Raw genomic sequence first — 144179 nt, 5'->3', positions numbered from 1 at the left:
TGGCAGGTAAAAAAGGCACTGGCGTTATTACTTCCCCTTTGCATAAACATGCAAAATTAAGGGCAATTATCTGTGGCATGCAGAGCAGGAGGCGATGTTTAATTAATGTCTAAGGGAGGCGCGTGCTTCTCCTGGAGACATCTAGCCCTCCCTCCTGTCAGGTCAGCCATGGCTGTTCTCCCTCGCCTCACCACGGGGAGATGGGCATGGCATCACAGGGAGATGGGTATGGCATCGTGGGGAGATGGGCATGGCATCGTGGGGAGATGGGCATGGTGGGGACATGGGCATGGCATCGTGGGGAGATGGGCATGGCATGGTGGGGAGATGGGCATGGTGGGGACATGGGCATGGCATCACAGGGAGATGGGCATGGCATGGTGGGGAGATAGACATGGCATGGCAGGGTGATGGGCATGGCATCGTGGGGAGATGGGCATGGCATCACAGGGAAATAGGCATAGCATCGTGGGGAGATGGGCATGGCAGGGAGATGGGCATGGCATCGCGGGGAGATGGGCATGGCATTTGTGATGGTTTGACTCTGGCTAAATGCCAGGTACACACCAAGTTGCTCTATCACTTCCCCCCCCCCCCCCCCCCCTTTCCCTTTGTTTTCTCAACAGGGTAAAGAGGGGAAAGAAGATAAAACTAACCCTTGTGGGTGAAACAAAAGCAGTTTTAATATAAGAAAACAAAGCAAAAGTCCACGTGTGGAAGCAAAAGCAAACAGATTTATTCTCTACTTCCCATGGACAGGCAATATCAGGCCTTCTCAGGAGCAGGGCTCCAATACACGTAGCGGTTGCCTCCGAGGACCAAGGGTGACCCCACCCTCTCCCTCCTTTCTCCCAGCTTTATACTGAGCAGACGTCATATGGTATGGAATATCCCTTTCGTCGGTTTGGGTCAGCTGTCCTGGCTGTGTCCCCTCCCAAGATCTTGCCCCCCCCGTCCCACTGGGGGAAATATCAGAATGAGCCTTGGTGCTGTGTAAGCACTGCTCAGCAGCAGCCACAACACCGGGGTGCTATCAACACCCTGCCAGCTCCCAGCATAAACCACAGCACCGTGAGGGCTGCTGTAGGGCAAAACCAATTCCAGCTCAGCCAGACCCAGTACAGCATTGTGGGCTGCTTGCTGCAGAGCTGGGGGATTTCTTAGGGGTACCTGATGTACTGCAGGACCTGGGTATCCCCTCAGCCCAGCTGCAGCCTGGCTTCTCTCACACTCAGGGAGTTTAGGTGCTGTCAGCATGAGATGGCCACTTTATGAGGTCTTTTGTTTTGTTTTGTTTTGTTTTTATTTCCAAATCTCACTTTTTGACATGAGTACCCGAAGTCTGCCCAGTTGGTTGTGCAGGTGCTTGTCCCGGTGGGCAGGGCAGGAGGGGCTGTGGAGGTGAGGAGAAGCAACTTCAAGTTGCAGGCAGGAGTAGAGGCACTGCCTGTGCTCAGAGGGAGCCAGAAACATATCAGGCGAGCCTTGGCCATGAATGCAGAGCAAAAGCTAAGAAATGCTCTAGTTTCTCTCCTGCAGACCTGCTGGATAGCACTGCTGTTCTGAAAAACAGCACTCATTTGTAAGCTACACTGAGACCCAGGCACTCCGAGGTACCGTTGGTGCGAGGTACCAAAACAATTCTGATGTGTCTCAGCACTTCCACTGCTCCTGCTGGCTGGCCACTTGCTGGGGGACAACCTCACACATCAGCCTTTTTCTGGCCTGATCCTGCATGCTCTTGTGAGCTCTTTAACATCCCAGGCTTCCAATGACTTCTGCAAGGAGGGCCATATTCCCTCAGTCCTCCCCTTCATCCTTGCCAGATGCTGTCAGTGCTGTCTGCAGTGTGACGGGACCCAGGGTCTTGGGGGTTTGATCTCCTCACCTGGCATATCCCACACAGCTCTGCCTGGGCTGGGCACTCCTTTCACACACACTTGATGTCAGTGCTAAGTGAGAATGAATCGTGTATGAATTTGCTTTCAGAAATGTGGTACTGAGTGACAGTTCTCTTTATTCTCAATGTTTTTCCCCACCAAATGGTCGATGCAGCATTTAACAGAGAAGTAGCAGGGCACTTTATAAGAAAAGAAATATAAATATATGCAAAGGATGTTGAAAATGGATGCTCTGATTGCAGAGCCATCTAGGCTCTGGTGTATTATAAAATGACAATATTGAGCAACCACTGTGTAGAAAATTGGCCTGTTAATAAGCTGGCTGGCAGCATTGCAACAGATGCTGACAGGCCCTGACGCCAACCTGCGCTGCAAAACGTTTGCAAATGGAAAACAGAGATGTCTGGTTTTGAGTTGTGTCACAGTTACACTTAGTAGCTTAAAAATGGACCTTCCATCCTCTCCTGAGGTGTGCCATTAGGAGGATACGTATCTGCACTACAGCCTTGGCAGCCCCTCTCCATTTAGAACAATTAACTGAGAAAACAAGACAGAAAATCAATACTGTTGAAGACTAATGAGCCAAAGCATGTACTTCAAGTGAAAATGTTTGCGGTTTTTTTTCTTTAACATGTCGTGAAGCCTCATGTAAGACAGCTGTGAAAGGGATGAGTGGCAGAACGACATTCATTCTGTGCTATCCCCACTAGCACAACAAAAGGTCACACAAGTGTGTGATGGTTTGCTGCAAGTCAAGTTTTTTAAGTTGATGTTAGAGTTACGAAGTGAGTTTGGATTTTTTTTTTTTTCTCGATTTCTTCTTGGAGAGGTTGTAGATATTTTGCTATTATGTCTCTCTGCTGTGTTTGGACTGTGATACGGATTCTTCCAGCCGGCAGAGGAGGCTGCATGCGTTGTCCCTCTGCTCCTTTTGCTTCTCTCAGCGTGTCTGTCTGGGAGAGCTGCACGTCCAGCTGTGCTGTCAGGTGAGAGTCAGGGCTTGTCGCACTGGTTTGGTACAAAACACAGCACACAGACGGGGGGGGGTGTTTGTAACTAATTGCGTAAATCCTGCTTGATCCTTGCCGCGCGGATCCTGCTCCTGAGATCCTTGCAATGCTGTAAAGGGACAGACGATGGCACTCCAGCATCGCCTTTCCTCGATTTCTGCTGCCACGGGCTCACATCTGCAGGATCCGCTCATGCCCAGAGCTCTGACCTCCTGACTTCCAGTTTCACTTTACCAACGGCCGTTCCCTCTTGAAACAACACTGTGCATGGACCTAAATGGCTCTCCTCCATCTTTAGTACTGGGTGCCCGTGTTATGTACAGATATAGTTGTATTCCCTTCACTGCACCAGGCTGCACAGAGCAAAACGCTCAGAGCTTCCCCTTAGAAGACAGGCTCTCCTCCCCCTTGATTGCTGCATCTTTCCCAGTGCAGTTCATCTGTCTTCAGCAGGGACCATTGTATACCACGGCGATGACATTTTACCATCTCTTTGTACAACAGTTAGTATCTCTCCTGACACCTCTTAAGACCACGTTTTCTTTTTACACAGCTACATCACTTTGGCAGCATATAATCATCCCATAATCACCTCATGTGCACAGGTCTTTCTCTGCTTCACTCAGTTCTAGCAGATGAGTTTCCAGCTTATAGAAAGCGGTTTGTCATCAGTTCCTTATTGCAAGACCCTGAACATTTTACTACTGAATTTCATCTTATTTTTTATTAATACTCCAGTCCTCAAGCTCACTCATTTCTTCTCAGACTGCATTCCCAATTTATTTCGCTATGGGTGATGCCTCCTACCTTTGAGTCATCAACAGATACCATTAATAATGCCCTTAATGTTTATTTCAGATCACTAATGCAAACATCATTACCACCTCTGATGGTCTCCATTAACAACTGTTCTCTGACATGGTATTTCCCACCTAAACATCAGCCATTGCCACATCCCCTGAGCCAACTCCTTAACTACCATACAGTTCCCTTCTGTTGGATTCTCCTGTGGCTCAATCCCAAATGAAACGAAGTCCAGAGATGACCTGTCACCCCACTTTTGACTGGGGCAGTGTCAGGTGAATTGGGTAGGTCTCAGCAATTTCAGTCTCCACCTCGGTGTCTTTCATCATCCACTTCTTTGAAATCCCAGAAGGAGCATTCACAGGAGATCCCTGTGCTGGGATTGCCCAGGATGATGCTCCCAGAGTGAAGCTGTCCCCATGTTGTTGCTGCCTAGGCAATGGAAAGAGATGAACTCCACTAGTGCCCAGAATAGAGTGCACTTGCTCTCAAGTGTCCAAGGCTGTCCCTCAGCCACACCATTAGGCTTTTCTGGTTTATTTAGCACTCCCTAAGAGTATAGCTGGAAAACTAGCAGCATCCCTCCTCTGCTGTGTGCACGTGCAGCTTCTCAGCTGCTGCCAGACTGCATGCTCCCACTGCTCTGCGCTGGGAGCAGGGCCCTTGGCTGTGGGGAGGTAATACCTGCGGGGTGCCCTACAGAGTGACAGGCCTGAGCCTGGTTTAAAAGCGGCCAGCCCCACTCCAGGAAAGCATTTTGCTTTCTATTCGATTGCTCCTGTTAGCACAGTCGCCCTCTAAACAGCTCTGAAGGGCTCTGCCAGGGAAGCGGTGATGGAGCAGTCTGCCCTTCCCTCCCAGCTCCCTCTGCCTCTCTGGAGAGCTGGAGAGTGCGGCAACCAGTCATTAATGTTCTGGACCCTGTACTGCCCTCACTGGCAGGGAAACCTCTTTGCTCCTGTACCACAGCCAGCTCATAGAGCTTCAGGAGCAATTACAGTATTGTGCACAGCATTCAAGTCCTGCTTCGATCACAAGGAAGGGAAAAGCAAGGCATGGTGACCTTGCTCGAGGTCCTCAGGCAAAGGCAAGACTCAAAACTAAAGCCAATGCTCCCTACAGGAAGGGTGGGAACGGCACGCTTCCTTCTCCTTCAGCTTCTCGCTGCAATGTGAGGCCACCCAAGGGCTGCACTGTGCGCTGTGGTTGGGTTGACTGCAGCTGAGGTACCCCAGCTGAGAGCTGGGCTGACTCACACACATCCTGGCACGTTGCAGGCATACAAAGAAAGGAGTTGGCTTAGATTTTAAACTGTTGCTGGTGTTTCAGACAGTGTGCTCAAATCAAACTGGCAGGTTCTGCTTTGGGGTTTTCTAGGCAGTAGGGAGCACACTTCCTTTATTTTTCAGCAGCTATGCTGGACATATCCAATAAAATCCTCTGCATTTCAAAACAGGCTGTAAATGAAATGCTTGTGATGTGGCTGCGCCAGCTAGACAGGGAGCTCACTATGTGGTGAAAACAACTTTATAGCTGCAGTTCTGGTGGGGACTGGTTTGCATGGATTTGTGACAAACCCTGCACCGTGGCCCAGGGACATGATTCTGATCCCCACACTCTGGAGCCACCATTTAATTAAATATTGCACAGCTTAAAATCTTTATAGGATTTAATTTTTAGACTATGTAGAAATTTCTAGCCTAATGTACTTATGATTCAAATATATGCAGTTAATTGATGTTTCCTGTGGCTTCCAGATGGTCTAAAAGGAACTTTTTATATTGCCCTGATTACTAGCACAAGAAAGAGATTTTAGGAAGGAAATGGAGCACTTCAACCTGAGACAAGTATTTGCGATAAAGCCTATGAGCAGACAGAGAGGCCACAGAGAAAAGGAAAGGACTGTCTGTGTGTTCTGCTCTGCCATCAGGATGTCATTCTTGCCTTGGTGACTTTCTTTAATGAGTTTTAATATTGGGAAAAACAGAGTTATAACCAATTTTATGTGTTTTTACCTGATAGGAGAGGAAATGCTGCAATGACTGAACTGCCTACGTGGAAGTTACAGACAACTTTGGCATCTGTTTCTCCATGGAGGAAAGAAACTTAGTGGGGGTGGCACTGATCCTGCTGTTGTCTCCCATGGAGGCAACAAGAGTCTGGTCCATGCATCTTGAATGCAGCGTGGTCAGGAGGAAATGCAGAACTTGCTTAGAAGCATCTCTGGACCCCCAAAGTTTTACCCTTTAGGCTGATACAGTAATAGTAGTTTAGTAAGGCCACCTTAGGAGAAGGGTCCTTCCAGAGACTGAGTGTCTCCAGGGTGACTCTGGCTGTGCTGTGTTTTTGGGACATTGCAGTAGGTACTGATAGGTGATTGTATGTGAGTTGAGGGGTGTATTTCTCAGCCACCAATGATTCCGTGTTTGCCCCCAGTGTTTTCTAGGATGGGGGAGTGTCACTTTACAGTCCTTGATTAGTCCCTTCCTATTGTACATGGCAGGCAACAGATCTGTGTCACTTAAGCAGAAGCCATTGCAATGATAGAAGTCCTGTGCTAAGCCAACTTTTTCTTTGCTTTTTCACTTCAACTGAAATTATCAAGGAGCCCTCAATGGACAGGTACCACCCCACATCACCAACACCTTGTCCCACTTACATCCAGCCTCCAGTACTTTCCTCATATTGGCTTCTGAGATGTCCTGTCTTCCCTCCTCCTTCAAGCCAGCCTGTAAGCTCATGGACAGACACCGTAACCTCAACCAAAGTGATGAAGCACCAGTGGCTTCTTCCCCTTCTCCTGAGAGCTTGGTTGACTCCTTGCAGACAACACACAATGTGAGAACAGATCCACTCAAGCTGATGTGTGCATCCCTCACAGGCCTTGCCTTTCATGGCTGGTTGTAGTAACCTGTCTTTCTTCAACCTCTGATAACTTTGCCCAGATAAGCTTTGTGAAAGGTAGGACTTTGGAAAGACCTTCCTCTCCAGGATAATTTATGCTTTGCTCTATTTTTCTTCAAATTTGCTCCTTTCTACTTTCCTTTTCCCCTCATCACTGGCAATTCCTACCCACTGTCATTTTTTCAGCTGTATTTTAGAGTCAGCTCTAAAGCATGCACATTTCCCTGGAAAGCCTCTTGTTGTCATGTTCAGAAGAGAATTGAGAAGCTACGCTGGAATTAGTGCTTCTAAGATCAAAATCAGATTTTGAAAAGCCTTCTTGCTTGCTCCAAAGGTTCCTGTTCCCCAAAGACTGGTTTTGACATTAACGTTTTGACTGTTCCTAAACCTCATTCTTGTGGTACACTCAGAGGGAGCTCAGTCTTATTATAGAATTATAGAATTATTTATGTTGGAAAAGACCTCTAAGATCATTGAGTCCAACCATAAACTGCCAAGTCCACCACTAAACCATTCCCTTAAGTGCCACATATACATGTCTTTTAAATACCAACTACTACCCTGGGCACTGTGTTTCAGTGTTTGATAAACCTTTTGGTGAAGAAATACAATCTAAATCTCCTCTGGTGCAATTTGAGGTCATTTCCTCTTGTCCTATCACTTGTTACTTGGGAAAAGAGTCTGACACCCACCTCGCTACAACCTCCTTTACAGTAGTTGGTAGAGGGCGATGAGGTCTCCCCTCAGCCTCCTTTTCTCCAGGCTAAACCCCCCCACTTCCCTCAGCCGCTCCTCACAAGACCTGTGCTCCAGACCCCTCACCACCTTCACTGCCCATCTCTGGACATGCTCCAGCACCTCAATGTCTTTCTTGTAGTGAGGGGCCCAAAACCAAACACAGGAATCAAGGTGCGGCCTCACCAGTGCTGAGTACAGGGGTCAGATCCCTTCCCTGTCCCTGCTGGCCATGTTATCTCTGATACAAGCCAGGATGCTCTTGGCCTTCTTGGCCACCTGGGCACACTGCTGGCTCATATTCAGGCCGCTGTCAACTAACACCCCCAGGTACTTTTCTGCCACGCAGATTTCCAGCCACTCTGCCCCAAGCCTGTAGCGTTGCATGGGGCTGTTGTGACCCAAGTGCAGGACTTTTTACAAGACTGATCAGATTGCTGTGTACCCCTTATCTGGGCCTTAAATTTTTTAACAGGTGATTCCAGTTACGCTGTGCTAATACACCAACATAAGTAACCAGAATGGGCCTGACTTTTTAAGCAATGAAATGACGGTCTTTAGCTCTGAACAAATACAACCAGTTTGGCACAAGCTTCATCCATCAGAGAAGGGACACAGTCAACTCAGTTTGAAATCACTCCTGAAGACACAGCATAGGGAAAAATGTAAGCACTCTCAGACAATAATTTGAAAATTTGTTCACATGAATGAATGGTCTAGATGTACTCCATACCCTAGAAGTACCTGATTACCTAGCTGGGGAACAGAAATAGCACTACCTGACCTACCTTCCCTATTAAGCAATTCAGTTTCAAGCTTGAACCTGGGGTGGTAGTCAGTCTCACCATACACACACTTTTAAAAGCTAAAAACATGTTTGGGAAACAGGGTCATGAAGCATAATTCAAGAAACCAACCCCAGGAAATGCCAGCTATATCACAGGTCCCCTAAGACAGAAAGACGCCCAGTTCTTCCCCAGGCAAACAGTTTGCTGCGAGTATTTCACACTGTGCTGTGCACAATGAATCACACAGCTTCTATACTCATCTGCACCCTGGGTCACCCAGTGGGGATTCCTTCACTGCAGCCATTCAAGGCAAGATGCTATAATAAACCTTACTAATAATACTTCTCAGCGCTGCTGCAACTGTGTCTGCAAGCATTTTGCAGAAAACAAGAAAGCCATTCGTCTAGAGAAGGGTGACAAAAGTTTGGACAAGGCAGTTTGCTCAGCTCCTATATGTCTTTACTTGCCATCAAACCACCTTAAGGGGTTTAGTCGTTTTTTCGATATTACGGCCTAATAAGAACCTTTGGGAAAAACAAAAGAATGTATTCCATAGGCAAAAAATCCTGTTTCTCCAAGGTATTCCTCATCTTGGCTGGAGTATTTTTGTAGGGCTTTAAACAGGGAAAAGCATACGCTCTCTAAAGCTTGCGAGCATGTATGTATTTCCCTGGTGATGCACACAGGGGCAGGAGAAGTTAGTATCTAAAAGTGAAGGCATTTTTGCTGTGTTACCCTTCAGGGCTCTGATTGTCTCCTGATATTTCAATTAGTTCTGTTAGTAGGTACAGAGTGGAATTGGGGTTAGAAGGTGTACTGGGTCGGAGCAGAGGTTTGCCATCTCTCCAGATCAGTTATTAAACCAGCCCTTTGGCAGCAGCCCATTTATTCAGCTTTCGCTCTTGCTTTTGAGTGGAGACCTGCTGGGAACCAGGGTGAAGACCCCTAACTTGTAATATGGCAGCAAGTCTTATATGCCCTTTAGTCCTGTCTGGCTGAGTGGGAGTTACAAAACAGGTCTCCATTAAGATGTTTCTAATTGAATTGATCTGTAAGAGGAAGGCAAGTTCTTCGCTGAAGCCTTTGGCCTCATCTCATTTGCTCCTTGCCCTCAATTCCCCCAGTGTCACGGCTCCGGGAGAGAGGCAGAGCACGGGGGTCAATAGCTGCCTATGCAGCCCCCTGCCCTGTTGCCCTGCAGCTCCCCCGCCCTCAGCAGCTCCTGACACGGACAACCACCTCCGGATCACTGCTCTGGAGAGGGGGCTCTGCCTGGGGGGTCTGCCTGGCAGACCAGATAAAGAGGAAAAGAGAGGGCGGACTTTTTTCTCCACTGATGTTAGTGCACTGGGCAAGATGCTGCGTCTGTCCAGCTGGGCAGAGCTGAGGGGAAGCCGTGTGCTTTGCCCCAGCATTACTGGATCTTGCCTGTCATGGGATTTTTTTTCACTGAGACTGTCAGGAAAAATTGTCTTGTAGAGCATCTTGCAGTGCTTTCCCTTTGTTTGTACCCAGATGCCTCTTATGCCAATGTAAATCTGGAGCCAGTACATTGACTTCAAAGGAACAACAGGCAACACTGAGTCAGCAGGTTTGCTCAAGAGAAGAATCAGGCCCCCGGGGCCCACATTAATTTTGGGATGGGTGAGGATCCTGTGCGCTTAAGAGCTACATCACAAAGGTTGGGCCAGATTATCTGTTCTTTCCATCCAGCTCTGGAGGAAATGGGGAACAGCTTGATCCTTGATCCTTTAGGGCTGACAAAACCCCTCAGCGTGAGACTGACCACAGAGAGCAAGAAGCAGGTAAAGCCAGCTATTATGGTAGTCCCCAGAATAGAGTCTGATGGGAGGGCATGTGGCCAGATGCTGTTGAACCCAGCCTGGGCTGGGCCCAGAGGTCTGCAGCCAGTTGCTGTAGCCTAGAATAGAGCAGATGCACTGGGGCTGCTACAGAGCTGCTTGGGAAGGGCAGGAGAAAAGCACTTCTTGCCACAATCACCCAGCCATAGCCCAGGGAAAAGGGGGACACTAGGGGTACAGCACTGGGCAGTAAGGATCACAAAGTGCAGAGTGTCCAACAGAGACTAAACTGGCCAAAGGTTGTGAAACTGGAGACAATGGGGTCCCCTGGTCCCCTCTTATTGGAAAGGAAGCTTGCCCTGTTTTCATTCTTATAATGCAGCATTAATTTTGCTAGGTACCAGTCACCTTGCCAGTTACTCTGTTGTTCCTCTCCGCACCAAACTGGACACTTTACTGAGCAAGTGGGGGCCTCATGGCCCTGCAGGGTTGTGTTAGTAAAACACTTTTATATTTTACCTTCAGATCCTTCACAGGCTGGAGGTATCACTGATGGGGGGGTCAGTCAGCTGCATCATGCCTCATTTGCCTTCTTGGATTAATAGCACTTTCCTGCCTCTTCTTCATTTTTTGGCAAATAAAAGCACCAAGGGACTTAAACATGCCCCACATTGCCTGGACTAGGACACAGAAAACCATGTGTTTTCTTAAAGAAGCCTATTCACCCTTCCCTAGCTTTGCCCTGGCTCTATCTTTAGCCTATTTTAGAATAAGGTCACTTTATCTGTGAGGCTGCCTTTGTGTTTAGACTAATGCAATATTATTGTTATCACACTAATTTTTCTTCCTTTTGCTTTCTAATGCTGCAGTATGGTGTGGTGCTGATCTCTGGTTCTCTGTACACACACCATTTTTTAAATCAAGTTAGAATGGACTTCCCCAGAAGCTGTTCCTCTCTGCCACTTGTAATACCGATGTGAACTGCTCTGATTAAATAATCCTGCTGTTGGGTAACTTTTCCAAAGAAGCTGTATCTGGCTTGAAGTGCATGTGCAATTGAGCTTGGTCCAAAGAAGACAGTCCCAGCCCTACGGGTTCAGCTGCTTTCCTCTGCTTGACTTGTACGAGCAGATCCCAGCTGGAATTTGGGTCCTTGCATAATACATCAACAGCTGCTGCTGGCCTACAGTACCTTGTCCCACTGCTCATCATGGGGACTGTGTTCCCACCAGCCAAACCTTGTTGCACAGGGTCAAGCGTGTCCTCTCTGGTGGGTTGTTGGTAGAGGGAAGAGCAGGGACTGTCACTGCCCTGTCTGTAGATTCTGGAGGCAGGAGCAGAATGATGAGCATGGTGAGACAAAGGGCTGGAGAGAGAACACAGGAATGGTTTGGGATGAAGTTCGTCTCTTTCTGTGAACAGGATGGGACTCTCACTCATGTCACTGAGTCAGTAATGGCATGTGTTTTTTCAGAAGTGTATGCTAATTGGAGCTTTTAAGTCATCATCAGCTCAGTTTTATTATAGCCAGACATAGTGGGCACCAAACTGACTGTCTGACTCTGCAAGAAGGTCCCAGCTGTGACGACTCTGCATATCAAGGACTAAAATATGGCTGCAGCTAAAAGCTCTTTGGTGGTTTTTGATCTTTTTATCATTCCAGTTTAAATGAGTTAGGGCTGAGGCAACATAATTTTATTTAATCCTGGTTATTAGTCTCTGAAGTTTTCTTTAATTAAGGCCAGATTCTGATGCTGTTACCTCTGTTGAATTGACGTGGAGTCAGAGACAACACAGGGAGTAAAGAGCGACACAGTTTGAATCTGGCCTGTAGATTAAGAATTCCTTGGGGGTTGAGATTCTCATATCATTCACCTTTGAAGTGCCGTGGTGCTGTATAAACAATAAATAAATGTAATTTTTCATCTTCCTTTTTAATTTTTATTCTTTTACGGACTTGGATAAAGCAACATTTCACTGTGTTGTTAGAGCAATAGTGTCCCAGACTCTCTAGGATTTACACAGACAATATTATGCACCTGATTTAACTAATTAACAAAGGAGAAGCCAAGTTGTGAATGCAGTGTTTGCTTCCCACTGGCTTCTTGCATGCTGTGCCTATCAAAAGAGAACAGCAAACATGTGTAGAGAAATGAAAGAAGCCTCTTTGATTGTGTGGACTTTCTAATAAGTGGCACTTTGCATTTTGTAGATCAAGGTCTGGAAATAACGCTGGCAGTAATTATGCACATGTGGCATGTCACCTTGATGCACTGGTATGGAATTGAAGGGGAGAACAAATTTACATAACTAATCACTGACAAACAAGATAAAGTGATTGCTATTAGCAAGTTAACTTTTCTCTACAATTACCACCCTGTGCTGAGATACTCCACCTAGTATCTCTGTGAAGAGCAAGGAGGGCCTGCTGTGTTTCAGATATCACCACACAGCCTTTTTTGTGGCAAATCATAGAATATCCTGTTAATTTACTTTTCATCCTTGGCTGTGAAACTCAGAATCATCTCATGTGAAGGAGCAGAGAGAACAAGGCACTCTTCCTCTGGCATACATGTGGATGGAGATTACACACAAGTATAAATGGCAAAACTTGGTGGATGGTCTTAAAATGTGGGCTCATTCAGAACACCGCACACAGGGACCTAAAACAACAGGTCATCGCAAGTTTTACATGGGTTTTGAAATCAGATTGTTTCATTCTGTTCAGGTTTTGAGAGCACACATTTCCATACCTTCCTCTGCAGCTACTAAACTTGGAAACACTTGGTCTTTAGCCTTGAGATTTTCCAGCTGGTAACTGGCATCCTAGCTGTTGAGGTGGTGGCATTAAATACAGTGAATCTTGTCATTAAACCAGGCATTCCTCGCAGGTTGTGCTTCTCTGTCAGCTATATGGCTCCTGTCTCTGGCAAACACACGCTTCTTGTTGATAAGAAAGTCGCATAAGTTGCTGTGTCTGGAAGCGTTTTTGTGTGCCTTCTTAGATCATGGAGGGGATTGCTGAGCTCCGTGCTGGTTTTCTGTCCATAATAACCTCTCTGTCCCCCTCCACATGCTACATTTTGTGCCTGACTTTTCACATTTACACTGTGAAGAGGAATGGTTTCTTCCTGCCAGCCAGCTTCTTCACTTAAAAGCATCCTGATTATCTATTCCTGTGGTTCTCCTCCTTGATATTGGAGTTGGGACCCAGATGTGGCTATTCAGCAGATGAAGGGCTCACGAAAGTTTAGTTTCAGGTCAATGGCACCCTCTTCTCTCATTCAGAGAAGGATCAGTGAAGCTGTTCCCTGGAGTGAAACATCTGGAAAAAGTGCAAGGTGACTTCCAAGCTGCTCAGCTGCATGGCATCTGGAGAGGCACATCTGGTTCAAGGACTTTCCTGGTTTGCACCACTGGGGCTGGGAGATTTTGCTCTGCAAAGTCTGTCTCATGTAAAGGCTAGAGGAGAAGTGGCTGTAAAGATACACTGAGGGTAAACAGAAGAAACTTCATGGAGTCTTTCTGAGTCTTTTTTTATTTCTCTGGTTTTATTTATAGCTCTGCTCAGAGAAATGGGACTTTCAAACCCATTCTTTGAAAATCCAGAGAATCGGGCCAAAAATATTTCATGAACTACACCATCATTTTTCTCCCTTCTATCTGGAACAGTTCTCAAAGAAAAGGAAGGCAACTGTGCACAATTAGCACAAATTATCCCAGATAACTGAAAAACAAAAATGGAGTGAAAGAATAAATAGTGGAGATGGAGAAAAGGTCCTACCTGACAAATAAAACCACAGAGAGAAACCAGAGGATAAGGCTAGGATAACAGAGGATAACACAGCCATGCTGTGGCTTCATTTAGTACACTTGGGCCTGAAGATTGTGTTTGCAAAATGTATTCATCAGGGTAGTATGGTTCATCTCACCTTCATGTCTGTCCAATGATTTATTCTTCTCTGAGCCACAGTCATGTTGACAGAGCTCCTCTTGTTCGGAGACTGCAGAAGGGTAAAAGGTGTTATGTTATGGTGAGCTGGGGGGTCTGTCTTGTCCCTCATGTGGCACTGTGGACAATGACTGCAAAAGCATTCATATGCTTGAGGCTGCCTTTTGTGCTGAGAGGCGGCTGCCCAAGGAGCTTGTTGGACTTCTGAGTTGGAAAGTGAGCTCTAAAAGACATCGAGACTCTAAGGAAAGGTCCCACCATTGTAAATTGTGACCCCACAGGCTTAGAGGTTTTCTTTTGCTGATATGCAGAAGATCAGGGGGTGAGTTCTGTCTGGCATGCAGAGATGCTGTCCTGACCCTATATGGTGTGGTTGAACTGGAAGCAAAGGGCATCCATGACCACATGGCAACCACAAAGCAGGAGGTACTGCACAGGCTGAAGCATCGTAGCCCAGAAGAGAATCAGAATGGTCAAGTGTTTTCTAATCTAGGCAGGGAATTTGCCCCAGAATGAGAGGGAAAGTTTTATTCAGTAATCGGCAGGACTTCAGGATCAGTTTGTGTGGGATGATCACTACAATCATTAATGTAACTGAGGGTTTTCTGAGGAAGGAACTTTTGCTGGACTGGAGGGTTGGTGTAGGAGCCAGGAAAAGGGAAGAGGTCTCTTCTGGACAGCTGTAGTCAGTTTTTCTGCTGATCTCATAGATGAGACTGCTCTGGAGATTTAATGAAAGATCATTAACTTTTGATGGGTTTTGGTGATCATTGCTGTTGGGAAAAGCTGTATTTCTCTGTAGTAAGAAGAGGATGACTTGGGTTCTTATCAAGTTTATGTCAGGAGACATTTTGTCTTTATTGTACAGGGAAGAGAAGAAATAGGGTCTATATGGAGGACATACGTCGGTGGTGATTTAAGTGATTCTGTCTGGAAACGATCCCACGCCCAGCTTTTGAATGAGCCTCTTTGCAAAGCAGAAAAGAAAGCAGCAAACAGATAACAGAATAGAAAGTCAGTGTGACATCTGTCTTGCATGTATGCTTATGTTTCACTTTCTGATCTGTGAGTTTTTCAGGCACAAAATGACTAAATTTCAACAAGTTCAAATCATGCCTCGGATCATCCTATACAGCAAGTTGTTTACCCACTATATTACAGGCAAGTAATTTCAATATTGACAGATTGGCTAAAACCCAAATTTGATATGCTGCTATTAGCATACTTTTACTGTTTCTGTGCTTACAAAGGAACCAGAATGTTCCCTGGCAGTCAAGGCTAATAAGTATGCAAATCATGATCTGTGCTTATAGGCACGCTCTTTTTTGGTACATGAATCAGTATGCCAATTTGGCACTCCCCTTTCTGATCAAAGATAAACAGAGCTGCAGGGATTAGGGTGACAGATAATTTCTCCTGAAAACCGTCTGGGTTTTGAATCCTGCAGAATTGTGTTTAATCCCCCTTACTCTGCACAATGGATTCGCTACAGTAGAAGCTACTGACCAAAGGGCTAGTACACAGGTTTCTGTGCCGGAATATGTGAACCCATGAGGCTTTCTGCTTTCTTAAACTTTTAAACTAAGCTTATATCTTCAAGAGCTAATAACCAGCTTTCTATCTAATGATTTTAGGGCCTGAAAGGAGATTTACAGTACTAAGGGTTCTGTATGAACCAAGAGCATGTGAAACAAGGTCTTTGCACAATCAGGGATCGTGGGTAGCATGCATATGTATTTCTCAAGCTCACATATTCCCTATCTGTGCACCCTCTTCAGTCATGACCGTCTCAGTATGATGTATCACACTTCCTTAGGAGCTCACCTCTCTTGAGTATCCCCACCAGACTACTCTTCCGTGTACTGGCTGAGCTCTGCCACACAAACCTGTGTGACTGGAGCTTTGTCATATAGGGAAATGACATCACCTTTCCTGTTCCTTCAGTGCTGCTTTTTAACTGTGCAACCACTATTCCCCTCCTTCAAAAGAGCACCTTGAGAGTGGTCATCTAAAAACCAGCAAAACATTTAGACATTACAACAGTGGAGGCCACTGGAGAGCATAAACAGACCAAATTGTACTGAAGGATAAGAAGAAGATCAAAAGGAAAACTTAAGATTCCTTTCATGTTGCAGGTATTTCTTTCTCTCAGCCTCAGCCAGTCCATCATGTCTCACTAGCCCTTTGTTTTCTGCACCCAACTTCTCTCTACTTACAGTAATAGCTGCTGTTTAAGCCTCACAGTAGAACTCTTATCTTAACTAACATTTCTTTGAGAGCGTCAGCAAAAGGGCTACTAAGTGTCACCCCTGTTGAATATAATGGGGAGTTTCTCCTGTGTCTGAATATCAACGTGTTTGATCTTGAGTCAGGCCATATAGTGGCTGATTTGGGAGCTTCTCTGTGTGTGCTGTTGCTGATAATTTATTTTATAATACTTGTTATTGTCTTCTCACTTGGAGAGCTTGAATGTGCAGCTTGCTTTCTGTTGCCCTTTTTTGCCTAGTGAAATAAAATGATCTCACTTTGTTCTTTTTTCCTGGCCTTCTTGCTTTAAATGCAAGACTTCTTCTCCACCTCTGGAAACCCTCTGAACTCACTGGAGAAACTTACCCCGTAGAGCAACCTGGACCATAATTTATGAAGAAAAGCAAAAATAGCCAGTGCACAGGAGGCCCTGAAGTTCTCTGCACTCTAGGGGAATGCCAGCTCAGATGATACATCTTTAAAAGCCTGATACATATTTCCATCTGCCAGAGTCTTGCTGAACATCTGGCAAGGCCATGTGCCATATCAGGACCATGTGGGACCTCACAGGACCATAATGGTCCAGTGTGATTTGTTCAGTTGGTGCAGGTCTAATCTTGGATTTAAAGTCCTGATCTCGGTTTTCTGCTGTGTGACAGATGTACTGGGACTAATCATTTAATCTCTGTGGGCTCCATTTGCGTTCTCTAAAAGGGGTGCATTTTGTACTTGCTGTGAGAACAGGGAAAGTAATTAAAGCACTCAGATAATGCTTAAGGCAAAATGGGTACCTTATTCTGGAAAATGATTGAAGGAAAAAAATTAAAAACCCAAGAGAAATGGGAAGGTAGAGCTCTTAGCGAAGATATAGAAGAAATCATTGAGATCAAATGAGGAAAAAAAAGAGGAGCTTTAGGAAAAACAAAACATGTAAAACAATGCCCACTGCTGAAGGAAAAAATAAAATGGTAAGAACGTTTCCATATGTGGAATTATGGCTTGATATTCAGATTTATCCCATGTCTGTTAGATACATGGACTTCCTGTTTAGTCATAATATTAATAAATGGCCTTATAGGAATTTTTCTGCTCATCATGTTTTCAACAAATGTACACAGGAAAATTTACAGCAGACTAGCTAGATGTCTCCCAAGACAAAATGATCATGTTTTGACCAGTCTCAGGATATTAAGACTTGATAGAAGGTGCTCAGTGTCATGGAGCCCAAATATGTCCTCAGCTACATGTCAACTGCACTTAAAGAGCAACCTTCAGAACAGCCCTAAACCAGGAGTCCTTCATATTCATCCCATTCTCCACCCAGCACCCCCTATAAGTGTGGCTGACCATGACTGCTCAGGCACAATCTGAGCTCTCCAAACAATGTACTCCGCTCCACTCATGCTTACAGATTTGGCATACAGAGTCTAGTTTTAGGGCTATCTTACCAGGTAGTATAGGCACATTCTCTGTCTCTAAATCCTATAGAAATTTTCCAGCGGGCTTCAGCAAGCTCTGGATCAGAATGCTAATCCCTTCCATCTCAGGTTTCATTGCAAGCAGCAAAGAAGAGCAGATCTACATCTATATTTTATTACACTTTGTCTTGCAGAGATGATGGGAACTGTAGAATCTGCAGTGCTGGAAGGAAGAAGAAAGAATGTGTAAGACATCCACGCTAAGATTTAAAAATGGATACAACACACTTCCTGAAGATTCCTGACTTACAAAATGTACACCACTGATGAGGCCATTGGTTTTCCAAGTCATAATTCAAATCCTGAGGTAAGTGCCAGGGCTTCTGATGAGAAATTGTATTCATTACATAGAGTGTTGACCACACAATGAGTAACATTTGTTTCAGAGTGGAGCTTCTAATTATGCCAAAGGTCTGACTGTACTGCAAAAAACATGGGCTCAATATCCATAACAAAGTAACTCCTGTGAAAGCTAAAGGCTGAATAAAAAAGGTCATGCTCTATTGCCCTGATTTTACGTATCCTCTCAAATGTCAATTATCATCTGAGACTCCTGTGCAGAAACAACAGTGTAATGGAGATGTTCTCAATGTTCCGGTGGAATCATGCAGTGTCTTCCCAAGGAGAGTAGATAATTGTGTACAAGATATTATTTTATGTGTGACACAGAGAGAGGGAGCAGAGCTCTCTGAGAGGTGGATCTAGGTTTCCTTCTAATAAAGGTCTGCCTGACACAGCAGCAAAGCTAAGATAATCTTGTTTCATGGAGATGTAGTAAGGTTATCAAGTTTTGCAGGAAAACCATCCTAGATAGATCTTCCACTTGCCCGCATTCCTGATGGAAGGAGCATGATAGTCCTGCCGATGCTTCAGAATCAGCATTTGCAAACACTTCCTGCAGCTGTTTTTTTTGCTTACATAATGACCAGGTCTTGGCCTGGTTATTATAATTAATAACTTATGAAGAAAAGAGCACAAAAATATATTAAGGGGTATATCTTAAAGCTTGTTGCTCTTTAAAGATTGAATATCGGGTCAACCCCATGGAAAAATGCCTAACTTTGCATCGTGTGTCAGGATCTACATTCAAATTACTAATTTAGTCTCTTAAAAATACTAGCACTGTACGGATGTCAATAAGAGCTCATATAACTGCATGACTAGCTTATACTAATATGAAGAAAATCACACCTTCTAAAGCTCTTACCACAGGGATTTAGAACCTTTCATTTATTGTAGCTGAAGGGACCATTTTGATGATCTAAACCGACCACCTTTCTAGCAGAGGTGAAAGAACCAATCTCATAACCCTTTTTGAAAGTGAATCACTGTTATTTGAAAGGCATACGAGGTAGAATTCAATATATCAAATACATGAAGATCTGTCGTATCCCTAGATAAGCTATTTGAACAGTTAATTAGCCAGACAGTTTTTGTGTCTCATTAGGAGAGTGACCTGGTCCAGTTTTAGTTTCCAACAACTGTCTCCCAACATGCAGTTTGCAAAGGCTGCCTGACACTTCCCTGGGTAGATCTTTGCAAACTGTGATCAAACTAACTTTTAACTTCAGATAGAGGTAAAAAAAAAATTATCTTGGCTCTCTTGGAGGAATTAAGTTTATTACAATGAGAGATATTTCTAAGTTTTAAGTACTCCTGGAGATCTTTTCTGCCCCCTTTTCAATTTTTCAACTTGTTTTGTGGAACATGTAAAACAGGATGGGCCTAAGAGAGTCCAAAAAGGTCCTTAGAAAAAGAGCCATTCACAGAACTGAAGCTGTCTCCTTACTCTTCTATGAAATTCTATCACTTGCCCCTACCACATCTGTATTTAAACTGATGGCCACAGCATTGCGCTTGGAGTACCTCTCTGTGTCTATCACTGCTCCTAGATTGGTGTGAGACAATTTAGATTCCAGCATATATGACCCACAGCCGGCAGTGAGTGGAAGGCAGGCAGAGACATTGTATTGGCTTGATGGTAGTAGATCCTAGTTATTTTCATATATTATTGGGTAGCACATATTTGGGGTTTTTTGTTTGGTTGGTTGTTTTGGGTTTTTTTAATTTTATTGCACAGACACATTTCACAATCCTTTTCAACCCTTGGTAAAGGAAAGGTTCTCCTCTCTTAAGCTAAATCTTTGTGAGGATCATCATGGTCTCCACCACTGGTTTGAGCTCTCTGTGATATGGAGACCCTCACAGGGATTTTTTTTTGCATGCTCTGCACTCTTTGTCTGGACAAGACTGACATCCTCAGTGCTATAAACATTTTTGTCAGCTATTCCAATAACTACAAAAGATGGGTCACTAAGGTATCATTACAATGTGACTTACATGCTGACTTTTTTCATGGCAACTCTGTTTAATTGTGAAAGAAGTAGTAACTACGTTAAATAGGACCCCCAAAGAAAAAGGTTAATTTTTCGCAGTTTGCCTGTAGCAGTATCTTAAGAGTGTTCCCCATCCAAGTCCTCTGTCTGTACACACACTGTGGGACATTGCTATGCAAAGAATTCCTGATTCAGCAAAATATTCCAACACTTGCACCTTTGAACATGCTTGAGGAAGTATTTGCAGCAGCAACAGAAAAAATATTAGTTCACTGAAGCAACAGTTAGCAAAAGCAGGATAAAGGAGGGTGACGTGTGAAGAGGAAAAGTGAAATCAAACAAAAATAAACATTTGCCTGCATGAATGGGAGGAGACTTCTATGGACTGATGTATAGATACAGGATTGGGCACCTGCTCCAGAGGAACCATGTGATGAGAGGCAATAAGTAACAGATCTGAGACCTCTTATGTGACAACCTCCTGAATTTACATACAGAAAATGCTTGTTAGCAGCAGCATATGGTCCCCTGAGGCTCTATTGCTCCTCACAGTTGCAGCTATTGCTGGTTGAACTGTACAGGGCAAAGAAAGGGAAAATGTTCCTTAGAAATGTTACTCCCAAGTGGTTATTGCTTTTTAAAAGGTGTTTCTGTTAGTGATACTTAAAGCATGCTTAAGAAAAGCTTTTAGAAAGCATTTTTACAAAGCAAAGAATATCTGTGTAAACATGCAGTGCAATTTTAAATCTCAGCTAAGGCTGAAAACAATGCAGAAATGTACCCGATACAAATACAAAATACATATTTTGGTAACGTTCTTCTCTAGTTTGCCTGTAAAAGGATCTTCTTCCTTGTCTGTGATATGAACAGCTGCTACCATTTCATCTTAAGGCTTCTCAAATCTTCAAAGTCCTGGAACATATTCTGTCATACATCCATAATGACTCACAGCTTAGACACAAAAAACCAGAGCTGCCTTTAGTCCATTGGCCATGAAATCATCTCTAGTGATTCCAATCTCTTATGGCCTTGTTAAATTGCCCAAGTCAAATGATTTGTCAGACTTACTCAGGAATAAAATTATTTTATGCTCTTGTCAAGTGTCATCCAGTTCTGACAGCAGCATTCAGTGTTCTGTACTTCTCCAAACCCAAATTGGAAAACAAAGCCACTATTACCTTTAGAGATGGGAAATTACTGTGGTGAATTTTACAAGGGCTAAAATTTGTATGTGCTGGCTCATTAGTTCTGTCTGGTGTTTCCTTTCAATGTCCTCTGGATCCAGATATCTGGACCAAGAATTTTTCATGTATTTTTAGAATAGTGGTCAGCTGCAAGGTAGACTTGGCCTTTTCCTAATTATATCTGCATTTGACAGTAAAAGATTTAAAGCTATGACACTGCTGTTTCTCTTTTCCTTATTTCCTTTTTTTTTTTTTTTTTTCACTTAGAAAGAGTCTAAATAAATGGGAAAACAACCTAGATACCAGAGCACATTTCTTTCCTAGTTAAAGCACTGAAAATCAGTACGAGTTTTACGGCATGAGAGCAATTGGATTTGAGATAGCTAACCATTGCGCTAAATGATGTCAATGCTTGTCGAGCAATAAAGCTGCTCTGCTGTCACTGCTCCTTCAGAAGAAGCCTCTAGTTCCTAGTAACAGAATCAGTCTTGATCAGGGAACAGTAGAGGCCCCAAATAATTTCACATCGGATGTTGTCTAATACTTCATCTGGAAGCCTGTTTCCCTCTTCCTTTTCCTTGCTAAGAGTCATGAAACTTTGGAGATTTGTGTGAATTCTTATCTTTAAACCAGACTCATCTAATGCAAATGCAAAACGGATAAGGTGAAATGTCCATGTAAGCCTTCACAAGATGAATTTGTAACCTTGCCTCAGTCAATCTCCCACTGACTCTATTGGACCTAGAACAGCAGCTGGGTGTGTTGTCACAGGTTTCAAAATATTTTAAATGTTTTCCCAAATGTCATTTTGCCTGGAAAGAAAGAGTCAATGGTAGAAGTAAAACCCAAACCCCAGTACAACCACACGCATCTGCAGCAAATCTGTATTACCCAGCAGCTGGGGCGGGAGCATGGCACTACAGAGCGAGCTGTGCATAACAGCCTCTCTCCATATACCACGTTCCACAGCCACTGCAGCTTACACATACGGCTTTCTAAAAAAAGACCAAGAAGCACAAATGAGCGCAAACAAGCTGAGCACACCACTCTTCAGCTGCTGTGTCATGTATTCCCGCCTTCAAATAGTTCTGCCCTGTATTTAGGAAGCATCTCCCATCTGGTGATCTCCAAGCAACTTGAAAGCGCCATGAATTCAGAACTGCAGAACTCTCTTGCTGCAGTTAAGTATAATTACTCCACTGCTGTCTTTTCCTCTCCTCCAACTAGAGGAACAAAGAAGACAAATTAATCACCAAGTTCTGCCACCTTTATTTAAGTCAAAGAGCTCTTTTGTCCCTGAATAGTCATCTGGATTCCTCCTGGCTGAATACTGTACTGCTTAATCTGGGAAAGAGGAACAGATGCAGGTGCGAAATTATTTGTATCAAGACTTGATAATGGAGACAGAGGCAAAACCTACTGGCCAGCAATTTGCTAGTCTGAAATTACTCTTAGAGTATTTAATCCATCCAATGAGACTTTTCTGCTGGGCATTGATAGTAGTATGCTTGGCAGTCTTTTATATGACCTTTCACAAATTCACCACGTTAACCCAATCCAGAGAAAATTTGTGCTTTTTTGGTAGGTTGGTATTTCTTTTCTAAACTCATGATGATGAAAAGAAGTTTGTGTGTATGGCTTAAGGAAAGAAAAGAAACGGTACAGTTGAATTCTCTGTGATTTATCACCATTTCTAAAACAGGATCTCTTTCTCTCAGTGCCACCTCCACCTTCCTAATCAGTGCTGAAAGTGGTGCAAAGGAAAGCTAGGCTTTTGCCTGTGATGAGTTGAAGATGGTTTTGGTGGGTTTGAGGGATTTTGTCCTCCTCAAATCTGTAAGTTCTTATCAATATTTTTGCCCACATATACCTAACCCACAGGTAAGTTTTTTCTACTAAAAGTGTTCCCCTGGAAGAGCCATGCTTTTTCACAAATTTTCATGGCTTATGCATTCACCTTGATCAACTTCCCAAATCCTCTCTCAAAACGCGTTACAAAACAGGGGAAAAAATGTTCCCAGATAATTTGCAGGAGCACATTATACTTGCTCAGTGCTGCCTAACAATTAGTGTCACTTGGCATGTTCCTGTCTTTTTCCTTCTAGAAGCAAATTCAATAGCTGTTTCAACAGAACGGGGGTGGTTTTGGCAGCTATGTGACCCAGATACAAGCCTCAGTTTGAGTATATTTTCAGCATTGCTATCTTGGCTTATCTCTGGGTTGGGAATCTGAAGCTCTCTGTAAGCATCCAGCTGCAGTAGAGTTAGGCAGCTGGAGTCCTGGCTGCTTGCTTAGGGCAAAACGTTAAGGGCCAAGCTGCATAGAAAATGCCCTTGGCAACAGCTCAATGGAGGGAGGAGAGGAGAGAAGGGAGTAACAGTGGGTAAAACAGATCCTAGAAATAAGGAAGAAAAGAAGGCTTTGCAGCACCTGAGCTGGAGAGATGCTTGTATTACAGGGTCAGGGTTACTTGAATTAAAGTTTGGGCTCGGCTTCCAGCTTTGCTTTGGGATCCCTCTGAGCTCAGCAGAGTGCAGGGCAAACAGGCACAGCGTAAAACTCTCTTCTGCTCTCAGTCCCAGACCAGGGAGCTCTGCAAAACCTAGAATGGGTTTATGGGGGTGTTAACAGGGGGATTCACACCATCCTGTTTTCATCACCTCTTAGTCTGGGAAATGGCAGTGTCCTGTCAGAAAGTGATTTAGAGCAGGGCTGGGTGCTGCCCTGAATGTCTGCGCTCTGCTGTGCCCACAAAGGACTCACAGGGACATGAGCCAGCAAGTCAAGTGCCTCTAATGGGACAGTGTGTTCATTTTCCTGCCTCCAACTGCTGCCTCTGCCAAGGATGTGCCACCCTGCTACACAGCCTGCCTTATCCTCTCCCTGGCTTGCTCATTATACTGAATTTTGTAGGCTGGCAGAAAGGTGGCTGTGCCAGCTTGTTGTCACCTAAGAAAGCTCCTGTATTGTGGGGAGTCTTTGACAACTTCATCTGGGCAGCTTTGTTTGTTCTCTGTGCTGTATTAGCAGCACAAATGGGTGGAAACTGGACCAGCTACCCAACCTCCAACATATGATCTGGGATAAGCCAGTTATGGTAACATTTCCTCTGCTTTTTGTGACCACCGCAGGAGGTGGGGATTGGCATGGTGCAGTGTCACCTGCATGTTCCTTATTGTGCTGTGGATTGTGCCCAGCAAAGCTGGGGAGGAAACCTAGCAGGTGACAACAGTGCAAACAGATTGAGAGGATGACTGTTGAGCTAGAAAACATGCCAGGTATTTCCAAATCCAAATGTCTGCATTTAAACACATCAGTCACAATGGCTGGACCAAAAGACCCTGTGGGCTGCTGGCTGGTAGTTCTCAGTGTTCTTACTGTCCCTCTCTGGGTCACTTTGGGCAACCTTTACCATGATCTCAGAGGCTCTGTATGAAGAATTCCACAGCTGAAGAGCACAAAGCAAGTATATTTACTATCTAACACACACAACTGATAGCTAAGAATAATGAACTGCTCTAGGTGAAGCATTCACATGGTCGCCACCATACAGCACCTGTGGTGAAGGGTAGTCTTGTACTGGCCTCAGATTCCCTGCTGGCCAACATGCTAGTGGTGGTCAAGGTCACTTGAGCACTCAGCACCTTCAGCCTATTCGTTGGCTCTCTTATATGTTTTGGTTTTGTTCTGTCTGGTGTGAGTTGCTCCCTGCCCACACATGTTTCTGACAGTGTCTGGTAGTGGGCATGCTTGAGCAGTGTGGCCAGCCAGCCCTTAGTCTGGACTGGAGATCCAAGGCTGTAGGGCACAGCAGACTGATGACCTTGTTTTTTGTCCACCATTGTAGACACTTACTGGGCTACAGGGGCACATGGTTTTTAGTTGATTTAGAAGTCTCAGCCAGAACATTTCCTATATTTGTTTGCTGCCTTTTGGAGCAGTCTGCCACAGACAATATCTCGAAAAAGATTTTGGTGAACATTTGACCTAACTAGTCTTTGAGGGACCCCAAATAATCCCAATAAGCCACAGTGGACTCTATAGGTTTTGTTGCTGGCCATTCTGAGCACTGGTCCTGGTAGGAAAGACCAACCTGTGTGTTTGTGTTCATGCTCTTTTCTGATGGAGTACTGTAAGATGAGATCAGTCTTTTGTGGCTAAGTCCCTGTCACCCACTCTGCTATACAGAGGCAATACAGTTTCCTTGCATTCAAGAGTAGAAAAATCTTTTGTATTGACAACAATGTAAGCATATGTCTTCGGTGGCCTGAAAGCTCCCTCCTAGGTCAGTGACTCAAGATCACCAAGGATGATCACAAGACTGGGAAATGGGGTTTAACTCTCGAGTCAGGGGAGCTAGTGGTAGGGCACAGGAAATGGGTGGTCGGAAGGTATGGGGGACACTTTAGCATCTGAGGGCCTGAGCCACCTCTTTTTCCTACCTCCTCTACCATCTTCAGTCATCGGGCAAAGAGCAGTAACAGCTCCAAGACAAAGGAGAGGTATATGGATGGGATGCATAAGTGAGAATGAGAACTTGCAATAAACTCTCTCCTATCCAACACAGACTTAAACAAGAAAGCCCTATCTGAGGGATGGCTTATTTTAGGTGTGTGTTGTCTCTGAATGGTGTATCGCCAGGTGCACTTTTACAGGAAAGTGATGGAGTCTCAACCCATCAGTAACTAACAGGGCTGGCTCCAATCTGTTAAACTTTCATCACCTTGATTACTTCAGTGCACAGGGTGTGAGGATTTAGCCATCCAGGAAACATGTATATTATGGAAGCGATAAAGAATTATTTGTACTTATCCATATCCCCTAACCGATGACTTCAAACTACAGAATGAATGAATGGAATTTCCAAAATCCTTAGGCAGAAATTTACGGTCCTTACCTTGTTAGTTTTTCTTATTTAAGCAAATGGGGAGAAACAAGCCATAAAGTGTCCAGTTCTGATGCACCTATTTTACATGTTGAAGGATTGTTTAATCCCCCAAATGGAGGATATTGTAAAGAGAACTTGGTCCAATCAGTTCAAAGAAAATTTCAGTTACATATATGGTTGATACAGATAAAACTTATATATATATATGTGATACTGGGCACTCTTTTCCAGCTGCAGATTCTCATTAGACTTCTCCAACCCTGTGACACCACCTTCCATGATCTTCCTTTTCTCCATCTGTGTCAGTCACATGAGTAGATTTATTCACTTAGAGTGAAGAATGCTTAAGATGTTTGAAGTGAAACATATCCTTCAGGGTTTTGCTGGACAAAGGCCAAAGATGTGCAGTGTTACTCCTGCCTTATCACATATATGAGACACCCACTAATAAACAAATAAAACAAGTTCTGCCAGTTGCTAATGGCATTTTTTCCCCCAATTTGCTAGCCTACGTGCTTTCCAGTGCAGATGTTTTTGAATGTAAACAAGGAGAAAACAGCACTAAAATGGTCAACAGTTTGGTTTTCATTTCATTCCAAAATTACAATTTCAAGAATTATTTCCCCTTAAATCTTGCATCTGTGTGTGCCTTGGCACCTAAAAAGGCACCATTTGCGGAGTCCTGAAAGAAGCAGAAGTGCTGACACATACAGCTTCGCTCCAGCTATGGGGAAGTGCCATTATAATTAACTCCAGGGATTCTCTTCACTGCTGGTAAAATTATGATGTATTTTCCCCCTGTAACCTGAAAAATAGCTTCAGGGTTGAATTTTTCTCCCAACCCGTACTTTTCCTTTCACATGCGTTAAAGAATAAATACTTTTTTTTTTTTTTTGAACTTTGATCCTCTGCCAAAACTTGTATAAGCAGCAGTTCACGAAATAATATGTTTCTCCTAATTTATGCAAAGAATGGAAAAGCATTTGCACTAACACTACAGATGGCTGTGCCCTGTCTGTAGCAGCCATGTAAACACATTAGTGGATATCTGGAACTTCTGCGCTTTTCTAACAAACACAGTTCTAGGACCTAACAGCTCTATTGGTCTAAAGACTATGGCTCTGCCACTTTGTGGAAACCTGATGGACAAACTATTTGTTTTACATTACTGTTATGCTTTCCAAAGCACTTTAGAAGTCAATGATGTGCGAGCCTTGGCTAATGCTGAGAAAAGCTGCTGAAAATCTATATAGATTGTAGGTTGAATAACCCTGTTTTCTGAGCGTGCCTCCCAGGCTGCCCATGTCAGGCACATCCTGCACTACAAAAGATCACTAATATTAGCGCCTGTCCCCAGCTCTGAAGCTAGACAAGAGGCTGTGTCCATATTGAGGGGATGGCTGTGCAATCAACAGGGATCTTTCCTGTGGAGTCAGCAGGCTTTGGAAAAGGCCTTCAGCTCTCAGGACCTGCCCATGGTTTTTGATCATAGAGGACTCCCTTGAAGGCTCTCCCGATGGAGAGCACATTGGACCATTTGAGTCTAGAGACAATGGGGTTGCAATGTTGTTGGGATTGAAGAGGGCTTTCTGCGAGAGAATGGCCATGTGAGCAATCCTGCATGAGAACAAGACTGATAAGAGCCTCAGCCTGAGCAAGAATGTGATAAGGATGTGACCCTGAGTGAGGGGGGAGAAACTCGACGAGACAAACAACCCCTGGAAGGGGTTGGGACCGAAGAGGAAGTTCCACAAGGCAGGAAGCCTGGCAAGGCTGATGTGGCACTTTTTATCCAACCATAAGAAGGTTTAAAGCGCGGGCTAAGTTAACTGTCCAGTCTTGAGGACTTGTACTGCATGTTACGTGTGTGGGAGAACATTATAAAAGGGCTTTCTTAGTTGTAATAAACGGGCATTGCTCGATCACATTGGTCGTGTGCGTGCTCAGCTCTCCCACACAATGTGACAATCATAACACAACAGACGTCCAAAGCACAGGGTGCTGACCAGGTTAGCCAGCTCCTTTGTGAAGTGGCTGCGCATACTATTTGTTCCTCTTCAGCAGCAGCTCTAACAGCTTTCTTTCGGTGCTTAAACAGATATGTAATAAAAAGATAACTGAAAATGACTGCTACGGTCCCAATGAGCTCCATTAGTGCACAGTATGTGAACATACCTCTTCCCCACCTCTAAACCATTTGTGGTTTCACTGAGTTTCGCAGCATCTTGGGTGTGTGCACATGTCTCTAGCAGGCTCAGCATCTGAGCAGTGTTTCTCATAAGCAGATACCGGCTGCTTGCTTGAGCATCTTTCACTGGATGAGAAAGCACAGGGTTGCATAAAACATCTGCAGAGTGTCTCTGGGTAAGTACATTGCTGATAATCTGTGTTTCAGCCGATTCCTCCTGCTGTTTGGAGCACATGTCTGCTGCATACACTGTAAATAAGGAGCCTACTTATGCACAGAGAACAAGGGGTCTGATGAATGGCAAAGAGATATAATTTGTAGGGAAGTAACCTGAGAAACAGAAGTGGAATCTTTCCTCCCATAAATAATGTGCTTTTTAACCTGACGCGGAATATCCACGTCTTGTGCTGAAGCATGTTACAGTGAAATTCCTCACTGTGTTACCTTGGTGGACTTCACACAGCAGAGGCAATTCAGGCTGTGTAATGGCTTTGGATGGAAATGCAGAACAGAAACACTGAAAAGCCCCCTTTGTTGAAAACTGCTGTTCAGGAAAGGGCCAAAAATGCTTGGGCTAAAGCAAAGGCCCTGTGGGACTTTCTGCCCTGGGCCTGCTGTTTGTCAGAGTTTGTGGCAACAGCCTGGGTGCATGAACTACCCAGATCTCACGCCCTCCCAAGCCCTTTCCTCCACTGTTTATTAATCTTCTTTTGTAAGGCTCCTCCCAGTTAGAAGCTGCAGCTCTGGCTTCTCATTAATTGCCACTTAAGAGCCAGACTGGTGGTTTGGACAATTAATAGCCTAATAAGTGAAGGAGCCTTTCACCTCTGGGTTGGAAATTCAGACCCAATGCACAGCAGTAGTCTGGCAAAGTCATTAACACCAGATGGCTCGTCAGCAGCCAGCTGAAATGTGGTGGGTACCCTCACTCCCCTCCTTTCTGCACAAGGCACTATGTAACCAGCTACCTCCTCCCCTGTGCTCCCACGGCCACAGGGAAGCAGATTCATCTAGGCAATGAAACGGCTCCTCAGCCCTCCTAGGCTCCGTGGGACCACGTTGCCCTGTGCTGGAGGTGACACCAGCTTGTTCCTGTCCTGCGCTTGAGATGAACCCCGCAAGTCCTGTGAGCATCTGCAGGCCAGACAGGCTGACCTGGGCTCATGCCCAGCACGGGTTGTGCTCAAGGTAGGCAGACAGGGTCAGGGTTTCAGCTGCCTGCCCAGCCGCCTTGGGCAAATGTAAAAACATTTGCCTGGAGCACTCATATTCAGACCGAAGCCTTATTTCTTATGCAGCTTAAATTACATTCTAGCTTGGCGTTACTTATTCTCTGTGACCCAAATTAATGTCTCTGTTTTAATTATCTGTGTCAGGCGGAGTGCAGAGAGAATTCAGTGCTGAAGAAAGTGGTTGGATTCAAAGCAGTGGAAATGGAGACCCCTGCCCCACACAACAGCTACTTGAAGGATTGCTGCAGAGCCATGTACCCCTAATCTGCCCCTAGCTTGAGCTGGGGACCCTGCTCTTGCCACCCCCCATGAGCCAGGTCATGTATGTACTGTCTATCTGCAAACGCTGCCAATGATTTCTTGCAATTTTATTCCTGCACCTACAATGCTGGACACATGGGGATGCAGTGAAAAATTCAATCATCACCTCAAAGGCCAATTCATATTCAGAATATATTTCCATTCTCCACTCTGCACTTTGCACAGCTAACTGCAGGTGGCTGTGGGAAACCTGCACCTCTATTTCACAGGGAACTGCTCCCCTCGGTACATAGCTCTGCCAACTGCAGAGATGCAAAAAAATGCCCAGGAAGGTCCTGCTAAACCATACTTTTTTTAGTGTGTGGGCAACTCTGTGCATGTGGGAGTCAAACTGGCAGATTCCTGAGTGCCCTCTGCACTCTTCCACCTGTCAGTGGCCTTGCAGCAGAAAAAAATGCAGGTCTTTGCCTCAATTTGCAGGTCAGATTTTTAGAGCAAACCTGTCATCACCAGTATCCTAAGCTGATACTGTGGACAGTGACAAGGATGGGGAGGTTAAGATGAGGACATCCGTTTCATTCTATTTCTGATACAAGGACAATAACTGCCGGTCAAAGGGGAGGGCAGACAGTTCAGCACGGTGACATCTCTAAACACTGCAGCTAAATCCAACTTGGCTCATGAGTCAGATGTCTTTCTAGCATGGCATCAGGCAAATATCTGAACTGCAGCCTACAAAGAGTCCTTTCTTTCTATTTTAAGAGCTGTGTGAACAGAACTAGAATACTGTAGCTATTTTACATTATGATTTATCTCTCCATACACTTAGAGTCCGCCCTGATCATGCAACAAAATCCCTGGCTTGGAAAAATCCTCTTCTGATGATCAGTGACTTCTGGTGAGAAACCCCAAAGCAGGGAAAAAAATGTGAAAAGAGAACAGGAGTTGGTGATGCAGGCAGAGATAAAAAAAAAGGAAAGGCACATAGAGAAATCAATACAGGAGAAGATATACCCAAATTCATCATTGGAAAGGAAAGAAGCTACAGAGTGTCATACAGCCCTATATGAGAGGTTGGGAAAAAATTACAATATGACTTCAAAAAAATCGTGTGGTGCTCTTTAGATGAGCTGGACCTGACATAGCCTAACTCCAATGCCTCTGGCCCCAAATAGAAAGGAGCTCCAGGTTAGACCCAAAAGTCTCTTTGGTGAAATGTCCCTCCCAGGGCAGAGACGCCTCTCCCCAAATGTGTCCTGGCTCTACCAGAAATTCAATCAGCCTGCAAGAAAGGAGGTCTTCTGCACCAGCAGTCTGCCTGACTCCAGAGGTCTCCTCTGATTCTGTTACAGAAACAAGTTTTTCCTCAGGCCAGACTAAAATCCTACAGGTCTCTCTCTTCCTAACCTCTGAATTTTATGAACTTAAGAAGTTCAGACTCTCTAATGCCCTTTCCTGAGGCAGGACATTTAATTCTGCAGTACCGTAGTCTTTTGAAGAAGATACATTCTGCTGAAAAATAACCCATTCTGCTTTAAAGGCAGGAAATAAAACCTCAGGTGTCAAATCATGGTACTTTCATTCACTGAAAGCAGACAGCACATTTCAAAAGATTCACCATAAAGTCCAGCAAATAGCTTTTTCTCAGATTTTGCCCATAATTGACTGAATTCCAGCAAAGAAAAGAGATCACAGAATCATAGAATGGTTTGGGTTGGAAGGACTTTAAAGACCATCTAATTCCAACCCCCCTGCCATGGGCAGGGACACCTTCCACTAGCCCAGGTGGCTCAAAGCCCCAGATAATGAGACTGCTCATCTCTTGGCCTACTCCAGCAACAACGCTGTAGGCTGTATCTAGCGAGCAAATTGCACCAGCCCTGTCCCTCCAGGGCTGGATTTTAAGCGTTAAACTCCTGTAGCTCTGCCACTGCTAGAGCATGCCCATGGGGCCTTGTTCCAAATTTTTGCAGCGTTGTCATTTGCCCTCAAGAGAGTATTTCTTGTTTATGTTTCAGAGAAAAAGTTACTTTTTTTTCCCCTCCCAATCAATTCACTAACATAAACGTCCTCAGTGCAGAATTTCTAACATCGACAATACTGTACAACTTTACTTCTCCAGGGTATTGCTCTCTTCTTTGCTATAAAATAGGTCTGCCGCAGTGGGAAAATTTTCAACCTTAACTTACACGCAGCAGTTCTCTTTTTTTCTTGGGAAGCAGCAGAGAAATGCACTGGCAACTGTTTCCATTCTCCATATTTATTTTATTGTTCACACAAATGTGAATCACTAATCAGCATCTATCTTAAATCACCATAAACTTCCTGACTAGCTTGCTTTGTCTTTTCTCTAGGCAGACAGCCCAGCTGGTTCCCATAGGTACTAGCAAAATAAAGCCCTGAGAGAGAGATCTAACATTTGATTCTCGCAAGCAAAAGCTTCTAGTATTACAGCCCGGTGAAGCATCAATCAGCGCCTGGCAATGTTCCTTTCTTCTGCTGCATCAGCCCAACCCCTCCCTGATCTGCATCTCTGCCAGTGGGTAGGAACCTCATTGAAATATTGACCAAAATAAAAAGCATTCCCATCAATGTGTACTGTTACCATGAGCTATAATTTTGTTCATTCATTATTACGCACAGTGACAGCCTAAGCCCAGTGTGAGTAAAGGGCTGTGATGGCAGTCTTCAAGGCTGGTCTGTCCCTTTCCACAGCATTTCTGTACTCAGGCAGCATGTAAAGAGAGGGCCACATCAGCTGGAATTGCTCCACTGACAGTAATGGCACTGCATCGATTTTGAATCACTCATCTAGTTCCTACTGCTATTGTTGACATCTGTATTGCATATATGGGGCTTTCTTTGCCTCTCTCTTTAGGCCATACTTAGAGACAATATTTGCCCCTAATTAAGAAATGGTGCACAAGCCTCTCAGAGTGTGAAGGATTGCTCTAAGGGGAAGAAGGGAAGAACAAGAATGTGATCAGTGTCACAGTGCCCATCACCATCACACCCGTTTTGCATGTGACAGATGAAAAATCTGGCCTGGGATGATACTTTCTGGTAGAATAAGGTATTTGAGGTTATAGTTGTTCATCTCAGGGACAAAACAGCCTTTGAGAGAAAGGACTGACCGTGGGCCAAATTACATACCATCTGCTCCTGCTCCTCTCAGTTTGCCTATGGAGCCAGCCTGAATGCAGTGTCCAAAAAATTATGGACACCAAGCCTGGATGGGAAAGAGAAAACGAGATCCAGAATAGCCTGCTGCCACATCTGACATCCAGAGAGTGTTGTACCATGCTCTGTGGGCTGTGTCAGCTCCAGATGAGTAGCTATGCCTTAGGGAAACAGCAACCTTTCACCTGTGTCCCTTGGTGAAAGAGATGAATATCAGTAAATGCAAGAAGAATTAGCAGCCCCTCAGACTCTTGGGTGAAGCCTGACAAACAGAGAACTGCCAGTTTGGGTCTCCTTTTGGCCTTTGCCAGATGGGTGGAAATGACATGTTAAGACACTGAAGAAGAAGGGAATATTGTGCTTGATGTTGTACAAGCTGTGAGAGAGCTGGAGGTTTGACTGCACCTGTATCCAGAAGAGGACATGTCAGTGAAGAGGAGAGTTACTCGAGGACTGCTGTGGGTTTTATTTATCTGGCCAACACCACCCAGTATCTGCAGACTGAGTCACTCTGTGCATAGCAGAACATATAAAAAGTTGAAGGTTATCACTAATGGGAGTCTTTGGTATAAAAACATTGGAGGAAAGAGAGGAAGGCCAGAGCTGCATGTCTTTGTGAAGGGAACACAGACTAGGAAAACTCAATGACCCAGAGTGGCTCAGCAGGCTGCTGCACTTCAGATCAAGCTCCACAGGACCAGGAAACCAGAATGATGCAGCTCAGGTGGTGTGAAGAAGGATGATGATGAATACTGGGAGAGACTTGTGGTGGCAGGGTTTAGCTCATGACAGAGTATGCACTGCAGACTGCCACACTGGGGCTCCTTCCAACGTGTGTATAATTTCCACCTTCAACCATTTTAAGCCAGGAACAAGTGAGAAGCCTAACCCATCTGGCTTCTGTTCTACTTTCTTATATTTCTGTTTCCACAGTGTTAATATTCTGAATGTTCTGGATGTTTTCCGCAGCCTTTGTTTGACCAGAAGCTGCCATTAGTTACTTTTGCTACTATTTTAATGAAGTGGGTTTTTACCATTCATCTTAAAGTGTGAAGGACAAATGCAAGAAGAAAGAAATACAAATGGAAGAATAAAAGGGCAATTATGTGCTTATGAATAGGAGTTCTGATGTTTTATAAGTACTGTTAGAGGCATGTATAATGCAATTCATTTCACTGAATAGAAATAACTATCCTTTTGAGTACAAAACAAGTGAAGTTAAAGCAAGGCTGTGGGTGCCACAGATGGAGCACTAGACTGGGAGTCAGGAGGCTTGCCTTTCCTCTGCAGAGCTGCCACTGACCTTCTGCATGAGCTCAGGCATGTCCCTTACAGCCCAGAGCTGCAATGGTGTTTGAGCACTGCTGCGCTGAGCCCTGCGTTGCCAAAATGACGTAATGCTCTCACAGATGAGTCCTGATGGTTTTAGCAGAGGCAGATCCTCACTCTCAGCATCTGTCCCCCATCTCTGTCAGTGGTCTGTGTCTCTGGCAGGGCTTATGGAGAGTGTGCTGCTGCTGAAGCCCCAAACAGAGGTAACCAAGATGTGGGTGCACATCCCAACCTGCCATCCCAGCTTTGGGACGGCACAGTCAGCAGCCAGGGGAAGCAAGTGGCAGAAACTGATAATATCTCAGATGGCTGCAACTTCATTTGCAAGAGCTCATCTATGAAAACCATAAGCAGGGACATCAAAAGTGGTAGAGACAGACAATCCTCCCTCACTAGTCTGCAGGATGCAGGCCCCTGAGGACCAGGATTTGAAAGACATTTAAGATCCTAATAAAGGAACTTAGCTACTTCAAAGTATCTTTCTCAAAATGCTCCTGATATAATATTTAAGCAGCATGAGGTATTACAAGGCCTAAGCACCTTTCAAAAGATGACACCTGTTCATTCATCTTTGCTCAGTGTGCTCTCAGAGTAAGTGTTGTGATACCACAAGCACAGCTCACCCTGATGGTATTCTGATCCCATTTGTGCACTGCTGTAATAGCAAATTGTGTAGTATTATCATAACAGTCCAGGTTTACCTCTCCCCATCCCTTCTCCCATTCCCCAAATCTTATCAAGAACATTTAAAAAGGAGTATGTGGGTTTTTCAGTGCAGGACACTGGGAAAACACTAGGTCTCTTCAAGCTGTATCATAGACAAATATTTTTCTTCTCACAGTCATTGAACCTTTTGGGAAAACACTTTGACACTCACCTTCTAGAATGCAGATATCTGATCTATTGAATTTACAAGCCTGTTCATCACAAACTTGTAAAAGATTTTTCAACAAGCAAAGGAGCAAAATCGTTAGATGTTTCAATAACCACTTCACTAGAGAAAAAACAAAAGTGGCACAAAGGCTTTCTCTGTGATTGAAGAAGAAAGATGTAAACAAAAAAAAGGTTGGTAGTTCTTGAAGAGTTGATGCAATCTCCAGGAGTCTAATTAGCAGAAAAATATGCCCTTTCATTGACTTCTCAGTCAGAAGAAATGTAAAAAGATCTGTCAATTCAAGATCACAAATGGGACGGAAGTAATGTTATGCACATACTCCTCGGAGCATTATGGATTATACACAGTTCTTCAAGACTTTACCAAATCTGCATATTTTTGACCTTTAGCAAGATAAATTATGAGATGGTGAAAACTGTACATTCTACCCTGGAGTAAAATATCTACTATGTCTCTTAGGAGTGACTTAATTTTACAACTGAAATGAAGACTGTGAGTTCAGTCAGCACAGACAGATTTTGCAGCTGGAACCAATGCTGAAAGAATATTTACATTTTTCATTGGATTGTGGAAAATGCCTAGAAAAGCTGCTCTTTGATAACAGCGTCAGGTTTCAGCACAAACCATGACACAGCAATAAAAATTCCTCCTTACGAGTTTTTTTTTTTTTTCCCACACAGCATACAATGAGTACTTTATAACCCCAACAAGCTGTGCAGAATTAACATGACGCTAAAGCTTTATTTGTTCAAGGAACGGGCACAGAACTGAGGGCCCAGAATTCGCAAATCTGACTTCCATGGTTAATTATACTATCACTTTGTGTTATCACAGCATTTTGAAAGCACTGGCTGATTGGTTCCTACAATGTGACTGCTATATAGGTGTATACAGCCTTCCCCATGATCTGCTTTTGCTACCCAGATTGCACACCTGTGCACATGGTCCGTGTTTTGAATACGCCTGAAAAGAGCAGCTCATCTCCTTCCCTGCTTGCTCTCTCAGGTGGAAGCAAAGGTCTGTGCAGCTGTACAGTGGGAGTAGAACCAGAGGAAACTTCTCTCTCCTCGCCTGTGTGCTCCCCACATCACCCCACAGCTCCTGAGGGATGGGGCCGGCAGACCAGGGTCCTCTCACCCACCCTTCTGTTTCTGCAGCGACAGCCACCAGAGGTGGGGAAGGTGCTGAGCAGCAAATGCTTGAAGAAGCACAAGTTCCTCCCTGGTGCCTCGAGGTGCGTCCAGGGCACCCAGGGACCCAGCCAACCACCAAGCCTGTGTGGGCTCAGCTCAGGCTGCGAGCAGGATGAGTTTGTTTTCAAGGTCAGTGGAAACCTCAGGCTCTGGATGCAGCCCAGGAGCAGGGTCGGTACGGGCACACGTGTGTTTGTGCGCTTGCTGGTACCCTGCAGCACGTGCACTTTCGCTAGCTCCCAGCAGCAGGCAATATCGACTTCAGCAGACTTGGAAATGAAACGGAAATTACTCTTGGATAAATTATTCAAGTATTTGTTTCTATTTAAAGGGATTTTATGAGGTTCTCAGTTAAATAAAATATGAAAGTGGCATGATAAAGCATGTAAGTAGCCTTACCCAAGCTGGGCAGGAGTAGGGGAACAGGGCTGAGTTTAACATCCTCCACTTACTACAGTTACAGGCCAGGAACCAAATCCCAAACTCTTGTCACAGTCAAAATGTGATGTTTCATATTTTCCTGAGTAAAGGCATCAGAATGAGGGTGTTTTGAGGAATCTCAGCAGCCTCCCGCTAGCTGTTGATTTGGGGCTTAGCCTGTTGTAAAACATTGCAAATACTTAGAAAGGTATCAGTGTGCACAAGATGACAGTGATGGGGCCTTTCAAACCACATGTGCTGCCTGGCATGGTCCGACCTGCCCCAGGGAACCTCTCCCAGCTGCTGCCCAGCCACAGTTCAGGGATACAAACTGGGAGAAATTCCATGCTCAAATGCTACCTGGAACTATGTTTTGGAGGGAAAAGAATTTAAAAGCATGGGCTTGAGCTGTGCCATTTTCTCAAAGCCAGGGAAGGGGCCTCTATTTCCTGTTGTAGAAATAACTATCACATCTGCACCCATTGACTCCTCACATGTAAAAGAGGAATAAGAGTGTTTCTTCTTTCCATGTTAAGTCATGAGTAGGAAGGCCACCTTATCTAGTCTCCTACCACGTGAAGATCCAACATCTTGTACACCACCCAATTTCTCTTACACCTGGTAGACATTTCTGCAATTTTATCAGTCATATATTTAATTCCACATGGCCCAGTTTTCACAAATATGGCTGCCTTGGCTCTGGCTCATTCTTTGTACAAAAGTATTAGCTAAACTTCTGTTGGTTTTCTTTCAAATCCTATTTATTCTTCTCTCTAACTCTCTAAGCAGAATTGTGTTAGGGTTGTGGTTTTTTTTTTTTGTGGAGGAATTTATATCAGCACTCCACCCTCCCATAAATACTGTTGTTATCTGTGATTAAGAGCATATGTCTCAGTCTGGTACATCCAATGCTGTTGCAGAGTTATTTCCTAATTGTTCTTTTGCAGTAGAGCAGAGAATTGGATTTTAAATATGAGCTTTGTTTCATAGGTCATGGGGTGAACTCGGTTAGCAAACCCGGGTAAACAAAATTAGTGGGTTTTTGTTATTGTTTTGAATGAGACAGATCTATTTATTCATTTTTTCTCTTAGTGGACAAGTCTTTTATCTCCTGGAATGTGTGGCTACTTGGATCAATGTTGTATATCAGCTTTTGCATAACTGAAGCTGGACCCTCGCTCCTTAGACACATTACAAGTTGCAGATATTTTTATGTGGCTGGAGCTATATGTTCCTCAAACATTTTAAAAGCTGCAGGTTGGATCTCAATATTACTGGTAAAAAAACAGAACAGACAAATTTCCAATATAACTGAAATGGATGTTTAATCTCCGCCTTGCAGATGAAACTACACAATCTCAGGAGTCTGTGGCACCAGGAATTCATATGGGATAAGGATTTGCAAAGGTCTGAAAGCCATTAGCTGCCATAGCTGAGATGGCCAGGGAGAAGGAAGATATCATTTCCTAGGGCCGGAGACCTGTCCCTGGCTATGAGCATGGAGATTTCAGTCCAGTTTTGCATTCAGGACCACCCTCTGAGAGGCTTTTAAAACACACACAAAATCCAAACACCATATTTCTGGCTATACCCTAATTAGCGTGCCCTTATCCATCAAATTCCTTCCTCTGTAATTGGCTGTGCTACTCCTGGCTAATTACTTTGCCCTAAGCCAGTTTTATCCATTGCTATGGACAATTTTGTGTTGTCTGATTCATTGGCTTTGTGCAGAAGGGGCAAGGAACCAACCCTAGATGTGAAATTGCAGTGGTTTTCTCCCTCTTTTGGATGTCTCCCCTCTGTTCTTGGCACAAAACTGAATTTTAATTTGGAGTATCTTAGTCTGAAGGCCTAAATCCCTATATATAGTTGATGGAGGTGGGCATTTTTTTCTGGAAGTTGAGCCAGGGCCCCAACAATTGCCCAAAGCTGTGCATGCCTCCCTTAAGACTGCTGCATATCTCATCTCTCCAAATGGAGAGAACAGCTGGGAGCAGAGCTGTATTCCTGAAAAACTAAAGGCTCTAAGATCATTGTAGCAAGTGTCATGTTTTCTGCAGCAAGAGGGTTAAAGGATGCAAGGGAAAGCACTTCCCAGGGGCCAGGGGGACTTGGTTGAGTGCAAGCCTGGAGGGAAGGATGCACTGGGCACAGAGTGAGATAGGGCTATAAATCCTCCTTATTTCTGCTCTGCTTTACTGAGTGTCTTTGTACTTCCTCTATTTCAGAAGCCAAACATGTAGTTTATGTTCAGTAAAAACTGGGTTTCCTGTGCTGAAAAGCCTTATCCCACCCTAAGTTCTCATGTAAGGGTAGGTTTGGGCATGTTCACTGTGACAACCCGAGAGTTTGGGGTTCTGCCATGCACACAGACCCCAGTCAGACCAGCATTTGCTTTTTAGAGAGAAAAGCATTGATTTTGCAGCTTCTGCACCTGCATCAGGCTGAGCCAAACCTCCCTGCATAGGGGTGAAGCTCCCTGCATGCAGGAAACCACAGCCATAATGGGGGTTTTCCTTGAGGTAGGACTGCAGGAGCAAACCGTAGCCGGACGATGAGTGTGCAAAGCCAACAGTAGGCATTGTGGTCCTAGGGTACAAATGCTTTAGCTGAAAAGTTTTGGGAGTCAGTCAGCCGTGCTGGCAGTTTGCATGCCCCTTACAGGAGAAAACATGAGGATGTCCAGGAAATTGGCAGCTGCCAGTGAGAAGTGTGTGAGGTGGGGTCAAAGACAAGCAGGAGCTTCATGCTTTCCAGCCAATCTGCAGGATGGAGCCACCTTCCCTCTCCTCACAGGTAGCTGAAATAAAATTGGAGAAACTACTCTTTCAGAAGACTCAGGGAGATGGGAGAAGTACCACAGTTGTTGCTGTGGCTGTGCAGCTTCGCTTTCTGAAGGCAGCAGTAGAGTTGCTTGCTCTTTTCCTGTGTCAAGGGAGAGAGATGATGGAGGGAAGGAACATGGCCATCTCCTTGGTGATTTATCCCTCATGTACAACTTAGGGTTTAGAATATATGTCCAGGTGCCAAGGAAAAGTAATAATGTAATTACTCCTGCCCTAGCTGCAAGCACAATGACTCTACCTGTTGTTCTTGCAGGGGACATCTAATTAAGCAAAGCGGGAAGGAAGGAAGGAAGGAAGGAAGGAAGGAAGGAAGGAAGGAAGGAAGGAAGGAAGGAAGGAAGGAAGGAAGGAAGGAAGGAAGGAAGGAAGGAAGGAAGGAAGGAAGGAAGGAAGGAAGGAAGGAAGGAAGGAAGGAAGGAAGGAAGGAGGAAGGAGGAAGGAAGGGAGGAAGGGAGGAAGGGAGGAAGGGAGGAAGGGAGGAAGGAAGGAAGGAAGGAAGGAAGGAAGGAAGGAAGGAAGGAAGGAAGGAAGGAAGGGAGGAAGGGAGGAAGGGAGGAAGGGAGGAAGGAAGGAAGGAGGAAGGGAGGAAGGGAGGAAGGGAGGAAGGGAGGAAGGAAGGAAGGAAGGAAGGAAGGAAGGAAGGAAGGAAGGAAGGAAGGAAGGAAGGAGGAAGGAGGAAGGAAGGGAGGAAGGGAGGAAGGGAGGAAGGGAGGAAGGGAGGAAGGAAGGAAGGAAGGAAGGAAGGAAGGAAGGAAGGAAGGAAGGAAGGAAGGAAGGAAGGAGGAAGGGAGGAAGGGAGGAAGGAAGGAAGGAAGGAAGGAAGGAAGGAAGGAAGGAAGGAAGGAAGGAAGGAAGGAAGGAAGGAAGGAAGGAAGGAGGAAGGGAGGAAGGGAGGAAGGGAGGAAGGAAGGAAGGAAGGAAGGAAGGAAGGAAGGAAGGAAGGAAGGAAGGAAGGAAGGAAGGAAGGAAGGAAGGAGGAAGGGAGGAAGGAAGGGAGGAAGGGAGGAAGGGAGGAAGGAAGGAAGGAAGGAAGGAAGGAAGGAAGGAAGGAAGGAAGGAAGGAAGGAAGGAAGGAAGGAAGGAAGGAGGAAGGGAGGAAGGAAGGAAGGAAGGAAGGAAGGAAGGAAGGAAGGAAGGAAGGAAGGAAGGAAGGAAGGAGGAAGGGAGGAAGGGAGGGAGGAAGGAAGGAAGGAAGGAAGGAAGGAAGGAAGGAAGGAAGGAAGAAAGGAAGGAGGAAGGGAGGAAGGGAGGAAGGGAGGAAGGAAGGAAGGAAGGAAGGAAGGAAGGAAGGAAGGAAGGAAGGAAGGAAGGAAGGAAGGAAGGAAGGAAGGAAGGAGCATCAAATATACACATCAGAAACATGCTTAAAATGCTGAGGAGCTTACTGTGTGGCTGTTGAGAGCGTTGCAGACTCATTAAGCTGTCACCTCTCTGCTTCTTCCCAAAGCCATTTTGAATCCCCCACCCCATGCCTGCAATACTCCCAGGCTCTCTGAGGAAATGGATGAGCTACACTTGATTGCAGCCTGATGCTGGTTCAGCCCACTCTGGCCCTGCCAGACCCAGTGGAAAGAAGTCGTGTGAAATCAGAGAGAGAAAAGCAAGCCAAGGTGCTGCAAATGGATTTGGCGTCGTCTGTCAGCTCTGCTTTGATGCGCCTGTGTTTCCTTTTCTTTTCTGTTCAAAGCCTTTCTGGAGCCTGCCAGCCATGCCACACATGAGCAGTGTTTTACTGTTACCCAGGACCATGCACCCTATAATCAAAGGGGTTTGTATCAGGACCTTCAAAAAACCAGAAATACCCCAAACTCTCAGATGCTTGCAGCATTTGGTCCTGGGAGGAAAACTGCACCCAAAACACTGTCCATAGATTGTTGTTGCTGTAAAGAATAATGTATGTCTGTGTCTGAATTTTTTTTCAGACACTCATAACTCAGCAGCGAGAGCTTATTTTTCATAGATCTTGCCCAAGTAGGGTGTCAAGCTTATTTTATTACATTTCTGAGGACCAGAATATGTAAACACAAAGGAAAAAAATGCCACTGTTGAAAACATTTGGCCTTTTGGGCTTTAGATAACTGTTAAAGTGGGATCTGAATTTTTCTGCTGAGTACATCCAGCATTATTTTCATCAGGGGCCCCTAAGAGTTCTTGCTCCATCCAGTTTTGTCAGGAAGGAGGCATGAGAAAAATCTCTGCTCTGCCATATTTATTTCAGGAAACCTGCATAAGAAATAAGAGAAAAGATGTGAAATCCGCAGTGACTGCTCTGGATAGTTTTCACCCTTGTTTCTCATCAGCAAATTAATGGAATTTTGATCAGCTCATTTAATGCATTAAGAAGGCCTTTATAAACTTAAATCTCCAAGATACTGTAATAATACTAAAAAACCCTCACACAATAATAGATAGAAAAATGGATAAGAGCTTTTAATATGGAATCATACAAAGCCAGTGGACTGTGCACAAAAAGGCATTTCAGCACGAAGGCACTCTGTCCATCACTGGGGTGATCAGTCCTCCGGCTATTTGTTCTGATGACAGCTCTGATGAAACTAGAGCTTTTTGGGAGTCTGTGATTTTTGTCATTGACTCTAGCAGAGTCATGGTTCAGCTGCTGAAGGTTTGAAGCTAATGGGAATGAAAGGTGAGCAGTGAAAGTGGGAAGGTATCAGTTGGCTGGGCGGGTTAAACCAGACAGAAGGAGGAGGTCAAAGCATCTCTCTGCCAGCACTGAACAATTTTGTATGGCAGAAGCAGAGGTCCATCTGGATGGTGCAGGGTGTAGGGCTGACAAGTGCCAAGGGGAACCGAGATATGGGTCAGCAATATCTAAAAGAGTAGCAGAGAGCCATTCCTGACCCTGACAGAATTCAGGCGCGAGGAACTTGCTCCATTTCCTGCCTTAGTAATTAACAGAGTTCAGCCCATTTTGGGCAAGTCCATCCCAAACTTGATGGTATCCAATCGCCCTGCTAATCACCCAGCATCATCAGTGAACTTGCATGCTGATTCCTTGGGTATGGCTGTTCTCACTCACTTCATTCTACAACCACCTCTGAACCTTTAATGAGACTACACACAAGCAGAAATGCTTTGCTAGAATGGCCGTGGCTTTTTTAGCAGCGAGATACATGTGGAGCTTTGAAAAGGCCAGAAGTTCCCCTTGCAGAGTCAGACTCAGCTCAGCTTCACTCATCTCACGTTATCCTTTGTGTCGAATGACTGGCTGGTTCTCTGAGCTCTGCGAACTTGCTCAGCTATGGCACGAAAGGAAGGACTTTAGTTTCCATGACAAAAATGGCAAGTTCACCGTAGGGTTTGGTCATCAGATTCAGGTAGTCAATCAATAGCTGATCTTGGAAAGGCTTATGGGAAGGGTGAGTTGATAAAAATGGGGAAGGAGGCATTGGGAGTGCAAGAGGGTAGGAAAGAATTGATTTATGATGAAGCCAAGGCAGCTGATCTGAAAGAGATAATTATTCTTCTATAACTGGCCAGGGAATGGGGGAGCCATTATGTGGATGAATGGAGACAGCAGAAGCAATTTGTCAGCCTGACTTGTTTGAGTGAGTAACTTCAATTCTTCCTTGTCTTCTTCTAAGAGATTTTTCTTTCATTGTCACATAGGACTGTGTTTTACATTTCAAACTCTCCTGATGCTTGCCTGAGTGAGGGAAGAGGAAAAGGAGGAATTTTGCATGAATATCAGCCATTTTTTGCAGCAGCAGCAGTGCCCACTGGCACTACTGAAACTGTATGCACACTCTGTCAGTGTTCCCAGTTTTTGGGGATTTCAGTCTTGGCTGGAAAAGATTTCTTCCTGAGGAATATTTGGAATTCAAAAGACACAGCCCGGGAGCAGAATATTTCATCTCTCTTTTTCTGTGGACATTATTTATTTGTATTTTTGATCGAAGTGAACAAAGTTGTTTCTAAAGCTTTCATTTTACAAACCTGTAGTCACATGATATGTGCCTGTTGTGCACTATTCTTATGCACTCCAAAATGACTGTGTTTTTTTCTGAGGTTCATTTGTGGGAACAGCTCATTCATATTCTACAGTGCTAAATTCTTCCACTTTCCTTTAAGAAGTGAGAGCCACCTCCAGGATTGGGAATGAAAACCAGACATGGGGCTGGATGGGTATGAAGGACAGGGATGGAGGTCAAGCATAGGAAGAAGCCCTGTGGCTCTGCACCTGAACACCCCTGTCCCTGTGCACTACCCCAGATGGCAACCAGCCCCAAAAGTGTCCCTTTTTTAAAATTTTTGGTTTGCTGAATGTCATGAAAACAGTCCTTCAGGGAAGATGTTGAAAGAGCTCATCAGCATAGTTTCTCTTGTATGCTGAAGGCCCATGTGGTTTCAAAACCAGTTTTTCTTCAAAAATAGCCTTAAAAGGGCTAGTGGATATTTGCTGGGCAGGTCTGGCACACATGGACAGCCTGGGCTCCAGATGCTGACTCCTCCCTTCCTGATACTGGCTTGAGGTCAGTTCACTCTCTAGGTGAGGGATCTCCGCTTAATTCCTCCTTCTGCCCAGGCAGGTACTGACCAACGTCCCTGACTTACAGAAGAGTGTTTCAGCTGTCAGCCAACCCTCCCTTGCATCCAGCTTTTTGGAGGATGGGTCTGTCCCCATGGCTAGGGGTCCTGACTGCAAGGTGGGAAAGAGGGGCTTGGACCACCTCAGGGAAAGAGCAGAATTTCCCCTGGCTCTTCTGCTTTGGAGGTCCATCCATTAAGACTATTATATAGAAGTCTAGACAGTGATACAGGGAAAAGCATCTTTCCTGGTTGTGTTTTAGAAGAAAAGAGGAAACTGCTCTGCGCTTTGAATGGAAGAAGCCCTCAGTGGGACTTTCTGACCTCTGGAGACCAGGTTACCTTCCAGTAGCCCCGAGCAAGGCGAAGGGGATTTAGGATTTGTGCTTTTCTTCACTATTTCCTTACTGCCTGGTTTGAGGTAGCTCCCTGCTCAGCATCTTGGGTGCTTTGGACCTTTCCCTGAGAGGCCTCACTGTCCCCAGGTTCTGCACAGGGCTCCACTGTGGACACCAAGCATGTAAAAGCCAGCCACTTCAGTGCCTGATTTTTCACTGATTCTGTCTTTTTGGGATTTAGGGATTAGTGAGAATTTTAAGAGCACCTGAAGTTATGGCAGCCTTTGGAAAATGTCCCCTCTGGCATAAGCCTGGCTTTAAGCATGAGAACACCCTGTCCTGCCCCAGAGACTGCACATGGCTGTGCTGCAAAGCCACTTTCCAGTGACCCCAAAGAGGAACTGTGCTTTTTTCCAATTACATTCAATGCCTACTCCGTGTTACATGCTTACATTAAACTCTGGCTTTAGCGGTTACCCAAAGAGTAATTATTACACACCCACATAAATCTTGGCAAGGAATTCAAGATTGGGTGCCCTTATGGTTTCCTTTTGAGAAAAGGCCAAGCTCATGAACACTTTCTTCTGTCCCCAGACACACTTGCCTGTGCCCTTTAGAGACCTTCTCACTTACCTGTAGTGTGGCCACAGCTCCCTGGAGAGAAACAGGCACATCTAGGGAGAGATTCAGCTGACCTGCTCTGGGCACCTACCTTATAATTAAATAAATTACATCCTCAAAATGCCTGTTGCTCTCCACTAGCTGTGAAAGGTGACAAGCTCAGATGCATCCAGATTAACTGGGCACATCTGATGTAATTTCCCTGAGACCTTTCCTGCAGGAGTTTGGAGACTGGGAAGAAATAGCAGAAAAACTGACGCAAGACTTTGTCACCTTCTTTCTCTTAGGTACGGTACCCAGGAGGCAGGGCAGAGGAACAGTGAAGGGGTGTGTGTGATTTACTTGGTCCCCTGGCTGCTGTTTAGATAAGTCATGATTCTTGTATCTTTTGCCTGGATGAGCTCATAAGTGCAAATACTCACAGCTTCAAATGTGTCCATTCATTATTGAACAGGAAAGGGTCACAGAGCACTTCTGTCAAAGGCTGGAAATTATAAGAGAAGCCATAAGTGATGCTAGTAAAAAACAAGCTGTTATCAGAGGAAGAAAACAGGGTGTGGGGTGGGGGGAAGGCAAAACCCCTGCATTTATTCCTCTGAGACACAATTAAAACCCTCGAAGAAGATTTTGGGGAAGGACTGTGTCATTCCCTCTGTTTCATGTGCCACACTCAAAACGAATTATGTATTTGCAACAGAAGGAAGTCTTTCATCCTGGCTTTAGCTACTTGACACAAAGTTTAAGACTAATGAACCTTGGGGGCCCCGTTTTGCTTGTATACCAGTGCAAGCCAGAGACATCTCGGCTTTTGTTGGAAGGGTCACTGTGGTGCAAAGCCTGGTGTGAGGGGAGGGAGAAAGCATCACTGCAGTATAGGACATATATGTGCAAATTCAGGCTCGAGGTGGTTCAGAGTGAGACTGGCCATCTGGGGATTAGCTGGTAACATTCAGAGTTGTAGCTACATGCCCAGAGGGAATGCCCTCTCTTTCAAAGACAGCTAATTCATTTTTCATGATGGTTTGGACTTGGGATTTTTTTTATTTTTTTTTTTTTCCCTCCCAGAAACTCTTGGACATGCGGTGGAACAAAGCTATGAAATGTGACTCGTGATTTATAAAGAATAAGCAGCTCTCTCAGGTTGGGATATGAAGTAACCGGTGAAAAAAAATGGAAAGTGCTTTTCTTCAATTGAAAGAGTTCCTCTTTCTCAACCTAAATGCACTTTTATTTAATGTATTTAACCAGAGCAGCACCTAGGGCACCCTACAAATGAAAACACCAACCACAGAGCTTACATCCCATCCTTGGCCTAAAATAATCATCATTATGTTTCTAAACAGTCAAGGGCTGAAGAGTTTAAAATTCCCTGGATGGAGATGAAGTTTTCTGTTCATGGTAAGAGTTAATCTTTTTTTATTAGAGAAGTTAATGTGATATTGATTTTGTGCAGGGGCAAAATATGCTGCCATATTGCAATAGATGCAAAGGGTGAAAAGGGTTGGCAAAAGGATATTAATATTTTTTATCGATTTTAAGAACATTCCTGGCAAATCTGTAATTGCCCAACACGTGAAGTTTTTTTTCTGTGAGGTTAAACATTTTACACTGTTCTTCTTGCAGCTACAAGTCTCTTTCTTTCCCTTTCTGAACACATACGTAAGAGAAGAGTAATGTTATTCCTTGCTATGAAGTGTTACAGTTAGGTAGCAGCTGTGATGGTATCAGCCAATATGTTGCTTTTAATGATCTCACTCATACATTATGAATGAGGAATTTGCAAGGCAGGAAAACACAGCGAGCATAATCTTTAACTGTTCAGCTGCTAAAGAGCTTTCTGCATGGAAGTTACAGTCCGTCTGACTTTCCTGTTTGAATAAAACACTTGGCATCGTGCTTGGCTTTAGATCAGTGTAAAATAGAGATGTGGTCAAACCTGGCGCTGCATGTTAAAAGGTTTTCAAGTGTTAATAAAAAATCCAGCCTTTAGATGCAGTCCACTTTGTTTCACGCCAATAAAATAACCTGATAATTTCAAAGCAGCGGTTTTGCCTAAGAGATCTCAGCTTGGCAGGAGATGTAGCCTGAGTTTTGATACGTTCAGAACAAATGGTGGTTCTTTGGGGTGCGCTGCTTAGTTTTAAACCCCTTTTTGAGAGGTCACCACGAAAAAGCATGCTAAGGGCTCCATGACTCCTCCAACAGCCACTAGCTCTTCCTTATTCAGGGCTGGACTAGCCATGCCAGGGATGTTGAAACACCCAGCCTGACCAGCAATGCCAGGTGGACACTGGGGGATGGGGCCCTGTCCACACGGTGAGGGGCCCACGGTCCCACAGGGACTCCCTGGTCCCACATCTCTGCTCAGCTGGGTGCCACTTGGTCTGGCAGACAGGCACCATCTCTACTCATGGCTCAGGGTTTTGCCTTTGCTGTCTTTTTTTTCTCCAGCAATTGTTTCCCTCCTTGCCCTGGAGAATCAGGAGCTGAGTGTAAAGGCATCCCACAAGATGCTCCAGACAACTGCATCATTTGTTCTTTCTTCTTAGGCCAGAGGGGCTGATATTTTAGCCCTGATCCCCCAGAGATGAGAATCATCTGCAGAGTTCTCTAATGCTGCAGGAAACTGCTGCAACGTACACCCTGTCTTTCCTGTCTTATCACTGCCGGACATGAAGAAGAGATTACTGCCTTCTGCCTCACAACAACCGTTTGAGTCCTTCAAAACTGTGACATCCCCACCCCCTCCAGCCAGGTTTCTGGCCCTTACGGTCTTGAAGTGGTTGTTGCCAGCTGACCTACACCACGTCCCACCACAACCACCCCTGTGCTCAGGAGCTCACCACGAGCACTGAGGACTGCAAGTAAATTACAAGCCAACGCCTCATCTTCTGTACAGGCTATATTTCTACAACATAAAGGACATTCCCAATTTCCCTAATGGAAATTAGTCTCTCTCCATTCTTCCACTTTAATAGTTCACTAAATATATTGGAATATATCCCCTTTCCTTCATACAGGATTGCAACACTCTCCTTGCTCAATGAAGTGTGTGGAAGATTTTTGCTTGTTTGTTTTCACTGCATAACAAATAACGGATTTGTATGTCCTCCAATCTGGGGACTGCTGGTGTCAGAGAAGAGGGGGGACAGAGCTTGTTCCCATGCTCCTCTCACACTGTTCGGCCAAGGGCAGTGGAGATGAACATAGCAGAGAGAAAGAAAGGAAAAATGACTCCACTGAGGAAAGGAGATGATTGGAAGACACTTCTGTTGCCTTTCAGCCTGAATTTTCCTTGTGTGAACTCACCTAAAATCAAATCAGGAATCACAGGGAGAAATGGTGCAGCTAATACTTTGCAGGAAATGAAATTAGATCATAATTTCTTTTACTAATTTTAGGAAACCATTAATCTAGGTGCATTTCTGGATTATATTTATATGCAAATATTTTAATAAGGATGATACACTGAAAGACGGGTAGGTATTCGCTGCCCTACTAAAAGAAAAAAAAAAAAAAAAAGAATATTTACATCTGCTTCAGAAGACAATTTATGTGTGGAGGGCAGCCAGAAGGAGAATCTCAGAAATGTTGATTTCATCCCTTGTAGGCAGGTACGCTGAGCCGCTCCTGTCTTCACAGCATGGCACACACTCAAGAAGAAGAAGAAAAAAATAATGCAATCACGTCCCGGCAGGGTTCCCTTGTTCTTGGCAAAAGGATTACTGAAGACAGGGTAGGAAACACAATGTGCAAAGGAAGAAGAATGGCAGAAAAGCAGCCCACTGTTCCTCCTGGCGCTGCACACACCTGCAGAGCATTCTCACATACATTGTGTGAGCACCTAGAATAATAATATATGGTATGGCTGGCTGCTTGCAAATGTCTGGGGAGACTGCTCCATGGCTGTTTTGTGCCAGCTGCTCCAGGGCAGCCACCAATCTATGTCTGTGTCCTCTCAGAGTCTGTCCCTGCTGGGAACGTCTTGTGTCAGACCAGTCCTCCCGCTCCACTGGCCATTCGTACCAAGCCAGGCAGCGATGCTGCAGGGGTGACCTCACCAGATCTCTACCCCTTTGGGCACCCCATCTGCTACAGCCAATATCAGGTGGATGTGGCGATCGTGAGCTCCTCTGTTGGTGGCTCTGCTGCCTGGCGGGCTGGGACAGGGTCACCGGCCCTGGGTTTGCTTAGAGGAGCCCCTCCATGTGGTGCTGGGGCCACAGCACGGACAGGCTCTGGGAGGGTGCGGAGGTCCCGGTGGGTTCAGTCCTTCCATTGAGGCTGAGGGGCAAATAATCAGAGACTGCTGCAGGGGGAGCATCTGCTGTCCAAAGTTTCTGTGGAGATCACCTCTGAAAGTCAGAGGATGCAAGTTCAGGGGTAAGCCTTAAAGAAATCCACTCTTGGCCACACCACCCGCTCCAGCCTCCTTCAGACTCCTTGCAGACCTGTTGCCTTATGGCCAGTGGCAGTGATCCAAGGCTAGATGTGATAAACTGTGACCATCTTCCTCCCTATTCCTCTTCACTCTTCTCCCCCCCTTTTTTTTTTTTCTTAAATCCCTCTGCCTCTCACTTGCCACTTGACTAAGAAAACGATTAATTTGTTTACAAATTAATTTGTTTATACTTTGCTTTCCCATTCTCTGCCTCTGTACATTTTATGCCTTTACAACCTCCAAGACTAAAACTGTTTTTAACAAAGAGGCTTCTTTTAATCCACACTTTTGACACCTTAACCTGCATTTTTTTCACCCTTCACTATTATAGTTAGATGCCGTCAAAAAGAGGCAGTTGCCTGCTTTTAGGCAGCATGATAATAATATCAGAAAAACTGCAGTGTTTAATTCCTCTTGAGAAAAAAAAAAAAAAAAAAGAAGTCTTTTAATGAAAGACACAAGACCAGTAAAGAAGACTTTGTGTACCGCTGCATACCATCCCACCTGCTGTCCCCCATGAGGCTGTGCCGTGCGGACTTCTCGGTCCTGCTGTGCGGACTCCATGTACTATAATGACCTAATAACTCGATCAAGAAGAAAAACGGGGGGGGAAAAAAAAAAAGTGCTGAAGTTTTCTCATCACCAATAGATATCTTTTGGGCTCTTCTGATGGCTGCAGCACATTGCAGTTCATCTAACTGCTCTCTATCTCTGCCATTTACTTATGGCATTATCTTACATTTGCTGCTTCTTCACAGGGAAAATAAAATATTTTCTCAGGCTGACAGACAAGAATTCATGTTCTGCTCTTTCAGTAATTTGGAAAATGAAAATATACTGCTCACAGGGTGTGGTTTTTTAAAACAGATCTATATTTTATCCTTTCATGTCAGAAGCGAGACAGATTAATGGCTTCTGGAATTTATTTCCAATGCTGATTTTGTTTCCAAAGTTTCGAGAGCAACGAGATGGATCTGCAGTCCTCTCTCCACTGGGAAAAGGAAGTGGCATCTGTTCCTGCTTTGTCCTCAGAGCTGCCAGCAAGGGTGTCTGGATCAACCATCCATCCTCTGCCAGCGCATGTAGTCAGTCGGCAACACAGGCTAGAGAGCCTTTTTCTGCTAATGTGAATGACAATTGGCCTGGAAGTGCTCTAATACATGGTAAAGAGCCAATAGTCCCTCAGTTTGCTGAGGGAACAAAAGAGTTTTAAATCATCTTTACTTTGCTTGTCCTTGGGACTTTGCTAAGCAAAGCTTAGCTGGACTTAAAGACCTTGGCTTACTGCTCTGGCTGTTTCTCTGATTTCTGTTGTGCTGGCTGCCCACATGTAGAGATACACAGTAGGTATGCACAGCTTGTGACTTTGTGTCCTAAACAGTATTGATATGTTAAGCTTCACACGCGGCCATACTTCTTACAAGTGAGCTGCTGCTTCTGCTTGGTCCTGCTGCAACCAGGAAGATCCGTGCTGCGATTGCTCAGTCCTTCTACCAACATTTTGATCAGACCCAGGTTTCTGGATGGCATTTTCCACATCTTTCTGCAGATTTTTAACCTGGAATGGTGATTTTTTCAGTTACGGACAGAACAGGATAGCCATAATCCAAAGAGAGCCAGAGGTATCAAGGGTACAGCCATGCCAGCTTTCCCTCAACCAAGAGAGGCAGAGCATGAGGCTGTGCAGAGGGATGAGGGCAGAAGCAAAGGCTGCAGCTGGTTGTGTTGGAGACATCATTTCACCCTCGCCTCCCTGCTTATTACAATATGCCACTGAAGCCAAATCAGATCAGTGTGGTGCTTGCTCTAATGTGGTTTTCTGTGTGAACTGGAGCAGGAAGAATAGAATACCTGAGCTCTGGAAGAAACCATTTGCACTGACACAACAGATGCCAAAGCCTCCCTTGCTCCCACAGCAATTTCTGCATTTCCAAAGTTTGTAGCTGAGATGGAGTTTATTTTGTAATCCAGACTTGATTTAAACTCTTCAGGTGACGGTGAATTCACAACCTCCTGAACTAAGTTGTTCTAATTAACTCAATGGTTGAGAATTTCTGCCTTATCCTTTATCTGAATTTATTTGTCTTCAGCTTCCAGCTGCAAAATCTTATTATGCTATTGTCAGTGAGATTAAGGTTTTCCCTCCTCACAGGTACACAGAGTAGCATTAATCTGCCCTGTTTTAGACATCTGCACTGCACAGCTATATCCACATTAATCGTCACTGATCTGTGTATGGTCAAAGGAGAGAAATAGAGTCTAGCATGATGTGAATTACCTCCCTTAAAACAGATGTCTAGCACAGATCAGATGAACTACACTGCAGAAGTGCCCCTTTTTTCCAGACTGGATGGCCAGCTCAATCAAAATTTAACGGAGGTGAACCTTCACAGACTAGAAGTAGTCACCACTTAATCTAGTGAAGCTATTTGGACCAAGTCATTGTTTAATCTACAGAAGAAAAAAAACACCATGAAACTGATAGAAATGCTAGGAATCAAGAGTACTTCCTAGGAAGTTTCAACCCTATTCTTCATTCTGTATCTGCAAATGGTGGCTGGTGGCTGGAAATTACTTTCATCGCACTGCAGAGAGTCAGTACCATATCTATTCGTCACTTAGGTCCCATATCAGCTTTCACATTTATGCATGTGCAAATTATACCTGTCTCCAGTTTTCAGTGTTTCAGGTTTACCTGGAATTTATCTTGCTTCCCCTCAAGTAGATTACATGGAAGAAAAAGTGTTGATTTTGAAAACTGAGGAAACTGATAGGCTAATATTTCCTTTCTTTTATCTGATCTGATTTAGGAATTACTTCTGCCTCAGCTATGGAAGAGAGTAGACTATCTGTATTTTATCCAAAGAGAGTTCAAAGGCTGTTTTTTTCACTGTATAGAGAAATGGGTTAAAATCAATAAGATTCAACTTTAATTGATTTCCTATAGGGAAGAGTCTGCCCTATAATATCTGAAAGCCATTAGTCAATGTCTTTTTGAAGTATTAAATTTATTATGAAAACCCTGAAGATATTCTATTTGAAATACATAGAAGCTTATGTGCTTACTGCATTACAGCTCTGTATTAAAGAAAACACTCATCACCTAATGGATCACAGCAGCATTTTCACACCACTGTCATCATTCTGAATCCCATCTTGCTTCTGCACACTCACAAAAAAGGTACCTATAAAATGCCTATCTGGCATTATGCCCACTTAATTATCATCTCAGGAATTATCATAATGGGATGGGGACCTCCTTTGAGAGTGCAAGGTCTATATAATAACATCTGTTTATGCTTTAATGTTTAGGACCTTCCTTCAGTTGTCCCAGGTGTCTGTCAAAGGGTCTTGGGTTTGGGGTGTTGTTAGTGGATGGGTTTGCACTTGTGTATGTTTGTGTCTAGCCATGGGATTTTTCCATCCCTGTGTTATGTTTATATTTACTGTGCCTCACACAACAAACCTTTTGGTAGCTCTTCTTGGATATGTTGTTAGTTTCTAAGGAGAAAAACTGTCACCATGCCCAGGCCTTTACAGGTCCAGCAGTGCTTGGATTTTGTCATCCCCTGCTCCACACTGAAGCTGCTACAAACCATGAGCCAGGCAAAAGTGTGAGTCAGTAGATTCTGTTTTGCCAGTTATCAGGCCTAGCTTAAAGGACACAGCCAGCATAAAGATGAACCAATAACCAGATTGTATTTGATACAAAAGGGTCAGTACATGGGTGAGTGCTGGGGGTGCAAACAAGTCAGATTATACATAATCAACATCAATCCCACTGACCTCAACAACGACACTGCAGGACCAACAATGGGTGGAATAAACAGTGAAATACGGTCTCCCATAGAAGGGATGGGAGACAACGGGGTCAACAAGCCAAACACATAAGACCAAGGAAGCCACACACTGAATCTCTACACAGCCCACATTTACAAAAGCCAGACCTGACGAGAGCCCAGCCCCAGGGAGGCAGGAGGTCCTTCCCCAGCAGGGAACTCTGCACAGGGCATCCACCTCACACACAGACACTGCCCCTCCTGCAAGTGGTCCCAGCTTTTATCCCTCAGTGGGACACCTGACCTTGGGTTACTCAATGCAGACACCTGGGGCTCCTTTACCCAATGGCTCTGTCTGCAAGCTGCACCCTGGAGGGAAGCCTAAAGGCAAACTCGCCCCCCATTTGTGAAGGGCTGTGGGAATCACCCAAATGTCAACCTTAATATGGGGTTAGGGTTGAAACGCCAGCATTTCAATGTCCCTCACCTACATTTTGCTATAGCAGAGAGCAGATAACATCTCAGTTTGTGACTGCAGGCTGCATCTACTCATCAGACTCACCGACTGTAAGTAGTCCTGACAGCTCTATCAGTGGGATGTTTCATGGGGCTTCAACCAACTTAGCAGAGAAGATAACTGCTGGGATTTCTGCCCAGCACTTATGCACCACTGCTGGCATGGGATCGTTGTGGTCAGCATGTGTGGAGGCACATCATGCAGGCTGATGGAGAGCACGGGGAGGGACTGATACTGAAATTGTTCCTTATGGGAGGAAGGCAGAAGGCAACATGTTGATGAGACCTGAGCCTGCAGAGGAGGGAAGGGGAAGGCATCAGGACAGGTCCTTCTCGGGCGCAATGGTCCTGGTTGTCAAAGACAGTGTTGGCACCATGGGATGTGGGACACAGTTGTGACCCCTGGCTGTGCACCCCAGCCCTATACTGGCTGTACTGGGTGGGAGCCATTCTCCATCACTCTTTGTCAGAAAACCTGGGACAAATGATCCAGTAAGAACAAGGCTCAGACATTACCTTATTTCATCACATCTTCAGTCAGGATTTCTCCTGGAAGAAGAGAAGAAACTTTTGCAGTAAATAAAAACACTGTAGTTCAAAAGCTCCTGCAGGGCAAATCTGCAAATATTTGTTCTACTGCTGATGAAACATGCCCAGGTCCATTAACAGAAAAAACAATTTATTCCCCAGAAATAAAACTACTGAATGATGAAATATTAATTTAGATGATGGGCTTTGTGTCAAATAGAGTTCCTTTCTGTTTATGAACTAGAAACAATGGTTTTTCTCTTTATCCTTTGAAAACTTCTTTAGCATTGTTATGAATTGTTAGAGATGGAGCTTTGACAGTTCTAATTCATGAGCTGGGGAATTAGTTTTTAATTCCTTTTTTTGCCTTAATATCTTCAATAAATCAGAGATTTTTCTCCTATCTTATTTATTTTTGGGGGGTGGGGAGGTGAATGAAGTTATAGGGAATGTTGATATCTATGCAAGAGTCTCAACGTGGAATGAGCAGGGCATGCTAAGGCACACAGCCAGGGAATACATTTACTCTCTTTCTAATTTCCTTGCAATCTTTGCCCTGTGGATCATTTGGGCTGGAAGAAGTTTCTGTCGAAGTGTTAGAAATAGGGCATTTCCCAGGTGAGTGTAAACTCCTGAGCACAATTCACTCCTCACCGCTGTGAGAGTAGAGCTTGCTCAGCACCGTGGGGACCTGTGGGGCCGTAAGGAACATGATGCTCTTCGATGGGACAGTTTAGGCTACTAAATCCAAAACTATTATCTCTGAACATAAAAGCCCTGAAAATTGCTCACTGCTAGTCTTGCACGTCCTTTTCAGGGGTATTTTCTACCAACGTTTTTGAACTAAGGTGGAATTAGAGATACAGTGATGCTACTTCAGCACCTGGAAAGGCAATGTGGCTGTATTAAGAGCATGAAGCTGAAGAGTAGCATTACCAGAGGATGAGGCTGCAAACTTGGATCTTCAGAGTCAGAGATGGAAAAATAAATCCCAGTGAAGAGATGCTCTATTTCATTGGTGTCCTGGACAACCAAGCTGTTTGATACGGAAAAAAAAGTTCACAGTTATTTCTCCCATCCCCAAAGCCTCTTCACATTTTGCTTGTATACCTCATATGCTTAATGAACAGAGAGCAGAAATAGTTGTTCTTCAGGAATAAAGAGCTCAGAAACCTTGAACACTTCTGTATGAACCATTCCATCCATTTCTGAGCTCTCAAGTGCCACGTAAGGAGAGCATAGGCTCTATGGGAAGAGAAGGGGAGGGATGAGAAGGAACTTCACCCAAATAGGACAAGTTTGCTGCTCATTATTTGCTCTTGTTTAAAAGGCTGCATTTGTCCAATCAGGACTGAAGCAGCAGCACCCTGAGAAGTGTCTGTAGCAACCACATTTTGATGAAAAGTGCTTAGAAAATCATAAAATGAAGAAAGAAAAACGTGAACCTGGAGGTCTTATTCTTCCTCTTGGTTTGCTGTTTGGAGGAAGTTTTGGAAGTCCTTTCTCAACAAAGAAAGTGGTAATTTTCAATTTGGGAGTAAATTTTTTTATTATTTTAAAATTAAATTCAGGCAAATGTTCAACTGAACTATCACTTCAAAATATAAAAGTCAACATGCTTCATTTTAAACACATTGAAACAAGCCCTTATGTTTATTTTCCTCTTTTATTTGAGTCAAAGGGGCTCATTCTTGTATGTAAAAAGATTTTTCATATTCCAAACAAATGTATGGACAATTTGACTGATACAAGAGGTATTTTTAGTGATAGTGTTTGCCTGAAAAAAATTATTTAGTGCTTAAATAAAAAAATTTTAATGGTGAGTAGAAGATAGGACAATTGCTCACAGCCTAAATAATTTTACATACAGATGGAAGCAGTGGTTGACTAGGCAAACAACTAATTTTAATTTCCTCTACAATTTCTTAAGAAAGTGCGACATTTTAGACTTCTGAAGCAAGTCATACGATGAATTTAACAGGGTTCATCCTATTATATAGAGTGCTTTAAAACTGGTTTGCTGACTTAGCAAATGTTTCTCATTCTTTACAAACAATACAAGCAAAGTATTTCCAGTATATATCTGGACTATGCAAAGGGTTCCTAAACATTATTAGAGGTTTCTGACCTTACTGTTTGTGAAGGCTTTGATGGGAATGGCAAAGTCTGGGAATGATAAAATCTGGTGCTCATAATGGAAGCAGAGGAATAGAGATGAAGTGTTTGGTGGTACTCAGCAAATGAAAGACTCGTTGCTGGGTATGTATTTCTGACACAAAAATACATAATTGTCAAAATGTAGATGCGAGTCAGAAAAGAAAAGAGACACTTGATGTGGCAGGGAACTGAAAATATATTCTGTGAGAAAAATCAGCTTTCTCCATGCTGGGATGCTGTGGCAAGAGGGCATATATAAATATAATGCAAGAAAATAATGTATTGATTTTGCTATTAAATGTTATAATACACGCTCTGTTGTTCCAGGAAAGGTTAACCGTGTTGCCCAAAAGAGAAACATGCTATTATGTTCTAACGTATTCCTGAAAGTAATGAAAATACATTTAAAAGGTATTACCCTAGGCTACAACAGAGCGTAGGAGAGGCTAACTATTAACTTAACATACAACATGATGAGAACCAGGCGTCAGTGCTTATTGGAGGGACAGACTTTGCCAAACAGGGGTTTAAAAGAAAGTTTATTTGTTAATGTGCCAAAGGCATCACCAACCTACTCACTTGTCACCCAGCTCTGGTTTCCAGAATACTAATGAGTTTCCTTCATTTCTTCTCCCTCCTTGGATCAGTAGTAGCAGTTAATGTGGAGTGAAGCAGAGACTTTCAGGTAAACAAGAGGAATTTTGCATTTCACCTCGCTGTGGTGAATCACTGTTCACAGGTCTCTCTGTGCACTTGGTTAATCCTCGCTGCACCCTCTGCTTGGCTGGTGCCAACACCCTATGGTCACCCACTAGAAAAGTCATCCAGTCAAATAAATCCCCTATTTGTACCTCATGAAGAGAAACAGACACTTGTAGAAGGCAATTTGTTTCTGCTTAGGTGCCTGTTTTAGGATCACATGAATGACACACTAGAAAAACCTCCTTCTCTTGACTACAGTCTCAGCAGCAAGTTTAGAAAAAGTAGTTAATTTTCGTGCAGCTAAAGGTAGGTGGCTTCACTTGAGACTAAAATACCTAAATGTAGGTGTTTGTGTATAAAGTATCTGCCTAAGCTACTTTTATGGTCAAAGCTGCTGGGGTCAACGCCATCAGTAGCACCAAGGGAGATGAGCGTGCACTGCACCTACTACGGGGTGGATTGAATCCTTCTCCAGGCTTCTCTGACTGATAAGGGTTGGAAGGAAAAACTAATCAATTAATGCATTTCAAACCAACATCAAGATCAAAGTGGTTTATTGGTTTGTTGAAAAACATGTGATTAATCAGCAATCAATGAACTATACATTCAGGGTCAATATTAGCAATACAATAAATAAACCACAATAGGAGACACTTGCACAAGATTAATATACCACTACAGACTTCTAAACACCCCTCTACAACCTAAGCCAAGTGAGGCACAACAGAACCCCCCTGGAAGTGTGGCTTCCCCTGCTCTACACCTCTTCTGATGGAGGTATGTGTACCTGTGCTCCAGCCTACAATCCACTAACACACACCAATGAGAAAGCCCTCATGACTTACCCTGCACGTGCACATCAGGTGAGGGTCCACCACCCTTAGTGCAGAGGTGTCCAGAACCAGTTCACATGTTCTGGGGTACCTGAGACATACTGGGAAGGCTGGTGGGTATGACATGGGACCTATGTGACATTTACACCATTCCAGGATAGCCCCTGGAGGTCAGATAAGATATCCTAAAACATCTCAGCTGACGCTGGAGACATACGTCTAGACAACTGAAACCAAACTACCTGTTCTTCTGTTCTCTTCAAACATGCGTCAGCGCCTGCATTCAGGCGGACTATGATCAGTCCTAGAGGCTGAATCCCATGATCCCATGAAAACGTTCAGATTTCATGCCTTTCTGTCTACAGGCTTTCTGCTCTTGAAGAGGTTTAATAGCTTTCTGCCCTTTAGCTAGAATTCCTCCTTCGGTGAAATAACAAGGGAGCTCTGTAGGCTCCATGCTCCAGTCCCTCCACCACCTTTGCCATTAAGTACAATTTTCCTAAGAGCTAAGGAGGGAGTGATGGAGAGACAGGAGACATATCCAGGAGTGCAGGAAGACTCTGAGTGCTGAGGCATGCCCTTTTTTGAGAAATTGTCAGTATGCGAATTGATTTCTGTTTCAAGGAGATCAAAGCTGGCCAGCAATTAACCATTTCCAGGAATTACTGGCTGACCCCTGCAGTGTAATGCAGGGGAAAGACATTTTCGCTGCCAAGCCTGCTGTTTCATTCAGTGTTTTGGGTAAGGAGTGCTGATTAACTAGACAGGGTCAGATCCTGGCATCACTGCAATTGGTCTTACCACCACCTGCCCCTTTGTCTTGGGGTCCCCACATGAGGTAAACCAGTGTGTGGGAAAAGGGGTGTCAGGAGGCTCTGCCAGAGTGGGACAGTGCAGTGCTGTGAGCAGGCAGCATGTCCTGACCTCCCTAAACCAAAACCCAGTGTGTCCCTCAAGCCACTGAGATGGATATTTTGAAAGAGCATTCAGGTTGTGTGTTTATTCTTCACATCTGGAGAATACCCCCTCTTGCCTCCATCCCTTTGGCTTTCATTCCTCCCCTGCCTCTGAGCCACTCATTTCTTCTGCATCTTTTCATCCATACTTGTTCAAGAACATGTACTCAATTAATTGGGGATTAGTGGTTGTCACTCGCAGTGGGAACGCACTCCTTGCAGCTTCTCACAGATATGGCTGGCAAAGGAACACTGTGGATTTCTCAGGAGTAGAAGGGAGGAAGGAAGTCTGCTGCTTAAATAGATATGACCCCAAACTGGGAATTCGGCTGTGTTTGAGATTGATACTGAATACTGTGGAATGGCTAAAGCAGCCTCTTTTTCCTGTTCCTTTTCAGATCGGCTTTGTTTCTGTAATGATCCTAGTCAAAAATACCATTTAAATCTTTTTCAACTAAAAAGGAAGACTTTTCAATGACATGGAAGTTTTGATGGAACTGCTTCCATTTTAATTCCTTCTAAAAAAAGAGCTAAAGCAAACTTTTAAAATTTGAGAACAGAAATTTAAATACGTGACAAAAGCACAACATTTTCAGTGACATTTTTCTTTCTTGTCATGTAAAAAAGGTTTTATATATATAATGTATATACATATTTATATCTTCCCAAAGCTGCTCTCACAAAGAAATACAGAAGAAGCTTTCAGAAACATTGCAGCTGACTTTTCTTTTTCAAAGCTGGAATGAGATAGTGCTCATGGGGACAGCTGTGGCTCATCCTTCTCTCTCAGGGTCCCAACCAAGAGCGGAAGGATGGTTGCAAAATTTACTGCATTAACCTATGAGCAACCTGTGGAACATGTCCTGTTACTTAGTGCTGGAGCTTCCTAGGAACTCTCATATTCTGGCATGCACTGGTAGTGAACGGAAGAGGTAAATTAGGAAGAGGTCTTTTAGGAAGACCTAAATCCATAAGGTAGTTCAAGAGCTGGGAGGGTGAAATGCCCAGTATTGGTGCTTACAACTTTTGCAGCTCTTCTACTGGTGGCATTGGAGCAAAAGAAAATATTTACCATGAACTGGCCTGTCTGGCACTTCTTTCATCTCCTGACATCCCTGTCTTCATCCTTCTTCCTTCCCTCCCGCTCTCCTTGTCTTTTCTCCAGAGCACCTCCCACATACAGCCTTGCCTTTTCAGCTACAGAGCTCACACTCTTGGCTGAGTTCCCATAATCACAACTTGGGAACTGTAATGTCCTTTTCTGTGCTCTTTACAAATTCCTCTCTTGATTAGGTACTCTTAATGTTGCTGCAAATTTTCCTGGCCCATCACTTTGAGATGGATCTCTCTCCACCTCCTTTTGCTCCATCTTCTCTACCACTTTAGTTTCGTCTTTTTTTTGGTGAGACTTCATGGTTTCATCTTCCAATTTTCTAATTGATTGGTCTCCTTTGTTGCTGTGTTACATCTTCACCTGAGTGCTTTTGGAGTTTTTTTGGAACTACCTCCTCCCATTATAAGGTACTGTGGGTTGCCATCTGCATAGCTACCATAGCCTCCACCTCCTAATGCCATCCTTTCTGACTGCCCAAGATGTCTCAGACTCACAAACATTAAGCCCATGGACAAGCATAAAATCCTGTTGCCTGACTTCCCATTAATATCTCAGGGCATTCCGTCTGTTTAATCCACTCCTCTAGTGACCCCTGTTTTCTCTCCAATAGCATATTTACATATTGCAATCAAGACCCCTCTCCTGTTTCTTTCTGATAATCCAAATGGATCCAGCTCTTTAGGACTTGGAGAAAAAGGCATTTTCAGCAGCCACCCCACTGTTTCATACATGTCTTCCACAGTCTCCTCAAATTCTGAGCAGCTGTAACACCAAAAAGTGCACACACATTCCAGCACTGCACTTTGCACCATGTCCCTGCTCCTTCTCACCACTCTCCTGGTTTTGCATTAGCAAGCTTATAGTCATGGCATCTCTGGGGTATAGGATGTGATTCTCCTAACACTTGAGCAGCTTCTTCATGATTATTCTGACAACCTTGCTAGAACTAGTGCTTTTCAGCATATAGTTTTTGCATGTTCCATATAAATTTGATCTGTTTTCTGTGTTTCCAGATTTTGCATCTTTCTGTGTTAAAACTCAATTTGTTAGAGTTAGGCCCAGGTTAACAAGCAAACCAGATGGCTTTGACGATCAACTGGTACTTTAATTTACTTCTTTAACACTTGGTAGTTTTGTGATATTTTATTAATTCATTTAATTATTTAATTGATTAGCTGACTGTATACTGTTTGGCCTAGAATAGAAGGAAAATTGTGAAGAATGTGTGATACAGGTGCATCATCCTGCTCCTCCTGATAGCACACCAACATTTCTTATGGGACATTTTGTCTGTTCTGGACCATTATTAGTCATCTCCCAACCTCATTCTGAAAATTGGCCTATTTCAGTTCTTGCTTTCTCTTCTTCCTGGCAGCCCTTCTTTAAAACCTCTTCATACTGTTCTTAGGGATGTTTTTTCCTCTGGTGCTTTTATATACATTTATAATTTTTCTGTACCTCATTAACTTCTCATTTATATTGATTGCTAGCTACTTTCCTTTTTTCCCTCCATTTATTATATAGTGCTATTTTATTTCCAGTTGCTGCCTTCCTTCCATTGCTGAACTAGGATGGCCTTTTGCCAAACTTCTCAGCTTGACATCAGTCTGCCGAGATGCTGAGACTATTAGCCGCCATCCCGACCAATATTGTCTCCTTGTTTCTTGCTTTCTCCCTCCCCTTCTAGTCAGTCTGTCTGTCTCCAGTTACTGTCTCTTGTCTTCTGCTTAGACAAAAAGCTCTTTAGTCAGAGATTTCTGTCTTTGCATAGTATCCACCAGGGCTTAATCCACTACAAGAACCCAGTAACCCTAAGCTATAGGTGGATGTTCATCAGAGGAAAAGCTGTAACTGCTTCAGAAGGTACCACCCTTTAGTGGCAACACACAAAGTGACCATTTGACTGTGCCTAGACCATTTCAGCATAGAGGAAAGCCGAGCAGCTGAAACCCCTGCTAAGGTGCTTTCACTTTGTGTGAAACCCCTCTCACTTGCACTGAAATGGATGGGGGCTGCTCACCTGATCAGCTGTCTTGCATCAGTCAAGCAGGGTCGTGAAGTCCATTTTTATGAGCAACAATTTCACAAAACTTCTTCAAATATTGTGTGAGCAAATGATTGGCTGTCCATAATACTGTTCCAACAAGGAATAATTAATTGAACCTGGGCACAGGACACTGCTCCCTTTGGTCCAGGCTTTTTTTAATTGCTTTTCCTATGGAAGAAGTGGGATAAAGGAGGCTATAAATACCTTCACACTCTGCTTGCATTAGAAGCCACTCTGGTGACGTGAATACCTGTTTCTCTTTCTCTGAATGACACACTGCTGCATGTCATGATCAGTGGCTTTGACTAATGTAATTATTAAATACTCAAAAGTTGTATTTGCGCTTGTCAAAACAGATCAAAGTTATGCTTTTATTAGTCTCCATGCAAGCAGTGTGGCTCTGATAATACATTGGTTACTACTTATTAATCGGTTGGTGCAAAGGGAATAAAAGAAGAGGGTTTGTATGTGTGTAATGCTATTTTTCAATTAATTTGCTTGTGGTTTTCAGCATTAAATTGGATAAGTGAAAGATGGTGGATAGGACCCATCTGCCAGGAAATTGCTAGCATGTGGCCATCTGTTGCTATCCTGCATTTGATCGGTGGTACAGAGTGTGTGTCGATTAATTCATTCAAGTCCCTCTGAGGTACACAGCCTCCCTAAGAACATACATCCTAATAAATAAAAACTCAATCAGTGAAAAGCACTTTGTGCAAATATTGAGTAATATCACCATTGTGCAGAGCAAACAAGAGAGGGACTCTTCTCCCATCAGCATGGCTTAGATCCCATCTGAAAGAAAACCAACTCGCATGCTCAGGAGGAGCCCTTCCCACACATATTGCAGATCTCACTGAGGTTGAATGTCTAGATGCCACTGAGAGAACAGACCAAATTCTCGATGGTTTTAAGCTCAGTAATGACAGGACACTTTCACCAAGACCCAGTCCATCAGTTCTCGGAGGTGACCAGCATCCCTCCTTGCTTTGGGGCCTGGCAGGCTCAGCTCTGCTCTGCCTGATGCGTGAAAGCAAATGCCAGCGTGCCCTCAGGCCACATCAGAAGCACAGCCGGGCTGGCCAAGAAAAGCACTGCCAGCCTGGACACCCTATAGTCATCCACACGGGGAGCCTGAATGTGTGTGTGACACCCCTAGTTTAGGAAAAGGATCTGCACTTGTTAAATGCCTCTGGTCTTTCCAAAGAAAAAGCCTTGAAAATAAATTTTTGGCTCCTTTAGAAATAGAAAAAGATAAAATGTTCCAGGTGACCAAAGTCCATTTCTCTCTCTAGCTTAAGGTGGATAAACTAGATCTTTTATTCTTTTCCAGGATGGTTACAATTTTCAAAAAGTCACACACTGTTTCCCTTCCAGCCCTAATCCACATCTTCTGTAGGCTTCCTCTGTTTTACTCCCAGTCTCACCTCTCAGCCTCCTCTCCAGTTCATGCAGACCTTTCCATGTCTAGCAGAAGTGGGTAGTCAGGACATCCTGATACCAGTCCACAGACCTTCCAGGGAGTCAGACAGTTTGGGATTGCAACAATGTGGATGGAGGTGAGTTTCAAGACGCCACCAAGTTTTCAGATACAGGTAGAAAGCTAACCGTGGAGAGGGATGCATTTACAACAGTTAGTGGGCTTACTGGAAGTTGTAGCAACTATTCTGAACAGTTTGTCCTCCTGGCATCCGACAAAAATATTAGCAGGTATTCAAAAGTTCTACAATGTTCCTCTATTCTCCAATATTTTATCAGGGCACAACATCCATTTGCAAGGTGACCAAGGCCAGACATCTAAATCCTTTGAGTGAACAGCTAGAGGATTGAATATATCACAGTATTTACTCTCTAGAGTGCACAGAATAAATATTTCTGCTTGCCAAAGAACTGTTCTAAATAATCTTTTTCATTTTGTGGCTGTTTGGGTAGCACATCACAGCTTGCTTCTCTAGACTCATCATTGCTTTCACAGCCTTGATGAGGCTTATGATTGTTTTAATACACCAGATTCTTAGGTAAACCCAGTGGTACTATCTGAGGTTTTCATTAGGGATGTTACAACTAAAAATAGCAGGCATGCTCAGAAGGCATAAGTGATCAGCTGTATCCCTTGCTGCACTGAATAATCCTCTTGTTTTTCTTTTTTCTCAAAACATATTTTAAACGTGGGGATTTTTTACAGCATTTTACTTTGATGGAAAATTCACAGCCTTTGTCTTTCCTTTTGTCATGCTTAAACTTAGGGGAGCAACAGAAGGACTGAGCAGCAGTAAGAGCTGAGTTAAGAATGCCATCCTCTACAAAGAAAAATCACAGATTAAGTTGCTTCCAGGGAGACCTATTTACTATTCAGCCTTCAAATAAAAAAGACAATGAATAGTATCCCTTAGCAACCCTGACAAAATCCTTGATTTATAACCAGAAATAAAGTTAAGTTTTATTAGATACAATCGCATCAGTCCTCATATCAGAGGTAATTCAAAGATGGGAAGGTCCAAAATGGCGTATCTGAGCCCTCCTTACAGCTCTGTGGCTCAATTTAGCTCTCTTTGCAAAATGAGCTTTGTCAAAACTTGTAAAATGTGACTCTGTATCACTGAAGAAAGAGTGAAATTCAACCAAGGCGACAGCAAGTCCTCTGCAGCAACCTGGCTCCTGGGAATTTGCTGGGCCCTTCCCTTCCCACCTCCTCTCCCCAGGCTCTTGCAGAAGTTACTCGGCTGCAGAGATTAGGAAACACAGAGTTTGGGCCATTTATGAGTGGGACTCCACATGCTTGAAAGAGACAGGGACTTTGGGGTCTCATCCACTCCTCGGTTGCTGTCATTGGCCTCGTTCTGGATCTTGAGAATATTTGGAGGTTTAGGGACCAAACTCATTGCTTCCTCCCTAAGCAGCTCACCTTTCATTATGGGGGGGCTGAAAATTCATGCATGGAAAATCACCAGGTCTCTGATCATTTCTCCTGCCAACTCATTTCTCCTCCTGGAATATTCTAACCTGACATATTTAACAGTGGAAAGAAATGGCATGACTAGAAAATTACCATCCTTATACATTTGTTTTGGCCTTCTCTAACATCCAGGTGGGCATTTCAAAGATGCGTAATTGGCACCACAGAAGGTAGCATGGGAGGTAGTGGAATAGCCCTGTAAACATATTTTGGTTATCTGTGATCGCTGTGAAATTGCTTTCTATCAACACCTGCAATACAACATGTAGGGTGGATAGAATGGAACAAATTAATTGGAGTTTATTTTGATATCAAATAGAAAATCCTCATGAGTGGAATCTCTGAGAAAAATGTCAAAGTTTAATTGCTTTCTGCATTTTTGCACATACCTACACAGAAACAGCTGGCACAGATTTCCTTTACACCTTCAGGGTTCCAGTGCTCTCCCCACACTCTTCCCATTTCTGGAAACCTTAGCTGGTGGCCTGCAGTCTTGCAAACCTCCCAGCACAGCAAGCTCTCAAACCAGCATTGCAGGCAGCTGAAGAAATGCCCTGTTATGTTCTGGACACCCAAGAGCAGGGCTTTGCGTGGCTAAGCCAGAAATTTATTCATAGGTGTAACTAAACCCAGAGGAATGGTTTCCTTGCGCGTGTGGCAGTTACCATGACATTCCTTTTTAACAAAATATAGATTTAGGTAAAAGCAAATGTAGGTTGTTTGGTTGTTTTTTTTTTTTTAAAAAAAAAGAAAATATCCAAAGTAGATTAAATTTTTGCACACTTTTTAAAACCAAAAATGAAGAGAATTTGAACAGCTCCAGTCATTGCTCTCGCCCTGCTCACATCCAACCAACAAGCTGGCAGACCAAGGAGCTCTATATAGCCCTGATGTGTCTGGAGACTCTGCTTTTCATATTAACCCTGTCCTCAATTAACATGCAAAATCATCATGAGTAACAAAAGACTTTCCGTACCAGTGATCCAAGCGATTTTATGAGTGTTTAGCAGCACCAGCCTCACGTCTATAATGCAGGACTCTTTGCTTCCAGTACTGATTTATACTGTTCCCCGAATGCCTGTTTATTACAGGATGTGAGAATGATGGGACATACAGACATCTGTGTTAACCTCGCTGTGTTCCCTGTCTAAGTCCTGTCCTAATTAAATTTGGGAGCCTGGTAATTTCTCCACGGACCAGTTTGCAGCACAGACATCAAGTTCTCTGCTGAGATAATGAAACTGTTATAATCTGTAGGATACCTTTTCCTGGGTGGCAGGGTTTATATTCAGGGTTAAAAAAAGAGCAGAAAAAGCTTGAGTTTTTACTATTTTTCAGTCTAGATGGTAACCAGTGTTTTTGCATCTCCCTGGGAATTCCCTCCATGCCATTGACAACATGGTGAATCACGGTGCTCTGCCACATCTCTGATGCTCAAACATGTTGAAGTTTGCTGTAATTTGTAACACACCGTACTGTGGAGCCCTTTAGAGTCAACATGATATATTTTCTACCAGTAGCCGATGCTTTTGTTTTTCTCAGTGAGCGGAACGAGATGCCAGCAATCCTGCTGTTCTGCGACGGGGCTGGAAAATAACAGCTCAGCCCGCGTCTTCACAGCCTGGTCTGCAGAGCGGACTAACGCTGTTCGCAGCATTCATCTGACATTCGCTGGGAGGTGCTAAGGGATGTATTATCTTTATTTATTATGGGCCCCATCATGACTTGGATCACTCCTTAACAAGGACACCATAATCACATTGCAATCAGGCTGCCCTTTCCCTTCCCAGTCCTGTAATTAGTGTTTGCCCTTGTAACTGGAAGATTAACCACGTGACCTATTATTAACCTCTCTTCACCTATTATGGTCTCTTTGGTGTTCCTTTTTAATGCAGATACTGTTGAAACAGGGGCTGTTTTAATTATATTGTAGTAACATGGGAAAGATTTTCAAACATGTGGGGAATGTGCTGATTATAGATTTAATGATAGCTGCAAGAATTAGAAAACGCAAATGTTGTGCAATTAGAGAGTAACTCTAGGGCAATAACACATGGTTCTCACTCAGTACTCACTACAAATCAAAATGGCTCCACAGTACAAACTGGTGTACATAGGTAGATACATTCTGGGTCCCATGGAGTCCCATCCCAGGGCAGTCTAGTCCTGATGCTGACAGTCAAGTGCCAGATCTGACCCCCAAATCCTATCACAGGTGGTTTTCATCTCTCAGTGGGCGGATGCGCACCCCTCTGTTGGGAGGCTTTCACACATTGCCCAGTGCTTGTTCTGCATCTCCACCAAGGCCTGGAGTTGTCCAGAGACCACCTGGTCTGGCCAATGGTAAGATGCAAGAGTAACGAAATGCAAGAGGAAGGATATTGATGTCTGCAATTGCATTACAGTTATTACATTTATTACAGTTATTCCAATCTGTTAATGGCTCTGAACCAAGCTACCAGCTCACAGTCCTGAGATTACTTATCCTGTGAATCTAACTGAATAAAGCCTAAATAACCATGGCAAACAGAACACTAGTGACCAATGGACTACGTCATTATTTTGGGACTAAGGGTTCTGAGCCAGCAGGCCTTTCATACAGCTGTGAGTGGCCCCTTGATGTCAGACTTAAAAGAAGTTAAAAGACAAGTGACTGTATAAATGTTTTCAAGGCTGCAGTCCACCTCAAAAAATACTCATATTTACTCACAGGTAAAACAAGTGAAGTGAGTCGTATAAATGATACTCTGAATTATTCATCCAGTTTGTATGGTTCATTGGGAATGTGCTCTCATAACTTTCTGCAAGCTGCTAAAATGACAGTTACCATCTTCAGTGTTAAGGCCATGCCCTGCATCACAGCAGGGATGTGCATATGCAAATATATATCTCTCCTGGTCCCTGCACAATGTTCATTGGATCTCCTAATTCTGATCATCAGGTCAGAATAGTGCTCCTCCTCCGAAATACCCTGTACTCCCAGTTTTGCTGAAATGGCTAGAAGTGTGTGGATATGGAGTGTATACAGAGTCCTCACTAGCTGCTGGAGAGTGGAGGAGAAAGCTGGTAGAAGCACCTAATAGCTTATTGCCAGCTTCTGTTGGTTGAGACATAGTAGTGTACAAAGTGTTTCCTCCTCTTGGATCATCAGCCATCTGCTGCTGTATTTCTGCGCTTCATTCATGGCACCACTATTAAACTGTACATGGGACACAAGATGTCTAGTCCACAGTTATGTCTGATCTGGCTGACTGAGAGCTTTTCCTGGCTGGCGAGAATGCCGTGACTGTGTCTGTGCCTGCTCCCACCAGTCCCCCCTCTGGAGACCATGCACCTGTTTGGATGCAGACTGTGAGAAACTTGGGAGCAAAACCACCTGACCGCTACTCTGCGCTAGTCCTGGAAGTCTAAAAGAGTGTACGGTTTCACCCTGTAAAATTAATCAGGCACAGCAGAGCTATTGGAGTTTCTTTCTGTGCTTCTAATTCAGCAGCAGATGAAGCAACTCATGTACATATCAGGTCCCATTCACCTGGTTTGTATTTACCCTGTGTCTATTTGCTGATCTGTCTAAGCTGGTCCAGGACTCAATCCAAATCCTACCCAACTCAGGGTGAGTCTTTCCTTTTGGACCAGGGCCCAGGAGCACAGCTGTTCAAGCTCATCCTCCACGAACTCCCTGTGAGCCACAGAGGATCAGGCAGCAAAGTCTCTCCACGTGACAGTATGGTTTGCTGAAATCACGGCCCCAGTGCAGCCACTGGACGCAGAGCACACGTGCAGAGGGAGAGGTGTTGTAGGGCTGAGGACACCACCACCGTGTACACAAGTATCTCTGCCATGAAGGTGGTCCTGGATGTCCAGAGCTGTCATTCAACAATCATTGACACCCAAGCGCTTGCAGTGCTGCCGGTGGTCTTGGACTTTGACACATGGGATATAATTTTGGGGGTAGCTGCAGCAGACATAGCAATGAAGGTTGAATTTGGGAATATCCTGCCCCAGAAAAGCAAAATGAAGCATGATAGTGACTGGCTTGGTGGGATGCCATCTCTTAATTTCTGTTAGCACAAGGAAGTAACAAATTTAAGTGGTATTTTAATCTAACAGCTTCATAGCAAGCTAAAAGCCCTAAATGACTTTGCATTTGTTGTCAAAATTATGTCTATAAACTGATCTCATAAATCCAGGACTCTAAAAAACATACCTATAACATTTTATGTTTTATCTCTATTACAATTTGCTGTAATCACAAGACAAAAATTTTAAAGCTGTCTAGAACTCACAAACAAGTGGAAAGAAGATTTTTATGATTTATAGTGTAATCTTCTTTCCTCGGCTTTTTGGGATATCAAAAGTGATAGTTTAATCACACATCTATCTATGCCGGGACATAAAGGAAAGACACATGTTATATGCAGGGGGAATTAAATCCAAGCAGCTATTCTGTGTGGTCCGGCGATTAAAAGAAAATCATCCATGTCTGCAGCTAATTCAAATTCACTTACCATAGGATGCTTCTTAAAATATTTCATTTTCTACTTAATTTGGCTGCAGTGAGTCTGAACTCTACTAACTGAGTCTTGTTTTTTCTCTGCACACGAATGGTTGAATGCTGTCATTTTCTGATCTACGGGACCAAGGAAATACCTTCTACAGGGACCTGACAGCACTGCTTGACATCTCTTTGCAGTTATAGTTTTGCTTTCTAGTGAAGTCCTGGTGGTGCATTCCTAACTGTCCTGGAGGAAAAGTTGGGAGAACCACGCTGCATTTTTATGTGAAGAAAAATTGTGATCATGTATTTTCCACGTCCAAAATCATGTGCTTCATGAGTTTCCCTTGTGTTCTTGGAGGAATAAAGTATCTGAGGTTTACAAGTCAACACTGATATGGTTTACCTGGGAATGTTGGTGTACCTCTCCAATTTCTCATCCTGGCTGAGTAACCCTAAGAGACCCAGTCAGATGTTCAGTGGTCACAGAGCTGAGGATAGAAATACATGCCTGGGGGCTGAAATAACTATAGAATCGTTGAGACTCATAATTCATTTGATAGAGAGAAGCCACAATAAATTCAGAGATCAAGAAACCATTTGGGCTATATGCCTTGTGAAGGGCAAAAACCCCCCACAGGATGTTTCTGAGGGTTTCCATTAAGTCTAAGGGCCAAGACCTCCTAATTTAGGTCTGAATCATGACTACTTCCCTATCATCTGTGGCAGTATTATTTTCCATACTACACATGTCTAGCAGGACAGTAGATGATACCTGGTGTGGATGGGAGAGAGGGCAACGTTTCCCATTTTGCAGTATAATGGCAGCGAGTACTGGAGCTCTGGTAGTAGGACACAGTGATTTTTTGCAGGCTTATGGTTGAGGCTGCAAGCAATTAGCAAACTCAAAGTCCTGCAGGAATGTATTGTAATCAGGTTGAAGGATGCACTGGGCTGTAACTTTCCTCAACCCAGCCACAATGCAAAGAGAACAGGAATGGTGTAGGAGTATTTACCATAAGGTTTCTCATTAAATACTGAACCAAACATTTTATAAAGCCATTGCTCTATACCACTGGACATCACCCTCAGCCTCTTTAAAGTTAGCCATCCCTGGTTTACAATGATAAAATTTTCTTCAAGCCCATCTCCGCACACCTCCTACACTGCTACCTACCTCCGACCCTTCCACCACTGTCCCTTGGCAGCAACTTGCCCTGGCTTCTGCTGAGCATTGAAGCGAACACTCGGTCTTGCCCCTTGCTCACCTCCACCACTGGGATTCCCTGAAGATTCACAGCATTAAACATCACTCTCACCGCCACTGATAACCAGCCATGAGCTGTTCCCCCTTTTCAACACCAAGAGGAGGCCACTTGCATTAGTCTTGGACGATCACAAATACTAATCCGAGTAATGTGAGTTATTACTGTTTACCATGCTCTGAGGTGATATTTCTAAAGTTGTCCTGATTATTCATAAGCCACGTGTTCCCATCTTTTGCATGCAGTGATTTATTTCTTCTGTTTAATGGGATCTGATGCTTTACATGCAGAAAGGCCTTTTTTTGTGAATCATGCAGAGCATTCAAGACACAATTTGCCTGTGAGAAATCCTGGAGTTAATGTGACCTGACAACAGAAAGTTTGGTTCTTCATGCCTAGTTCCCAAAGGAACACGAAGATAAAATTTATGACTAGTGTCACGGCAATCCAGTTTTTGGAAGAAAAAAAAAAAAATCATTGATTTACATAGAAAACTCTAATTTATGTACAATCGAAGTAAGATCTTCCTGAGGTGGAAAAAGTTTGGTACTGCACAGAGAGAGCACTTTCCAGACCTATGGCACTATTTCAGTGACAAAGAAAGGAGTGAAATGAGCAGGCTGTAATTTCCCCGCAGAACTTGTGTGGGAGTTCAGCTGCGTGCGTGCATGTGTGTGTGTGAGAAAGAGAAAGGGACAGGCAGAGAGAGGGAGAAACTTGCTGCATTATGCATTGATTTGAGTGTATGTAGGCAGAGTACAAGCCAGAATTTTCTCTCATGGGGGCCCAGAGTTAGGCCTTAATATTGTGTCGAGGTACTTACGTAGAAGTGTTCCAAATGAATTCCCAGTGTGCACAACTGCCCACTGCTTCAATTATGGTCATATTAAAAACACAGTGGTCACCTGCATGGTTTAGTCCACTTATGGCTCTGAATGGCTTAGAATAATAGGATCTTGTATTGTAATTGTTTACCCAAAATTTGACCAAAATAATTTTTTTCTGACTCCTCCTTTCCACTTCTACCAGAAAACTTGCAGACCAGTAAAAACAAGCAAACAGTCTTCCACCCCTCAACAATTTAGAAGATAGATTTGATTTATGTGATACTAGGCAAGAAGAGGAATTTTATGAGGGCATCAATTCGCCTAAGATCTCAAGCCTGGCTCTTTCCCCACAGAGGGCAGGGAGCTTTAGACTCAGGCACCACCTTCTGTTGATAACGGAGCTATTCCTGACAAGTGTGGGAGCACCATCTGGTAGCGTGGCAGAGAGGAAGCCTGCTGAGACCCTCTCTACTCACCTCTTCTTGTTGTCAAAGCCTGGGGCAGCAGGAGGAGAACCACAGAGGGATGAGACCCACTTCTGGTAGGTGACAATGGCTCACGTTGACTCCTGAGAGGACTGAGTTCAGCGCTCAGCCCAATGGGGTCCTAAAATCCCAGCGGTGGTGGGGTTTGCAGAAATGCTCTTGTGCTCTTTAAGGAGCTGACTAGATTTCCAGAGCTGCCAGCATTTTGTGGGAACTGGCTCTGAAGGTGGGTGCTCAGAAATACTGAGAACTAGACATCTTTCATTGGAAAGCCCACGTGTTGCTTCAGGAACCGAACACTGCTAGCTGAACTCTGGTGCAGACCTCCTCCCTCTGTGCAGTTCCAGCTTTCACACACTCCAACTCTCCTCTGCTGCTCCAACACACCAATCACTCCCAAACCCTCCCTCCGAGCCCCATTAAATTTTAGAAGGGACTTGACTTTTAAGAAAATTGTCATAATTATATCCACAAGCTCTGAACTAAAAAAAAGCCCCATTCAAAGCATTCAGCCTGACAGCTTCTTCTGAAATGACAGATCCTCCATGTGCCATGTATCTAACACCCCAGTTGTATCTTTATACATCTCTATCACCTCCTCTCAGGCTCAGAAGACCAAGAGCCTGGTACTGTCATGGCTATCATTTTGCCAGCCCCCATCTCCAATGCTATCCCTACCTAACACAGGGCCATGCTGATTAATTCTTTGATTCTGGTGCATGCTCAAAACCACTTGCTCCTTTCTTTCTTGCTGTTTCTGGTCTGGCAGCACCAGCTTTGAGAAGAGCACTTAGATGTACACTTAAGACAAGCCAATATGTAGTAATCTGAAAGAAGATGACTTTCTGGATCAAGGTCCGCTTCTTCAAGACTGTTCTTAAATATGTTCTTAAATAGCCCAGTCTTTTTGAAGGAATGGGACACTTAAATGTTCCCCTTTCTAAATGTTTCTCCAGGGCAAATGAAGACAGCTTGCACTGTTAAGTTGACACCTTGGAAGTGCTGAGCGATGGGTGATCCTGCGTTGTTCTGTTCCTCGTTGCTTCCTTTGCCCTATGGTTACTCCCTTCCCCATGGGAGGTGACAGCCCAGCCTGCCCCATGCCCAACTGCCTTTTGCCAAACAGCATTAAAAAGCAGTGAAAACCAGATACAAAAGGATCTCCGTGCTGTCCAGGAGTTTTCATTCAGCAGTGCCTCCGGTAAAGTCTGCTACAGTTGAGCAGCTTCGTTGCTGCTATTTTTACAGAGGAAGATACAAACAAGATCCAGAGAGGAGGATTTCCTTGTTCTTCAGAAGTGTACACTTGCTATCATAGCCTACATCACACACATCCAGCAGCCCTGGACTCATAGTCAACTTTTTATTCTGCTTCATCCACTTCTGAGCTGCCCCAAAATACTGTGCCTACATACATGCACACCTATTTGTGTACGACAGTACACATAGGAAAGAGTTAAGCCCCGCAGCATCTCAATAGCAATCTCCCTTACAAAGGAAAAAGTAGGGCAGAGTTATGTCATTTGTCACCATCATGAAAGGAATCCACAACAGACCAGAGACTGAAAGCTTATCTCCAACCTGCCCCTTTATAGTTCATTAGTCCACTTCTTACAGCTTTTCTTAGGGATACTGGGTGTTCCATTATATCGACAAAGAAAAATCTTCCATGGTATATTTTCTGCCTTTATGATGGTTGTTTGTTTACCACATCTTGTCAATATTCTTTCTTCTCTATTTTCTTCACAAACATTACTTTTTAAAAGGTGCCAGATGTTTCTTCACCCTTAAAAGTCACCTCAAATGCAGTCAAACCATAGCCCCATAAAACTTAAGATTCTCTATTATTTTTCTGAAGTCCCTGTATAAGAGAGTGCTGGGAAGGAAGATGGAGTACTTCAGGTTTTTTAAGAACCAGTGTCAAAACAATTCTATCAGCCCATGGCACTAAATACTTTAATTACTGTTTCTTAATTTCAAGAGACAAAACTTCAACTGCAATAACAGAAACATCCGTCAGAAAAGGCATCATTGCTCTATGAGTAACAGCTGTCCTGACAAAACTCGGAGTTTGATATATTTTCAGGACTGTATTTTAAAACCATTGTCAGAGGGAAACGAGTGAAGAGAGAAAGAGGAATATTTAGTCCCGTTCCTCTTGCTGCAGGGCTGGTATGGAAATTAGGGACCCTTTCTGGCATGATAGCCCACACTCTTTATGGGATTATAGCAATGGATGTCTGGATTAGCCAGTATGATTCTTAAAATATTCTCAAAAATTCTGCCTCTAAAGCCACCATTTTAGTCTCTTAAATATAATTACAGAAGCAGGCTGTACAGATACAGGTCAGTTATTTGCCGACTGTCAGAGCTGAATGTTGTAAGTGATGACACAAAAGCAGAGTTAATTTTGTACTAGAAGAGTTTCTAAGATCTGTGTACACAGAAACAGACATTTTTACCAGTAGTGTAATAAGACTGTTTTTATTTTCCCCTGGAGAAGCTCTGTACACAGTTCTATATCACTCTGCTACAAAGTTAGCTCCGGGTAAAACTATTCCAGGGGTTGAAGACAGACCCAGCTCTGAATTATTTTTTTTTATTTATTTTTCTTTTTTTTTTCTGCTATTACTATATAAACACCTTGGCAAAATTCAGGCTTAGTTATGATAGGAGCCATTGGCCACACTTCGATTCAGCTATTGGTAACGCTGCTCCTTGTTACACGCAAGTCTTGTGCAGGGCTGCACTGTCCGTAGCCAGATACCCAGCCTGAAACATGCTGCACCAGAATACTGTGCCTGCACACATGCACACCTATTTGTGTCTCTCTGACAGAGAAGTCAAAGCACTTCTCCCTTCTAAGTGAGGGTCTGGAGGTATCTCAAGAGAGACCTTCTGAAATAGAGACACCTTACCTGACTAATGACTTTGCAAGTTTAGTCCATTGTGATCCCCACCCCTCCACCCTCTCTTAATGTAACTGTGTGTGCATCCTTAAGGTCAAATGGTTTAACACTCAACGTGAACACTGTCACGTTTAGGAGGAGTATACCTCTTGCATCTCCATCAAAACATTTATTTTTCAAAATGTATGCCCAGCGAGTGGTGAAAAGACGCCACCGATGTGTAAAAGGGTCAGCAATCTAGAAATTAACACTGCCACCCCTCAGCTCCATGACTGTGCTGAAGTCTGTGCAGAAAGCACCGTGAAGAGAGCAGGCTGGATGGCTGGCCTGGGACTGAAAATACCAAGGTTCAGTTTTTCTTCATTAAAATAAAGTTATCATACTGTTTCACCTCACACTGACATTTACAGTAAATGTTATTAATTGTTTGTAAGACGTCCCTATACAACACTGATGGGGATGTTTCAGATCGCTATCAAAACTTTGGAAATTAATATAATTCATTCCAATGCCATCCTGAGTGGGAGCTGAACAATTATTCAATCCTCTTGATAAATTTCCAAGTAAAAAAATTGTTAATCATCAGTTATGGGCACGTATATGAGACCTAAGTGTTTAAATCGTTGCAGGAATTTGTAGTTAATATGCCTAGGCTGATTAAATGCAGCAAAGGCGGCCCTGGCTGAACTCTCTGCAAGCAGGGAAGGGAACTGGAAGGATGTGAAGGATGGGAGTTTGTAATAATATAAGCGAAATTCTAATTAAACTCCTGTTTGAGCAGAAACCTGCAATAACTTGCACAAGTGCTCTAGCACAACACTACGTAACGCTGGAAAAGACTTCTAGGCCAATGTTGCTAACCATTCTACTGGTGTAGCTAGATCTGGAGGATGGTGGCAAAAAGGGCTCTTACTTGTTCTTGGCCATCTTCTCTCCTTGGCCCTCAGTTATGCAACCTGTGCAAATAATTTGGGACCTTCTCATAACTGGGCAATGATTAGCTATAACAAGTGAAGCTTCGGTAGTCATTGTGTAGGATATAGGGGAGCAGGCCAGTAAACCACCCCTGAGCACATTTACTGTGTGACAAAGGGCATTGGATAAGGCTCCTGGAAACAAGTGGGATTGAAGGCTCTGAATCCTGACATCCATCCCTGCATTCTCAGCAAGACATTGTCTTCGTCCTCAGGTGAGTTCAGCTCCAAGCACCATGGCTTGAGATCTGTGGTGGTGCAGCCCTGGTAAGACCTTGCTGTTTGGAACAGGGGGAGAAGCAGCTGCAACACCATGGGATGAATGAAGGGCCTCCACACATGTGAAGGTGCCAGAGCAGACCCATGCACAGAAATTCCGTGAGTCTGAGTGCACTGGGGAGGGAACAGCTGTGTAAACAGCAGGCCATTATCCCCACTTAACATAGGGGAAAGCGAGGTACCGTCATTATATCACATAGAACCATCTTCAGCACTCCTGAATCCCACAGTTCAGACCTGGCTGAAAGGCATCAATGAGCCACCTGCAGCCTGTGCCAGTGCTAGGGACAAAACACAGCTCTATGTTCCAGTCATTTCAGAAAAGATATCTTTCTGGAAAATAAGTCCTCAATGTAACCAAAGCTACAGCCTCGCTGAAGAGGGACTGAGGGAGCTCCTTTCGTCTCTGCCACATGGGAAGTTAGATGGAGTGATTAGGAAGATCAAGCATTAAAAATCTGCAAAGCTTCAGCATCCCAGGCACGTGTCTGACCTCACTTCCTTTCCATAACCAGCAGAGCTAAGTGTGCGTTGATCACTGTGGCTGTGAAAATCCTTTCCTTGATGAAAGCCTGAAGCCTTTCCTCTCTCACAGTTTTGTTAGAATTTAGAAATCAAACAAGCAGCTCTGAAAGCAGCTGATGGGGGACACGGATTTGTGAGCTTCCCATTAACCCCCTTCTTTATGCCTCTGTTAGGTGGGGATAAGATGTGTCTTTTTTCTAAGAGTGACAAGACCTTTAGTCTCCACAGGCTACTGTTTTGTACAGGTCCTCATGCAGCTGTTGCCTCTCCTGTCACACTGACAGATCAGGATCAGCTTCCCAGGAGGAAAGTGGGCAATGACCTTGATAGAGCGTAGCCTTGGGTATGTTATCAGGAGCTGGAAATGTGAAACAAATAGACAAGACTCATAGCAGAGTACAAGCTTCCCTGCTCTGGGCTCAGTCTCATGGTATGAAGTACACAGCAGCTCCTGACTGAATCCAGTGGGAAGAGGTGTTTTTTTTCAGTATCTGCAATGATCAATGAGGAACCGGCACAGAGCACCCGCAGCTCCTGCCGCAGAAAGCAGAGCAAGCGCCAATGAATTGAATTGCCAAGAACCGTTGGCTTTTACACAAGCTCGTGCAAGGTCGTTCATCACCGCAGCAGATGTCGACTGCTCTCAGCAGCATGGAAAAGAAATTAAAAGTAGGTAAAAAAGACCTTTTTGTTTAGCTGGAGGATAAGTAATAGATCAAAATGTTTGAAATATTAGCATATCGCTGCAGCTCAGACACACAAGTGGGTTCCTGCAGCTTAACACATGGCAGAGTTGTCACCTGAGCCGTGGTGACTGAGTGTGTTGGTGGACAACTGCCAACAGAAAAGCATGGTCCCAAAGTTAATTATTGTGAGTGATCTGTGGTAGCTCGCTGCCATTCCCTTACTATCAACCTTATGGCCGAGCTCAAGAGCTAGCTGGGGAGAGCGGCTATCCTGGCCACGCATCAGCATGACCTGGCTGGACACAACAGCACAAGGCATTGACCATTACCTGCCTCCGCCAGCAACTTGGCCTTGGAGAGGTGGAGCTGCTTGCCAAGGCAGTCACCTAGTGGGTTTGAGGATTTTTTAAAGCTTGCTACAGTAAACACAGCCTTTCCTGGAATATTAATATTAAAATTCCTTTTTGGTGTTGAGGCATTGCAGAGGGCGCTGATATATTGAATAGGGCCACCACATCCTCACGGCTGCAGAGGAAAAAGAGGGAGAAAGAAGCAGTCCTTTACTATTGTGACTGATTCTTACCCTTTGTCATCAAAATGCTGCTTAACTTACTTCCCTCATAAGGAAACTGACAGCAGGTCAACAACCACAGAGATGAAAGCAAGCTCAGAACAAGCCAACTGCCAAGTGTTTTCTCCACCCAAGACGCACCTGCATGCTCAGCAACAAGTCTCTGGTGTCACCTCTGGAAAGGGAACACTGCCCACACTACCAATTCCAGTGAGATGGACCTTCCCAGCTCCTTCTCTTACAAGGAGTGAGCAGAAGAAGCCAGTTTCTCCATCAAATTCGTGTGTTTTTTGGTGTTTTTTTTTGAATTAAAGGTATTAAAAGATGACTGGATCATCCACTAGGACAGGAAGAGCAGGGTGAAGAGCTGCCTCTCTGTAGGGTGGTCTGTGTCCACACAGAAGCCTCAGACACGCACCAAGAGGCCATCCCTGGCAGACTTCACAGACCCGCAGTTGTTATTTTCCACATTGTAACAGGGATGCAAATAAATATATCCTTGTTCACATATAACTGTGCTGTAAATGATCTCAAGGCTGAACTTCCATTTAAAAGCTATTTAGCTCAAAGCTTTGCTATCAAAATTGTTGTCAAAGTTACCTCACCTGGCACATCATATGCAGGTGCCTTTTTTTCTGTGTGCATGTGGGTATGTGCATAAAAAACCCCACGAGACAGCAGTTAACTGAAGTTTTCAAATGCATATCAACTCTGTAAATCTATTTCTTGCAGAGCAGGAACAGGAGGGGATCTCTGACTCCTCGTGACACATCTCAGCTAACTCCAACCTTCTGCTGCAACCACCCACAGCTGAGCATGGGCTTATAGCCGACTTGTTTCCACACATTTCTGGGCAGACTATGACCATGCACCCTCCTGCCAGATGCGTTTGGGTGAACTCACCTGAGCCAAGCTTGGCTGTGTTCACCTGAATGGCAGTCACAGCACTAACCAACTTGCAAACCTCTCCCATCTTAGCTGAGTGCCAATTTACCTCTCCTAAATTTATGAGAACAAATAGTATTTATACATAATAAGCACATATATGAGTAAAACGGGCTATCTGGTGAATGCAGGATTTGGAGTTTACCTGTGAGTCGAGTCATGACTCAGGGAGCACGTACAGAACTTTCTCATGAATCCTGATTTAGTATCCTGCCAACTATGCCAATTTGTCACGAATCCTGATTTTGGATGCTGCCAAGTATGCCAATTTGTCATAGTCATGGATGAGTGATTTAGATGACTTATAGAAACACCGTCAAAGGTATTAGCAAAAGTTATTTTAATATGATGTTGTAAAAGTGTGACTTAACAAACTTTGATGTCATGGTTCACTCTATTACTGTACGGCATAATCATTTGAACAGTAATTCAAAACTACCAAGTCACAAATCAAAGTTACTATACTACACGGTTATGCATGATATTGGTCACATACCAAAGATCTGCTGTTGGTAAACGGTCTCTGTCTCGAGGAGCAAACTTGAGGGGCGTCCCAGCTCAAGGGGAGGTCATGGCCATGCAGCCACGCTGCCTAGCACGGAGAGCTCAGAGAAAGCTCACTTAGGCTGTCATATTTATGGGATAAACTTGTTGGCTCATAGTCAAATTGCATACAATGAGAAAGGTATGCATGAGACTCCTTGTACCCACAACATTTTTGTTCCTTATTAACCGAGTCTTGGAAAAACCACCCGCTATTCATGTGTTAATCGCATGATCTGTGATCCAAGCTCAGATGCATCGGTGTTCACTGTGTCGCTCTGCTCCTTTGTGGGTTTCCCCAAGGCTGGCTACTGGTCAGCCCTTTACCTCCTTTGGAGCCTGTCCCAAACTACTGAGAGTTTGGTTAAGGGGTCGAGTGCATCTGTCACAACCTTGCAAAATTATGTATCCTGCAAGCACATCAAAGTGACCACAGAAGGGAAAAACAGCTGTGCATGTTTTTCTCGCCTCCTCTCACTTCGGAACTAAGGCTATAAAATAATAATGTGCCTTTCTAGTATTATCATTTGTCTTTGATTTTCTGTGGAGAATTCCATAACAGCAACAGTCCTATTAGCATTCAACACTCAGTTTTTTGCTTTGTGCTTTCTTCCTTATTCATTTTGCTTAATAAAAGAATGAATTTTGCATTTGTTAGATGCCTGACAGCCCAGGAGCCATTAAATAGGAAAACATGGGACTCGCCTGTGCGATAGTCCCTTCACAATATGCCAGTTCTGTCCATACATTAAGAAGCAGGCAAATTCAGATCACACTAAGTCAGTGATGCTGATGGGAACCTAATAGAGCAAGAAAGACTGAAAGCTGTCACTGCTGGGAGGCAATTAGTTACCAGATAGTCACATTTGCAAGCCCTGGGATGTGAATAGGTTGAAAAGTGCTGTGTGCAAGGACTGCTTTTCAGGCATGTGGTGGCTCAGAGCCTTCTATGAGTTGCAACATATCCCTATTATTAAAGCAAACAATATTTCCCCACCTGCATTTCTGATCATCTCCATCGTATTCTCTGCAGGCAAAAAAAAAACAAAAACAAAAACAAAAACCAAAACAAACAAACAAAACAAAACCAAACCAAACCACAACTTGGGGAGGTGGAAGGTGCCTGTCCAGAAGGAAAGCGCTGGCCTCCTCCCCAGAGTAGGGAAGCCCTTGCTCTGCTCCAGTGTCACAGGCCCCCCAGTTGAGTGGGTAAAGCTGGGCAGTGGGACCCACAAGAGCAAAAGGCACATTAGTCCTTGCTTTCCCTCCCTGTTCCTAACTCTCTGCGGTGTGGTGCACAGCTCCAGCGGGCTGGCTGCATCCAGGCTACAGCTCTGGGCCGCAGCAAATGCCGTGGCACAAATCAGGAGCAGCTTTACACAACCTGGTTACACCAGTGCAGGACGGCACAGCCAAGCTGGGAACGCTGCTCCGGGAGCGAGAAATCTACTGGGGGTTTGTCCCTCTCCCTCCTCCTTCGGGTAACATTGTGGAATATAATACTCGTATTTTTTTAGAGCTGAGAAAGGAAAAAAAAGGCACATTCTCACATTTTTTCAAGGGAATGGTTTATTGAAATTTCTGACGCAGCCACTAGATGCCCCTGTTTTCTGATGAGCGCTCCAGAGCCGGGCATGTGCCGGGGTGCCGCAGCCACGACCTGAACTTGGGGTTCAAACTATGTAGAAATCCTGATTGCTTCAGCCTCTTCCTCCCTAATGACCTGCTAATTAGCTGGGACTGTCGTTCCACATGTGGCAATTAGGAGACACGATAATGCTCAGTAATGGCAATGGTGATGTCCGCCTGCTTTTTCTGCTCCTTTTTTGTGGCGGCTCTGGAGGAGGTGGCCCAATGCTCAGTCACCAGTGGCCGTGTGTCTGGGCATGGCCACCTGGACCCGCACACCCTGTCCCTGTGACCATACAGCCTGCTGAGGAGTCCCACCCCTGGAGCAGCACTCTCAGGGGTGAATCAACCTGTACCAGAAAAGTCAGTCTCTGGGCAAATCCATTAACTCAAGCAGAAAAATTTTCCCTTAATTAATCCTGAGGTGTTTCCTTGTGAATGTTTTGTACAGGACCAGGAAGGAGACTGATGCCATTCCAATGGGAATCTGGTGCTTGGACAGTGTGACAGAGCTTTTGTGGCTATCAAAAGAGTTGTGCCTCCAGAAGATAAATGCTTTCACCATGTCCTTCCAACCCCGGAGAAGGTAGGCAGCATTGGTCAGCATAGAACATCTCCTACAACATTTACTCCATCTGAAGTGATCCCTCCCCCCAAATGATGTTGACTTAAGCAATGGTTTATTTGAGGGTCTCTTAATTTAAGGAGAGCAAATGTTCCTGCTCTGGTGGTTCCCTGGACAGGCTTTGTGGGGCTTGCACCAGCATGTTTTCTCTTAGCAAAGTCTGCACTAAGCCCTAAGGTAACTGTATTGTAAATATTACAGTCAGACACCCAACTCAGAAATCCTGTATGATACAGAGTGGTGATTTATGGATTTGGTGCAAAAAAAAGACCTTATTTGTCTCTGGGCACTCAGTCTCATAAGGGAAATGTCAGAGATCTCCTTGCCTGAGCTTTTTTCTTAACGAGCTGAGTAAAGTACTAGGAAACCTTCAGATGGGAACAAAAGTGGGCTCTCATATAAGGACACCTATGAAGCGCTTCTGCTGCCTAATTCTTCCTGTTTTCAGGAGCAGGATGCCTAATTAGCACTACTGAATGTGATGGGGTCTCATAGCTCTGACTCATCTGAGAAGATGTACTTTTTCACTTGTCACTACTGGAGAAGCTAGGAGCAGCTCAGAGGAAGAAGCACTAGAAATTCCTAGTGACCTAGTATCACAAAAACTACTGGGATCCAAAATACCCTTGCAGATGTTTAGAAACCAGTAGTTACTCCATCTGTCATGTACTGCAATTAAAAGGGTCCCTCCACCTCCCTCCAGAAGCTCTGAATCAGGGTGTAAACCTCATGACACCATTTCTCTCAGCATCCTGGTGCTAGTAACTGTGTTTAGTGCGGTCTAATCCACAGGTTTTTGGTTATGAGACGTGAAAGGTTGGTAACCAGCCTGATGAACAAGATGGCACCAGTGTAACAGCATTTCAGGCAGGATCACATAGATGTGTCACACAGCATGTAGCACAGGCAGCCCTGAGGCTAGTCTTCCTCTAGGCTGACACTGGGCAGGCCAAGCCACTTCTCTGGAAGTCACATATCCCCTGACATTTTTTAGTAAATTAAAAAAGAAGGCTTGAACGTACAATAGAAAATGAAGACTGGATTAACTGATATCTCTCTTCTCTCAGTGATTTCCTGGTGTTTTCCCTTGGGCCCGTGCTGCCCTGTAGGATTATGGCATTCCAGAGTCATTGGCATAACGATAACACGACTAAGAAATATGGAGACTCCCCTCTCCACACTAATCCGTGCCAAGAGAATACTGAAGGCAGTAGATAAAGGACTCACTAACACTGAGCTACATTTTGCTTCTAAGAATTGCCTCCCAGAGGCGGCAGCCATTTTGCAACCTTTTTAATTTTCAGAGAAAATGCCTCCTGTGCCCATAATTAAGAGTTTAATATGCCACAGGGTCCTGTTTATCACGATAACTTATTTTGCAAAAGAACAGATAGACAGACTCTTTGTAGGTCCTTTGAATATCTTCCAGCCAGTCCATTAGATGGGGCTGTGATACTGGGGATTTTAATCACTGATATTCATTATTCAGTTAATATTCATTTATTTTAATAAAGAAGCTGCATATTTTCTTTGTTTCACAGGCAGCAAGATCTGGTGAGAGATTTCAAAGCACAGAATAGTTCAGTTATCATCAGCACTGGCTAACTACATTCACCGGTTTGCAGTGGGAACATCAAACTGAACTCTCTGTTCCCCTCTTAGCATCTCACAGAAGGTATGTGGATCCAAGGCAAAAGACACCTGTAAATGTGCCATGCAGCAGAAGACATATGGAAGTCTTTTATCTCACATGATGATTAACTGCATTTTCCCAGATGGAATATAGTTTGAGAGCTCTATGCAGCTCTTCAGTAGGAAAAAAAAAGGTCTGTGTAAACTTTCTAACAAATGTGAGCAGAGGGCCCTAGAAATGGAACATGGCATCAATGCACTGTCCTATTAAGACTGCACATGAGATGTTATGGCGAAAAGTCAGATTGCTTTAGTGCTTCCTTAATGCAATATGATGCAAAGGGCAACAGTAACTTATCTGCAAACTGCTTTGCCTTATCCAAGAGCAATTGCTGTAAGTATGCTGAGCAGCCAAAGACTGAGTTATCACATACACTATGTATGTGTTTGAATGTATTTTAATATATAGTGTTGGTTTCTGTGACAAAAACAGTATCTAAATCATGGTGTCTCATGACTCCCTCCCTTGCTGTTCCACTTCGGTACCAGGAGGAAGCCTGATTTCCAGCTGACTTCTCTCCAGACTCCCCTGTTTGCATATGCTGGTGGGTGGACTATATGCCCTTGTTTAGTTTCTTTTCTCTTCACTGCACTGAGGAGGACACAGGGAAGTTGAAAGTCTGCCAGATGCACACCAACATGAACAGAGTGCCTGTAGCATGTGAGCCATTAGGAAGAGGTACGAAGTAAAGCTTTTAGGATGCCAATCTCAAATGGCTTGAGCCAAACCATCTTGCCAAGGTGAGCAGCTGTGGTGCCAGCAGTATCCACAGTGGAGCAAAGGACTGCAGTATACAGTGAGGTTTCCTGGACCGTGGAAACCTCAGGGGAGCAGAGACCTGCCAGAAACCCACAGCTCACATGAGTGGCTGATGAGCCCCCTATAAAAGAAACCCCTAGGGAGAGCTATCTTAAGGGGATTAAGGGGAAAGCAAATGATGGTGATTGGTAGCTGCCATGGTCATAGTGACGAAGTAGTTGAGTTTCAAATTGTTGGCAGTAGGAAAGCTGCCAGCAAAACTCTGACCCTGGATATGTGGAGAGCAGACTTTGGGCAGCTGAAGGTGTAGCTAGCAAGGTCCCCTGGGAATCTGCTTTTGAAGGTATTGAGGTCCATGAATGCTGGTCACTTTTTAACAGCCATCTCCTAAGATCACAGGAGCAGGCAATTCCAAAGTGTCAGAAGTCAAGCAACCAGGGTAGAAGGATGTCTTGGCTCAACAGGGATCTTCTAAAATGTACAGAAAAGGGAAATATATGGATACTGGAAGCAAGAACAGGGGACACAGGAGGACTACAGGGATGCTGTTCACCACTCCAGGGAGAAAATTCTTGGAGCCAAAGTTTGATTAGAGTTTAAGCTGGCCAACATTGTGAAGGACAACAAGAAGGGCTTTTTTACAGCAAAAGGAGTATCAAAGATAACATTGGTCCCTTACTTTATGAGGTCAGTTACCTCACAAATAGGGACATAGAGAAAGCAGAGATGTTTAATGTCTTCTTCTCCTCTGTCTTTAACATTGGTAATGGGCCCTGGAACTGCCAGACCCCTGCACTGGAAAACTGTGACTGAGGAGATGATAAACTCCCAGCCAACTTTGAGACTTGCTGCTCCAGGTTGATACACATAAGTCTATAGGGCCCAATGGGATTCACCCAGGGTACTGAAAAAGCTGGCTGACGTTATCACGGAACCTCTCTCTTATTTGAAACTGCCTTGGGAGTCTGGAGAAGTCCCAGTTGACTGGAAGCTAGCAAATGTCCCAATTTTCAGGAAGGGTAAGAAGGAAGACCTTGGTAATTACAGGCTTGTCAGTCTCACTTTAGTACCTATAGTAAAATTATGAAGAAGATTATTCTGGAAGTTAATGAAAAACACTTGAGAGACCATGCAGTCATTGGTCACAGCCAGCATGGGTTCACAAGGGGAAGGTCCTGCTTAACTAATTTAATTTATTTTTGTGACAAGGTCACCTATCTAGCCGAGCATGACAATAGATGTGGGGTTTTTGAGTTTTAGCAAAGCTTTTGATACTGTCTCTCACAGTATCCTTCTAGAGAAAATGTCCAGCATACAGCTAGACGAAGACCATAGTACACTTGGTGAACAACTGGCTGATGGGTTGGGCTCAAAGAGTTATAGTAAATGCAGTTACATCAGGCTGGCGGCCAGTCACCTGTGGGGTTCCCCAGTGCTTGATTTTAGGACCAGTGCTCTTTAACGTTTTATAAATTATCTGGACACAGGGATGGAATGTACATTAAGTAAGTTTGCAGATGATATTAAATTAGGAGGAGCTGTAGACTCCCTTGAGGGCAGACAAGCCTTACAGAGAGATCTGGATAGACTAGAATCACCAACAGTATGAAATTTAAGAAGAGCAAGTGCCAGATTCTGCACCTGCGATGGCGTTATCTTGCTTATATGTACAAAATGGGGGACAAGACGCTGAAGAGCAGCCTCACGGATTGATGGCAAGTTTAATATGAGTCAACAGTGTGCCCTGGCAGCCAAAAGGACCAACCATGCATCTAACATAACAGAGCTAACTCGTCGAGGGAAGTGATTGTCCCACTCTATACTTCACTGGTGTGGCCCCATCTTAAGCACTGTGTGCAGTTTTGGACACTTCAATACAAGAAGGACATCAAACCATCAGACCAGATCCGGAGGAGGGCAACCAAAATGGTGAAAGGCCTCAAACGGAAGACTTATAAGGAGTGGCTGAGGTCACTTGGTTTGGTCAGCTTGGAGAAGAGAAGGCTGAGGGGTGACCTCATGGCAGCCTACAGCTTCCTCAAGGAGGGCAGCAGAGGGGGAGGTACTGATCTCTCTCTGGTGATCAGTGATGGGACACAAGGGAATGGAATGAAGTTGCATCAGGGAAAGTTCATGTTGGACATTAGGAAAAGGCTCTTCACTGAGAGGGTGGTCAGTCACTGGGACAGGGTCCCCAGGGCAGTGGTCACAGCACTGAGCCTATCAGAGTTCAAAGAGCATCTGGATGATGCTCTTAGTTATATGGTTTAGTTTTAGGTAGTCCTGTGAGGAGAAGGGAGTTGGACTTGATCCCCTACAACTTGAGATAGTCTATGATTCTATTATTCTAATGTAAATAACCTCAAGGTATGCCAATTAAATTTATGTTTTCACCTGTCATCATTGACAGTTTTGATTGGTGAGCACAGCAAAAGAAATCCTGCAGTCCACTGGGTCTGGGTTTTTTCTGTTTTCTGTTGTTCAGCTCAACTAGAAAACTGATGCAGACCTCAAATACCTAGCCCATTTTCTACTTACTATCTGACCAATTTGGGGAATACCCCGATGCTGGCTTGGAGAGGTGAGGGGACAGTCGTCCTGCCTTGCTCCCTGGCCAGTACCCAGAGCAGCACTCGGGCTATCAGATCACATTGCAGCTGTTCCCATTTAGAGCATATCTGGATTCTGTCCTCACTCTGCTTCCTGCATCACGTCAGGGTAGCTCACAGGGTTCTGTGGTCCCCTATTCTGCAGAGGAGAATTACCACTGCTCTTGTTTTCAGGAGCAGAGGGGGACCCATATGCCTGCTATGGAGACCTCAAGCTCTGCCTCAGCAGATGCATTTTTAAGCCAGTAATTTTCCACACCACTTTACGCTGTAGACAAGGCCTATTGAAGGGTGTAGAATAGAGAGTGCCAAACATGCACAAAATCTGTAATTATACATATCTCAGCACAGACCTTCACTTCAGTCTTGCTGTTCGCTAGGCTGAGGCACTCAGACAGTAGAGAAACATCTGCCTCCATTTCAGGTCAGTTAAGTGTTGCATCACAATCAATCTTTTAGGCTTTTGTAAAATACATCACTTAAACTAGTTTCTCTAGTTCTGTACTTCCCGGTTTGTTGCTACAAAAGAGCTATTGCTGGAGGAAATACCTTGAGTTCCAGTGGTCCTACCAAGCCCAGAAAGGTCATTATAACCACTGAGGCTTAAGAGTAATTGGGCTGTTATACTTTAGAAAAGGCTGTCCTATGTTTACCCTTTGCAGTGGCTACACCCAGGGTCTAGGACATGGTTTGATTTTCCATCTAGAAAGCGAAGAATTGTTGCAAATCTAGCACATTGCATGCTGTGAGCTGCCGTCAGTGTGTCGTAATGAATGAAAGCACGTTGCTGAGGTCACCATTCCCTAGCAGGTAATCCCTGGCCATTCAAAAGTACCCCAAATACAGGGATATAATAATCCAACTGTTATCAGACATATTTGCTTTCATTCCTTGCTCCTAATTATTCCCCGTATTACAACATCATAGTAACTAGCCTACAGGTGATTTTAACATGTTGCTTGCAAAGAAAAGATGACATCCTTAATAACAGTAAAGCTGGGCTGTAACAAGTCATGATTAGCAGCATTTGATCCTAGCCATTTGTTTCCTTGGGCTGTCAAATAAAGGCAATAATCCTTTGATGTATGGTGACACCGGGTTCTGTGTCAACCTGTACTGCCAATAACAACCCATGTCCTGTGACATTCAAGCTAAACTGTACATTTGCATAGATTTGCATTCTTTCAGGTATAAATCATCCAACAGCATACCTTTCCATTGGAAAGTGATGTGGTGACCAACCACATCTAGCTGCTTAGAGTATCGAGCAGCGTAAAGCATTAGACAAGAGTCATAAGTGGCAGAGAGAGAATACTGAAATGCCTGTATGCTTCTTGCCAGTGTAGTGCCTAATGCCTGTCTTGATGTCCAGGAGTCAGGACACAGAAAACAGATATCTACATTAGTTTGGAACCTCAGAATCATGCAGGAATGTCTCTTCCACAGACAAATGCAAACCTACTGGGTTTCCTGTGGCAATATTTCAGTTTAAAGGTGGAGGGGATGGGGGGTAAGACATCCCCTGGCTTTTTTCTCCATATGACTATCTATCCTCAGCACACAGTCTATCTTGAGACTATCAACTTTTTCATAAGTTATTTCCTGATTCAGATCTACCAAACAATCTCATAGACATCTCTGGAAATGTTGGGCTCCCATTTGGGCCAAGCAGGTTTTGCTGGAAGTGCCCTCTCTTCCATCTAGGCAGAGTTCTTGGCTTTTACATGTTTGACTGACATCTCCTGAAGTCTCATGGGTGGGTGGAGTGGCAGCTCCCAAACATTTTCACTGTCTACAGCATGTTTCACCCATGACCAATGATCCTGCTCTTTCTGGGTAAATTTGGACCTGCTGTACATTTGATGTGCAATTGATCTGGGTATGGAGAGAGTTTCTGATGAATCCTAGAAGTGTTTGACTCAGTTTTACACATATTTGGGCTTGGGAAATCCATGACAAATATGGCCCCTTTAGGAAATGCATTGCTATGCATTCAGGCTTCATAACACAGAGACCTGATGCCTCAAAAATTATATAAAAAAAACCCAGCTAAAATATATTATTGGCTGAGGAAATCAATAGGTGCAAGGGGTGAGGGGAAAGCAATGCATTTTATTCCGCTTAGTCCCCCTCCACATCTGAGTTTATAAGGAATCTGGACAAAGCATTTAAGATTTCCTAGAAGTGGGGTCAGTCTTTAAGAGTGGAGACTGAAATGGTTTTAAAGATACTAAAGCTGCTTTAGTGTTGTGAAAAAGCAAACAAAAAAACAAGTTCTAGGAGAACGGCGAAGACAGATAAATAGAATATGAAGAGGATGCAATAGAAACTGGAGGGGAAAAGAATAAAACATGAAAAAATTCTTTAACGACCTTCCTCCCTCTGAATACACACTCTCCCACTCACATACACAGAGCTCCACAGAGGCCAATTTAACATGAGGAATCTGTATGGCTCTCAGTTGTTGTGTTGTGTCCTCTGATGTAAGGGACCAATTCGTCACTAATGAGGAAACCAGTTGAGCACCTCATTATCTTTCATCTTGTGTCTAAGTCTCACTGACTTCAGCAAGTTGAAATCACTGACCCAGAGTCAATAGAAGTGCACACTTACTCACCCAGCGCTTTGGCTCAGAATGTTCATGGAGAGGATTATGGCCGTTCAAGGAATGTGAAACTGGACATCAAACCCAGCCTCTCCCAATTGCAGGAATGATGGAGCAGATGTTCAGACCAGAGGGATCTTCAGAACATCTGTTCTGCATCCCACCCCTCCTCTCCCAACCAGCTACCAAACGCTTCTTAAGACTCTCTAACATAGTCTAGACCTTTATTTGTTTGTGGAGCATCTAATAAAGATTTGGATTCACTCCAAAGTAGGGGAGTAGGGTAGGGGGTTGGGTAGGGGAGGCAATAGGCCAGGAGAGTCAAGGGGAGAGGAGGGGTGGGGAGGAGGAGGGAAGGAGGAGGAGAGGCCAGGAGAGTAAAAAATTCTTTACTGTGAGGGTGAGACACTGGAACAGTTTGCCCAGAGAAGTTGTGACTGCCCCATCCCTGAGAGTGTTCAAGGCCAGGTTGGACAGAGCTTTGAGCAACCTGGGCTAGTGGAAGGTGTCCCTGCCCATGGCAGGGGATTAGAACTAGATGATCTTTAAGGTCCCTTCCAACCCAAACCATTCTATGATTCTATGATTCTATGAGACTTGTGGACCCTCAAGTTCCTTACATGGTCTTAAACCTGATTTTCTCCTACAGTGGGTGGTTCTTCACTCTCCCAGTCTCCTCCTTTATTTTCTGTGACTTGGGCTGGAGCACTTGCCAGTGAAGACTGAGGAAAAAAAGTCATTGAATACCTCAGCCTTCTCCACGTCTTGGGTAACCGGGTCTCCCATTCCCTTCCAGAGAGGGCCCCCATCTTCCCTAGTCTTCCTTTTATCACCGATGTTAAAACACTCCCCAACATACAGGGCTACCCCACCACCTCTCCTTCCTTGCCTATCCCTTCTGAAGAGTGTATAGCCATTGCAGCACTTCAGTTGTGTGAGTAATCCCACTATGTTTCCATGATTGCAATTACATCATAGTTTTCCAGCTGCACAATAGCTTCCAACTCCTCCTGTTTGTTTCCTGTGCTGTGTGCATTGTTGTAGGTGCACTTCAGCTGATCTGTTGTTTCTGCCACTTTTTTTGTGGGGACAAGCCCTATTTCCAATGTGACTGTTTTCAGGTGCTTCCATGGTTTCTAATGTATCAACAACCCTTGTGTCTTTGCTGCTGCATGGATCTCCATCCCCTACCTGCACTGAGACACTTAACGGTGCTGAGTATATTAGTATAGAGACATTTCAAATGTGCTCCAGTGTACCGAGCAGACTGAAGGACCATGTCCCTTAAACACTGGCATGCTGCCTCACAGCTTGTCTCTAGTGAGCCTAGTTTCATCCCTTTGTCCCTTCAAATCTAGTTTACAGCTCTTCCAAGGAGCCCTGCTAACTCTTGCACAAAGATTCCTTTCCCCCTTGAAGAAAGGTGTACCCCATCTGTTGACATCAGGCCTGACATCATGTAGACCAACCTGTGATCAAAAAACTCAAAATTGTGCCAGTGGCACCAGTCATGGAGCCAGATATTGATCAGCTGGGTCTTCCTGCTTCTTCCAGCATCATTCCCTGCAACTGGAAGAATAGAGGGAAAACTGCTTGCACTCCTGATCCCTTAAGCAGTCGTCCCAAGGTCCTGAAGTCTCTTTTGATCACCCTTGGACTTCTTGTTGTGAATTCTTATTGCAGAAGCAATAATGGATAATAAGCCAAGGGCAGTATGAGAGCAGAAAGTTTTCTTGTCACATCTTTGACCTGGGCCTCAGGAGACAGCAGAGTTCCATAAGAGTGCCTGGTCAGCATACTGGGCCTTCTGCTCCCCTCAGAAGAATACCCTATGACAATGACCTGTCTTTTTTTCTTAACAGATGTGGTTTTGACCCAGGGCATAGGCCAACTTAACCTTGGTGATACCTTCAACCAAGATGAACCATCGTCATCATTGTTTGGTTCCATTTGCAGAGTCTCATACGTATTGTACAAAGGTGCTCCCTAGGGTTTTCTTTGGAGGAGGAGGGGAGCTTGGCCGCTGATGCTCCTGGCCCCATACAGCTCTCATCAGCCATGTGCAGGCTCCTGGTGGGTCTCTCCTCTCCCCTGAGATTTCCCTGTCTGTACACTATCATTCTCCCTCTGCTGCGGATCCTGCAGCTGCTGGCACCCAGCAAGAGACATGTTGTCCACCTCCCCTCCCCACTGTATATTTTTGACAGAGGGGGAGTTCTCATCAAGCAAGTACAAGAGAAGATCAACAGGTATTGCTGCTGGGGAAACTGGTAGAGGGAGATGGAGTAAGAACTTAATTCATTTTTAGAGGAGCCTGATAAAATGTGACATGATCACGCTTCAGAAGATAAATGCCACAAACCAGGAGAGCAGAGCCAGGATTAGGTCCCCAGCACAATTTCCCAGTATGAGCTGAAGGTCATCACCTCCAGGACTTAGATGTAGGAAGAAATGCATCATTCACATCATGCCCAAACTGAGGGGACTGCAGGTGAGATAGTGTCACTATTAAACCACTAATCCTGTCCCAATTTCTCCTTGGAAGTCTTTCAGATCAGCCTTCTCTGACTCTTCAGCCACTGTTCCTGATGCATCCTGGATTTCCTTGCTCTGTCCTGTAAAGCCCCCCCTTCCTGTTCGGCTCTGCCCAGATTTACTTTTTACAGTCCTGCCTCAGGTTCATGCTATCACCATGGTGGCAGGGCCAGCAGGGCTGGGTAGCACAGGTAAATGGATTCCATGGGCAAATAACTGGGTGGCTGCCCATCAGAACTAAACCCTGACCGACTTAGTCCAACTTTGAAAATAGTTTTTGCTTGGGGAGGGGACTGAATTTGAGTATTTATTGTTTTTATCATTCTACTCATCTCTCCATTACAGACACAATACTTTAAATGCTCATGTGTTTTTCCCATGCTTCTGGCTGGAAAGTAACCTGAAGACATTTAAGTATTTTGGTGAGAACCTGTAGAAATTTCATGAAAGCCATGAGACTGCCAAGCAATGCTGAGGAAGAATGCTACCTTGTGACAGATGAGGGAAATCAGGATTCCTTATTTCTACAAGCTTAAAAAGGACTATAGACCTGTGTGTAGAAGAAACAAGTATGTATATCGCAGCTAAGAAAGACAAAGCCACCCTTAAGCAACAGCACAAAAGTTCAATGAGATAATCACATTAGCATTACTGAGCTAGCCATGCATGTGAAGCACAATACATCTATTTCTTATTTGTCTGCATTATGAATCTAAAATATTCATATTTTATTGTCCTGAGTTGACAGCAAACTGTTAGAACAGAAGAATGGCTGGCTTTCTGTCTGGAGTTTCATGTCTTATTTAGTGCAAGCTTGAATGGCAAGCAGAATTAATCAGGTTCTCAACTTCACTTTATCCAAGGTATTCACACTAGCAGTCCTTAAATCAAGCTGGGGGTGGGAGTCTGGTGTCCTTTCCATTGGCTTGGGTATATATATTCCACCTGCTCAAAAAATCCTAAGGGAATTGAGCACTCAACTCTTGTGCAATTGCAGGAGGATTTGAAGACTTAACCTATTTAACATGTCTCTGAAAAGGCTGGGTTCAAGCCACGATAGGCATCTGGCTGAAGCCTGTTCTGTCTGATCTGGCAGTGCCAGTGCTGCTGGCACCTACTGAAACAGAGATGCAGCTTGTACCCAGTGCCACTGGAAAGCGGGTGCTGGGGGATATCAGCTCAGGACAAAACGTCAGACGTATCTGAAATACTATTCATGCTTTAACAACCTTTGGCTTTGCCCTGCATGTTTGTAAAGGACAGCCAGTCAAAGACTAGAAATGCAGTATGTTCTTTGTGCAACATCCCCGAGGGCCTGATGGAGAACCCAGGGGAACTTCTGCACTGTCTTCTAGGGTTTTGACTCTGGGAGCAGAGTTTCCCCAGCTGTTGCTCCCCAGGCAGTAGCTGCCTCCCTGACAGTGCCGAGGGGAAAAGCGGGGTGTGCTCTCCATGGAAAGGGTTTCCCTGCCATCGTGCCCACTAGTCCCTGAGCAGCGGTGGCCACAAGGAGTGTGGCAGCCTCCTCCTTTACAGGGAATTACAGAAAGCAGCTTTGCCTCAAGAGCTCAGCGTGGCGAAGGGCCCAGAGCAACCCGCCGTGCTGCCTGTCACACCTGCCAAAAGGAAGCTGTAATGAAAACAAGCGACTTTCAATAAAGCCTGTGCGTTCACTTGGAAATAATGAAAACAAGCACAAAGCAGCCGAGGAGCCCTTCTCAGGCTGTGTGTCGCTGCTCCCTGGGGCCACACTGTCACCAGTCTGCCCTAGAAGAGGGTCTATTTGACCACAACGAGATGCTGCAAGGTGTCATTGGCCCCACAGAGAACTGAGTATTAAGGGACCCCACTAAAATAAATGATTCTTTAGAAAAAAAAGATAGGGAATTATTTTACAATTGTTTTACAGTTGCTAAAAGTGCTGTCGGAAACTGCTTTTCCTCCAGGAGCTTGCAGAACTCCAGCTCACTTCAAGTGAGGAGGAAACTCTCTGCTCTGGTGGTCTTTGACACCAGCCAGTCTCCATCCCCTCTGTCCCCTCCACAAAAGCAGGAGTGCCATGAGCTCTTCAGCCCGTGTTTTCTGTGGGAGTTCCTGCCCCGCTGACTCCCCTGGGAACAGGCTGCAGACTTACTGCTCAACTTCAATGTGAAGTCATGCAGTTATGACTATCAGCAAATGCCTTCAACCCACAGTCTTCCGTGTTCTTCTTTTATGTCTTTGTAGTTTGCAAGATGTCATGCTAGGAGAGAGGGAGAGGAAAAAAAGATTATTTCTGTAAAGCTGAGTTACCTAATGGTTTTATGGATCATGTTGCTAGGAGGGAAAAACCCCTGAAGAGCAGGACTCTGTGTCCCTGAGGGTTTTAACCTCTTTTCAGATGAACCTGGTCACCATTGCATGGGGACTGTGACAGCCCTGGGATGATGGACTACTCCAATGACATGTTTTAATAACACCATAAAGTCATTAATTTGGAGTTTTTTAGAGTGCATTTCACAGACTCAGCTCCCATACTACAACACAGCAAATCAAGTCTTTCTGTCTTGTGTTGGTCGCTCAGTTTCCATATGCTTCTTGAAAAATCTTGTTGGATCCCCAGGATTTGGTTGAAACCTCATGTGTTTAAATTAGTATTTAAAGAGATTACTTCAAGTTTATTGTTCTTAACTTTGTTGTTCACTGGGTGTGCCTGTCCCTTCCTCCTATTTGTCTTCTGAGTGAGGCTGCCTAAAACACAGCTCTACCGCTGCAGGATATTTGCAACAGCAGCAAAAGAAAAGAAAGTTTTTCTAAACTCTCAGTGTACTTCATCATCTTCCATCAATGCAAACCTACTAAATTTGAAGTTTAGAAATACATCCAGTAACAATTTCTTCCTACAGCACAAACCCAAACTATTAAGGCAAACTAGCAATTATTCTTCCACACTAACATCAACATAAAGCAGATTAGAAGAATTAAATGCACAAGAGTGCAGTTCTTTTACGATTATGCACCCTTAATCTTCAGAAGATGGTTAATTACATTTTAAGCAGCATAAGAGCCCTAACATATTTGTATGTTAATAAAAATTCTCACCAGGGGTTTAAATCTAACATGTATTCACAGGTATAACTAATGGCATTTTTCAGTAATGCTGTGAAAAAATATGCCTGTAAGTTAGTAGCTTCACACAGGAAACTGCTGGGAGTTTTTAATTTACTCTCTAACTATTCTCCTAATCATTCTCTTATCATGCTGGGATGGCTAAATGCATACAGATTATAATGATGCCATGCACCCACCATCGCAGTGTCAGCGATGACATTTGTCAGTGTTTGAAGTCAGGCTGCTGCAATCAGAGCTCTGCGGCCCAGGGAAGGAGGGAAACAAACAGGGATGACACTGCAGCCCTGTAATTTCACAAGATCTCATGTTTGCTGGTTTAAGGCTTATTCCAGTTCAGACAGGGATTAGTCTCTACCCAGCACAAGCCTAAACAACTCTGTGATTCAGAGCTTTTAGACTACCTGTTAACTGTGTCATGCTCAGAGATGCTGAAAGTCCAAAGAGAATTCTTTCCTAGAAATCCTCATAAACTAAGACCGACTGCCATTTATTTCTGCTTCCAACCTCTGGGAAGCCAGAGCACTGGGATTTGAAGTGGAATCTGTACTCTTTATCCAGATCTGCTCCTTGGAAATTTCAGCTCCAGACAGTCCAGGATTTTGGCTAGGAGAAGACCTAGCCTGATTCAAGGTCAAACCCCTCTTTGCTTCCAACCCAAGGCAGCTCCAGCAAAGCAGAAGGCATGAGCTTTGAGTGGTCCCACTCCTAGGAAAGAGTTAGTATGCCAAAATGAAAGGCACATGCCTTCCTCCTGGGTTAACCCACTGCCCAGGGGGAGAGAGGGACTTGTTTCATTCACTGAACTGCACCACAACAGAGCAAGCTCAGAGGAATGAGTATCATGGGGAAAGGGGAAAAGTGGGTTCTGTTGATGTTTCCTGTAAGTGCTGAGGTCAGTGGTCACATAAGGCTTTGTCCTTCCCTCGGGTGTGTTTATTCTGTTGGCTGACCAGCATCATGCCAGTTTCCTCTGCAGGAGCCACCTGAGTTTCAGGACAGAGAAGCTTTACATATCAACTTTATTTTTCTCTAATATTTGGTCATTTCTTCCTACAATGGATTTTCTTCATGTCTACTTCCCAATATAGACACTGTCATTCCGAAATATCCCCAGGGCATAAAAGGTAATTTCGGAAAGGAGGCAAGAGCTGAACTTTTGAAATATGTTGCCTAATTATTAGTATTCCTCATTCTGAGCCTTATTTGTGGCAAGGATGACTCATTGCCCTTGAACACCCACTGCCTATCTATTTCCTCTAATGTTGCTTTCCTTTTTGATTTTCCGGATACAGATAGCTGACTGCTTATCTATTCCTACCATTAAAATGATGCATAACTACCGTGTTTTGTGGATGGAAACATTATGGACACTGAAATGTCATCACAGCCCCATTTGCTCATCTGCTGTTATTTACTTTCCAGCAGACAATATTCAGTACACAGGCACACACAATGCAGAAGTCAGCACAACATTCATCACATTGATATCGGGACGTACAACGCATGCTGCCACTGATCAACAGAAACAGTCTGGGCTGGAGGATTTACAGAGGTCCCCATCTCCCTTCAGGCTCTGTACAAATTTCCCCTGACTGAGATGTTGTAGCTCTGGAAAGCAGCCAAAGCATGGCTGCCTGCCAGTGGGAGGGGTTCCCGAAACAGGAGGAGGTGGAGGTCCACTGTCAGAGTGACCTTCCTCCTCTCTGGTGGATACAACTGTGCACTGGTTTTCTTCAAAGCCGGCCAGTGCCACCACTGCACTCGGTGCTCCCTGAGAGGTCTGCACAGCACTCCCCGGGGCACCAGCCTGTGTCATGGCCTCGGATCCCTTCCACTGGTGAGGCTTTTTGTGTATGCAGGTGAATTGCTGTCTAGAACAAGAAGACATCTCCAGAAAAGCATCCTAAAGTCCTGCTGGAGTCAGGTCATGTGAAGCAAATGCCCAGCTATCCAAAAGCATGTCCCAGGGAAATCAGTAGTGTAGTCCAGCAGGGGTGGGCTCCAGGGCTTGAAACCAGAAGCCACAATACTGTGCATCTGCACATTATCATTTGCTATGCCCTTTATAAACACCTTGCAAAAATTGCCCCTACCCAGGAGAGTTTCTGCTTGGGTGGTGGAAGTCAGGAGACACATACTGTCTCTGGAGAGCTTGCAGCAACACCGAGACCTGTTACAGTGGCTATGAGGACTATGGAACAGGCTGCCTAGGGAAGTGGTTGAGTCACCATACCTGGTGGTATTTAAAAGATGTGTAGATGTGGCGCTTAGGGAGATAGTTTAGCAGTGGACTTGGCAGTGTTAGGCTTATGGTTGGACTTGATGATCATAAAGGTCTTTTCCAACCTAAATGATCCTATGATAATATTCAGTCAACTGATGGGACTCCCTTGACTGAGAACTAGCAGTAATGAGGATGAGAATACTGGCCTTGGGCTCTGTGAGGAGTTTTTCTCTGCTTCCAGGAGAGTTACCAAAAGAAGGGATTGTGCATATTTTAAAGAGAAATGGCTAGTCATAAGCAGGCAGGGGACTGTACCTCACAGGGCTTTAGATCTCTGCAGGTTGAGAGATTGTCACTGCATACCTGCCTGCCTCTTATGGCTTCTTTGGCACCCATCCTCAGCCACTTTTTGAGAAAAAAATCCGGGTTAGCTAGACTTTTTTTGGCTGTTCTGATGTGCTTAATGCCACAGATTTCTGGGAGAGGCCAAAGGAAAATCTCAGCTATTAGAGGGTGATGGAAAGTGAGTTTTGTAGTGTGATGAAGCTCTTCTGTCTCGTGTTTCTTTCTTCTAATTGATTCGGCTTTCTTTCAGTCAACATCCATGATGTGTCAAAACTTCTGGCTTCACATCTGCATCAAGATGCTCCTTGGCCCGGAACAGAAAACTACCATGTGATGCTGAAAAAGAGCAAAACAACCACAACAACACTTGCAAAAAGGTGTGGTGATGATAGAAAACAGAGCTGTTTGGAGAGCACTGGGGGTGATAAGCCATTGGTTGCAAGGGGAAGGGATCTGGGATGAAATCTTCAGCTGGTGCAAGATTGGGGCTCAGCCCAGCTGCTTCCCTCAAACCAGCTCTGCTCCAAAAAGCTGTTTCCTTTTCCTTCCACATGGTTCTGAATTTTTTCATCTTTTCCTTTTGATGCCCTTTTCAAACAGGGAGTTTTGCCATATGGAAATTCACAATGACACCAGCTTGTAGTTGCCTCATACTTGCCACATAAAACAAAGCCAGTCACTCCCAACATCTGGAGGCAGCTGGCTGGAGAGGTCAGATTCAGCTTCAAACGGTATTCACGTTTGTTGGGCTTGTCCTCCAACCCCAGTTTGCACATCTGCTTTGACACAACCAGAATGAGAAATTTGTAAGTTTTGCAAGAGCTGCCTTAGTGCAGGAATAAGGAATGGCTTTGCCAGGTCAGATCAGAGACCCACCAGTCCCTGTGTGTCCCCTCCAACCTGGCTCAGAGCAGATGGACATGAAGGGAAGAGGATATGGACATCGCAAGCAGGTGGCCATACTTCTTCAGCACCTAGTATCTGAGGTCAAAGAATTCAGTCAGATACAGATTCATTTCTTGCAGTGGAAGGGAAGGCAGAGATACAGAAATACAAATTTCTGATACTGTATACATTGACAAGTGCCATTTGGAAAACTTCTGTCTTAAATCAACAGCTACAGCCCAAGCCCCAGATCAGAGGCACATTTGCTAGTTATGATGAGAAGAGAAAGAGATGGTCTTCATCCTTAGAGTCAACAGAATGGAAATACTCATAGATGCGAGGGGCTGTGAGTACCAATGGGAATCCTGATTCAGTTTTTCCTTAGCACAGTGTAGATGCTGTGAGCCACCACTGGGCTAACAGACAGGAGCAAGACTGGAAAGAGCATTGGTGAGGAACGTAATTGTTCAGGCTGACTCTTTCGCCTGCTCTTCACCTCCTGCTTCAGGGACTGAACCTGTATCACCTGACTGCAAACACTTGACTTCGGGAACACCCCTGTGTGGAGTCTTTGTGGATATGGAAGCGTGCAGAGGACTGGGAATAAAAATGGTGGAAACATAATGTTTTTTCAAAATATTTCAAATTGGATACCACTTTTACTGATAAGGTTGGATCGGTGGTGTTCAGGGTGGCATGTCACAATGACCTAGGGCAATTTCTTCCCACTTGGCAGACACGACGGGATTTTTAGTTGTGCAAAAACTTCATCTGAGTGTAAGCTGTGATCTGGAAACCTCCACTCCACACAAGGAAGAGATTTGATTGTGACACCTAGAGAGCAAGAGGTTGCACATTTCCCATTTGCATCCCCCCACCCTGCTCCAGCTGGGTTTAAATAATGCCTTCCTTCTCCTGGGGGGTCCTTCCACTCTCACCTTCCTTTCACAACCCTTTGGCTGAAACAAAGCCAAAAGCAGAAAACTGTGAAATCACAGAGAGTCAGGAAATGTGGGACCAGCTCCAGTCTTGCCAAAGGTTTGCCATGACTCTGAGCAGGTCACTTAATCTTACATCAGTACCACAACTGATGAAGGCCTCATTGGTATCATATCAATCTGTAATCAAAGCTCCACATAAGAATTACAGGATTAAACTGTTGCAGCAATAGAATATTCCTCATCTGGATGATCCCTTTGTTCCAAGAGGCCATGTGTATTATTGCCATTTTCACATCTGTTCATCACTTGGAGATCTTCTGTCAAGAAAATGTAAGCTCAAGCATACGTTTTTCCCTGCTATGCTCCTCCACCCTAATATTTTTAAATCTAAATAAATTGTCTAAATGTTAGGATATGTTATATAATTAAAATCAAGTTGGCAGCAAAGAACTATTTCACTCACTACATTTCTTTTCACCGTATAATCCTCCAGCTGGGAATCGGGTGGGGAATTTGAAGTGATCTTGTACTTAAAGGCAACAGCAAGGTCAAGGTCACAGACATGACTAGTGACACTGGATGTCCATTGTGACACTTATTACAGGAGCTTAATTTTTCAGAAGTTTTATTCAGTACTTTCTGAAAATGAGATTCTGTACAGTAATTCCAATGAGCATCCCAAAATCACAAATCACTTCAGTAAGTCGTGACTTTTGCACTCACACTGGGAATTACACAGTGTAAGAAAGGTAGATAGTGCTCAGCACTTCTACTACCCCTAATTTTTCTTTTCTGTCTTTTCCTTCTGTTATATATGAAGTAGCTCCATTCTCCTTGCAGACTCCTTCCCAATATCTTGTAAAAGTAAATGAACTTTAAAATTGGAGGTGGTTCTCCAGAGAAGTAATTCAGCAATAATTCAGCCTACAGAAGTTCCCAAGTCTGTAATTTATTGATTTAGCTAACAGTTTGTACTGACTAGATAACAGTTTCCTATCTTATTACCCTGTGTTTTCATTATATCCAACCTGTCTGGTAGAAGGAATATCAATCTTTGGCAGCTTACAATTGCTAACAGTAGCTGTTAAATATCTCTAAACTTGCCTTTACTTCATTTTGGAGTCTCTCAAAGTTTCCTGATTTGGAGGTTTGGCAGAGAGTTAAAAATATTTACTTTTCTCCCTGAGGAAAACAAAAAAAATAAAAATTTTTTTTTGATCTTCACTTGTGTCTCCAAAAGAGAGACAGACGGTTCTGCACTTCTGGTGCTTGCACAAAATCCTCAGCTGCACTTCCTATCCAGCCTGTAGAAACTGTTCGTCACGTCACCCCTCCCTCTCCGTAGCAATAAATGCAGATGATGTGCGGTTGCCTAGATGGAATAACAGAAAGCATCGATGCACTTTATGATGCTTGGCAAGAAAGACAGACTAGATCTTACCGCATTTTTAAGACAGGCTAGATGTTATTTGCTGACACTTGCGGCTGAGAAAAGGCTCCCCAGGTCAGAGCTGCTGAAATTTGACCTGTAAAGAGGAAAGTGTGAGAAGAGTAGGAATAATACAAAGCAAATGTTGGGTACATTTGGATTTGTGAAACAACTTTGTTTCAACAATGGCCACGAGCATTTTGCTCTTGGTTTTGGAGGATATTTGAGTGAATAGGTAGCTAGAAAGCTTGCAAACAGTGGCTGTCTAAATTGCAAAGGAATAAAACACAGGTGGCAAATTCAGTTCACATACATGTTGCAGTACTGATGCGTGCATTCTTGTGCTCTTACAGAAATGTTTGTCCCACACTACAGACAGGAACTGGAAAAAGCCCTCATGACTCAGCTGACCAGTCACACCTCAACAAAAGCTGAATGTTTGCTGTCTGTTCACAGAGAATACATTCAAAAGAACAACAATTAAGTCCTCTTCAATTTTTCAGTTACTGCAAAGTAGATATTTAGCTCAGTTTATCAGCTCAGACTGCTCATCTGATAAAGATCTGAAAGAAGTCAATGACACAATATTCGGAGGTTAGTTAGGGACCGCTTGTCCCATATGGCTAATGGCTACATTAATAAGGAGGTCTCTTTAGAACAAGGAGAACACAGGACCCATAAGTCCCATGAGGAAGAAAATTTACAAGTTTTCCATTGCGCTGATGGAGAAGCAGTTATTTATCTGGTTTTATAGGAAACCAATAGCTGTTTGTTCTTCATTATGTGCAATGGCACTATTTTGTACAAAATACGTCAAACCAGATGTCCTGGTTCAGCTAGGATAGGGTTAAGTTTCCCCAGCAGAGAGGGGGAAGGGATCTCCAGATGGGTTATTCACACCATGCTGATGTCAGGTCCAGCATGGCAGCGGGGGAAGTTTTTTCCTTTGTGGCTTTGGTGGCAGGGAGCATCGCAAGCGAGCTGTCTGTAACCATTGCAGTATTTCTCTGTATATCTTTTGTCTTGTTTACTGTTATTGCTGTTTATTGTTATCATTGCTACTGTTGTTGTTCAGATTGCTTATTACACTGTTGTATTAAATTTCTTCTTATTTTAACCCGGGGTTTGTGCCCTACTTGTGTCCAAGGGTAGGGGAGGGGCAACGGCAATGTGGTCTCTGGTCCTGGCAGGGCCTAAACCAACACACCAGATCAATGCCATCTCCTGATGGATCTACGTTCCCAGATTGGCCTAGTTTTTCTGAAGAAAAACCTATGTATTCTGCTACCTTTAAACAGACGATTCAGCTAGAGCGGAGGCTTTGCCCTCGTGCAGGGTCTGGCTCTACCATCACTCACATCTTACTCTAGAGCAGACCTCTTGGATATCCTATTTTGGGGACAGTCCACATGGGTAGGGAGGCTATAAAGGTGTCTGCACAGATGCTCTCAATATCACCTCCTCTGACCTGTCTTCTGTACAACCCCCTGGACTAAAAACCACACAGAGCTCCTTAAACTTTCCAGTGTGCCAAAAGAAATAAAATAGTTTCCTCTGTCTTCTCCTCCAGTTCCTGATCTGATGAACAAGTGACCACTTTGCTCCTTCTGCCATTATTTTGAACCTGAGAACCACAGGTGTCCAGACACATTAGCATGTCAAGCTCACAGGCTATATCAAGTAGTGCACTGATTTCAGCCCACGCATCCCAGGAGGCAGTAGATACCTCCTCCTAGTCCATAGAATTGACAAACTTGAAGAGGTGACAGAGACTCCTCACTCAGAGGACCAGTTAGTGTGCACTGTCCCTGGTCCCCCTTTGCAGAATGGAGTCACTTTCTCATCTCACTTCTTTCCAAGATGCCCTCTTTGTTATGGAGTCACTAGGGTTTTAGAGGGGATCTTGATGCATCTCATAGTTTTCTTTTTCTTCTGAGAAAGCTGATGTCCCCAAGCAGGCTAAACCTGATTCCCTCTGCATGGCAGAGCACATGCTTAGCCTCTAAGCAACATTCTTGTTCCCTGAGCACCAGCCTACTCATAAACCAGCCTACTGGGAGCTTCTACATTGGCTTCTTTTCCTTCTGAAACAATCAGAGAAGATGAGTGTCCACAACCCCACCACCTCCGCATCCAGCAGCACAGAAGCACAGCTCTGGCTCAGGCAGCCTGTGTGACTCAGCTCTCCCTGTGCATGTGACAACCTTTGTTAGGAAGAAAACCTAGGGTTTTGGTACTGAAATAAACTCAGCCCTGAGCATGGCTGAACCGGCCTGACATTATCAGACAGGCTGCATAGTACAGTTCCAGGTCTTCTCTCTCATGCCTCTTCTTAGTTGCCTAGCTTAACACCACTGAAACCGTCTGGCCAGTATATTTCCAGGTATGAATAAAGAAGGCTGAGCTGTGTTTTATCTTTTTGTCCTGACAAATGCCCCGGATTGAACTTTCCGGCCAGTTATTCCAAGCTGTGGTAGCATTCATCAAACTAATGATATCTGGCTATCTGGAGGAAAATCAATATTATATGGTGAAAGAAAGGATTCCACAATTAATAGTGTACTGTACAGTACCTGTGTTCCTGTGCCACGCAGGGCATAATATAAATGACTTCTCTTTTTTTTTTTTTTTTTTTTTTGTCTACTCTGGAGGGGGATGTGGTATAATGAGGGTTATTGGAACCCTGCAGCTGTTCAAGGGTAAGATAGCTTAGCTGTTGGCTTTACTGCGTTACTCATGCAAGGTTATTATGGCCATGGATGCCAATGACAGCCTGGAGATTGTTCTGCCCAGACACTTTGTGCAAACTGTTTGTACTGAAGTAACAACTCCTAGGATAAAACCCTGGAGAAAAGAGATTGCAAATCTAAATGAAACCAAAATGACCTGTGATTTGAGAGACACCAAATCAGCTGTATGGGGAGAGGGAACATTCATCACCTCAGTCTGCTCTATTTCTTTAGAAAAGAAAAAGAAAGCATGGCCCCTTTTCTCCAAACAATGCTGTGGTCAGGAACTGATTTATCTTAAATCTGTCTGCAGCGCTTACTGCTGGGTTTTATGATTGTGGCTCTTCAGCCATCCAGCAGCAATAAGAATAATTCAGTCACCAAAAATTCTTTTCACGTCCCAGTTAGGGCTCTTAGCGGTGAGCTTTGAGCCCATTGCTGAAATATTGAGTTAACCCTTTTACTGTACTACCAAGAAGAAACATTGTTCGATACGAGGTCTCCCAGCCCCTGCCCAGCTTTTCCATTGGCTGACCAACTAAGGAGGTAAGAAAGATGCTAAAACCTGGCTAAACCCAAGAGCTGGATCCAAGATAAGCAGACACTGAATGTCTCAGTTCCGGATGTTTTGATCCAGATGTTTTGATCCAGGCTGCTTTGTGAAGGAAGCTTATTGCTGGTAACGGGGGCTCTGCAGTGACTTCAGTGACACACACAGCCCTCGAGAGGCCATCCAGACTTCTGTCCCCTCCTCCTTCTAGTTTTACTGGTATCTTGAAAGCAAGAACACAGTGTGATATCCTCTTCCTCTGCAGTGATGTTTTTCTCTAAGTTTGTTTGCTCTGGGCTTCCTGTCCAAGGGGCCTTTAGAGGGGCATCTTCAGTGTGTTCACTCAGATCAACCAGACCCCCTTGATGCTGTGACCCAGAGATCTTTGAGCATGGTGGGGACACACACCTGCTCAGAGCAAGCAGAGAAAGCCACAGCATATGTTCGAGCCAGAAAAACCTGTCACATTTCCCCTTTCTGCTGGGAAAAGTCTTTGGTGAGGATGAGGTGACAGCTGGAGGAAGTGCCCTCTGCAAACACGTGTGATGAGGGAATGGGACAGGCGGTATCCGGACCCCAGCCACATCCGGACCTCGAGATGGGGAGAGGCAAGAGAGCAGAGAAGCAGAGTCCTGCAGACTGCTTTAGGAGGCAGCTCTGTTTCCCCATCTGACATCCTTGGCTTTTCCAGCCATGTGGCTTGCATTTGCCTCTTTTTTCATGTGGAAATACTGCTTTCAAAGCCATCAGCGGGGATGAGTGTAGTGGCCATGACATCACTGCCAGCATGCCTCTCCCACCTGCAGTTCAGCAGCTTTTGACAAAGTGGGAAATCCCAAGGGGACTCTTGCAGCTTCGGCAGGTTTATTCTTCTCTCACATGCAGGTAGTCTCAGTAAACAGCAGGAGAAGGTGTCATGGAAGAGGAAATAGAAGAAAGAGATGGAAACAGAAGTGAGTTAATTAGAAAGAGGCCACATCAATTACTGTGACATTTAATATCAGTTTTTTCCTTTTAATAGAGAGCACACTGGTTCCTTTGGGAAAATCTGCTATCAGCTTTGAGCCAAATGCCCAACAACCAGAAACCAGCACAAGGCTTCTGTGAGTCCACGATGCCATGTGAGATCACCCCTGCTGTGGACTGGGCCCTGCCGGTGCTGCAGAGCCCAGTGGCTGCCTCGGCATAGCCTTCCTGAAGCACAACCCAGGCACTCACAGACAATCTCAGACTTTGTTAGACAGATTTATTGTTTACTATAATATCCTTTGGTTCTACTCAAATCTCCATTAGGACTTGTCACAGAAAGGCCATGGAACAAAACAAGGACAAACAAGGACAAACAAGGACAAAGCCTTCCTGCTACTGAGTCCAGAGGTGCACTAACAAGATCTAAGCAGATAAATAAGAGAAAGCAAGGGACACGGCTCAGGATGTATCTGCACTGCAGTTAGCAGCAGTGATTGGAGCAGGGGTAGAAATATTCCCACTGGCCTTCCTCTAGCTGTGCCGAAGAAGCAATGCAGGTTCATTAATGACCCCTTGGGTTCCTCCAGGACCACAGGGACTTCAGCAGCTACTTCACATTGCAGTTCAGGCTGTTTTTTCACCATAGTTAAGTTCCTGACCAAAACAGAGAGGTTTCCATACACTGTAACTGCTCCTCTAAATGCAGGGCCTTCAGACAATTTTAAGTAACTTCAGGGGTCCAAGTCCCAAAAGAGTGGTCCCACACTTTTGCCTTTAAGACTCAGGCTAATCATCCTTAGTCCATTTTAAAAGTGCTGCATTTGGATGGATTAGTTTTGAAAGATATGGTTTAGCTCAATTTGTTGCAAATGATTCATCTTCCACTGAAACAGCTCCCTGGTCTACTCGTATGCCCCATTTCATGCTAATACTGGCATAAAGCAAGACAAGTCTTGGGAGGTGGGAACCCAGACCCACTCCTTTCTATACCAATGTGGATTTAGATCAGCTAAAACAGGTGGAAATATTGCAGCCAAAGACACTGGAATGGGAACCCCAGAGATTTTGATCCATTTCTACCCAAGCTCTGAACCAAAGTCTTAAGCTAAAAAGACATTTTAAGCTTAGCTAAAACATAATGTCTTGTTTTGAAGCTCTGACCTGAAATAAAAATATACATTTCTACATATTATTTTTTTTAAAATAAGATAATACTCCCCCACTTGTGTGAATTTTCTTAGAAAAAAATAACATTGACTCAGGGATTTCCAATATATCTCTGTGCTTGTGAGAGTAGGTGGGAACTTAAAAAAACCCAGAAACAAGTAGTGCCACTGCTCACTGCTTGATGCTGATTGCACCTACACTGCTGGGGTGCTCCAAACTCTACTTTCTCTCTCTTCAAGCTCCAGCACCATGTTACCTTCCAACAACAAACGCATGGAAGATCTCTCACAGTTTCCTCTTCTTCACCAGGGCAGGAGATGTAAGAAGCAGTGACTTCTATCTGTTGGTGGATGTCAGTGAAATAGCACTGAGGCTTTGTCAAGCCTGGCAGAAGGAAGCTACCCACTGTTCAGGTCATACTTTTGATTCTCCTTGAAGTTCTTGGCTGCCTGCACAGGTGTATTGTCTCGGGCTCAAAGCTCTTCTTGGTCAGTCAGCAAGAAAATCATTAGTAGAGGTGGCAAAATTGCAGATGATCTCATGCACATTTATTAATTCTGCATTTGCACTTCTAAATGGGCCAAGGAGCATTTCTTCCTCTTCATTTTCCACTTCCATGATTCAGCTGCTGGAATGAGAGGTCAAACTGGAAACATCTGTAACCCAGCTGTGGGCAGCTCTCTCTACCCACATGCTGTCCCTCCCTATCATCTCAGGAGATGAACATCGTGTGGCATCCTTGGCCATTAGCAAAACCTTGCCAAGGAGATTTCCCATGGAGAATCAACAAAATCAGCTGTCACTTTCAGCTCTGATTAAGAAGGGATGTTTTTAGTCTGGAGGTACTGCCAACTGGCCAGGGGCTGTCCCTGGTGCTTGAGGTTATAAAAAGGAAAGGGGAGGTTCCAGTACTGTCTAAATTTTGGGATCTCTGTTTGCAGGTACTCTCCTCTGCAAGGAAAAGGTGTTCCTTTCCTTGTGAACCAGTGTCACATCAGCCAAAATTGCACCTTTTGAAAATTCACACACTGTCTGATAAATGTGTCCTGAGCTTTTTTAAGGGGTAAAATAAGTATTAAATAATACCCCACAGTAACCCTGGAAAATGGAAGTGGAGTGGAGCTGCCCTGATATGCACCATATTAATTGTGCCATGCATGTGCAGTGATCCTATAGAACCAGTCCTTGAGTTCTTCCTTGCTTTTTGCTGCTTATTAGTAACTTGAAGAAGAAATGCTCTAAGTGGTTCAGGGAGTCAGAGACAGCTACTGCAACCATCATCAGCTCTAAATCAATAATGGACACCATCCAGAGATGCTTCAGGATAAGAGGCATTTCAATTTCAGAAGACTGATTCTTGAAGTGAAGCAGCTGGCACTATGAAAAATACAATGAAATAGCAGAGTGGGGTAAAAAGTATCAAGAAAAGAGTGTTCACCAAAAAGTTATTAATCACTTCATTAAGAGAAAAAAAATAAAAGGCCAGCTTCTTAACTGAGACTGGTCAGTCAAACTTGCATACTGACATAGGGTCTATGCATAAAATTTCCAGCCATAAAGGTCTACTCTGTCCTAGCTTCAGGGACCAGTTTAACAAGGGAATCCTTGGAGATACCACAGTAGACGGTCCCAGTGCTCACTCTCACACACTCAGGCACACAGACACAGAGCCCTGACCAAGTCAGTCTAAGAAAGAAGACTGTTCTGCCTTTTGCTGAGTTAATTTGAAGCCACTCCTGGCCCTGAATCCAGACATGGTGGCACAGAGTGAAGCTGGCACAGGGCAGGAAGAAGGAGGGTGAAGAGCCAGGACAGACTGTGCCAGTTTAAGCTATCCTGCTCCTGGATAGGAACTTGACTTCTTGCACCAGTACGGTCCCCAGCAGTGTCACCAGTGATTCCTTCTAAAAACTCAGTAATCTATGGTTAAACCGCAGTACAGCTGTAAGAAACTCATGCTGACTTGAGTCGAAGTTTTGGTTGAATTCAGTTATATGCCAGTTAATTGCAAAGCAAGGACTATGTATGCATACACACGCAACAGGACAACTGATATGTACCTCATTGATTACTCTTGGCATTTAGGTATCCTGTTGATGTGGAAGTTTTTTGTCCTATCTCTAGGAATTACTGTGTTATCTCCCTGAGAGTAGCAGTTCACCCAGTTGGGACACTGGCCCTGGTCTGCCCTGTGCAACTCTAAGCAAGTCACTTCAAGCTGCTATGGCATAAACAGACCTTCTGTGAAATGGGATAATATTGTCTCCTTTGAATAGGAAAAACCTTGACAACCGTTAGCAATGTTGGGTCATCTGCTCCTGCTCTCGGGAGCCTAGGGAGAAATTACTGTATACAAACACTTTCAATAACTGCTTTTGTAGATTCAGTAAACAGAGTGGTTAAAAATTATACCCTCAGTGAGTATCCAACAGTGTAACCTTTTAAGGTTGGAAATGAGTTCTGGATTGTCTGAGTAAAAACAGCTTTTAACTAACAGGATGGAGTTTAATGAGAGATCAATGTCTATTGTGAGAGAATTATCCCCCTACCCAGGAAGCTGAAAGAGACATTTGCCACTGTGGGTAGTGCTGAGATGTGGGAAAGAGGCTGAGAAAAAGAAACAAGCTTGATTTTTGGTCAGCAGCACCACAAGCATGGTCACATTGCAGCCCAACAGGAAACTGCCGCCAAGACCAAACATATTTCAGATTCTGATTTCAGCATTCAGCCATCCTGCAGGATCTTTAATTAAATGCACAGTGCATACTAACACACAAGCTAATAAAACACAATGAAACCCAAACAACAATCACTCCTTCAGTAGACTCCCTTGGCAGGCCAGAGCCAGAGCTGTTAGGTCAGTGGCAGATGTGCCCTGAAGGTGGAGAGCACTGCATGTGGCAGAGTGGCTTAGGAAGGATGGGAGAAGAGAAGTCCAGAGTTGAGGACTTTGTGATCCCACTGCAGTACTACAAGCTCCAGGTATATAAAGCTAAACATTAGTTTGCAAAAAAAGATCCCCTCTCCTAATTCCATTCATTAAAGCAAGACAAGTGGGATTTGGGAGGCCCCAGTCTGATCACAGGAGCTTTCTAAATGAAAGAACTGAAGCTCTGTAGGTGGAAAGTATATAAGTGCACCATATCTTGCATCTTGGGGAAGAACGCTGTAGAGAATCATCAGAGTTGCCAGCTGGACAGACAGTTGTAAATTACAGCCAAAGGGCAAATTTGCTATTGACTTAATTGGCCATTGGGTGAGATCACCAATTCCATCAGTGAGTTATTATAAACAGTTCTTCACATTATGAACTTCTTTAATCTTCTTAGGCATCTAGAAAGGAATAAGCAATACCATCTTCATCATGTCGACAAGCCAGGCAGTGAAGAGGAAAGATACCCAGGGAATAAATCTCCTGAACTTAACAGTTTCTGGGAGAAGCAAGTCACTGATTGTGCTCATGCATGCAGAGGGTGATTGACAGGGAAACGCACTCTTCTTCAAACCTTTTTTGAATAACATACTTCAGACAAAGCAACACAAAAACTTTTGCACCGAGATGGGGAAAGTCCTGAATACGGTGACCCATTCAGCACACATTGCATGAATATTAAGGCAAAATATTAAAATTCTTATACAGCTTTAGGCTTGCCTTCCTCAAGGCTTGGCTTCTCTGCATGATCTTGGCTTATAGGCCCACCAGGGACAGCTAGGATAATTGTTTTTACAAATAGATTTTGATTGACTTGAGAAGCTTGATTTTACTTTAGCCAGAAAATCGTGTTTTGACAATGAAACTGGAACAGAGAGATGGATTCAATGGCTTCTTAAAGTCTATTCCAGCTCTGTCTTCAAAGATTAGTGACCTCTGTTTGACCTATCTTTGCCTCAAACTTTCAACACTTTGGAAGATGTGCTACAGAGGAAGCAGGGCCTGGTCCAAGGTTTAATCAGAGCAATGCTGATTTTGATCCCGATCTCCTCTCCTCACTTAGGCTGTAGGATGTTGAGTTCTAGGGAACAGGTTTTGCCTACAACATTCCTGCTAAGAAAGCAGCAGTGAGGGTGCATGGCTGCAAAGACTGGCAAGGCTTCTTAGCAGCTCATGCTCTTCTTGTGGGGTCGCCTTTGTACTCTGGTTATCTAAGTGTTCCATGCCTTTCAGCAGAGTAGCAGCCCAGCCATTTCTACCTGGATGAGTGACAAGGGAATCCATTATTACCTGCATTACCTGCTCATGTTCCCTGAGTAGTTCTGCTCTATGAAGTGTTGATAATGCTGTACTCACCCCCTTAACACATTTATTTCCCACTCCCTGCATTAAGTGTATATTCAATTATGTTGGAAGAAAATCTCATTCTGAAACTGGAAACCTCCCTGTGCACAGCTCCTCTACTGCTGACCTTCTTCAAAGTCATGAAGACAGCCTGTGTCCTGTAGGGATTTCTCCTCATCTGGAATTAATAACTTTCTTCCCAGGATAGTCACATCTCTGTGCAACTCATCATGTATTTCCTAAAAAGACAGTCCACCCAGCTTTGGAGTCTGGTCCTAAGTTTGGAGCACCCACTGTATAGTTACCTGGACAAAGAAGAAAGATTTGTTATTCTCACATCTGGCCCTGCTTTCAACAGGAGGTCGCACTAGGGATGTCCTGAGGTCCCTTACAGCCTGAGTTTTTCTTAAATTTCATGATTCTGTGGTTTATCTGGGAAAACCTAAATGGTGCATAGTCATAGATGGGTGAGACTCTTGCAGCTACCTCCCCTGTTCTGGTATTCTCTGCAGATCCCTTTAGCTCCTGACAAGCACTCAACTGTAAATTAGCTCAGATCTGCTGGGATGACAACCAGCTCCAGACTAGAAATCAGACTGACCCGGGCTGCCCCAGTGAAGAAGCCTCCCGGGGAAGCAGCATCAATAAATCCAGCTAGACCCCAGCACCGTATCATTTTCCCGACCTGGGCTATGGTATTGCACAAGTGTGAGCTGTGTACCACCTCACTCGCAACAAATCCAAGGAATCTCTCTAAAACTGAAATGTGTCAAGGTGTGGATGCATTCCATGCATGCAGGTGATGACTGGAGGTGCGACACTTAATGACTGGCCAATGTTACCTTGGCTGAGCCAAGGAGACTTGCCCAAGACTACTGCAGGGAATTGGGAACTGGCAGCTAACACAGGAGGGACACAGCCCTGGTTCCACTGTCCCCAGGGCTCTCCCATGGGCAGCTCTCCACAGGTTCAAGGGTGAGTAGGGGCTAAAGTTTCAGTGACAAGTGGAAGCTTCTTGCACCTTTTCTCCTAACTCTGTGCATTCACACACATGCTATTTATAGCATCATTTCTTTCCTAGGGCTACCCACAAAACAGAAATGTCAGGTTTTCATGCTGTCAAGTGGGAACTCAGCATCCTCTTTTGGACTAAAGCATATATTATCATATGAGACTGAATTCTTTGGCACTTCATTCTTCATGGCTGAGTTACCTACACCCTGAGAAAAGTCTAATTCAGGTCTCCAGGAGGAATCTACCCTATCAGTTTCCCCACACAGTGGACTGAAGTCACTTTATACCCCAATTACATCTCCTTCGCAAGAGGCACAGACAGTTATTTTCCATTGAATTCCTAGTGTGCCTTCCATACAAATCATGATGGAAGCCTTCTTTTGCACCAGGTTCTTCATCTGGAGTTTTTTTTGTAAGATTTAAACTAGAAACTGCAAAGGAACACAGAAGATCAAAATTTCTTGTTTCTCACAGAATGGTAAAACAGAAAGAAGAATGCAATGAAATCATAATTTTGCTTCCTGTAAACAACTTTGTAGATAAATGCAATGAGATGTGTCCTGCATATGAATACCACCAGGCAGCCCTTTATAGATCTTAAGCTTGTATTGATCTGTACATCCATAAAAGCTCTTATTCGTCAGGCATAAGAGAACAGACTCAGTATGCATGACCACACATGCCAATGTCAATGAAGCTATAAAGCTGCACCCTCAGAAAAATAAATTGTAAGTCAGATTTCAGTTCAAAAGAATGGAAATCTGTGACATTAAGAATTAAAAATCAAAGTCTTCTGACCCAGATTAACTTTCCTTGCTCAATCACCCATACATAACATGCTCTAAATCAGCTCCTGGAGATGTCCTTTTGCATGTTTTTCATGATTAATTGAATTAGCAATTGATTTGTATAATATGACTCACTTAGGAATAAAGACACACCAAACTGACAACATACACACCATTCAGGTAGGAACAAATCACAGGTCCTACAGTTAATCTCATGCCAACCCTCCCAGGCAATGCGGATTTGCTCTCTGCTATGCAGAGCGCAGACTTTCAGGGAAAGAGAAGAGTGCCTGTGCATGTTCTGTGTGCGCATACTAAACAAACATGCACACACATGCCCTGAAAAGGCACAAAGATGTTCAGGCATTGCAGTGTCGATTCATTCTATAGATAATTAATAGTTACTCTTCTGATCCCTGAGTTAGGACCTATGCTTGTAGGACTTGGAGAAAAGCTACAGAAAAGCTTGGAGAAAACAACTAAAAATGGGTTCCTTTGAAGTCAGGAGGGGATATCTGAAAGCATCTAAATTATTTAAGGTTAGGGGTGGGTGTTTAGTGATTCTGGCCTAACCTTAGAGTAGGACTTAATATGTTCTGGCCTGGGTCACATTTTGGGCTTTGCTAGCAAGATTTAGGATGGAGGCTCATAGGTTTATCTCAGGACAGAGCTGGAAAGGGGGACTTGATGGGACAGAGACCGTATTGATGTGGGGATCTGCAGAGTCAAACTGGGCCATTGTTGGGACATGCAGAAGGGGATTAAGCAGAGTGAGGGTGACAAAAGCCCCTACAGCCCCTGTGCTTGGACTTAGTGGTAAGGAGTACAGAGCCACCCAGAAAGGCATTGAGGCAGCTGCATGCACGTTGCTCTTCATGCCATGAATATGGTTTTGGTTTGTAGGGTTTCGAGAGAAGGACAAAGCTGAAGGTTAGATGTTATCCTGAGCTAAGGTTAAAGTATAGCTGAGTGAGAGCCCGGGACTAGTTTTTGACACAAATGACTGAGCCTTGCTGGTTACCCCATGGCCCAGCACGACGTACATGGCTGGTGGCTCACAGCTGGGTGCATGAAGGAGGTAGCTGCCCTAAGTATCCACCCTCTCATCAATGGCAGAACATAATGCTGGATTTTGTGGCAATTCAGGAGCAGATTCAGATGACATCCCTCTGCCCTGGGAGTTGCCACTCACCTGGGGACCAAATAGCACCATGATTTTAACCCAATGTGGTGCAGCATCCCAAGCAATGGATGCGTTCATTACTCCCATCACTCAGCCATGACTCCTCAGCCAGCTGCAAAGGTGGGCTTGCACAAAATATTCTTCAAGGAGCAGGAGCAGGGAGGCTGACAGTGAAAGCAGGCAACTGCAGCTGGGGATATGGTTAAAAGTGGATTAGTCAAGTGCATAGCTCCCAGACCAAACGTCCATCAGCACATGACAGCCCATGTTTTCCAGTTTCCAGCAGACACCAGCAGACTCCCAGCCCCCTTCCCGGGATGACTCTGGTCTTATCAGCAATGTGAATCCTTCTGAGGTGCTAAAAGATTTCACAAGAGCCCAAGGCTGCTGGGGAAGGAGGATGGCTAACAGCAGTAGGAAGAGATGACCTTTCCTCTGCCCAATTATTTTGATATTTAAAATGTGGATCCAGAAATAAGAGTTCATCATTTCCTTTGCCGGAGATCATTATGCAGTGAGAAATGGGCAATACTGTGAATTATTATAAACTGGCACCAGACCAAGACTGCTCTTTTCTTTTCCCCTTTCTTTTTCTTTCCCAAGAAGCATCCCCATTCGTGTAGTGAAACAGCAGCTTTTCATGAGAAAATAACATTTTTATGCCTGTCAAAATTTCCTTTCATTTACGCCAAGAAGTCACGACTGATGCCATGTCTCCTTTTCTCCTGGGTGTGAATCTCTCTCCCAGCACCAGTTAAGTGGAGGGAAGAGTGAACTTTATATTTCCTGTCAGCTTGGCTAGACACTACTGGGAAAGGGAACATGTAAGAAGGATCCCATTTTCTTCCGTGTCAGTTTAACCCTGCCAATCCTGATGCACTGTAGTGCTTGAATGGGTATTGTTTAATTCCAGGCTAAGCTATGGCCATTTCCAGGGAACTTAGGGTAATTTCCCCATGCTGACCCCACAGTTAGGAAAAGCAATTCTGACTTGTTAAAAATAACAACCCCATGTATAAGAAGAATGGAGTTTATTCCTATTTGCCACTGAATTATTTTCAAATCCACTAAAAAACTACCTCTCCCCCAACTTCTTGTGAATTCCCAATTCTTTGGATTGCAATTTTTAAGAGGTTGATGGGTGGGCAGAGTTTCACTGACATTAAGACCCTAAGAATTGGCTCGCTGGTCATCAATCTGCATAAACATGCAGCAGCTATGTTGTCATTACCATAGTAATTCACCCCTTTCATAATTTCTCTGCTATACATACCCAGGCCGGGGGAAAGAGAATCATTTTGTCCTCTGCAACTACATCATTACATTAAAGCGGTGTCCCTGCTGGCCTCCGATCCTGCTTGAATAGAGCTGCTCAGGAAAGTTGTGTAGTGCCTTGTTTTGTTCGAAAATGCTGATACGCAGAAATGAAAACTGGCTTTGTGGGAAATGGTCAGTTTTTATGCATTTTTCAGCTTTTTTATTGTCCCCTCCCTTTTTTCTCTTTACAGAAAGGGGTTTTGAAGCAGTGAATTAGCTGCAGCATATTCAAACCAAAAAAAATGCTGGTTATTCTTTCTGCCTAGAAAATTAATCACTCCAGCAAAAGTAAATTTATTTCAAAATTAGGGATTTTTTGAATCAAAGGGAAATATTTCTGAGACTTGTACTGACTTTTTCAGTTTTTCATTTCTCAAATGTGTTTTGCTTTTGATGTTTTTACCCTCTTTAAGGTCTAGAATTTTTTTTAAATATAAAAAAAATATTTGCAGGGTGGGGAAATTATCTCCTGCTCAGCAAGACCCCTCAGTGGATGTTTCACTGCACATGACAAATGTTACAAAGCAAGTCACTGTTCTCATCTGTTCCTTGGGGACCTGGTACTAGTTTCTTATTGTTTTCATCTCTTTGGAAGACATGTCATCTAGACTAAAAACCACATTTTGCTCTTTATGTTCAGGGAAAGAAAAAAACTCAACAAACCCAGGTTTGATTCATCTCTCAGCATTATTTTTATTTTTGGTCTACTGAACAAGGAGTGGAGTTTAAATCAAGTGCTGTGATCTGGTGCCAGCTACTGTTATGGGGCTGTAGAGGCTGTGTTACAGAGTTCACCAGTCACTGGAAAGACACTAGCTCTGCTGTTATTATTTTTGCAGGTATGGCCCAGGTAGAAATTAAAACTCAGATTTTGAATTGATCTTGAAATAAGTAGTAAAATGACATCTGTGCATCTTCAAGCTGAAGACTAACAGAGTATCAGTAACTGACATTTTACCAGCTCTGGGCCAAATTCGTCTCCCATGTACCAGGTGTGATTGAATCCATACTAGCACCGCTTTAGATCTGAATGCACTTAGCTCTGGGGATAATAAATTTGAATTTCTCCATTAGCATCTGTCTGGAATGAAGACAAAAGTGATCAAAAGAAACAGCAGCAAACACCAGGATTTTGGTTGAAGTTCAAGGCCACTTGGAACACCTCTGCATTTCTCAAACTGAGAAATCCTGCAATGTTGTTAGCAAAGCTTTTTCTTGTGGTCTCCCTGCATGCATGTGCACACACTGTCTCAGCCGAAGAGCACTCCCAATGGGAGAGTCCGGGCTGGCAAAAGTTCCCCACAAAAATACTCCGGTTCCCATCTTTGCAACAGGCTACACAAACAGCAGGTGAAAACATCGAAGTGCTACAAAGATCTTCCTACTGGCTGGCAGACAAGTTGCAGAGAGATTAACTCTTCAGGGCTCACCAGTGATGCTGCTTTTCCTCAGGTGTTTTATGTTTTCAGGGGCAGTCTGAGGTAAAAGCTGAAAATACAGCATCGGTTGGGTGTTTTAAGTAGGCACAATGTACTGAAGAGGTTGAAGAGTGTTTATGTGGTTAGGCTACAGAAAACACACTAAAATCTTCATCTGGACATAGGCAGCCAGTGTAATTGCTTTGCTAAGTCATTCCAGTATGGCTTTACTGGAGCAACTGGTTTCAGCCCTTGCAGCCTTATGGAGGATCTGCTTTTTGGCCATGTTCTTACCAGCAGGCCACCAAGGCTTCACACAAGCACTCTGCTGCATTACAGAAGTGCCCTGTCCCTATCCCAACCTGGCCCAAATTTGGACAGTTTAGGAGAGGTACCAGGAAAAGCCAACTGGCTACATCCCAGGTGGGGAAATGGGGTCGACTCTTCTCGTCAGACGGTGCAAAGAGGGAAAGAGGAGTGCGACCAGGGAAGTTGCTGAGAAACCCTCCCATCTTGCCAAAAAATATGCCTACTGTTTTGATCGTCCGGCTAGTCCACAATTTCTGGGATTTTCTTTGTTTTAAACTAACCTTTGGTGATAGCAGTGAGATCACAGTAATTATGTGGGATCAGTCATGCTTAGTTTCGCTGGCAACCCGCCTTGCCTTTTGTGCCCACTCTGACTCACGAGCCAACTTCACACAAATCCCTGGAAGGAGAAGTCAGTCCTATGTGCCAAATAATACCTGTCAAATGTTGCTCCCCTCAAAGTTTAGGCTCAAGTTTGGAAACTGGTTTCCATCTGTTTGAAAGTAGGCTTTCATTTGTTTAAACCTTAGACACAGCAATAACAGCAAAGATCTAAAAAATTGTAATGGGACTCTGAGAACAGCTTGGTCATTAGAGTCAAGAGCGAAAGTTATATTTAATTTGTCTGCTTAGCATAAAGCTAAGCATTTTGAAAATACTATAAAAGTATCTTTTCTTTTCTTTTCTTTTTTTTTTTTTTTTTTTGAGAGGTTGTCTCCCAGCCATCAGGCGCAAGGAGATTAATGCACATTCAACGCGAGCGTCCTGGGGTGTATGTCAGAGCAGGGCAGTCCTATGGTGGTGGGACTCAGGGCTAATTAAAGCCCAACAATGTGTCCCCAATTCATACCAACACTAGAAACAGTGGCTGATAGGGAAATTCAGGCACAGCAGCTGCTCTTTTCACAGTGGTACAATAACTATCTCTTTAATGGGAAGGGGTGAGGGGGAGGGATGCAGTCCAAATAACAGCACCTGCCTGCTTATGCCACACCGAAAATCACAACAGCTAATCCTCCTTGCCTGTCATGTTAATTGCTACGAAGCTCCTTTTGATATCAAACTATTTGTCCTTTGACTGAAATAAATCAGGCCTTAAGCACCACATTTATCTTGCTATGATACAGGAGCAGAGGTGAGCACTGTGGGGAGATTTATACAATGGGAGCAACATACAGCACGCGGGGCAGTATTTATGGGCTTAGGATCTTTTCATCAGGAAAAGCAGTCTGTTGACATTATTCACTACAAAAGAAAAGTTCAAATGCTGTATATTACACTACAGCCCTAATACACCATTTGACATAAGCAGGACGTAAACAAAACAAGGGGGGGGGGGGGGGGGAAATGTCCGGCTGGCTTTTGCTTTCGCACGCAGTGATGTTTTCAGCTGGTTCAGCAAGATATTTGAGATTTGTACACAACTACGGGGCCCAGTAGCTTCATTCAGACTGTTTGCACACTCGATGCTAGGGGTGTATTTAGTGGCATTTGCTGATGCTGGTTCACATTATGGAAAACGCACTCCTGCAGAGCCTGTTGTGTGCACAGGCACAGCCCTCCTGGCACAGGGGTGATTGGCAAGAGAGAAAGGTAATGCCACAAGGGCTGAAGCCACCCTGTCTCCTTGCCCTTTCCACCTGTTAGCCGCCATGGCAAACCCTTAGTGCAAAGAATTGTGAGAAGATGCTCCGAGAAAAACACATGGAAGAGTCTTCCAGATTTCTAGTGCAGGGAGGCTGGAGGGTGGGAGGTGGGAGACGGACGCTGGATTTGTTTGCTCTTACTGGCATGTTTTGTCACAGGGAACACCACCTTTTCTTAAGAATGACTAAAAACCCTTTTGGGGATCCCAGCTGAAGGGTTGAACTGACCTCACACAGCAGTTTGAGTCTTTTTCTGTTTCTTTGTTCCACCAGTGCTTGGATGCTCCTGTTGGGGTCCTCCATCTCCCATGCAATTTCCTCCACAGACGTCCTGGGCTAATTGCTCCTGGGAGTTTGTGAGGATGTCTGTGAAAGGAGAACCTGGATCCACATGGACAAAGGAAGGGGTTATTTGCTGCAATTCCTCTTTGCCTGCAGGCACAGCAGGCACAAACCTGCCTGAATTTCACTAAGCACCAGTGAATGTTATTGAAAATTTTCCTATATTCTTTGTGGAGAAAAAAAAAAAAAAAAAAAATTAGATACCCTACAGTGACAGCACCATCCACAATCCAAGAAAATCCTGTTAATCTTTCACACCTCCTAAGAAACACCTGTCCTCTATTTTTACTGCTCGTGTTACTAATGGAAACCAAGCAGTTTAACTTTGTTTGTGCAAACGTGCTGCTCTGGAGAGGTGTTGCCAGAAAAAAAAATCTGTCTGTGAGAGGAATCAACTCCTTCTCAGTTATGTTGGTGGTACTGGGAGAAAGAACTTTGGGCGTTTTGATGGGGTAAGTCCCATAACAGTGTGGAAGGGTTTTACATGGTCTCCTCTATCTGGGGAAAAAGGGAATTTGTACTGATTAAATTAGGTTCCCCTGTGTCTTCAGTGTAGAGGTCTCTCTTTCTCCAGAGAAGTGCTTATGGGCTTCAGAGGGGTCCTCCATAGCTCCCCAGATGTGGGCAGTGGTGGGGAGGCCCTACTGTCCCCAGGGAGGGGGCTCCGATCTCCCTACTCACATACTACTTTATAGAGCAATGCAAAAGTGTCTGTGAAGAGCAAGGCTTGTGTCTTCTCACAGACCTTAAGCAGGTTCTCAGGCACAAAAATCCCCTTACTCTTTTTGCCAATTCAAAGGCTGCCTGCAAAAAATCAAACCAGGTGCTCTGAGCATCATCTGACCTGCACACTCCATGTACCAGGTGTCTTTGCCCTGAGGTCTTCCACATCCCCCTTGCCAGGAATGACCCCACCTCATGATGAAGCTGGAAAATGTTACCCACCTGCCTCAGTTTACATGGTGCACGAGAAATATGGGTGCACTAGAAATACAGATAGGGAATCCAAACTGGGGGGCATTCAGTGAAATAAAGAGTTCACTGTGTCGCAGGCAGTCTCAGAGCAAGGCAGTAAACAAGGCAGATATATTTGGGGATGATTTCACCCCATTTAAAGCCAAGGACTTCTTTCTGTTCATTGAGGTTGTTGCATATATCTTAATGGATTTAATGAGCTGCTTCTTTTGAGAAGGTTGTGCTGTGCCTGGGCTCATTGGCTCTGGCTCCTCTCCTGAGCCTGGGCTGCACCACGGTCCCCTCAGCTTGGTTTCCCGACAAGAGCAACGTGACTGTGAGCAAGTCAGTGGCTTACATGTCTGCCAGCCATCTCCCTCTTCCCAATAAATCCTGAAACCCATTGCCTCATTCTAATCAGATCTCCCAGAGCAGCAGAGGTCCCAGCGATTTTACACTCTGTTTCTCATGAAAATATGCAGCCACCACAGGAGAGGAGAACCTGCTAGCACCATCACCAAAGGAGAGTCTGAGCCATGAGCTTAATTAGACACAGGGGAATCTGCAGCGACGAACATGTCCCAACAGCTGGAAAATCTTCACTCATGGTTTGAAGCTTATTAGACAACAGAGAGTCCACGCAGGAGGCAGACGTGCATAAGTAAGCAGGATGCTGTTGCATTCTCCTTGTGCGACTGTTTGTTGTACAGTCCAGCCCAGCTCTTTTCAGCCTTGCATAAAAGTAAGCTCTTGTATTAAAAAGACATAATTTTAAAAAATGTCAATCATCGTAAAGTGCTGTAAAAACATGTGCTCATCCATTAGTGAGGGCATTTATTATGCCATCTGTGTGGCACAAGGTGATGTGCACCTTGGGTATAGGTGCTGTGATGTCGTTGTGCACCATTCACAACTGCAGACAACAGGCGGAGTTAACACGTGGGTCCCACGCCTGACTCCAGAAGTCCTTGAGCCACCCTTTGCTGCAGGCAGGGAAAATAACTCTGGGGAGCCACTGCTCCCTGATAGCTGTGTCTACACTTTTCATAGGCATGTGGGGTTCACCTCCAGCCAATGCAGCCCTTCCTATGGGGCTGGGAAGTTTGTTACCAACAGGGCTGCCTCATAACTAAGGGAGCACACCCCGTTCCCAGGGCTGCACTGCATTACAAGCCTGGAGAAAATTGTGGTTTATGTTTGCATTTAATTTGCTTGTTTTGGGTTTTTTTGTATTTACAACCTGCATGAGGCTGGGGGACTTGTTTTTGCTTTTCTGACTTGAACACAGTTTTGCAGTGAAGGGCACGGTTTCTGTGAGAATTGCTGTTCACAGGCAGTAAGGCTGTGTTCACAGGCAGCAGGGAGTTTGAAATTTTATTTCTTAATGACATTCATTCTGGCTGTGAAACTTTCTGGCTCCATTATTGTTTTTTTGTTGTCGTTTCTGTTGAAATTTGCTATTAACAGCCTTGCTGTGTGAAAAGAAAGCCGTGAAACTGGCACGGTAACCTGAGGTCTGGGGTCCATCCATCCGTGCCCATCAGCATTTTTCTAGGGCAGTCGCCCATTTGCGTTATTTCTACTCCTTCCTTTTTGAAGGTGCCTCTCCACTCTCCCATTAGTTTCCTTTCGGTGTCACCAGCAGGTCTAATCTCTCATCAATATGTAGAAATTCACCCCCTTCCCCACTGGGCTGACTCCCTACAGGGCTGGTGGGAGCGGTACCTGCAGCCCACCTGCACGTCAGGGGAGCAGGCTGCTTTGCCTCCCACGTGTCTGTAAAGATTTTGTTGCTGTTTACAAACATGTTAGATTTGCCCAACACTCCCTGCTCCGCTTTTTATGTTTTGTGCATGGCAAATAGCACTGATCTGTGCCTTGATCTGTAGTCAGCAAAATCACTTGCTTGAGTTTTCTACATCAAAGCAAGGAGGGGGGGGGAGAGAAGCCATCTGGTGAATTAGCTCTAATAAAAATAAAAGGGGTCTCTTTGCATAATAGAGTATTAGGGGATGATACTGTGGGGTTGTTGGGACAAATGGCTCTAAAGGGTTTTGACAGCTCACAGGCATCTTGGCTTATGTTGCAATATAAACATCACGAAACCAGAGCTCCGTTAGAGTCGGTGGCAACGTGTCTATTGATTGCAATGAGGCCATGATTCCTTCCCCATATAAATGTCTCGGTCAGCTGAATCTCATTACAACAGCGTGCAAATTATTTATTCAATACGATTGTGCTTCATGGGTTGTTCATTCCTTCTGTTGTTCCTGTAAAGCTGCTTTAGCATTTCTACTGTTCATTATTCACCTAAGTTGTTCTTCTGCTTGGAATATTTCAGTGGCCCATATGGGCTTTTTTAAGATGCGTAGAAGTTAGTCCTTATTTGATACTTGTTTAATTTCTCTTTGCATGAGAGCAGTCTTCCCAGGGAAGAGAGGGGAGATTTTTCCTGAAGGAAGCAGGATCCAAAGGGGCCACAGCCCTACCCCAGTGAGTGCTTAGCTTTAGCTGTGTTCAGTTCAAAATGGTCATTTTTAATACTCACATCTTAGGGGAGAGTGGAGGGATGCTTGCTTGTTTCTGTTTCCAGTTCTGGGTGAAAGAAGATTGTACTTGAGACAACATAGATGAGTATGACTTGCAGGCAGTGAGATTTTATTTTTAAAATAGGTACAGTTTGCAGGCAGCTGGCATCATCTCAGATTTCATTTGGAAACTATCTGCTCCAATTTGCTCTACAAAGAAAAGAGATTAGGATTCTATTTTTGTTTGATCCTGGTCAGACCTTTCCCTTCCACTGTGCACACATCCAGACAAAGATGCACATACGTACACACCTGCCCACATTAGTTAGACCTAATTTGAAATGTGTTTAAGGCTCAGGCTCTGCTAAAGAACCAACATGGATCAATTATTTGGTGGATAAATAGAAGATTGATTGGCTGGAAAAGACTTTCACTGATGAGGAAACGGCTGCAGGTGCCCTGCCGCAGGGAAACCACACCTGAAAGCACAGCTGATGAGTGCTTATAGCAGATCTTGCTGGAGGTAAAGCCCCACATCTTTTCAGCCAAGTTACTCATGCACTGGAAAGTAACTGCAGACATGGTCCTTTGCAGGATTTATCTGTTTTTAGTTGCACGTGGGTCCCTGCTGTGCTATGGCTCACAGTAGAAACAGATCTAAAGATGACCCATGTCCCAGAGATGTTGTCTCCCGCACGGACAGGATTGTAACTGGGCAAGGAAAAATGGAGGAAAATATTCCCCCAGCTGCTGATGGCAAGGCAGGGAAAGCACAGCCAGTGTGATGTGGTTGTGGTGGTACTCTGTGTGTATTCACAGTGGTGTTGGGTAGAAGGGAGCTCTGGAGGTCTCTAGTCCAACCTCCCACCTGGAGCAGAACTGTAGCCACCACTGGGTCAAGCCAGCCATGGCTTCATCTAGCTGAGCTGTGAAAAACTTCAAGGACAGAGGTTGGAGCAGGCTAATCCAGCACTGCAGCATCCTTCTGGTGAAGCATTTTTCCATCTGTCCATCCTAAACATCTGAAGCCACAGCTGAGGCCATTGCCCTGTACAGAAATTGTCCTTATGAGCAAGAGGACATACTAATTAAATGATCCAGAAGTACCAGCCTGGAACTATGAAAGAACTAAGCTGTGAAAGTGCTAGTATTTCCAATACAGAAAACCTTAAAACTACCCAGTACCTGTAATTAGGTTTGCGTTGATGTCCTTTCCCTTAACTCCGCCTTGCACAAGAGCGGACCTGACTCCTTTTCTCAGTCAAGCTGTAAACATCAGCAGTCCACAAGCCCTCAGCCTCTCCAGGGCAGCTGCTGGTTTCTTGCCCAACACCACAGCTGGGCTACTTCCGGTAGTTGCAGCAAAGAGGAGCAAGGAAAGGCTGAGGGTGGTGTCAGGGCACTGCAGATCAAACACCAAATGGAGAAAAGCTCTCGTCTCAGCTGCTCCAGGGCTGGGTGCAATGGTTTATGGCAAGCAGGTGATTTGGGGCAGTAAAATACACTTGAAATTTGGTCACCTGAATTCATCAAGTCACTTGGGACTCCCCCTCTTTACAGCCTGATGCCAAAGTCAGGTACATCCCACCTGTATGCACCTGATGCTGAGACAGGGCAGGTGCTGTGGTGTGGGCAGGATTCTGGGCAGAGCTCCTTGTTCCCTTTGTCTCACCACAGAGGTTTAGTTACTCTGGGCCATTGCTCTTCATGTTAATAATCTGCAACCAAGAGCATGCTCCCTTCAAGCTGTGCCTCCCTTTCAAGAGGTGGGCAGGTCAAACATCTGCTCCAGGCAGCTGAATTGCACAGTTAATGACTTTTTTTAGCAATGTTGCAAACTTTGTTAAGCCTCCAGCCTCCTCTCTGCCTCAGTGCTGCTGCTCATGGTGCTTCCACCAAGGGATTGATATTGTTTTATGTTGTTTCTTTGGTTTAGAATTAGATTAATATTTGCTAAACAGTTGGTCCCTATATGAGGAAAGGGTATTTTTCCCTAAGAGTTACCAAGTGTCAGCGTGAGAGCAATAAAGGAGGAAAAAATGGGCAAGAAGGACAAAACAGGCACAGACCTCTCTTTTCAGTTTCAATATTGTTTGGGATTCAAGACTTTTCCAGTTTATGTTCTCCTAAAGTATAGTGCCCACCAGTTTTTCAAAAACAAAAAGACAGTATCTGCTTCAACAGCATCATTTCTAGCAGCACTGAGCATGGGGGAGGCTGGGGGTAAGTAGAGTTTCATTGTGACAGAGCTGTCAACGGAGCAGCTGCTTGTAACATCACAGCTTGACAAACCCCCTCCTATTTAACTGCTTTCCCTTTTGGCTTTGCTCTGCACCTCCCAGCTCCACAGAGCCAGAGTAAAAACTTCCTTGGTGCCAGAGTGTTGCTTTGAATGGGGATGAAAGGGGCAATGCTGCAGCAGAGCAATTATCAGCCAGAAGATAATTACAGGTGACCATGGGTGCAAGAGCCACGGTGGCACGAGAAACGAAAGCTGGGGAAGGCAAATGGTGATAGTGAGAGGTGGTCATGCCCTAAGGAGACCCACGCAACTGTCTGACAATCATGAGAAGGGGTGCCCAGTAAGTAAAATACACAAGTAAAATACACAAAAATTTATTTTATTCTGGTAATGTTGTGCTTGTGAGTCATGGCTGGAAATGGGGATGAGATGAGCTGCACATGGAGTGGCTCCTGCAAAGACTGGCTGCATAAAGTTGCTACATTATGCAAACATGGTCTTGCATGATGCTGACCAGGTAGAAACTCAGGCAATAAATTAAACCGTCCTCGTTTTTTCCGGCTGTGAGTGATTCCTGAACAGCGCACTGCTGAGGGAGCAATCTTAGCATGTCTATCCTATATTTTGCCTTACCAAAATAAAATTTTAAAAGTTATGAGCTTTCAAAAGAATCTGAGATGGAGCCTGGGCGCAGCTTTGTCAGAGCTGTTGCCCCCGCCATCCCCCGCCTCCCCACCCGTATCCATCCTCTGCAGCCTCTTTGTTTTCAGTCACTGTCTCCAGAAGTACCCCCCTTCTGCAAAGCCAGCACACGGCTGTTAGAGGCATCAGGGCTTGGACAGAGTGGGATGACTAGCATCAGGACGCAGGTGTTGCCCACCTAGTTTGGGATTCGCCTCGCCTAACTTGGAGCAAGTCACCCTCATCTCCCCTCGTAGTTAGCCAAGAGAGAATGGCAGAGACTGATTCGTCTCGCTCCAGAGCAGATGTCAGGAGGAGATCAGCTGTATCATGCCTTGGACGTGCCTGGTTTTCAGTCAGTGTGAAGGGAATGTGACAGCTTGTCCCAGTGAGGGGCTTGCGGTCAGGCAGCTCAGCCTGACCCAGGTGCTCCCTCGGGCCCCACAGACAGCCGGGCTCTCTTATCTCTGCCTATGGAAAAAGCAATACTCATCACATCCGTTCCCATCAGCACGTGCCTGCTCCTGTTCCTGGCAGGACCCTCCCCTCAGGCATAAGGGAAAAAGTCTTCCAAAAGAGTCCAAGACCTCTATCAGGGCAGGGGATGGCCAGGAAGATGGTGGGGCCCAACTTGAGCAATACAAAGTGACCCTCCAGCTCTGCAAAGTACCTCCGAGGGGCCTGCGGTGCCTGTAGCAATGACGTCTTCCACTCCCCGTTGAAGGGTTGGTGGGGTACCTGGTGGCAGGGCAGCAGCTGACGGTGTGGTCCTGATGAAGTCACCCTGCCATGAAACTGTCTGGGAATTTTATCTCTGCTGAAATCATGCCAAGCCAGCAGCCTGCTAATGAGCACCATCAGATGGACATCACCTTCACAGGGAAAGGCTAAACAACGCGGCAAAAAACAACAGGCGAGGGTTTTTCTCAGAAAGCGTTGAAGACACAGACCTCGCTTTGCTTCAAGCTGAATCAGGCAGCTAAGGCTGCTGTGTAGATCTGCAGGGTCAGATGGGCAGCGGTGGTGACACTTCCCTGGGAAGCCACCGCCAGCCTGTCACTTCACACGTTCAGCATTTTCTCACAACAAGCCAGGGATTCGTCGGGCCACCGAAGCAAATTTCATCATTATTTGAGAGAGGGATCATCAGGAAAAGCTGTGCTTCATGTGAAATGATTTGAACCCCCGGTAAATATTCCGACTCTCAAAACGAGGCAGCTTTTCCCAGTTATTGCTGCACCATTTGTGAGTCCTCAAGATTTACGCTAAAGCTAATGAGATCAGTCTCATCTGAAGCCAGCCACTGCCACTGTCCTGCAGAAAATGCTCTCCTGAGTGCAGAGAGCACCGACTGCTGGCAAGGTTTGCTTGGCTCCAGGACCAGCAGTTTCCCCACCTTCTCAACATCCAGACCTTGGCCACCGGTCCCTGGAGTAGAGCCAATGGCCTGGAAGTGCATTTTCTCTGTACCTCCTGGAAATGAGTCTGGATAGCATGGTCTTCTATACTGAACATTACAAATGCCTTGTATCTGTGATGATGAGGTCTGAATGAGCTCTCTGCTCAGAGGCTCTTCTGCCAAATTCCCTGCCCTGCTGGGGGTGGCGGCAGAGTTCCTTACTCCAGCAACATGTCACACAGACACTCGCTTATCCCAGAGATGCTCCAATGGCTGCAGGATCTTGCCCAGACATAGGTGAGCATTTTGGTGGGTTGATCCTGGCTGGAAGCCAGGTGCCCACCAAAGCCACTCTGTCACTCCCCTCCTCAGCTGGACGGGAGAGAGAAAATATAACAAAAGGCTTGTGGGTCAAGATACGGATAGGGAGAGATCACTCACCAGTTAATGTCATGTGCAAAACAGACTCAACTTGGGGAAAAATGAATTTAATTTGTTAGCAATCAAATCAGAGTAGGATAATGAGAAATAAAACCAAATCTTAAAAACACCTTCTCACCACCCCTACCTTCTTCCTGGGCTCAACTTCACTCCCGATTTTCTCTACCTCCTCCCCCCCAGTGGCACAGGGGATGGGGAATGGGGGTTGAGGTTGGTTCATCACCCATTATCGCTGCTGCTCCTTCCTCCTCAGGGGGAGGACTCCTCACACTCTTTCCCTCCCCCATCATGGGGTCCCTCCCATAGGAGACAGTCCTCCACAAAATTCTCCAATGTGAGTCCTTCCCATGGGCTGAAGTTCTTCACAAACTGCTCCGGTGTGGGTCCCTTCCACGGGGTGCTGTTGCTCAGCGGTTTTTTCCCCTTCTTAATTATATATATTATCCCAGAGGCACTACCACTGCTGCTGATGGGCTTGGCCTTGGCCAGTGGCAGGTCTGTGTGGAGCCAGCTGGCACGGGCTCTGTTGGACATGGGGGAAGCTTCTAGCAGCTTCTCACAGAAGCCACCCCTGTAGCACCTCCCCCCACTACCAAAACATTGCCACGCAAACCCCATTTAGCCCAGCACGGCTTGCTCACCTTACTGATGGTTTTAATACCTTCCACTAAAAAGGACTCATGCAAACTGGAGAGAAACAAGTAAACAATCTATTGAAGAACATAAACTTTTAAAAAATCATTCACGCCACTAGCTCTTCATTTTTTACTCCGTGTATATATAAGCGCCAGTTGAACACATGTTGCAAAAATCAGCCTGCCAGGCTTGGTTTCTGGCACCATTTATAACTGCCAGCTAATTGTACTGAATGATACATCTACTTGATGTATTTGATATTCAAATAAAAAACAGAACATAAGATGATCATCATGAAAATGTCTTGAATGCGTCACAGGAGTGTGAAAGGGATTAATTTATTAATATTTAATGAGTGATTTGAAAAGGTGAAGTGTCTAAAAATGAAAAGCAGTGTGAGAACTCTGTTAATGATGAAAGATGCAGGAGATATTTTATTTATGCAGTTTGACTGTATAGCAGCCAGAACAACACGACTCCAAACAAGAATGAAGAGACAGTCCCTGCGATGAGAGTTTGTCTCACGAGACATATACTGGGTCCACTAAATTAACAGCTTTCCTCTCTGAGAGCCATCTTCTGCACATTAGAGAGGGTTAAGCACGACAGGGTCAACGCAGGGTGTTGCTGGCGGTGGGGTCAGGTCCCAGCAGCAGCAACAGCGCGGCAATAGCTCTAAGCTCTGTGCTGGGACATGGTCTCTCCCCTTCCCCCACGTGAGATGCGAGATGCTTACACTTCATCCATGCCCCCAGACTTGGACCTCACCCAATTCCTGCTCCCTCCTCTGACTCAGCGGTAACGTGGGTGGAGACACTGGTGTGACCACCTGTGTACAGGCATTTGCTCCTCCGATAAGGGCTTGCAGAGGGAAACTTATGCAACGGCTTGGGTCAGGGCCTCCACAAGCCTTTTTGCTGCCAGGCACAGCTTTGAGCTGTTTTGTGTAGTGTAGGCTGAAAATCTCTGCATTGCATGCCTTGATAATAAATACACATATATAAATAGATTTGCGTGCACCTCATGTACCATAAACATTTGAACATAAATCAAATTGCCCACAGGCAACGCACTTAGCAAATGCACACCCATCTGAGGTGTGAGCAAGAAATAATTTTAAAGGGTATCAAAGATGGCTATTTGCTTGGATTGGGAGGCCTAAAGAAGGCCAAGTCTTCCCTCTAACTACCTTGTACTGTCTTTACTTTGATATAATCTTAGCTGTTTCTATATCATCACATGCAAATACCTTCCCCACCTTGGTTTCCTTCAATTTCCAGCTGGTTTCACTATGGGAAAATAGTGGAAAAGGTCTGTTAAATTTTCTTCCTTCCCTAAATTCTCCTGATTAGCTTTCACAAAGAAAACTACAGACTACACTGCAAAAGATAAATCTAAAAAAAAAAAAAATCAGATTGAATTGTATGGTTGAAGTCAGCACAGGTAATTAAGTTGTCAGCACATTCATTGCTTGTCTCTTGGAGACCGTCAAATGGACTCTGGATCTCCCATCACTGATGTAGTGAGGATAAGGGTACAGTACCCACATGGGGTGAGATGAAGTCCCCTAACCTTTCCAGCAGATCCAGGCACCTCTTGCACCTTATTCTGAATGTGGCCCCCTATTCTGAATACTTCCCCAAAGACACAGACAGACCCTGCTTCCTCCAGGGGAAAAGGACCATGACCAGCCACCAGAAATCTCCATGCCATCCCACCTAGAAGTAGAAGGGGAGTCTTGTATGGCAGTGAGCTCTATGTCAAAGCAGTACCACTCTGGTTTTCATCCCATTGCATTCCCTCCCTTACACAGCTTCCTGTGAAAGTTCGTCCTGGGCCAGGGGTCAGCTGTGGAGGAGAAAAGCGGTTTATTACCCCGAGAGGCTGAGAAGTAGCTACTGTTAATACTGTATGATCACTCTTTCAGAGGACAGAGCAGGGCACTGCTGAGACACAGTCTTTCGGTTCAAGGTTTGGTTTTGCTGTAGACTCTCCGGATGAGCTGGGACAAGACACTTCTAAACACTCTCACTTGTATTATCAGGGAGAAGAGGGTCCCTTTTTTTTCCATTTTGGTTTATTTACATCATAGGAGTTTGCAGATTATGAAACATGAGAGCAAAGGGTCAGACATATGGCCTTTTGGTGTTAATATCATCACTGTAAAAGAACGCTCTTACATAAACACATACACAGTCTTACACACACAGACAAGTATTCTAGTGTGATTTCCCGAGGGAAAAGCAGTCCCTGCTAAGCATCCTCATGAAAAACTGGAGCCCAGCACAAAGGCAGAAAGGGAAAGAACTGCTTCTGGGGGGGCGATGATGGACACTGATGCTCCCAGGAATACCCCTCACCCTGGGGAGCCACCTGCACCCTTACTTGGGTGTTCTGAACAGAAATTCATGTAGCTAGTGTGCACCCTCAGACTCTCAAAATTTCAGGGTGGACTGGAAGAACTTGGTCCTTCTCCATCACCCTTGAAACAATACTTAAAGTGAGTTTTCTCATACCAACAACTGTGGAGGTCTGCTTCTGGGTCATATTTTTGTTTGGTTTGGGCTACAGAAATCTCCTTTGTCATATATCATTCAAGCCACATAGAATTTGAAGTCCCTTTTACCAGCTACAGGTTCATCCCCTTTCCTCTAAACTTAGATGTGAACTCTTTATTACTTGTATACTTGCTAAATGATATCACTTAATAGGTTCTCTTTGCCTCTACCACATTTCCATAAATTGTTCTTTAATCTTCCTTTGATCCTGAATACCAGAGAGATTTATGTGTAATTTATTCTTACGTTTTTGTACTTGTTTAATCTTTCATTTTCAGTTGGATTCATTTTCAAACAAGAGCGCTTGTTACAGGTTCAGATTATTGTTGACAGTTGGGACCTACCTGCTCTTTCTGACACAAGTTTCCATTATTGTGTTTTATCTTTATCAGTTTCCTCTCAACATGTATTTAACTCAAGAGCTCTGAGCAATTCAGCACAACTCCTTTCTGCCTTCAGATGGAAACTGGGATTTTCTCTTTCTCTAGTATGCATTTGATTAGACCTTCTTTCTCTAAAGGCAAAAAATATGACATTCCCTTTTTCTGTCGCAGGCAGTTTGCTGGTGATCTGTAACATCAGCTCCATCCCTTTCCCCTCTGCTTTGATCGATGAATGAAACTCCTTTTTCTCCAGTATTTTTTTGTTTTTTTTCTATGTTGTAGAGCAAGTTATCAACAAATCTGGTGCCTTAGGAGTGCCTTCAGCCTGTTTGCTATGTTTAACAGATGATAAGGGGTGTCTGAAGCCATCTCTTACACAGGTACCCAAATTAAAGACTCCAGCTGACCTCACAGTTTAACAGATTAGCAAAGGAACTGATTTGCTCCCCAGGAAGATCATTTCCATCTGTCCACCTGATTCTTCAAAACAGAAGAAGGAAGAGCAAGCAGCTGGCCAGCCCCTGTGTGATGCTGGATGGATAACTCACCGAGGACACCACAGAAGGTGATCCATGAGTGAACAGTTTCCCAGAGTTTATTCTGGATCAAAGAAAAGAGGTTGCCTTTGGGAAGAAGCTGTGGTAACTGAAGGAAAGACAAAAAAGCCTCCCCAGCTGAGATGGAGACAGCCCACGCCTTTTTAAACTAGATCAGTCCCTAAAGAGCCTTAGGTTCACTTTGAAATCTGAGACCAGCCCAGATTTTGCCATCGAAATAAGGCTTGATTAAAAAAACAAAAAACAAAGAAAAAGCAGCCAAATCTTCTAGCTCACTTGAGAGCAAGTAATTTGTAAATATTATGTGTTCCAAGACCTGCTGAACCTGCTGATACCCTACGGATGGATGGCCTCATGCTGAGGAGTGACCCTGAAAATCATGGTGCTGCTCTCCCAGGTCACACACTCAGTCCTGGGAAACTGAGGCAGGGCTGGCGGGGCAGCTCTGGACATCAAGCTACGGGAGTCACAGGCAATGCTGGTCCCAGACACACTGCAGAGACACGACCCTCCAAACCACCGGCTTGACTGCACTGTAGGAGCCAGCACTGCCAGGTCTCTTGGCGGTTCTGGATTGCCTCTTTGACGCAGAGCTGCTATAAATACAGCCTGGCAAGATGGAGATCCCTGGCAGCTTCGGGGTCCCAGTGAATCTGCCTTCAACAGCCTGCTGATGCAGCAAATATGAAATATTTTTTGGAGAAAATAAATTTTAAAGCGAAAATTCTCAGGAAAAAGAAACCGTCAGAATGAAGCTAAGATGGAAGGAGCGTATCAGTAATTTAAGTACAAAAACAAATGGTACAAACCTCTCAGTTTAGTTCCTCCGCATGGAATCTGAATTTATTGTAAAGGAAAAATCAGAAAGTGAGGCAACTAAAAAAAAATTTACTCTGCATTGTAATGGCGCCATGAGGAAAAAATATGGGAGAAAAAAGCCCATCTAATGTCTCATTAAAATAGATTTAATCTCATCTCAGACCACAGATGCTAAAATGATTTCATCATAATTGTATTGTTATGGAATGACTGTTCCTTGTAATCTTCGCTCTGAATTTCTCAGCGATATAATGTTTGATTATGAGGGGAGGGAGGTTCAGCATTAATTTTTCCATTCAGCTTTGAAGAGGTGTAAGTAGGTAACAGAAAAAGGGATGTCTAATGGCGATACGTGCAACTTTTGTAAAGTTGGAGACATTTTAAGAAGCAATTTGGTAGCAGACTGGATGTTTTACAGCCTTTTATTCTTCTGTTTTGTTTTCCAGAGTTGAGAGAAAGAAAAAAAATGTCTTCCTTTTCAGACATGCACTCCATTCCGAGCTCATCCGAGCTGCTGCAAAGCCTGCTGGGGTGTCCCTGAGGGACCAGAGTGGGCTGACGGGAAAAGCCCGATGTGGCTCTCATCCATACTGAAATTAGGGTTTCACAGTCTATCCAGTCCATCTGGAAAGACTTATAAGGTCTCACAATGAGGATTTTTATTTAAAATAGAAAGACAGCACTCCAAGACAATGCAGCTCCAACAGCAAGTGGAAGGTGGGGGTATCACCTTCCTCTTCCTCTGTTGGTTGGGGAACACAAGGGCCTCACAGCGCTCCAGAACAGTTGACAACCTGGATAACATGTGCATCTCCAGATTGCTTAAGGCTGCACAAGGTTTGGATCCTCCCTGAACAGGAATTGCAGCTCCTCCTCCAAATCCCATATCAGCACATCAGAGTGAAATCTGTCTGGAGATAACCAGGGAGCTAAAGGGCATTCAGCTGTGCTCCTCGTTATCTGGCTTGGGAGGCCAAACCAAATGAGACCCTCGGTGCGTAATTAAGTTGTTCTGTCAGCAGCAAAAAACAATTAAACCTGGATTCCTACAGATTTGCCTCTGAAGTCATGTGCACACCTCTCACAGAAAGCCAGCATATCTCCTCCTGCAGCACTTTCAACACAGAATCTCCTTCTTGAGGGTCTCTCCTGACCAACACTGTGTCCTCTGCACCTTGTCCCCTTGGGCATGCCATGGTGATGCTCCCATCTTATGCCATGTGCTGTGTCTCTGCCTTCTGGGCAAAACACCAGACGTGTAGCAGCCAGGAGCTGTGAGGGGGCCCACATGGTCACTGATTCAGCTCTCCAGCCTCAGCGCAGTCTCCTGTTATGATGAAACTTGCAGGAATTTCGTAGCTTGAAGACCTTTAGCTCCCTGACAAAGTTTGTTGACATTGGCCAACAGATTGAGAAGCTGTTGGGGAAAGGCAGGGGGCATAGGCAGACAGACTGTACAATGGCAGAAGCTTCCTTGTCTTCAGGCCTCAGGCTTATAACCAAATTATCAAAGACAAAAGTCAACCGTTTCCCCAGGATGTGTGACTTGGACAGGAGTCAGGTGGGTCTGATCATGCCACGAATGAAGAAGAGGGAAGGCATTCAGCTCTGGCACTGAGCAGCCGGGTGGGCTCATACATTCCTACAGAGGCTTTGTACTGCCCTTTATCCTTTCTCGCTGGTAAAGCCCTGTAACCGGCAGCAGTTTGAAGCGTTACACAATAAACACTCAAAATGGTGACAGAAGGAGAACAGCTTGATCAGAGCCTGCTGCTGCCACTAATCTGCCTGCTGCAACTTCTGTTGTTGCTATTTTGGCTGCTGCTTCTTCCATATTGTCTCTTGCAATGTGTCCAAGAAAGCTGGGCTATTGATCCTAAACTCAGATGTACCAAACTCAAGCAAAGACCTATCAGGGAGACAACAGCACAACATTTAAGTCTGAAAAATCTCTATGCCCGGATACCTGCTCTGGTTGCTGTCGTTCAGGATAGTCCAGATCCACAGCGCCATAGTTTAATGTAGTTCACACACAACTAAACCAACGACGCTCAGGGCACTGTCCAGGCCTTGAGGAGCCTTGCAGGGGGTACAAAGCCCTTCCTGCTCTTTCCCAGAGGCAGTAGGGATCATTCCTGATGTTGACCTTGTACAGGGACAGCTTTGTGAATCCAGGAGCAATTTTGTACCTCAAAGTCAAGCTCTGATCTGCCTTTCAAATGCAGAAAGGGTTATGTTCTAAGGAAAACACATTTCAGACAGCCCTGAATCATCAAGGTCCTCGAAGCCTGCCATAGGAAGATACCAGAGCTCGTTTTTCTTTGCATTGTATTTTTTTATCTCACTCATCATATTTTCTTGCAAAAGATCTGACTCTCCCCCTCCCTCCCCAGGCTTCCTTCACAAAACCCATAACATGAGCAACGCACGCATCTGCTCTGAAGCTACAGTCATCTGTTGTTCCCTGCAAGGCCACTATATGCATGGGGCCATTGTGCAGAGAAATGGGGTGATATTTAAGTGTCAGGAGCATACGCTGCACAATGCAAGGGAACTGCACAGTCCCCAGGGCTCCTTCAGCAGTGGCAAAGCACAGAGCTGACACCACCGCAGCAGCTGATCCAGGAGGTGCTTTTCCTTCCAGGGGGAGGGGGAATAAGCATTAGCAATGATGAGCTTTGCTGGAAAGCATGTTTTAGGGACAAATATGAGTGAATGAAAGGAACTGTTTCTCTCTGAGTCAGAAGGTAACTGGATTTTTTAAAGAGGCTTAAACAGTCCAGCTAGCTGATGCTTGGATGGTAAATAATCATCTATTAGAAGCTTTTTTCTTCTGCATCTGTCAACCTTGTGTTCTGCCACCACTGTAATGCCCAGCAGAACCCTGCTAGGAACAAGCGCCAGAGGACACAGCAGAGATGACCTGCAGCTGGGACAAAGTCCCATCCAGGGTTTTGGTGATGGGAGGGTGGAGGAGGCACAGCAGCAGTGTATCCTGCCAAACTGGGACAGAGAACAGAGGGGCACCAGGCTTTGGTGTGATGCAAAGAACAAACAGCTTGGGTCAAACAAAGCAAAAAGGTGACACTAAGGAGCTGTGAAAAGGGAAGGGAGAGAAGCTGAGGGGTAGGGAAGGGAGAAGGTTTTGCAGAATGAATGTCTAAATTTGCAGGAAAGAGGGCAGAGATCCAAAGGTTTATTGACAGTTAAATATCATTCTCTTCAGTTAATTAGTTTCATAGCTACTGTTAACAATATATCAAGTGAGCTGAAAATCTTGCCAAGTAATACTAGATAATGCATGGAAAATGTTACAAGCAGGCACTCTCTTACTGAAAGGTGCCTCTGTTGTCTGTGTCTGTCTGATAAACCCCTGTCATGCACAAGGTGAGCTGCACAGGATGGTCCAGGGGACCTGCTTTGCATCATTTGAAAAGCATGGGGACGTTTTTGGTGTCAGAAGAAGGTGAAGTTTAGATGGTAGGATTCACTTCTAGATGCTTGTGGAATTTGTCCCAAGACACATCTCCTCTCTTGGATCCTTCCAGACTGACCCTCATTTTTTATCAAGGAGGGTAGTGTCTTGCACCTATCGTGGCTGTGTGACTTTTAAAACAACATAATCTTGAGATTATGGTCAGGGCCTCTCGAAAGTGTGAGATGTCTCACAAGACCTGAACGGTTATACCCTCAACAGCTCACTCCCCTAAAAGTACCCAAACAGTGCCATCCAAAATCATTAGTCAGTTTTGAAAATCTTGGCTTGTGAGGATGGTTTTGTCAGAGCTTTGCCATTTAAAAAAACAGAGAAGCAAGAGAGCTGTAAAAATGCATTTCAGGAATAGCTTGTAGACTCCCACCTTAGTCCTAAGTAAGACTGACGAGATATTGCCCATAGTGCAGTGACAGGGGACTGCATCTCTGGGATAATTCAGAGTTGCTTGTTGCTCTGCAGCAAGCAACTGCTAAAGTTCAAAAAGCAAAAGGTGGAGGCTAAATTCCCAGGTGAAACCTTCACTTCTGTGAGTGATTAGTGCTTTTCACTCAGGACCAGCACTGAAGAATGTTTTTTTCCTTTAACTACCTTCCTGACTGCCGGTTCATGGACACCTGCAGTGGGGAAATACGTGGCGGTGTCACACCATATGGCCATCGCTGCTCCTTGCTGCTGCACATCAGCTGTGCAATGAAGCCAGCCTCAGGATATTTTTCAGCAGGACTCTGCCTGCTTCTTTTGCAACCCCAGAGCACATCTTGGGTTTCTCTGCTGCCGCTTGCCTCAGGATCTGTAAGGGAACTGCTCACTGCAACAGATGAGCGACAGCTATGGAGACCCAGCGGATGATATGATGCCATTGCTGTGGTTTCCAACAGCCTGCTCTGCCTGGCACTTTCAGTTCTTCTGCCTGTCTCTTTTTGGTCTTTTTGGTCTGACCACCGTCTTCCCCTGCACATCATGGCCCTCGGTGCTGGCTTGGGATGGGAGCATCACCTCTCTCCCAGCAGCACCGTGGCCATCCACCCTGGGAGAGACTCTGTGTCACACCTTTATTATTCAGGATTAGAGAGGCTCAGAGCCATGTAACAGGCAGTTATTCTTATATTTTTCAGTGCTTGGACTTGGGAAATACTTTTTTCCTCTTCTACCCTCCGAAGGTGAAGGTGCCTCCACCCATGGGGGTGCTTATGACAATCACCCCAACCTTTAGGATTAAAACAGTATAAGAAGCATTGCCAGGCAGCAAAGCAGAGCAAAAGCAACCCAGACAGGAGAGACATGCTCAGGGAAGCCTCTTTGCCCTGTGGCACCCCAGGAGGCCGGGCAGGGTGTCCTGGGGCTATCAGCACTCCTCTGCTGTTGTTGGAAAGTGCAGCCGGAGGGTGGCCAAGGGAAGGAACAGTAGCCAACCACCCTGCCCAAAATCCCTGTCTCTGGAGCCGGCATAGTGCCCTGACAGGCTTGCAGGATGGTGAGACCTGCTCACCATGCTGGGATACAATTTAACGTTAGATTTGACAGCTCCTGAGATACCTCCAAGGCAGAGCAGAGGAGGGAGCGGGGGATTTCCCAGTGCTAATTATCAAGCAGTCCTTAGCTGAAGCAGCTCCCCTGCCAAGGGATTAGGTGAAGAATTGTTTCTCACTCAATAAATCTTTACAACAAATGCCTAATTCTCCAGGCACCATGTACACAAATTAATCCCTATCCCCCGCTTCTTTTTTCTCATCTCAGGGATGTTTTCCTGCCGCTACTCCCCACAGCCCAAGGCTGCAATGGCACAGGGAAGGTGCATGTCCAGTGAGATGGTGGGGACAGGGAGGGGGACAGTGATGGTGCCCCTCCAGCATGCCCAGCAAGCAGCGTAGCAGCCCTGGTAGCTCTTGCAGCCTGGCCATGGGTAAGAGGCACAGAGTCCTAGAAGAGACCCAACACCTTGCATCACCTTTGGTTCTCTGGATGAAGCAGGAAAATGGCAAGGGCATTTTAATCTCTGAGTGGTGTCATTGTCAGGTCTTTCCTAATTAGCTGCTGAGCATGTTATAAATACTCAGAAATTCTGAATGAGAGGGCCATGGTGGAAATTTCAGCACAAGGAGGAGTTCCTGGCTCTGGGATCAAAGCAACCTGAAGGGGAGCTGCAGGACACTATATCAATGGGGGGGGGTGGGGTGGGGTGGGGGGGTGTCCAGTGGGCCAAAGAGATATTTCTTAGAAACCATGCTTTTAGCAGGAGCTAGGAGCCACGTGGGAGCAGTGAAACACCATTGTGCTGTGGGACCTGGGGAGCCTCCCCTGTTCCTGCAGGATGTCAGCCCCTGGAGGGAAGCAGAGAAGCTGTTCCCTCTCCCTACTTCCTCCTCTGAGGAAAAAGAAGGAGCTCAGGCTGGGATTTAACCAGGACAGAGGAGCGGGTCTACAGGTTTTGCCCATTAAATTACTACATTATCCATGCAATCAAGCCTGCTGCTGCATAATTCCTGCTGATTCGCCAAAGGGCCAGCATGTCTCTCAGCCACAATCAAGAGTATCCTTCCTGATGCCATTTCTCACTCTGCTACATTCCCTTCACCCCAGCCTTCCTGCTCACCCTCTGGGATATATCTGCCTGTGGGATGTGTCAGGCACACCCCACTTGGACACATCTCATCCCCGAAAGCAGAGGGAGGGCATGCTTCTCTCTGTCCACAATCTTGGACAGAAACATCCCCACCAAGAGAGTCGGCTGCATCAGGCAGTGGGGGACCCAGGAGTATCAAAGGCATTATCACTTTTATGAGAAATGCTTTATTAACAAGGCCCTAGTTCATGCACAGAGTGTTTTTTGCTGTGTTGTGGAAAGTGTTTCCATCCAATAGCCAAAGAGACTGAAAGAGGAGCACATCCCAGGCACGTGGGTTTACCCTCGGATCTGGCACGGGGACAGCCACATGGGTTTTCACACCCAGACACATCTCTGCAATGTTGAGAGCTCCCTGACTTCCAGCTTTCACACTTACTGTGGCGATGAGGAGGGCCAGCAGCTGGGAGTCTCCTGGTCCTTCCTTGCATGGCTGCTTGTGCTGCAGATTCTTTGCTCGCAGGGTGTTTGCAGCTCTCTCGTATCCTGTTCCAGCATCATCATTTCCCACTCATGCACCCTCAGAAAAAAAAAAAAAAAAAAGACACTTTTTCCCCAGCCACGCACGAGCGTTTCCACACAGCGACACCCTCAAGTCAGCGCACGCAATCCTCCCTCAGCAGCGCTGGGACTGTCAATCTTTTCACACCTGCTAAGTGGTAGAGTGCTTCTCCCAATTTACTTATCCATCATTTTTATTGAGAAATCTGCTCTAGTCCCACACAGTTATATGAGTTAATGGAACGATGATTAGGGGATTCTGCGGGAATGAGCTGTGATTTCAGGCACACTGGTGCAAAGCTGGGACTACAGCGCACCATTTCCAGCACGGCTGCTCAGAGCAGGATTTGATCCCTTTTGCCATGAGTTTCTAATTATTTGCATACTGCTTTGCTTGCTTTTATCATTTTAAATATCTGTGTATATTATTATTATTTTTAAAGCCATCTGGACAATTATTGCTGTGTTCCTGAGCAGGGAGAGTACTGTGTCAGTCTGTTCACATCAGAGAGGCTCTCTTCTTTATTAACTCTCCTGGTGCCAGTCCAATCCCCACTAAGCCATGGGGACATCACTGCTGCTAACACCCAAGCGAAGGCAGGGAACAAGCAGTCTCCCAGTCAGCAGAAGCACCGCAGCACAGAAACAGTCATTTAAAGGAACACAAGGGTGTAAAAAAAGCTGTGACAGTTCCCCAGTGAGTCCTGTTTCACTAGGAGATGAAGTCTGGGATGGGTCATCAATAAACTTCTGGAAGCACTTCAACACCTTTAAAACATGTATGTGAGCTTTCACAAAACATCTATTAAAAAAGCTTCTGGGGCTTAAAGCCACACTTGACCTCAGTTTTATAGAGAGCCCACTTTTCCTCTGCAAAATAGAGATCAGCATTGTTCTGGTCTGAGTACGGGCCAGGGTAGAGTAAGAAGGACAAAGAAAAAGGGTTTGGGATTTTTAAACAGCATCATGGGGGCTGAAGTGAAACTCCAGTGACATCCCGGAGGTGGTGCCAGTTTAGTCTCAGCAAGGGAATCTGCACAGACGATGGGAAGTCTGAAGTCTTAGCTAATTTACAAGACATTTTAAATGTGTGTGTTGAAAGGCACTGAGGGATGTTCCCATCTCATCAGGCCTCGTGTTAACGGAAGCTGGATAAATGCTCATTCACTGAGAAAGGAATAGCGTATCACCCCTGACATCCTTAATCACAACCAACCCAGGAAAAATACCTACAGCAAGGCACCTGACAAGTATGTTTAAGTGCACAATAAACATCAGCTGCTGTTTTCAAGCGTTCACTCTCTCTGCACTCCCGTCTCTCTGGTCTGGTTGAAGCAGGGCTGGAATTTTGCCTTGGAGCTGATAGAGAAACCAGAGCTTGTGCCAAGTGTTGGCTGGACCCAGGGAACAGGCGAGCAATTAGCAGGTCCCCGTCCAGTGTTGGCCTGCTATCTCATAGTCCTGTATGTGCTACAGCAGGAGAAATTCAAACTGTTTCAAGACCCTTTTAATCTACAGAGAGCAGCTGAGATGTTGAGAGCAAGCTTTTCCCATGCACAAACCACTACAAACTGTGTGAAATCTGTCTTAACCCAAGAGCTGCTGCTCCGTGTCTTTGACATTCAAGTGGCTTGCTTAGCGCATATATATCACAAAACTCCAGGAACTGAACTCTCTTTAAATGACAATTGATTAAACATTCAAGCTATATAAAGTACTGAAGTATTGTAAATACATTTTAAAAGGAAAAAAAGATCTTTGAAATTCACTTTAAGCTTTCTTTTCAATTATTTATCACAGAATCTCAGCCCCATTAAAGTCAGGCTTAATGGGCTTGTTTATATATTACAGACAACATTCTGCTTTTAATTGCCTGCTGAAAGGCTCTTACACCGTCTCTCAGCTTTGCAGCAGTACTTAACCGGAAGGCAGGAGCCCCGCGAAGCAGGCAGCGGGCAAAGCCCTCCACACGTCCATCCTGGGATGCTGAGTGGGGATGAAACTCCTCCACAGAGATCAGTCTGTCCCTTTGAGAGGCTCTTTTGCTGGTGAATTCACTGCAGCTCTCCTCCCTGGTCGGGTGCTACATCAGGAGAGCAGGTTCACCTGATGATGCTCCTCTTTGCTGAAGACCCATTACCTCCATGGGTCTTATATCAGTGGGTTTTTTCCGTGGTACAGAATTACTTTGCCCATGGCTTCTGTTCCAAAGATCCCTCTTTTCATCTTTTCTTGATTGCTGGAAATGATCAAAGTTGTTTCCATGAGGACTGACATGATGGGAGCCCTCATTTCAGAGCCAGGCCCCCCCCCAGCCCCACAGCAGCACTTTTTCAGGGGTGAGATGCTGGCTGTATCCTTCTTCTGCTTAACAGGCGTCACGGGGGATTGTAGGGCAGGGCTGAGTATACACTGAAGAGCACAACTTGACAAGATGCATCGTTAATTGAGGAAATGAGGTGTATGTTCAGCTTTGCCAGCAACTCTCTGAGAAGTGGGAAGGGAAAAGGCTTCTGCTGGCATGCATTAGGGAGGCTCTAGAACAACAGAATTATCTGTGTGGGTTGGGAATGTTACAGCTGGGATCTCTGAGCAAAGAAGGGAGGGAAGGGAAGGGAAAGGAAGGGAAGGGAAGGCAAGGCAAGGCAAGGCAAGGAAGGCAAGGTGCAAAAGAATGAAAGATATGAAACGAAACAAAACAAAACAAATTTAAATTAAGTTAAATTAAATTAAAACAGCCAAGATTCCTCTGAAACTTGGGCTTGACTGTTTTTCTTACCTGTTCCCCTTGTTAGGAAGTCAGAATACTTTGGGTCTGTATCTGCAGTCAGGCACAGAATCACATGTCTGCAGTACTGGTCCAGTATTGTGGCCACCAATATTCCTCCAAAGACCCCTCGCAAGGCAGAGTATTTCAGACTGCTATGTCAGTAAGTACACTGTGCTTGGGAAAGGAAAAGCTGTGTCATGCACACAATTGGAGGAGAAATCGTTAACACCACCCTGTTGGTTTTTCTCTCTACATGAGGACTATGAGTGAACATTAGCACTTCTGTGCATGGTCACGTGGGCACTTCTGACCCTGTTGACAAGAGAATCTTGTCTGACTTGACTTAAGGGGAGAAGAGAGAGAACTATCTACAAATACATACCAAGCACAGAGACAACCATCCTTGTCTGCCATTACCAATATTAAAATACTGAGTCTATATAAAGGCTGGGTGAGAAAAACACCACCAACTTAAGCCCATTTCAGCCCCAATAATTGAAGATGAAGGAGTAACTTTTCTGAATTCACATCAGAGAAATCGCTCCAGTTTCTTCATAAGTTTGATCCTCAGGTACCTTAAGTTTGGAAGAAAGAGGATAGTTGATGTCATAATGACTTCTGGATTTTGTGCTGAAATTACATTTTTGGCGCCGTTAAATCCCATTGTGTGCTATGGAGGATATAATGTAATACTCATCAGAGGCAGGCAGCAGTGAGGTTTACTGGCACTAAAATCAATAGGCACTGAATAAAACGGCTCCAAATGATTTAGGATCATGCTCACATCTTTTTGTAAGCTTAAAACCATTTGGAGAGGCATTAATTCATTAAAGGCTTCTTGAAGAATGTCATCATACTGTGTAGTCTGGACTTGTGCACATCAAGAGCATCATAGATTGTGGCTTTTATTAAGGAGGCTGGAGAATATATTTCTTCCTGGAGTACAATAGGCATTAAAATATGGTGCACTTTGAGATCAAAACAATGTTTATAGCAGTGTAGTTACTAAATATTTTAACATGTACAATATAAAACATAGTGCATCCTGGAATGCGAGTTTATGCTGCTGAAGTAGCCGCTAGACTTGTCAGATACATTACAAACCACCATGTAGAGTATTTTATATATTTTCATTTCCTCTTGTTATTTTTTTCTCTTTTTTTTTTTAATTGTTCCCATGATATTACCATTTATTTTTATGTGGGAGCACCACCCCCATGCTCAATGCCTTTTCTCTTAAACATCTTGCAGACATGCAATTAGCATGTCTGTCCTTATTCTTACCTTTGAATATGGGCACATATACTTTCACAATGATAACGGGATCGAATCCCTTACTGGGAATTGCAATATGATTCCATTAAAAGGAAAATACTCTGCAAAGAACTGGGGACATCCTTGTTGTCTCACCCTGCACAGGGCTGCAGCTCAAAATACCTGGTTGATGGAAATCAAGGTGACTCATGGACTGTAATATGGGCCATGGTCATGGGAGGCACTCTAATATACTGACTCACATTGCATAGCTGCAAAGCAGAGTATGATGGGCCATTTTCTCATCTGGTACAAGGTGGCACCACCCTGCAGATGAGCAGCAGGACCACACCAATACACAGCAGTTGAAGAGTCAGCCCTGTGGGTACCCTTTGCAGATTTGCCTCTGGATGTAATTTTGACTGCTGAGCACTCTCTCACAGTTTAGCTATGGCACATCTGCTGAGGGATGTGTGGAGCAGAAACCCCATGCACTGCTTTTGCAACAGAGATGACAGGACCTGCCGTGGTCATGTGTGCGGCAGTACGCAGCCGAGGGAGCATGGGCAGTGGTGGCAGTGAGGCTGGGAGCCAGCCCTCCTTCCAGAGATGTGCACGATGGATCCCAGCAGCTCAGCGTGTGAGCAAGGCCCCTTTGATGTACAGGCTCTCTTCCTGGGGATAAGATTTCATGTGCAGGAAGGGATAGCCCTGTCCCTCTCCCCTGCCTGCCAAACCACAACAGAGAGGTTGACCATTAATTTAAATAGTTGAAATCAGACCCTTCCCTTAAAACAGATGTATCCTCCCAAAATTTCAGAATTAACTACAGTCAACTCAGAGCCATAGAGCTTCTCAAGTTTACAGTGGGAGGGAGGACTGATTTCCCTGGGCCAAGTGTTGTGCTCTGCTGGGACACAACTGACTTCACACACCCCTGGAAACTTCCCAGTCTATGCCAGTTAATGGGATAGCTTAGGAAGAGTGAGGAGGCATATCCAGTTACTTATGGCTGTAAATCAGAAATCACAGGCATTGAATTACATTGACCACATCCCCTCTGTCCAGCCCTGAAACACAGGGATGGGCATGAACACAACATGCAGTGTGGTCAGAGAAGTCTGACAGCGAGGGTGATTCTCCATAGTCAACTGGAGTTGGTTCTCAGGCTGGCTTTTTCCTCCTTATTTTATGAAGAACGCTGTTTTCTTTCTAAAAACTAGGAAATTTGGCACAAGGTCAATAAAATGAACTAGATTTGACCAGGAAGGGTGGGTGATATTGAAATGTGCTGTTTTGTCCTAATCATATATATTTGACAGAGCCTTCTCGTTAAGATTTTGACAGAATCTAGGACGGATTTTCCTGTTGTTGTTAGATGGAGGGAGCCTTACGTGAGGACATTTTGGCTCAATTCCATTTTGCAAAAAGCATTTACAAGGATCAGTTTCTAGTCCTACACAGGCCAAAAATAATTAGAAAACGTTCTGAACCTGTATCATAAACACATCCTTACACCTGCCCTTTAATTGTTTTCATTCTACTTTTTAATTTAAAGAGCAAAATACATTCACTAAGGCTGGAGTTAGTCAGACTTGCATTACATTCAGCCTCCCTAACAT

Source organism: Athene noctua, chromosome 6 (assembly GCF_965140245.1).
Source record: "Athene noctua chromosome 6, bAthNoc1.hap1.1, whole genome shotgun sequence".
Classification (NCBI taxonomy): Eukaryota; Metazoa; Chordata; class Aves; order Strigiformes; family Strigidae; genus Athene; species Athene noctua.
This window is presented reverse-complemented; position numbering follows the sequence as displayed.